Source organism: Zingiber officinale, chromosome 4B (assembly GCF_018446385.1).
Source record: "Zingiber officinale cultivar Zhangliang chromosome 4B, Zo_v1.1, whole genome shotgun sequence".
NCBI lineage: Eukaryota > Viridiplantae > Streptophyta > Magnoliopsida > Zingiberales > Zingiberaceae > Zingiber > Zingiber officinale.
The window spans coordinates 81,613,767-81,757,945 of NC_055993.1; the positions used below are offsets into that span (position 1 = coordinate 81,613,767).

At 37.3% G+C, this 144,179-nt stretch overlaps 4 protein-coding genes, 1 long non-coding RNA gene and 1 other non-coding gene across 12 annotated transcripts; 1 reads left to right on the plus strand and 5 right to left on the minus strand.

The window, feature by feature from the left end:
• Positions 1-23,998: 23,998 nt before the first annotated feature.
• Positions 23,999-33,679, minus strand: LOC121975270 (polyadenylate-binding protein-interacting protein 4-like). 6 transcript variants are annotated; one of them, XM_042526830.1, is made up of 16 exons: positions 33,435-33,679; positions 32,547-32,602; positions 31,055-31,190; positions 30,831-30,971; positions 30,538-30,668; positions 29,856-30,040; positions 29,379-29,556; positions 29,057-29,296; positions 28,739-28,857; positions 28,565-28,610; positions 28,468-28,492; positions 28,128-28,390; positions 27,849-27,992; positions 26,915-27,007; positions 26,759-26,821; positions 23,999-24,379 (listed from the first exon to the last, which is right to left on the minus strand). In XM_042526830.1, the coding sequence occupies exons 3-16, from the start codon at positions 31,173-31,175 to the stop codon at positions 24,350-24,352; spliced, it is 1,779 nt and encodes a 592-aa protein (XP_042382764.1). In that variant the 5' UTR covers positions 31,176-31,190; positions 32,547-32,602; positions 33,435-33,679; the 3' UTR covers positions 23,999-24,349. The 6 variants fall into 6 exon arrangements, with proteins under 6 accessions (XP_042382764.1, XP_042382761.1, XP_042382765.1 ...); XM_042526827.1 differs by having other exon boundaries at positions 32,547-32,683; XM_042526831.1 differs by having other exon boundaries at positions 33,385-33,679.
• Positions 33,680-34,924: 1,245 nt separating this feature from the next.
• Positions 34,925-34,997, minus strand: TRNAA-UGC. Its single transcript has one exon. It is a non-coding gene; the product is annotated as a tRNA-Ala (tRNA).
• Positions 34,998-38,012: 3,015 nt separating this feature from the next.
• LOC121975271 (phosphatidylinositol 4-phosphate 5-kinase 1-like) lies at positions 38,013-42,440 on the plus strand. The gene is made up of 8 exons (XM_042526833.1): positions 38,013-39,473; positions 39,567-39,734; positions 39,846-40,011; positions 40,273-40,383; positions 40,489-40,682; positions 40,765-40,874; positions 40,966-41,065; positions 41,732-42,440. Exons 1-8 carry the CDS (start codon positions 38,347-38,349, stop codon positions 42,036-42,038), a joined length of 2,283 nt encoding a protein of 760 aa, XP_042382767.1. The 5' UTR covers positions 38,013-38,346; the 3' UTR covers positions 42,039-42,440.
• Positions 42,441-47,609: 5,169 nt separating this feature from the next.
• On the minus strand, positions 47,610-51,370 carry LOC121977649. Its single transcript, XR_006110989.1, has 3 exons — positions 51,092-51,370; positions 48,035-48,276; positions 47,610-47,923 (listed from the first exon to the last, which is right to left on the minus strand). It is a non-coding gene; the product is annotated as an uncharacterized LOC121977649 (long non-coding RNA).
• Positions 51,371-59,155: 7,785 nt separating this feature from the next.
• Positions 59,156-61,995, minus strand: LOC121975272 (F-box protein FBX14-like). Its single transcript, XM_042526834.1, has 3 exons — positions 61,095-61,995; positions 60,461-60,965; positions 59,156-60,376 (listed from the first exon to the last, which is right to left on the minus strand). Exons 1-3 carry the CDS (start codon positions 61,730-61,732, stop codon positions 59,618-59,620), a joined length of 1,902 nt encoding a protein of 633 aa, XP_042382768.1. The 5' UTR covers positions 61,733-61,995; the 3' UTR covers positions 59,156-59,617.
• A 59,128-nt stretch (positions 61,996-121,123) lies between these two features.
• On the minus strand, positions 121,124-142,879 carry LOC121975273 (F-box protein FBX14-like). Of its 2 annotated transcripts, none has more exons than XM_042526835.1 (6): positions 142,070-142,879; positions 141,429-141,939; positions 140,284-141,343; positions 128,914-129,022; positions 121,519-121,976; positions 121,124-121,425 (listed from the first exon to the last, which is right to left on the minus strand). In XM_042526835.1, the coding sequence occupies exons 1-3, from the start codon at positions 142,702-142,704 to the stop codon at positions 140,561-140,563; spliced, it is 1,929 nt and encodes a 642-aa protein (XP_042382769.1). In that variant the 5' UTR covers positions 142,705-142,879; the 3' UTR covers positions 121,124-121,425; positions 121,519-121,976; positions 128,914-129,022; positions 140,284-140,560. The 2 variants fall into 2 exon arrangements, with proteins under 2 accessions (XP_042382769.1, XP_042382770.1); XM_042526836.1 differs by having other exon boundaries at positions 140,272-141,343.
• Positions 142,880-144,179: the final 1,300 nt, after the last annotated feature.

The window sequence follows — 144,179 nt, forward strand, 5'->3', positions numbered from 1 at the left end:
GAAGTCACCATGGATCCCTACATAAGGAGTTATGTACTTTGGTTTCGTCAAACGTCACCCGTAACAGGGTGGACTATAAAGGCGATTACTGGGTATGTAACAAATTATGCAGAGGGATGTGAGTGATGTAGATGGGATCTATCCCTCCCATATGACGGGAGCGACATCAATATTCTTGATAGAGTTAGACCACGAAGTGCATGACCATGCCCAAATGAGTCAACATTAGATGTTGAGCTCATTTGATCGAGTGAGTCTACTTGGAGTTCAAGATTTAGATTGATTAGAGGATGACACGGTCTATGCCTCACATTGATCAATCTAGATGTCTAGGATAGAAGGACAATGTCACATATTGTGAGAAGTCACAATTAGTAGTCACAATGTGATGTTGGATCTCGACATTTCTTGTAACTTGGGTAATAATGATGTGTTGCTAGATACCGCTCATTACTTATGCTCTTAAATGGGTTTAGGGCATTGCCAACGTTACAAGAACATATAGGGTCACACACTTAGGACATTTAGATGGAGATTTGGTTCATATGATGAACCAAGAGGATTAGATTCATTTGATGAATCAAATTGGATTAAGAGTAATCCAAATTGGGCTAATTGAGTTAGACTCAAGTTGATTCATGTATTTAATGAGTCTAATTTAGATTATGACTCATTAGATCAATTTAATTTAATGAATTAGATTCATTATATTAAGTTGGCTTGAATCAAATGGTTAGATTAGATCAACCATGAGAGAGATTGAGTCAAGTTTGACTTGACTAGAGAAGAAGAGGAAGAGTCAAGTTTGACTTGACTCTTTGCCACATCATGAGTGAGGTGGCAAGATGTGGACCAATAGTGTTGTTCCACATCATCTTGTTTTGCCACCTCATGGAGGTTACAAGCCTCCATTGCATTTAATGTGGGTTGGCCACATTAAATGAGTGGAGGTTACTCATTTGTCACATCATTGTGAGGTGGCAAGATGTGGACCAATGGTAATGGTCCACATCTTCATGATGTGTCACATCATAGGAGTTACAAAACACCTCTTAATGGTTTCACATTAATTGTGATTAATGTGGAATGGGAGTTACACTCCATGGAGTGACCGGCCACACGAAAGTGGTGAATGAAATTTGATTTTCATTCAAGGCATTACTTCTTCTTCTTCTTCCTCAAGAGAGCTCTCTCCCTTTCCTCCTCTTGCCGTGACCACACAAGGTGCTAGCACACCTTTTGTGTGTTTTCTCCACCTACGTGTTCGTGTGGATACTTCTAGAGGAGTATCTATTTTGATACTCTAGAGATCCGACAATTCCTTGGACGAGCGGGAACGCGAAAGGGCACGCTTCGAAGGTATAACTCTCATCTAGTGTAGATCTAGAGTCTATGAAACTCGTACTCGTATTTTCGTTCGGTTTTTCCTTGCACGGATCCGTTGGCCTTGGGTGATTCGGGGTTTCTGCGACGCGAAAAGCGGTTTTCGTGGCCCGAAGAACCCAACAGTGACTCTATTTTGCAGGGTAAATATATTTTCTATTGTCTTGACTAATCCTTTTCTACAAGGAAGAAGCTTATGAAGAAAAGGAGAGTTCGGGCGCACGGAAGAAATCCGGGTGCCCGAACCAATCTCGCCCAGGCCGGTGCTAAGGGCACCCGGGCAGTCCAGGTGTCCGAACCCAAAATCTCATCCAAAAGCTTATGTGGAGGGCGTCGATTGACCGAGCTATGTGGTCCAGGCACCCGAAGGGGTTCCAGGCACTCGGAATGAGCCTATATAAAGGCCTTCGACCAAGAACTTCAAAACTACAACGATTACGACTTTCATATTCAAGTGATGCTCCGAAAAGGCTCCAACAACACTGAAATACTGCTCCGAAGTTTGCGAAACGAGAGACTGCATTTTGTTTTCTTTTTGTCTGTCAGTAACTTTATTATTTCCAGTTCTTGTACTCAACACTTGTAACACTTTTTGCGAACTGATAGTGATTGCCCAATGAAAGCACTCAACGAGTGCGGACCTTGGAGTAGGAGTCGTCGAAGGCTCCGACCAAATAAAACCTGGCCTTATTAGCATTGTCTTTCATTCATCCGCTACGTACTTCGATTTAATTTGCTTTCGATGATCACTATTCACCCCCCCTTTCTAGCATCTTTCCGATCCTCCAAGTGGTATCAGAGCAGGTACCACTCTGAATTGGTGCAACCACCAATCAGCCAAAGGGGGTTCCTTCAATTTAATACGTCATTCGTTTTTTCCCTCCAATTATTTTTTGAAAAATTCGCTGTCATTTTTTCACCATTAGTTAGAATTGGTAAAATAACCCTTTTGACAAAATTTGTCATAATATTTTTTATTATTATTTTATTATTATTTTATTATTTTTAATTGGTGAAATACCTTTATTTTCTTTTTATCTCCCATACTACTTACCCCAAGACAAAGTCTTGGAAATTGCTTCTTGTCTATAATTTTTGCAAGTATATCAATGTCTCATTAAAAAAGACGGAACATCCATGAACCACCACCATATGAGATGTACAAGAGGCACGAATTCAGTCTGTGGAGGATGCAAATGGAAAGCTTCATCCTTATGAATGACATCGATGGCGGCATGACACTAGGGCGATCAACCCAAAACACAGAAGCCAATAGAAAGGTAATAAATTCAATTGTAAAATTATTACCTAATGAAATCACATGCAGAATTGGAGAACACAGAGATGCCCATGAGTTCTGGACTCGTGTGACCAAAAGTCATGAGGAGCCGATGGATCTAGAGGATCAAGTCAAAAGTGAATCCAGACTCGAGTCCAACTTAATGGAGAAGCTTACTGAATTAAGGGATGTGTTTAAGGTTAGTATAATTTACCAAAATACTCCTATCAGCTATAGTTTAAATAATCTATATGATACTTTAGATAAATATGAAATTATCTTAAGTATTGTGCATGATAATCTAGATCTACATGATTCAAATTCAGAACTATAAAATAATCTAGATTCTGATCAAGTCAATAAAGATTTTCATCAAATCAATATCAACCCGACTTGGTCAAACAGAACAATGACCAAATCAATTCAAACATTAAGGTAAATTCAAAACTTAAAAATGAAGAAATAGATCTAGATAAAATTAATAAATATCTTAATAAAATATTTGACAATCTAGATAATGTCAATCTAGAAATTTCTATACAAAATAAAAATAATTTAATAAATAAAAATTTAAATTTTAAAGATAATAATGAAACTAATCTAATAAATTTAACTAATAATATAAACTTAAAAATGAAGAAAATATAAGGATAAAATCAAATACTTTAATAAAATTAAAATCAAATTTAACTAATTTGAAATGAAATATTAAAAATAAACCTTCAAAGAAGATAATTTAAACAATTTAACCAATCCAAAACTAAGAATTAATAAAAATTTAAATATCAAATATAATCTTTTAAACAAAGATAATAATTTAATAAATTCAAAATTAAAAGAAAACTTAAAACTTAACTACACTCCTTAAAAAAAATATATAATTTAACTAACTTAATTAATTCAAAACTAAAAACATGAACTTACATTACAATTAATTAAATATTGGTTAAACCTTAACAAAAAATTTGATTAACCTTAATTAAATAAAACAAAAGTTTAATAATTTAGGAGAGACGCCAAACCAGTTGGCACCTCCAAAATAATAACTTACCCAACTGGATAATTAACACTAGCTTAATAAGGGACAAAAGTTTAACTTGACAAATAACACTGGAGAAATTTTGGATGATAGTAGGTTAGGGAAACTCTGTCTATACATGTTTAAGAAGATATGGCTTTGCCCTGGTACATTTGGTTTAGTAGAACTAACTGAAGCTAACCCTTACTAATCCTAGCTGGTTAGACCAAAGTTTTGTACTAAGTTCAGTGGGCGGGACCATTTAAAATTTTTTGAAAGTATCGTTACTCTAATGGTGTCCAGGTGACTCACCACAGCTTAGAATTTTATCAAAAAGAATGTCTACTTATTGAATCCAAAATTAAACTTGAATCTAACACAAGTTAAATCAAACCCTGACATTTAATTTAACTCATCTCACAAAACTATAGGATCCCTTTGTTTTAATACTTAGACTGGGTGAGATGAATTAGAATTAAATTAAAATTAAAATTAAATTTAGCTAAAATAAATTAAATTAAAATAAATACCAATATTAATTTAATTAAACCCTAAAATTAAAATTGAATTAAACATATGTTAATTAATGTATTACATATAAATTATTTTAAAAATCCTTTCAAAAATATTTTTAAAAATTAGTTTAAAAATATTTTAAAAATTAACTTTAAAATATATTAAAAAATATTTTTTAAAATTACTTTAAAAGAACTATTAAAAATTATGTTTAAAAATTCTTTTAAAATTATTTTAAAAAATATTTTTTAAAATATTTTAAAAATTATGTTTAAAAATACTTTAAAAATTATTTTAAAAAACTTTTAAAACTTATTTTAAAATTACTTTTAAAATTATTTTTAAAATATTTTAAAATCTTTTAAAAACTATTTTAAAACATCTTTTAAAAATTATGTTATAAATCTTTTAAAATGATTTAAAAAATATTCTTAAAATCTTTTAAAAATTATGTTAAAAAATATTTTAAAAATTATATTAAAAATCTTTCAAAAATTATTTTAAAATTCCTTTAAAAATTATTTTAAAAATACTTTAAAAAATCTTTTAAAAATTCCTTTAAAAATATTTCAAAAAGTATTTTAAAAATATTTGAAAAATTATTTTAAAAATATTTTAAAAAATTATTTTTAAAATTATTTTTAAAATATTTTAAATTAATATTTTAAAAATTATTTTATTTTAAAAATTATGTAAAAAAATCCTTTAAAATATATATTTTTTAAAAAACTTAATTTTAAACTAACTTTAATTAAGAACTTAGTTCAACATTAATTGAAAACTTAATTTGACTAAAGATTTAAATCAAACTTACTTTATATTAAAAAGTTAATTAAACTTAACATTTATTTAACTTAGTCAACCTTAATTTCAACATTAATCAAAATCTTAATTTTACTTTAATTAAATCATAATTTATCTTAATTAAAGATGGACTCAAATTGGACTTAACGTTACTTAATTTTGTTTAATAACTTAAATAAATTTAACCCAGAATTAATTTTGAATTTAAACTTAGTTAATCCTAACTTAAGTGAAATCTAATCAAAACTTAAAGATGAAGTAAATAAAAATAAATAAATTATAACTAATATTTTCATTAATTAATTAGCTGAATCAATTAATCCAAAATTTAAGTCGTTTTAATCAAATAAGTATTAAATTATTGAATTGAGTTAAGTAAAAGTTAATCAATTAACCATTAATAATGATTAATTAACTGTTATTGAGTTAGTAACAAATTAGTTCTTAAGTTAATCCAAGGTTAATAATTGATTAAATGATAAATTTTAAATAATTAATGGTTAATCAAACTTAATAGGAGATTAATAATAATATATATATATATATATACGTTTTTTTAATATTCCCAACACTAATTCCCTTAACACTTAGCTAAAACTTTTCATAGATAACAAAGACAATAAGAAGGTGCTAGAATAAGGAAGGACCTTAAACATATGTATTAAGAGAGAGTATTAACTTAAGAGGGAGTGTTAACTTAAAGGGGAATGTTAAATTAAGAGGGAGTGTAAAATTAAGGGAGAGGGTATTTGGAAACTCTTTTCAAAAGAGTTCTATTTCAATTTTTTTTTAAAAAAAATACTTTGAAAATTTGTCTTAAAAAGTTATTTCTTTAAAAGTATTTTGAAAATTTTTCTTAAAAAAGTACTTTAAAATTACTTTAAAAATTTTAGAAATTTTTGTCCGTAGAAAATTTTAGTACCTCGAAGTAGTTTTGATGTGGTCAGCCAAGTTAAGGTAAGTCATGTGTATTTGATCCTTGTGTCTAAGTGTACAGGAGCTTAGGAACATAAGAAGTCAAGCGAAAGACGTAGCTAGCAAGAAGGATGACATGAAAAAAAGGAGCCAACCGGCTTGGTGCATCCGAGGGATGAGATGCTGCAGAAAAGTACACCGACGGATGAGAATGACGTGTGTGGCGTTCGAGAGATGAGAAGTCGGGGAAGAAGACTTCTCAAGGATAAGGTCGGAGTTGGGTTCGGGTGAGCTCAACTTTGGTTAGCCGGAACATCACCTACGCGACGAGATCAACCTTTAGGAGTTGATCTGCCTTATGGAAGTCGCCTTCCATGGCTTGGAAGGTTCTTTCTATGAACAGTGCGAAGGCGCCTTCCGGCCTATGGAAGACTTCTTCCCTAGCCGTTACTCGAGGATAATGTTTTATCCTTGAGGATAAGATTTATCCGATGGAAGGCACCTTGAATCATGTTGAAGGCGCCTTCAAGTTGCGGATAACATTTTCCAGGGGTTATAAAAAGACCCTGGACCTAGAAAATATTCAACAACTATAGTATTCATTTCCTATATTATTTTTGAGCATTCAAAGAGTGTAACAGGCTTCTCTGCCTTCAATGAAAGAGATTTTTAGTGCTTTCAGTTGCCTTGGATTAACAACCACCTAGGTTGTAACCAAGTAACTCTTTTAGGTCTTTTAACTTTTTAGTTGTTTAATTTTGTTAATTTAATTGTGCTACTAATCTGGATTGAAAGGATGAGGAAATTTTTTTTTAAAACAGGCAATTCACCCCCTCTTGTCGGTTTCGCTGCACCAACAAGTGATATAAGAGCTCAACCACTTCAGAAGGACTAACCACTAACTGAAGTACAAAGATGATGGTCAAACCCAATATCTACCCGCCTAAGTTTGAGGGGAAGTTCACGATATGGAAGAAATGAATAGAGGTGTTTTTTTAAAACAGATTTTGAATTATTATTAATAATCAAATATGATTTTTTAGCCCTCAAAGACCAACAAGGAGCTAAAAAGGAGGAATACCGGTGGATAAAAAAAGAACAAGTCGACTTCATAGTGAATGGGCAAGCCAAGTTCCACCTGTTGAGCGTACTTTCACCCTAGGAAGTTAGTCGAATTGGAACCTATGAATCAGTAAAAGATTTTTGGGAGAAGTTCCTAGAGCTAGATGAAGGAATGCCCGAAGCAAAGCTTGCGAGACGGGACTTGCTCCGAAACCAAACAGCAACCTCCAAATGGAAGAAGGCAAATCAGTTGCTCATCTACACGGAAGAATCAAGGAGCTAATCACTGGATTAATAAACTTCAGAGAAATGGTAACTAATTGGGGCATGCAAAGGTATGTCTTAAATGCGTTCCCGAGAACATTGGAATAGACATCAATAGTAGATTCCTACTATATCTCCAAGGACCTTGAAGTAAGTACACTCAAAAAAAAATTTTCTTCTTTCAAATTATACAGTCTCAGTGTGCAGGACAAAGAAAGAGACCAAGTCAGAACCTAGCACTACAAGCCCAGAAGAGCAGACCAGATTCAGAGTCATCGATTAACGAAGACAAAGCTGTTGGTGCGGTTAGCACTAACGATTTAACCCATGTTTTGATGAATGACAAATAGGTTAAGTTAGTTTTGTTGTTGTCTGACACTTTGATCGAGTGTGCAGGAGAAGTCCAGACAGATCGACGGGCTGACCGGATGTCTGGCACGAAGTCCAGCTAGGTCGACGGGCTGACCGGATAGCTGGCGAGAAGTCCAAGCGGGTCGACGGGCTGACCGGACGCTTGGCAAGAAGTCCAGCTAGGTCGACGGGCTGACCGGATAGCTGGCGAGAAGTCCAGACTGGTCGAAGGGCTGACCGGACGTCTGGCAGGTAAGTAAGGTAAGTCACTGAAGGGGAGTGACTACGAGGACGTGTTCTCGGGAAGGGAACATTAGGCGTCGATCCTGCTTAGATCCATTTCGGATGTCTAAGTCGAGATCGTGACTAGATTCCGGTCTCGGAAAGACGAAATCTAAGTCATACTCCTTTTTGCTAATTCATACTCACTTTGCTTTTGCTAACAATCTGTGTTGCAGGGTAAATTTTCCTCCAGACTAACGTTTGTCTTGCAGGACGGATTCTGCGGGAAAACAGGGTCCGGGCGCCCTGAAGGAATCCAGGCGCCCGGAGGTCCGGGCGCCCGGAAGGGATCCGGGCGCCCGGGAGGCAAACTTCATCCAAACTCGCGCGTCGCCACGTGGAGCATCTCGGTTTGAGCAGCTACGTCACATTCCAGGCGCCCGGAGCAACATATAAAAGAAGCCCCAGGCAGGAGCTTCAGAATCAACCTTTCACATCTAAGAACTCTGAGATTACTCGCTCTGCTGCTCTGCGCTCCAATGATGCTCACAAAGCTCCGACGACACGATCCCGCTCTTTTAAATACCTTGTCTGTCGGTACAGCTTTGTTTTTCTTTTCATTAGCATTTTTTTGTACTTAAATTGTAATTATCCGAATTGCTAGTGAATTGCCCAACGAAAGTACTCAAGGAGTACGGGCATTCGAGTAGGAGTCGTCACAGGCTCCGAACGAAGTAAAAAACCCTGTGTCTACTTTACTTTTCCGATGCGCTTATACTCAATATTTTCAAAACGATATTCACCCCCCCTCTATCGAATCTAACGGTCCTACAAGTGGTATCAGAGCAGGTACCGCTCTGATTTGGTGCAACCACCAATCAGACTGGGGGTGAAATTTTTTTCTCTCTCTTTTTTTCTGATCTTCAGTTTTACACTTAATTCCAAACTGGTTTATCATTTTTTTTAATATTTTTTTGTTGCAATTAAATCTAAATTGGTGCAACACCAATCTAGATTTTTCTACTATTTTTTCTGCCCACACTACTAATCCAAGACCAAGTCTTGGGATATTTTTTGGTTATTTACTTGTGCACAGGATGTCTCAACAAGAAGGCTTCAGCACAGTATGACCTCCACTCTTCAACGGGGACGATTTTTCGTACTGGAAGAAGCGCATGGAGGTTTACCTCAAAACAGACTTCGACCAGTGGATGAGCGTTACGAGACCCTACAAAATTCCAGCAGACACCTCAGGGAATATACTGGATCCTGAAGACTGGACAGCAGATTTGAAGAAAAAGGCATCAACAGAAAATAAAGCGATCAACACTCTACAGTGCGGACTAACAAGAGAAGAACTGAACAGAGTCGGTCCACATAAAAACGCTAAAGAGCTGTGGGACAAATTGATCAAGCTACATGAGGGAACGAGCGACGCCAAGGTAACAAAACGAGACCTGCTTTTAAATAAAATTTTTAATATAAAAATGCAGGAAGGTGAAACGGCGAATCAGCTTCACGCGAGGATCAAGGACATCCTCAACGGGCTTCATGCGATAGGCCACCAGATGGAAAATAGAGACTTAATAAGGTACGCATTAAATGCTTTTCCACGTAATAGTTTGTGGGCATCAATTGTAGATGCCTACAAAATTTCTAAAAATCTTTTTAAGTTAAAATTAGACGAGCTCTTCTGTGAATTAGAATTACATGAACAAACTAATGCTGGAGCCGAGAAAAGTATAGCTTTATTTGCAGGTTCCTCCAAAGAGAAGAAGAGCAAACCTGAATATGAAGAAGATTCCGACCAAGACTCCGAAGACGAAGAACACCTGGTGAACTTGGTAAGAAAAATGTTCACCAGGAGAAAAAGGAGCTTCAACAAAAAGGACCTTCAAAAGATCAGTTCTCCCTCAGAACAAAGGAACGTGACTTGCTTCGGCTGCAATAAAAAGGGACACTACAAGAACGAATGCCCAAAACTGAAGTTCGACAAACCGAAGCCAAACAAAAAGAAGGCCCTCAAAGCAACGTGGGACGACTCCTCGGACGAATCAGAGGAAGAAGAGCAGAAACATCAGAGCCACCTCGCACTGATGGCTCGCGAAGCTGAAACAGAAGACGAGTCGGAAGATGAAGACGGGTCTGAACCCGAAACAAGCCACGAGTCCGTACTCGTTTCCGAAGGCCCGAATGAGGTATATTTTAATTTAAACAAAATTTTTTTTAGAATTATTTCCTTTTAAAATAGTAAATTAATTAAACTAGAAAATGAAAATAAATCACTTCTTGAGGAAAATCAAAACCTCAAAGAACAAATAAAAAATTCAAATCCAACTCAAGATCTAACACTTGAGGAGGAAAATTTATCATTAAAAAATGAAATAAACAATTTAAAAGAGATGTTAGAAAAATTCACAACAAGATCAAAAAATCTAGACTTAATCCTAAATAATCAAAAAGCATGCTATAATAAAACCGGACTAGGATATAAGTCGAATTCAAATAAAACCTTCAAATTATTAATAACCCAATACAAATCAACCAATCTAGCTTGGGTTCCGAAAGCGTGCTTAACCACGCAAATAGGACTTAATCAATATTATATACCTAAAGAAAAAATACATTATATAAAATCGAATAAACCAAACCAAAATCCAAAATACAAACCTAAATCAAATTCAAATTTTAAACACTTTAAAAATCAACAAAATTATCACCAAGTTAACCATAACTATAAAAGGAATCGACACAAACCTAAATCCAAAATTTAAATTAATGGCCAATAATTCAGGGGGAGACTCCAGAATAGCTGGCACCTCCAAAACTAACTTACCCGACAGGGTAACCTAAAACAAACTAACCCGGAAGGGTAATTAGGATTAGAGACCAAGTTTAACTTGAATCATGGTACTGGTGAAGTTTTTGGATGATAGTACGTTAGGGAAACTTGGGCATCGCATGTCTAGAAAGATATGGTTTCGATCTGGTGCATTTGGCCAAGTGGAACTGACCGAAGCTACCCTTAAATGAATCCTAACCAGTTAGACCAAGATTTAGTACTAAGCTCCATGGATAGGACTATTTGGAAAACCTCGAAAGGTTGGTTACTACTAATGACGTCCATGTGACTCACCAAGCTTAGAAGTTTATCCGAAGAATGCCTATCTGTGGAGACCAAAGCTAAATCTGAATCTAACACAAGTTAAACCAAAACTCCATAATTAAAAATCCAATTTCATCTCACAAAATCATAGGATTCCCTGATTGATAATATAGATCGGGTGAGATGAATAAGGCTTAAATTTGTTAACTCAAAAAAATTAATTTCAAAATTTTAATCTTAAACTTAAAAACTAATTTCAAAATTTTAATTTTAAACTTAAAAGTTAATTTCAAAATTTTAATTTTAAACTTAAAAAATTAATTTCAAAATTTTAATCTTAAACTTAAAAACTAATTTCAAAATTTTAATTTTAAACTTAAAAGTTAATTTCAAAATTTTAATTTTAAACTTAAAAAATTAATTTCAAAATCTTAATCTTAAACTTAAAAACTAATTTCAAAATTTTAATTTTAAACTTAAAAGTTAATTTCAAAATTTTAATTTTAAAACTTAAAAATTAATTTCAAAATTTTAATTTTAAAACTTCAAAATTAATTTCAAAATTTTAATTTTAAACTTAAAAATTAATTTCAAAATTTTAATTTTAAACTTTTAATTTTAAAACTTCAAAATTAATTTCAAAATTTTAATTTTAAAATTTTAATTTTAAAACTTAAAAATTAATTTTAAAATTTTAATTTTAAAACTTCAAAATTAATTTCAAAATTTTAATTTTAAACTTCAAAATTAATTTCAAAATTTTAATTTTAAACTTAAAAATTAATTTCAAAATTTTAATTTTAAACTTAAAAATTAGTTTCAAAATTTTAATTTTAAACTTAAAAATTAATTTCAAAATTTTAATTTTAAACTTAAAAATTAATTTCAAAATCAATTTCAAACTTAAAATTCACTTTAATTTTAAAACTTAACTTAAATAGTGTCTGCTCAAAAATAAAAAGACTAACGTTAAATCCCACTTACTGTAGGAAACCAAGTGGATTTTGGACAGTGGTTGCTCCAAACATATGACTGGAGATCACACCAAGTTCACTCAACTCACTTACAAAAGCTTAGGAACAGTTACCTTTGGAAACAACGGCAAACTCAAGGTAATTGGTATAGGTAATATTGAATTAAAAATATACTTTATAATTACAAATGTTTTACTTGTTGAAAATTTTAAATATAATCTTCTAAGTATAAGTCAATTGTGTGATACTAGGTATAAGGTTAAATTTCTATCCACAGAGTGTTTAATCAAACATCTAGACAATCCTACCATAAGCCTAAAAGGTTTTAGAAAAGACAACATCTATGCCATCAACTTAACCACTTCTTCCATTAAGTGCTATTTAATACAAAAAGAAGAAACTTGGTTATGGCATAAAAGGATGTCTCACACCAACTTTAGAAATATAAGTAAACTAAATGGACTTGTGAGAGGCTTACCAAAATTACATAACTTAGATTCAACCATATGTAATGCTTGTCAACAAGGTAAACAAACCAAATCCACTCACAAACAAACAAATCAGCCACAAACTAACTCAATATTAGAACTTCTACATTTAGACCTTTTTGACTCCCATGGAGTCAAATCTATAAATGGAAACTTATATTGTTTAGTAATTATAGATGATTATTCTAGATTTACTTGGGTAAAATTCTTAAAACATAAAGATGAAACTTTTGAAATCTTTATAAATTTCTGCAAACAAATTGAAAACGAAAAAGATATTAAAATTAAAAGAATTAGGAGTGACAATGGGGGAGAATTTAAAAATCATAATTTTAACAAATTCTGTCTTGAAAATGGCTACCATCACGAATTTTCATGTCCTAAAACCCCCCCCCCCCAACAAAATGGAATTGTAGAAAGAAAAAATAGAACCTTACTAGAAGCCTCTAGAACCATGTTAAATGAATATAACCTACCTAAATATTTCTGGGCAGAAGCTGTTAGCACAGCCTGCTATGTGCAAAATAGAACAACATTAAATAAAAGACATAATAAAACCTTCTTTGAAATATTTTATAACAAACAACCTAACATAAAATATTTTAAAGTATTTGGGTGTCCAGCATTCATCCTAAATACTAGAGAACACTTAGGAAAATTCACCTCTAAAATAGAAAATGGAATTTTTGTAGGATATTCTCTAAACAGTAGGGGTTACAGAATATATAATAAAATAACGCTAAAAATCGAGGAAACCACAAATGTAAAATTTGAAGAAACCCAAGAACAAACTCAACTTCAACCTACTGAAATTAATAATTCTGAAGAAACCAATCAATCCCTAGACTATGAAGAAGATGAACACACTCAAGAAAATGAACCCCCTAGAACTATAAGAGTAAATCCTAACCATCCAACTGCTCAAATAATTGGTGACCCAGACTTGAGAGTTCAAACCAGATCATCCTTTAGAAACCTAAGTCAAATTTCTCTAATTTCAAAAATTAAACCCAAAACTGTGGATGAATCCCTATTAGACCCAGACTGGATTATAGCTATGCAAGAAGAACTAGCCCAATTTGAGCGTAATGAAGTTTGGGACCTAGTACCACCACCTAAGAATAAGAAAATAATAGAAACAAAATGGGTATTCAGAAACAAGTTAAGTGAAACTGGGGAAATTACTAGAAATAAAGCTAGGCTAGTTGCCAAAGGGTTTAGTCAGGTTGAAGGACTTGACTATGATGAAACCTATGCCCCAGTAGCCAGATTAGAATCCATTAGAATATTACTAAGTTATGCAGCCCACAAGGGATTTAAACTATACCAAATGGATGTTAAGTCTGCTTTTCTTAATGGACTAATTAAAGAAGAAGTTTATGTAGGTCAGCCTCCTGGGTTTGAAAGTCTAGAACACCCTGATTATGTTTTTAAGTTAAAGAAAGCATTATATAGACTTAAACAAGCACCCAGGGCATGGTATGAACGGCTAACATCATACTTAACATCTAAAGGATTCAACCAAGGTCAAATTGACCCAACCTTGTTTGTTAAATCATTAAATACAGACATATTTATTGCACAAATATACGTAGATGATATAATATTTGGTTCAACAAATTCAGAATTTTTAGAAGAATTTATTAATCTAATGGAAAAAGAATTTGAAATGAGCTTAGTAGGAAAATTAACTTATTTCTTAGGATTACAAATCAAACAAACAAATGAAGAAAATTATATTTATCAACATAAATACACTAAAGAATTACTTAAAAAATTTGGAATGGAAAATACAAAAGAAATAAAAACACCTATAGCAGTAAACACAATCTTAGACAATGACCCAAGTGGAAAACCAGTTGACTTAAAATATTATAGGAGTGCAATAGGAAGCCTACTGTACTTAACTGCAAGCCGACCTGATATTTTATTTGCAGTTAGTATGTGTGCTAGATACCAAACTTGTGCTAAGGAATCCCATTTGACATAAGTTAAAAGAATTTTTAGATATCTTAAGGGAACAACAAATGTAGGAATTTGGTATCCTAGGACAAATAATTTTGAACTAATAGGGTATTCTGACTCAGATTATGCTGGATGTAAATTAGACCGCAAAAGCACAAGTGGTGGATGCCAATTATTAGGTTCATCACTTGTCAGCTGGTTTAGTAGAAAGCAACATTGTGTTGCTCTATCTACAACTGAGTCAGAATACATAGTTATAGGTGAATGCGTTGCACAATTATTATGGATGATGCATACTCTAAAAGATTTCAACTTAAACATCACAAATGTAAAAGTATTAATTGACAATATAAGTTCAATTAACTTAACCAAGAACCCTGTGCATCATTCAAGAACCAAACATATTGAAATTAGGCACCACTTTATCAGGGATCATGTTACTAAAGGTGATATTGAACTCAAGTACATTGAGTCCAAATCAAATTTAGCTGACATTTTCACAAAATCACTCCCTGAAAGTGAATTTAGCAACTTACGTCGAAAATTAGGGATGTGCTTAATAGACTAGGATTTTTCAAAAATATTTTCAAAAATTGTTTTCAAATTATAAGTTAAACCTGTTTTCAAAACTTTTCATTTTTAGATTTTCAAAAACAGTTTTGGCCTTAGACTAGTTTTTTGAATCCTTAGAAAGTATGTACCCATAGGACTAGTTTTGAGCATCTCACCAACACCTTAGGTTTACCTTGCTTGTGTTTGACAAACATAGAAAGGGGTGAGATGCATAGGCCAACTGTCTGGACTTAAGATGCTTATTTCAGTGCATCAGCATAAGTCTGGACGTTAAATACAAATCAGACATTAATCAGATTAAGTTCATCAGTCAAGTCAAACACTGATTGCTTATAATCAACTTAATCTGACTAACCAAGTGAAAGCTACTATCTTCTGATAGTTAGTTAGTACCTAATTGGTTAGACAGTTGTGTAATTTTAAGTGTCAAGTTCAGGGGGAGAAATTAATTAAAATTTTGTATGTTTTTGTACATCTATTTTAAAACTAACTTATTTTTGAACACTAGTCTTCAAAAAGGTTAAAATTTAACTGAGTGTTTGAAAAATTGGAAGTTTAAAAATCCCACCTAATTTTTAAACTTGATTTTAAAGTTGAAAATTATTACAAATCTAAACTTATTCAGTTTTGTAACATATGCTTTAAACTTAAACTTTCCAAACTTAGTTTTTATCAAATTAGCCTTAACAATTTATTTTGGATAAAATTTTTACTTATCTTTTGAAAAATTAAAATTTTGCTTTGTTTTAAAAAAAACAAATTTGAAAATTGGAATTTGAAAAGTAGAAATTACCTTTTGACAAGTAAATGTTACTTAAACTTGAAAAGTAAATTTGAAAAATCGGATTTGAAAAATTTTACACATTTGAAAAGTTAAACTTGATTAACTTTAAACCTATACTTTTTTTTGTCTCCCCCAAGTCAACTTGACTATTTTTTTAACTTGCTGTTAAAAATTATACTTTTATCAGTATCTTTGAATTTTTGAACTAAACTTTTTATTACTCTACATTATGCTTGTTTACCCCTGCTTATTTTTTGATGAATGCCAAAGGGGGAGGGTTAGGTGGTTAAGTTAGCTAAATCAATTTGAAAATACAAACTAACTTTAAAACCACATAAATGCATGTTGTTTCTTGCATATGTTTTCACTAACTTAACCAGGTTGTCATTTCATCAAAAAGGGAGAGATTGTTGGTGCGGTTAGCACTAACGATTTAACCCAGGTTTTGATGAATGACAAATAGGTTAAGTTAGTTTTGTTGTTATCTGACACTTTGATCGAGTGTGCAGGAGAAGTCCAGACAGGTCGACGGGCTGACCGGATGTCTGGCACGAAGTCCAGCTAGGTCGACGGGCTGACCGGATAGCTGGCGAGAAGTCCAAGCGGGTCGACGGGCTGACCGGACGCTTGGCAAGAAGTCCAGCTAGGTCGACGGGCTGACCGGATAGCTGGCGAGAAGTCCAGACGGGTCGAAGGGATGACCGGACGTCTGGCAGGTAAGTAAGGTAAGTCACTGGAGGGGAGTGACTGCGAGGACGCGTTCCCGAGAAGGGAACATTAGGCGTCGATCCTGCTTAGATCCATTTCGGATGTCTAAGTCGAGATCGTGACTAGATTCCGGTCTCGGAAAGACAGAATCTAAGTCATACTCCTTTTTGCTAATTCATACTCACTTTGCTTTTGCTAACAATCTGTGTTGCAGGGTAAATTTTCCTCCGGACTAACGTTTGTCTTGCAGGACGGATTCTGCGGGAAAATAGGGTCCGGGCGCCCGGAAGGAATCCAGGCGCCCGGAAGGAATCCAGGCGCCCGGAGGTCCGGGCGCCCGGAAGGAATCCAGGCGCCCGGAGGTCCGGGCGCCCGGGAGGCAAACTTCATCCAAACTCGCGCGTCGCCACGTGGAGCATCTCGGTTTGAGCAGCTACGTCACATTCCAGGCGCCCGGAAGGAATCCAGGCGCCCGGAGCAACATATAAAAGAAGCCCCAGGCAGGAGCTTCAGAATCAACCTTTCACATCTGAGAACTCTGAGATTACTCGCTCTGCTGCTCTGCGCTCCAACGATGCTCACAAAGCTCCGACGACACGATCCCGCTCTTTTAAATACCTTGTCTGTCGGTACAGCTTTGTTTTTCTTTTCATTAGCATCTTTTTGTACTTAAATTGTAATTATCCGAATTGCTAGTGAATTGCCCAACGAAAGTACTCAAGGAGTACGGGCCTTCGAGTAGGAGTCGTCACAGGCTCCGAACGAAGTAAAAAACCCTGTGTCTACTTTACTTTTCCGCTGCGCTTATACTCGATATTTTCGAAACGATATTCACCCCTCCCCTCTATCGAATCTAACGGTCCTACAAAAGCAACCTTCATGGTAAGAAAATTCTCTATGTTTTTTAAATCTAATAAATTTAAAATGTCACAGGCTAAGAAATTTGTTTCGGGAAAACGAAAGGTAAGGTGCTACAATTGTCAAGAAGAAGGGCTTATCAATAATGTCTTTCCGAAACTGAAGAAGATGAAAAAGAACAAAGGGTCAATCAAATCAAAGCACAAACATCTGAAGGCGACGTGGGATGAATCATCATTGGAGTCCAAACTGGAGGAGTATGGCGGACTAGCACTCATGGTGAGTCACCAAGAAGAAAGTATAGATGAAGGGGAAGCTACATCTGAGGAAAGCAACAACGAAGGGGGAGCATCCAACTTTGAACATGATATAGTAGGTGAGGTATGTCTTCCACTCTCTGATCAACTTTACTCAGGAATAACTTTAATAACTAGATCTTTATATAAACTAAAATCTAAGAATAATAATTTAAAGAAGGAAAATGTGGATTTAAAAAGAAAATTAGCTAATGCATGTCCATTATAATTATTTGATAAATTCAAAAATAAAAATGATAAATTAAAAGCACAAATAGAATCCTTAAAAAATGACTATGCATGTTCAACTTCGAAAGATGTACGAAATTTAAATTTTAAACATTACAAATGGTTAAATTGATATATCAGGAACCAGAGGGGTCAAATTAGAAAATTTTCTAAAAATTATGTTCCATCAAAATTCTTGATTAATCCATTAGGAAATCATTTATATAGAACTCTAAAATCATGTCTCGTATAAATAATCTTATGCATGCTTTAAATTTTAAATAATTATTGTTCGTATTTCAAGTTAAAATTTTTTTATATATTATCTGATGATTTAATCTACAAATATAAAATTTTGTAAATTTTTTGGCATAAAATTATATTCCATGAATATTATAATTAAAACAGTAATTTGAAAATAAAAAATACTTTGTAGACCTTTTTTTTTTTGATTTTTTTTTTTGGTAAAACGTAACGTTTTATGTCATAATAAAAATTTTCAACATTTTCAAAATTTTTCTAAATTATTAAAATTTCTAAAAAGTTAATTTTTAATATTAAAATTTTAGAAAAATATATATTCAGGAACTTTAATTTTTTTTAGTATTCAAAAATTTGTTTCTCATATCAAGAAAATTTTTAGAGTTGAAAAATATTTTTAAGACTTATCTTTGTAAAATTGGTTGTTCTGATAAAATAAATCAATTCTATTTGTTAAACTAATTTTTTTTTCTTTTAAAATTTTTTTCTACATATATATATCATTCTATTTAAATTTGATAAAATTTAACAAGATTTTTCAAATTAGATAACTAATTTCTAAATTATTTTTGTTAAAATAGACGATTAATTAATAAAGATAGAATATTTTTGAAATTTATTTCTAAAAAAGATTACCTTACTGATAATTCTTATTAGGTACCCCTAGAAAAATATTTCAAAATTTTCTAATATTTTATTTTATTTTTTCCAAAAAAAAATTTATATGATCAAAGGGGGAGACAAAAGTACAAGTTTAAGGGTGAGTAGTAAGACTTTTATCAGTGTACGAATAAATTTTGTAATTTTATTGACTTGCTTAATTCATTACAATATTTTATTCTAATTGCAATATTGGTTAATTCATTCATCATGTTATTGCTTTTTGTTTAATCCTAACTTTAATTTGGGTTGATGCACATCAAAAAAGGGGAGATTGTTAATACTCATAGTAGTTTTGATGTGGTTAATCAAGTTAAGTTAGGTCCTGTATATTTGATCCTTTTTTCTAAGTGTACAGGAGCTTAGGAACACAAGAAGTCGAGTGGAATACGTAGCTAGCTAGAAGGATGACACAGAAAAATGAGTTGATGGGCTTGATGCATTTGAGGAATGAAATGCTGCAGAAGAGTACATCGATGGATGAGAAGGATGTGTGCGACATTTGAGAAAGGTCACAATGGAGGTTATCCCAAGAGTTTACCTAGGGGAGTCTAGCATGACCAAGGTTTCTAAGAAGCCTAGGAAGGTCATTAGGAAGGTATCAAGGGAAGTTATCCCTAGTGAATACCTAGCACATCCAAAGAGCATCAATCAATTTTGAGTTCCCAAGAGTGTGTTCTTCACACCCTAGATGGGTTTAGAGAGTGTCAACTCTAATAGAATGGGTAGTTAACCCAAGCTTAGTGAAGTTGACACTTGGAGTCATTTTTAAGGTAGTTGTACTCCTTGAAAATGAGAAGGATTAATTGATTAATCTTTAAAAGAGTAAAATTGCTAGAACTTGAGAAAGTGGACTTAATTTAAATTAGCACAAATAAAAAAAAAGGTAAAAGAAATGTCAAATTAGGTTTTGACATTTTCTTAGAAGGAAAATGGAGCAATCTAAGATTAATTTCAAATTAGCTGACACTTAGAGTTACTTAGATAGATAATCTAGGTATATTTATTTATGCTAAATTACCATGATTGTTTGCCCATCCTATGCCATGACATCATATTTTACATTCATTCTTATTATGAAAAATACAAAAATATCATGTCATATCATACATACATCATATAGCTAAAAGAGTTTTTATTTTGAAAAATATTCATTTTGATATATGTCATAAACCATCATGCATTATTTTAAATTCCTAGTAATTAAAGACAATAACATTTATCAACAAGTGACATCCTAGGCGGATGATCAACTTAACAATGCTTAGATAGATATGCATGATCTCTTATATTAGGATAAACCAAAATCTACATCTCACAAAGATCATAAGGTGACTTGTATGTATTTTAGTATGCATTAGATATAAGTGAGATATTAAGATGATGAATAAGACTCAAGATGTTGATCTAGTGCATCTATTTGAGTCTTAACTTCATCAAAACACATATGTGTTATCCAATCATTGGGAAAGCTAATGTACAAATCATGTATACTTAACCCAAGAAACATGGTTGGAAATTAGTTTTAAAAATAATTTCAAAATAATTTTGAAAAAACTTGGTGAAGACTATTTGTTGATAGTAATCATTATTGGAAAGTTAAACACAAACTTAAAAGAAACATTGAAATTTTTAAGAGTTTAATTTTATGTCAATCTTTGAAAATAAGATGTATTTTCTTATAAAACTATTTTTTCATGATAGTATATGTCTTAAATAATGTCTATAAGAATTTTTATGAATTTTGAAATTTTGTAGAATTTTTGAGACATTTTTGAAATTCGGCTGAAATCGATTTCAGAAATCAGAAATGGTAATCGACTAGGTTAGTCGATTACCCATCTTAATCAATTATGGAAATTGATTAGGGTGCAATTCTGTGAGCACAGAGGCTCACGGAATCTATCAATGTGATCGATTAAGAGTCTTAATCGATTACAACAATCAATTAACACTCGGGAATCGATTAAATTCCAACTTTAATCGATTACGGCCAGTCTTAAGCGATTAAGAACTTTGTTTAAGTGCTTAAAACCCTAATTTCAACTTAACTAAGTTTATTTAAGTTGAATAAGCCGTGTTTAGTCGTGTTAACCATTCCTAACCCTAGGAAGTGCTTAGAAAAGCCTTTAAGGGTGGTTTTATTATTGAAACAAGAAAGGATTGGTTAAAGAAGAGTAAGTTGGAGTTTAGGATGAGGTTTAGTTTCAAATGAAAGTTGAACCTCATAAGCTAAAATTTTTTATTTCCTAAAGGTTTAGGATTTCCAAGTCATTGTTGGTGCAATGACAGAAGTTTAGAGCATGTTTTGAGGAGGAACTACTCCTTAGAAACATGTATTTATTTTTCATGAAACCATGGAAGGTTAGAAACCTTCATTGTGATGAATGCTCAAGATTAAGCATTGGAAAACAATGGAAGATTGAAAATCTTCATTGTTGGAGTGTAAATGCTCTAGGATGAGCATTGAATAATGAGTTAATGCTGAATGGTGAGCATTGGGCACAATTAAGTGTATGAGACCTTCATTGTGGGGTTGTGAATAACAAGTAAGGTTGTGAACAGCGTATGGATAACTCTTCAGGGGGAGAGTTTTGATGTATGCAAAGGAGGAGAATGTAGGGTATAAGTTAGGTCTTCTTAACCAAGGGGGAGTTTGTCCTCTTAGTAAGGGGGAGAAAGAAGAAAACCATTATTCATACTTTTGTGTGAAGAAGAAGTTGAGGCAATGAGATTAGCCTAACTTAAACGTATTGTCAAACATCAAAAAAGAGGAGATTGTTGGTGCAATTACTCTGGGTCAAGGTTGACAAGGTTGACTAAGCTTGAGTTGGCTCAAGTTTAAGTTTCGATGTTTAGGTTTCAATGTTTGACAATATATGGAGATTGCAGTTATAATTGTCCGTGTGTGGAGATTGGTCAAGTAGGTCAAGGTTGATCGGATACTTAATTGAGTTCTAAATGGAGGTTAGGCAAGGGCAAGGGCAAGTCCAATGGGAAGGTTGACAGAAGACAAAAATCCAGGTGGGTCGATGTTGACCGAACACTTGGTGTTGAAAGTCCTGGTGAGTAAAGTCAGACAGATGGAAAGTCCTAGTGAGTAGTGAATCTAGGCAGATGGAAAATTTTGGTGAGTGAAGTCAGGTGAAAGCCCTAGTGAGTGGAGCTAGACAGAAGGAAAGTCCTGGTGAGTGAAGCAGGCATGTGGAGGTCCAGGTGGGTCAACGTTGATCAGACATCTAGCGTTGGAAAGTCCAAGTGAGTCAAGGTTAACCGGACACTTGGAATGAGATGGGAAGTCCAAGTGGGTCAAGATTGACTAGACACTTGGCATGAGATGGTAACTCCAAGTGGGTCAAGATTGACCAGACATTTGGCACAAGGAGAAAAGTCCAAGTGGGTCAAATGATTGACCGGACACTTGGTGAAGAAGTCCCAGCAGGTCAAGACTGACCAGATGCTAGGCAATAAGGAGTCCCAACAGGTCAAGGTTGACCATATGCTAGGCAATAAGGAGTCCCAACAGGTCAAGGTTGATTGTATGTTGGGTAAGGAAACCCTAGACTTCGGTTGGGAAGTTATGGCTTAGTAATCGATTAGGTTAGTCGATTACCGTAGCTTAATCGATTAAGCTTGGAAATGCGAGAGAGACTCTCTAATCGATTGGTGTAATCGATTAGGACACCGTAAGCGATTAGAGTAATTGCTTACGATGCTTTTAAAGTCGAATAGAATGTTTCTGTTCGAAGCTTAACCGATCAACCGTTTTCGCAAAAGGTACAAAGAGGTTGGTAAGCGATTAAGCAGGGAAGCTTAATCACTTACGAATTGTTCTCGCATAAACAGAAAGGTTCTTAATCGATTCAACTAATCAATTAAGAACACTTAAGCTATTAGAGTACTTACTTAAGGTTGAAAATATAACTATTATCAGCCCGATATAAGGCGTTCGCGTGGACAGTCTTCGGATCACTCCTTCCACTCTCCTACGATTCTTCTCAGGTGATCTCCGCCAGTTCTTGAGGCTTCTTGGAACAAAGTATTGCTACACTTCCATATTGTATTTCCAAAACAAGAAGAAGTAAGAAGCTAGGATTTCAATTGTTGTAATCTTATAAGAGTTCATATTGTATTAGCTTCTTTTATTATTCTTCTTGTATGCGTTGAATTTGGACGGGGCATAATAGGTGTCATCCCTATCAGGTTATATTATCATATTTGACCTCCCCATTATCTAATTGACAACAGTGCAAAACATGCCCTTTCGGCACCGTGCCACGGTAGATACTGAGTGGATTCTAAAAACATAAGGTTGGGAGCGTATTTAGGTTCTATTGTTGTCTGGGAGGGACTAGTGATGAGTACCTGAGGTATTACTGTCATGAGATTTGGAAGTTAAATCTTGGCTAGTAATCAGGCTCCTGTCCTCCTCTATACACTAATCACTATTCGAGCTAGTAGTCATTCGTGATTTATCTTCTTCATATTAGTCTAGGAACAAATTGACGGAAGCTCTGAGATGAGAAAATCGCCTTTTGCCATCGTATTTAGGTTATATTGGATGAAAAAGTACAGAACACAACGTAAAGTATCATTATCTATAAGATCATGAGTTTATCAGCGAGGTGGCCGTATTATGAGTCATAATTGAATACTGAAGTAGAATAAAATTGACTATCAATGTCTAATAATGCGAGTTATCAATGGAATGTTCTGTTAATAATAAGGCGTTTCTTGAATTTATTTGGATGATTAATAAAAAAACCTCTATAAATTAAATCGCTCATCTTAGTATTAATCGAACAGAAGGATCAGATAAAAATTAAAATGAACAAAAATAAATTATTAAGGTTATTTCAATAAAATATGTTTTAATGAAAAAAACTTGTTAAAATATAAAAATGTGACTGTATTTCGTTCATTCCGCTTCTAGAAACTCATTTATTCTCATTACCATCAAAAGCTAAGTCGGTTCTTCCAAGTATTTAGCCAAAAAAAAAAATGGATTCATGGTCCTACCCTTTCCAAAATCATAAAATGAGACTAATTGTGATGGTAGACTTCGGAATCATATTTTTGCCAAGAATGACTTAACATTCTAATTGAAATTCATCCTCTCTAGGCCAGAAGCCACAAAAGTTCACGTCTGAAATCCATGTCCCATCCCCTCTAGGCCAGCAAGAATTACCCTAAACCGTAAAATTGACATATTTAGACTTACAAAACACGGATACTTGTAATTTAGCAGGCTGCAATCCAACCATGCAATTCATCACTAGTGAGTTCAATCAAATAAATATCTGAGACTTTTTTTTTAGGTTTATTTTGATCAGCACAAACACCAATATAACTGACCAGAAAGCAGAACAGCAGTGATATCTCAGAAGAGAAGATTGTTCTGCTGCTTAAGTAGTCTTTACATACAAACTCTATTTCCAACTCATGGAAACATCTGTGACCTGCTGCGATTTAAAATTGTTATAGTACCACCATACAATGCAGGTCAGAAAGAAATCAATCAACTCCTGTAAGCGCCTTCGCCAACACGTGCCACAATGTTTGTTCCTTCAGAAAATGCAGGTAACAGGTGAAATCCACTGACAGTCAGCGTTATCACCGCTGAATTAGAACACTTCAATATTTCCTCCCTTTATGCTGCATCTCCTACAAGGTAAGATGGAAAGCAAAAAAATAAGTATATGGTAACAAAAAAGAGAAGTGCAACTGTGCTGTTGTAGATAAATAAAAATTAAAGCAATCATCGAGAGTATCGTACTTTTCCATGTTGGAAAAGGTCAATAATCCATGTTTACCAATAGAATCAAGCGGATGGCATGATACATTGACATGACGAAGAGTCATGAAAACACATTAACAATCATACTTACTTCCAAAACAACTAGTTAGGAATCAAACAATCAAGACAGTGAAAACAAGGTAATTTCAGCCTTTATGATGTGATTGTAATCAGTAATTGAATGGAAAAAAAGAGTTAATTTTGATTAAGGGAAGACTAACAAGGAAATAATCAGAATAAACAAAATTGTTCAGGATTCAGAATCAGCCGGATTCCAACGTCAGTTAAGAACAGTCAAAACTTATCAGAAACTGAATAAACATTCCAGTGAGCGGTGTGTTATAACAAGAATTGCCGCTTAACAACAGGCAAAGAATCTAACAATATCTACATTGAGGCGTGCAACAAATGTGCCTCCTAACTACCTCTTGGAGCGCAAGTGAATACACATGCATACTTGCATTAGCATCCATTAATCCAGAATTCAAGCAAAACAGAGTGGAGCTATCAAATATCACAGTAAAGCAGTCAACTTAAAACTATAATCAATTATAGGAAAACAGAAAATATAGTACTTTTCATATAATACAGGAAATTGAACTTATACAGTAGTTAACATTTTTTGCAGTGCATATATTAACGTGTGAAAGGTAGGATGTTCAGATTAAAAAGTATTTATAATCAAAACCTGAATGAATGCAGCTATCTGCAATAAAGACATCATACAGAAGACACAAAAGTCAAAAGTATTAAGAGTGAATTATACAGCAGAATAACTTTACAAAGAATTTAGAGTGAATTGTGCAGTAGAATAAAACATTCCAAAGTTAGGCAGTATTGATTTAGCAAGCAGCAGTTTTAACAGTGCATCAGTAACTATTCAGAAAGACAAGGAGATTTTGGAACTTAAGATGCAAACTGCAACAATTTTCTTGGGAATAACCTGAAACTTCACATGAGTAACTTAAATATGTTCCTTGTCAAGGAATCAAATGTCTATGCTGCCCGACACGGCGGTTTTTACTGTTCTGCCGAGCGGCCGAAACCGGCACAAGAGACGTCCCCATCTCCAGGAGTCGCGGACGACTCCAGCGGTGCCAGAGGAGACACAGACGTCTCCGGCGGTGCTGGAGGAGTCATGGGACGCTTTGCGAAGTCTTTTGCGACGCCAAAGGCGTCGCTGGACAACCCTATAGGTGTCGTCGGACGCCCCTACAACGATCGCGGGTGAACGATCCGTGCGATCGTGTTTTTTTTTTTTCGATAAATAATTATTTTATTTAATTAATTTAAAAAATTCTAAAGATGTGATATTTCGAACAGGTTTTTATAAATCATAATTAAATTATCCTAATAAAATATATAAAAAATATATTTAAAATTAAAATAAATTTTATTAATTAATATTCTGATTTTTTAAAATGTTTTAAATTTCATTTAAAAATTTCTAATATTTTGTATTATTTTAAATTTCATTTAAAATTTTTTAAAAAAATCTTTAAAAATTCTAAAAAAAAAATAAAAATCTAATAAATAATATTTATATTCTGATATTTTTTTTATTATTTTATATTTTTTACTTGATATTTGTTACTATTTAAAATATATATTATTTAATTAATAATTAATTAAATGAATAAATAGTTAATTTATATAATTATTATTATATATAAAGTAATATCTTATATTAATTTATATGCTTATTATTAATAGATAGATCCATTTTAATTCGAGTTATTGATATATCAATTTTATTTAAATAAAACTATTTTTAATTATTTTTTCTAACATTGTTCAATAATTGAGAACTTGTACAAAATCAATATACAACTTATTTTTATATACACCATAAACATATTTATCTTATAATTATTATATATAAATAAAAATTTACCAAAACCATATTGGCACGGCACAATACGATACCGAAACCGTATCGTTCCAGTCTGAGACCAAAACCTCGGCACGGGTTGAAATTTTAAACCTTGTTCCTTGTTAAAGAAAATAAAATTGACCTGTTTCCATAGTTAAAATACCCATCCCAACACATCCTTTTCTCTAAACTTAATTCTATAGGTTAGGGGAAATTTTGAGTCACAAATTAAGGCAACAAAATTTACAAGTGAATGCTAGTTTCAAGAGAGCATTTTCATAATAGACTGACTCCAAAGTCTAACATGTTACATGCTTAAAGAAAAAAGATGAATGAAACAACATTGATCAAAACTCAAGAAAGATTAACTTACAGGAGGATAGCCTTGCACATAATAAAATTGTGGAGGCTGTCCGACAATCATTTGCTGCCCATACTGGAAAAGAAATGGCATGAAAAACTTTTTGAGCATGATAGCACACAAAATCATAGAGTAGTCCATTAAAGTAAATATAAGAAAATAGCATACCATTGACCCGTTAGGGTGAATATATGCTTGGGAGGATTGCATTGGTGGAGCATGAGGATTGTAAAAAACAGGCTGATGGCCAAATGGAGCAACCTATGTGTTCTCAAGACATTATTACAATGATAGTAAGTAAAGCTTATAATCAAGACTGAGTGCAACCAAAATGGAAAACAAAACAGGTAAAATCACGTTCACATCATTTGTTAATCAATTAATTTCCCAAAAGTTCAGAAGCAGCAAAGGATAAACAACTCTCTGTGCATCTCAATGCACCTTTTCCAGTGAATTGCCAAATAAAGTTGGATTGCAATAAATTGGGCGAATTTGATAAAGTATTGATTATTTACTATAGATTTAAGCAAGTTCACAATTCCCACTTAACTGGAGAAATTAATGCAACAGGATACCAGAGAAATAAATGGTTCATGGTTGGAAGACATCAATGCTGATCAAACAACTCGAGTAAATTGTAGCCCATCATTATAATTCTCAATCCATATTCAGGGGACAAGTTGCATATCTCTAATGTTTGAGCACCGAGTTAATTACTTCTAAAACTAGGCAAGACAGACTAGCATAAAGAACAAATCTGCAGTTCATTAAAGAATGATATGAATTACGGCAATCTCCTTTAGAAGAAAGAGGCTTTGAAATTGGTTTTAACTGATTGCCAATATTCTTAGAACAGTGGATATGCAGCTGTGTATATGCAGACTAATAACACACTTAAATCAGTACAAAATGGAAACATAAAGCCAACTTAACACAAAACAAGTAGTAGCCTAAGCACCAAACGAATTGCAGCATGATTATGGACAATGGAACTGAAAAAATATGAAAGGGAAGGAAGTAAAACAGAGATAACTTTAGAGTCCAGGTATCAATGTCTTGATAGAAGCCCAAAAAAACCAGGAAGACAAGTTGAAGATCTTACCCCCATTCCTACAGGTAGACCGTGCATAGGTTGAAGAGAAGCTACATTATTAGGATAATAGAAAGACCCATCAGATACTTCTGCTTGTGGCCTTGCAGAAGTTGACGGAGTAAAACTCTTAGCATTTGGATTGAGTTTAAATTCCTGATTATAACAGCAGAGGGAACTAGGATAAATACTGACTTGCACACAAAAAAACAACTAGCCTGTTTAATCAAACGTCAAGAACCAAAATGACTTAAAAGGAGGAAAAGTATCTGGCTTCTGCCATGAATTCACCTTAGCATTCACGTTAAGAGTTGATTTTTCAGATGAAAGTGATCCGCTGGAGGAGCTTGGGGATAAACCAGGCTGATTTGGTGCACTATCAGCAGGCACATGGTTTGAAGAACTACCTGGTCTTACCCTAGAAGCTACTGATTTGATAGCAGTAGACACATCAACAAGGACTTGAGAATCTGAAGGTTCATTAGTTATATCTCCTTGACTAGAAGATGAAGGATTACACAAAGTTCCATTTGCAGATAATTCTTCAAACCCTCCTGAAAAATGGACAACAATGACGCAAAACATTCAAGATAAGGCAAGTGTGGTCAGTTATCATAAAGTCAATGCAAACCTTCGGATGCCCGAGAATCTTGAACCTGTAGAAAAGATCATGTCAGAAGCAAGCAGACACAGAACAGTAGTTGCATAACATATTTAAAATATCTCACTGTATTCTCGATCTTGTCACTTTGGTCTTTCTGATTTGAGTCCAACCTAGGCATTCCACAAACATGAAATCAAGAAACTTAGATAAAGATTCATTGACAATCATATGGCCAAATCTTCAAACGATTTCACTTTAAGGGGACAGATACAGCTTAATCAAATCAAATAGCACAAACCTGCTCTCACCATCCAAGGGCGGGGACCTCTGGGTAATACGGTCAGATGCTTGGTGATTACAATCACTAACAGGATAGATACCTAAATCCTTGTCAGTGTGCAAGTATTTATCCTCATCCTGCACAATTTATGAATGTGGAAAAGAATGTTTAGGCAAACAGCATTTTTATCTTTGAGATTATACCATCAAAAGTTGTAGCTCTGATAATATTTTCTGGATTAAGATATAAAGTTAGCATATAGTGATATCATTTTGCTGCTCTTGATGTTTGTCATAGTATTCTAAGATATTCCTAAACTGAAATGTTAGCAGTTACCAGTGATGAACTAGTAGATGATGCCAAAGTTTCATTCTGCAATGCCTGCACTTCACTACAGACTTCGGTGCTTGAAGGTTCAGGGTATGATTTAGAAGTCACAACACCTACAGATCCTGAAAATATTTCAGAATTGCAGGTGTTCTCAGTTTCTCTGAATCTAGTATCATTGCTTTCCCTACATACAGATGAATATCTACTCTCCTCATCAAGATCATCATGGAAGTTAAAGCCTCTTTCCTGTTATATAACACATTAGAATTTGTTATTCTTTGCAGCCCTTGAGAAAGTATCAGCAAATATAATTTCAAAAAGAGAGCACCTCAGCTTGATGAAAATCATGGGCTTCCTGTCCTTCTATTTCTCTAACTATTCTTGAAGCTACTTTTTCACGCTCTTTCATTTGAGGACCTCTTTCAAGCTTAGTAGTATAAATTTCCTCATTAAATGTGCTCTTTACTCCAAACAAAGCAGCATTTGCTTCAAATTGATCCCAGTTCCTAAACAAAGAGAACTCATCCTATCAACTTAGTGACAAAAAAATCTCAAAAAACGCATGAAAAAAGATGAACAATTTGTACAAAAAACAAATTTCAGAAAGATCATGCTCTCAAAAATATACCTAAAACTGAAAGGAAAAAAAAAAGTATTTGATGTTATTGAAATCATGTAATACCTATTACAGAAGAAGAAATGACCAAAAAAATAAAGAAGATAAAATGACTCCAGAAAAATTAAGGAAACATTGCTCTATTAGCAACCCTATAATCAATAACAATGTAGGTGTTATATCAGCTACCTATCCAGTGTTCCATCAAATATATTCTCCAGCTCAGGACATTCAGGATCATCTTCATCAGGGATCCAAGGCGTCAGCTCTCTTTCTGTCTCTAGATGATGAGAATGAGAAATAACAGAATCAATCAAGAGATCTTTGCCCTTCTCATTGGAATGTCCCTTGGTGAATTCATCAAGTGACACATCCTGGTATTTTGGTGAAAAAAAAAAACAGAATGAATCTAATATATACAGAGATACTAACAATCAAAATCCAGGATTATTTTAAGAATATAATAGAAAAACAAAAGAGATGAAGGATAAATCTCAAGTAATCAGTATTGAAGAGCATGTGAAAGCATGTAAATTTGATAAAGAAGAGCAACAGAAGGGGCATTCACTCAAGGTCAACTTTCCTGGTGTAATCTTCACAATGCATGATAACAAACAACTAGATAAAGAACCAACAGATTTTGCATGGCATTCTTCCACAATTCAGTTTAACTCTTAACAGCAGCATAATAAAAATCTTGAAACATGCAGTAGCATGGATGAGATTGATTCTGGAATGACAAAAATTACATGGCAAAATACGTTCCTGCTCGCCATGATTCATAAGAGACCAAATGTATTATAAATCAATACATGCAAAAGCTGAATAACACACGTTGAATGGGAACTGCTTTAGTTTAGATTCAATAAACCTTTGCAAGAAGTTGAACAAGTTCCCGTGTAGGCACAATCATTAGCTGAGGGGTTGTGATATTATCACGTGAAGACTTCTGCTCTCTCATGGAGGCATCCTTAACCACTTGAGCCATTTTCAGAACAATTTCTGCATCCAAACCCACAAGTCTTAAAGGTGCAAATGAATAACATTCAAGATCACAAAAGGCAACTTAATCAGCTAGATGCTGAGCATGTAAATCAAGAATAGAGAGGATAGGAAGGTGCATAAGCATATCATAATTCAACACAAATCAAGTATAGAAGGTACCAAAGTCTCTATCAGCATTTGTTGCATGAAAGATTCCTGAAATTATAGATCCATTTTTCACATGGACTTCAACATGGTGACCAATCAAAAATGACAAAACATATATCAGCCGATCACGTGATGGGCCTGTAATTCTTCCTGCTATTACACAATTTGCAAATTGTCATAAGCTTTGTGGGACAAAGTATCAAACAAGTATGGCATCTAATCTTAATTTGTATTACCAAAGTTAGGAGAGGCTGACTTCTTTGGTTGCATCTTATTCTCCATCTTAGACCCTGTCATTGTATCAACTCTTCGGCGGCTATATCCATTAGTAGATGCCCTACCTTGTTGAGGATTCATTCCCAGTCTTGATTTCTGAGCAGACATGAAACAATGAATTTGTATTAAACTCAGCTTGGTCATGAAAGTATCAACACAATAAAAAAACACACATACACACAAAAAAGTGAAGTTATTTATTTGACTTTTGAACACATACAGATACAATATTAAGGGGGAGTTCACAAAGACAATATTTCTTCAGCCCCCTTAAACCTTGAAGACGCAATGGCATAGCATAAGGCAACAAAATATGGATGAATAGTTGTCGTGCGACATTTCAGAACATGTGAAACAAAGGCAAGAGGGAAAAATGGCTGGTCAACTATAGCTTACATAGGCAATAACTTGCTCCGACTCTTAAATTGGCAGCATCTAGGATACACATTCATATACTACCAGTAAGAGCTCTCTAGTAATTATAATGTACAATATTGACCAGTATCCAACGCTTCATACAACAACAACAACAACCAAGCCTTTTCCCACTAGGTGGGGTCGGCTGTATGAATCATTTTACGCCATTGAGCTCTATCTCCTATTATATCATCATCTATATTCAAATAAATTTTATCTTGTTTTATTGTTGCTAACCAAGTTTTTTTTTTTGTCTTCCTCTTCCTCGTTTGATATGTATGTTTATCATAGTTTCACATCGCCTAACTGGAGCATTTATTGGTCGTCTAAGTACATGTCCGTACCATCTTAAATGTGTCTCTCGGAATTTTTCCTCAATAGATGCAACTCCGACTTTCTCTCTAATGCTCTCATTTCTTATTTTGTCCATCCTTGTATGTCCACACATCCACCTTAACATCCTCATCTCTGCAACTTGCCAAAGCGTAGTATCCTACGCTTCATATGGTAAAAAAAACTGCCGCCCTTGTGCATGAGGTACTTGCCAATGTGAGATTCGGGGATGGCCAGCAATATGCAGCCTTAACCAAATAAGTTCAGTGTTTTCATCAATCTTGAAAGAAAGAAAGAAAGAAAGAAAGGATGGAAGACACTTTTAGGTCCATATGAAGGACAGGATAAATTATTCATATTACGGGCAAAGAAAATGAAATGCGCCTTCGATAATGAGATTTCTTTAAATCTTCAGATCAATGAGGCTGCCTTCCTTACTCAAATCATGATAACCAGAACACTATGGAGAAACTGTTGTTCGTAGGTTTGCCCTCACTCTAAGTTGCATACAGTAGCATTACTCGTCAATAATTGATTTATACAACAAATAAAAAAATGACTGGAAGAGAAAGCTATATTTTTTTAAGGTAAAGCAACCTATTGCCATTCTGCCAACAATAACTAATAAAAACTAGGGTAAGTTTGGCCCTATCCACTAAAGCTAGAAATAAACAACAAATGAGCTGGAAGATTATTGCCTACCTTCTTTAATAGGAACCTCAATGAAGCTCCTGTTGTTGGGTAGAAGATCCTCCTAGCTGCAAGGAAGACAGAGAATGGATAACTGGGGGCGCTCTTTACTTAGGACATCTCATGCAGCACAAAAAAGTAGCCAACACCTAAGCACATATGGAAATCAGGATCATAAAGTAAAATATTTTTAAAAAGAGAGAAAAGGTAAACAATGTCATCACTTTAAGGATGAAAATTATGAAACAATGTAATAGTCAGGGGGTTCTGATCAACCGATAAGTAATCCTAGAAGCAATTATGATGAATTGGAGAGAGCAGATAGGAAAATATTAATGTTTGTGGCTGAGAGAGGGCAAAATGGACAAAGAAGGAAGAAGCATATGATGATTGCTGCATGTGCAAAACGAGAAGATTAGTTCAATTTGGAAAGTGTGTCTATCCAAAAACTTGACTTATTGGAGTAAGTTCATTGATGAATATACTCAACAAGCAGGTTACTGCAATATGGAATGAGGAAGAAACAATATCGTGGAGGGGTTTGACAAATGAGCTTAAATAAGGAGTTTGGTTTATCTACAACTGCCAAGTCATGTTGCCTACCTAATCATTTTATGTTTGTTATACGCCATATGAAAGCTGTTCTCTCTTTATATATATATATATAGAAGCAGCGGAATCCAGATGTTACTGAAGTGTTCTTATCCACTTACATGCAATTACAAAGTGCCATCGATGTTGTCTATGGTGATCATGTTATGGGATAAACCAAACATAGCATTGATATATGTTATGTATATAAACTCGACTCGCGATGAGAAACCCTAGAATAAATTGTGAAGAAATCGACCGGCGAAAGAGAGAAGATTGCAGATCTCAGATCGTAAGGAAAAGACAAGCCTGTTCCGCTTCGTTCACCAATTCTCCTCTTCGTCGCCGACCTTTAGCACACGCGATCCCTCGTCCTCGACGACGCGCAGGAAGCCCACTTGCTCACACCCTGCGCACGGTACCACGGAGAGGTCGGAGGGTTCGGAGATGAGGGGAGAGCCCCGCGATCTCCAGATTTCGCTCTTGCAGGCGCCGCACCAGGAAGCTCTCGATGGTCGGAAAGGGGGCGGAAAAAGTAGAAGTTTGCAAGGATGGGGAGGGGAATACGACGTTTTGTCGGAGTTCCAGGGTCCTCTTCGTAAATTTACTCAAATAGAAGGGTTGGATAGCCAAAACAACCCAGAGGTGGCAAATACATATAATAGCATTTTAAACTTTGCTAATTCACATATATACCCTGAATAAGGAACTCTCATATAAATATTATTAGTTTAAGGGTTAACACATAAACTGGGGGCTTTTGGCTGTTAGCGCAATCTTTTATTTTTCTTTAATTTATCATGATATTTTTTTTTTATTCAGTTATTTAGTTTTTCTAATTGATTAATTGCAGAGGTGATTAGCCAGTATTCTTAAATTTATTGTCTCATTAGAGAAAAATCTTTATAATACACCACAATTAATATTTAAATATTAGATGTATAATTAATCATTAAGAGGATCTAATGCATCGAGCAATTATCATTACATGTATGTTTAGGTCCCGTGTCAAAATTTAACTTTTGTTATTAATCCTAAAAATATAAACTTGGCATTATATAGTATTTTGTCAACTTATGGTTCTCTTTATTTTTATTATCATTAAAAGAACAACTTATTTTTTAAAAAAAATAATATTAAATAAACATTCCTTATTTTTAAAATACTATTATTCTATATTATAATAATAATTTAGTGAAGAGCAATTTTAACCAAAATTACTCTAGCAATTTGATGAACTATTTATATCATGATAATTTTAATCAAAATTACTTTATATTATAAACTTCTCGAATTATAATAATTTTGATCAATCACTTTAATAGTATTTGACTAATTTTAATGAAATCAAATTAATTTTAATTATACAAAATAATCTTATTAACATTGAAATAGTTTTAATTATGATTACTTAATAATCTTGAATATGTTGGAACAGATTTAACTAGATATGTTATAACAATATTAAAACAAAAGATATTTTTGATGTAAGAAATGCTTTTTTTAATAACTTTTTAAAATGACGTATCGTTTTAATGATAATAATAATAATAAAAACCTCCTTTTTAGTTGTGTCCATTTAATTTTCTAAATAGCCATACTTATAATTGTGAACAAAAATTAATTGATACTCGAATCTTTAGAAGAAGAAAAAAAAGACATTTTCAATAATCTATCATAAATTTCAGAGTTTATGACTGATATGCAATATAAAAATTAAAACTTTCATAGAGATATATTATCAAAGTGCTCAACCATAATATATACCCAGAAGTAGAAAAAATAAAACAATTTAAATTTGGAGATGCAGGGGATCGAACCCCGTGCCTCTCGCATGCAAAGCGAGCGCTCTACCATTTGAGCTACATCCCCAATTATTTGTTGTTATATGACTATTAATAAAATTCAATATTAACCATTTTTAATATGAAATTCACAGTGATCTTAATTCTCTTCTTCAGTAAATGTACTTTAAATGGATCAAATCACCTAAAAAAACTAGGCCAAATGAGCATAATAAGTCAGTGAACAAGTAGACTACCTAATTAAATAGGATAAAATAGATGAGTTAAATTTTAACTTAGTTGAATAATGGTTTGTATGATTGTGTTGATAAATATACTAAATCTTTCTATAAGCTAAAATAATCTTAGTATTTTTAAAGATTATATATATATATATATATATATATATATATATATATATATATATATATATATATATATATATATATATATATAATTTTATAAGTCAATAGTAGTTAAATATTAGTCCTTGTCATAATACTGCATGTATATAATAATAAATCTCGAACTATATATTATACAAGTAATATCAAAAGTGGAGAAGCTAACTGAGCTAATTATCATGTATAGAATTAATAAGAATCAAATTTTGATAAGGTATGAGGAATTATCTTCTCTTATGATGGTTACATTTAATTTCCTAATTTACTCTCTCTTAATGATGTGAGATAATTATGAGGTCATCAAGATGATGAATTTCATCTTACATAATAGCAAAAGGAGGAGAAGTACCACAAACTGACAAGTTAGTTGATGTTACTATGAATAAGTCTAACGTATAGTCTTAGTGAGTATGAAATATCTTGTTGATTGTCTCAACCTTTTTTTACATGCGCTATTGTTGTTAAGCGAAATTCTCCATGATTTATCTCCCTTTCAGATAATAAGGGGTCACTATAGAGGGGTACCTCCAAGATGATAATTTCATCTTTTACCGCTAATATTGAAGGTAAGGAAGTCTTGAGTTATGATACAATGACAATGATGTTTTAATAATTCTCAATTATCTAATTCCAATTACCTAACACTGTAGGATGATTTTTCTTCGATATGATAAAAAATTTATGACGTTCAGATATTTGAGCATTTTTTATGATAATCAATGATAAAATTTTAAGGACATAATCTCCCGAATTAATCTGATAAAAAAATAAATATCTGAGTTAGTAAAAAAAATATTAAAAAGCAGAGAATAATTCATAGAAGACAAATAATGCATTCTTTTGGATATGACCACCTAAAATCATTGAGATCGTAATTTAATGCTTGTTTGTTTTTGTAGGAACTTTATATTTGTTCAATAATATAAAATATAGTATATAATTAAGTTTGATTCCCGATGAGGGTGACTAGTTAATATTCTATAGATAAAATTCATTAATAAATTATAAATATTTTTTTATTAATTATCTTGTCTAAATCTCAATATTTGTAATCTTATTTTTAAATTTTATTAAAATAATAAACATATATAATATTTATAGATTTTATAATTTAAAAAGACTATATAACAAAAGCAAATAGTACATTCCAATATATGTATTATTAACTCCTATCCTTCTTCCAAAACATGTGAAACTAGTCACTCTAACGGTCCTTCCATAATTATCTCATGTCATTATAAAAGAATAACTCAAGTATTTTTTACCGACTTATTCGAAATTGACCTTGATTCCATGTTATAAATCTACCATATAATTATTTGCTCGACTATATCTTAAGAGTATAAACCACTTATCCTTGCAAATGGGTAGCATAGTAGTACACCAAGCTTACTATGGTAATTTAAGCTATTATTGCAAATCTACCAAGTACTAGCTAAGCAAAGGCTAATCACAACTTATCACTAGCTTTGAGACTAATGATGATTTTTAAAAGGACATCCTATCATATCGTTTATAGTAGTTTTGATTGAAATTATTATAAATGATTTTGATTAAATTATTCATTGTTGTAGTAAATTTTAATTAAAATTGCTATAATGATGAAATAACTAAGTTAGAATAATTCTAACCAAGTTTTTTTTAAAAATAATTACTCTTTTAATATAATAATATTTCATACATCGTGATAATTTTAGTCAAAATTAATATAATAATATTTGAATAAAAGTATTTTAAAATGAAATATCTTTTTGACACATAAGGCGTTCTTTTAAGAATAAAAAAAACTACAAGTATTATTTTAAATTGTTTTTCTTCCATTTTATGTATTTTATACGTGTGAATTAAAAAATAAAAAATCCACAAATTAACCTGGTTTATGTGTGTCATTTTGACATATTTTGAATATAACTAATCAAATTAATATAGTTGATATGACCAATATCAATATAATAGTCATATTTAAATATATAAAAAACTAAGATATTTTAATATATTAGATACTAACTTTACACGCATCAAAAATATTTTTAATATATATATATATATATATATATATATATATATATATATATATATATATATATATATATATATTAAGAATATTTTTCTTCCTTATAAAAATAATAAAACTTTTTTTTTTTGCCAAAAAAGTAAAAATATTTTGGAAATTAAATATAAAAAATAATTGTGTATTTTTAAGTATATTCAATAATTGGACAAGTGATATGGTATATTGTTTTTAAAATTCTAAATGGTCAAAGGAGAAAGGAATTGATAGAAAATAAACACATTAAAATAATTTATAGAGCACCAATAATGCTTAAACTTTTATATTATCGCAATCAATTTCAACTAATCAAATCATTAAGACTTCAACAAATCCCGGCCGGTACCGGTTCAAACTGTGTTATATCGACGGCAAAAACGGAGACACCGCGACATATTTGATTATAACAGGGCAACTAAGCCGGATCCCCCCGAGCCGGAAAGTGCAGGATCCACTGTTTTGTTGGCAGTCACGCTTCACCGAGAAGTGGACCGAATCAGGTGGCGCCAGTCGTTTGGCCAGTGAAGATTTTCCAATCGGTCGTGATTGCGTCTTGCACAGAACAGGCGATGGAGATGCGGTGGTAACGTGGAGCACAGCGAACATGATATCGTTAAGATAGATATAAAGTGGGGACAATTTCGGCGTTATATTTACACTGCCGCCTCGCTTCGGTCTCTCTTCGTTGCAGGTGGAGGTGGACATGTTGGCGAAGGTACAGGAAAGCCGGAGCGGCAGCTGACGCGTCTCGTCTGATCTCTTCTTGTCTTCTTCGTCGATCCTTATTTTTCTTAGGAATTGTTGAGGTTTTTTGTTGTGGATTTGTGATTTGTACTGGAATCGCTCGCTTTTGGCGGGTGCATTTTCTTGGGGATTTGATGCGAAGCGGGGGAACCAAGGCACCGGATCGGCGTTTTCCGGGGAAGGAATGCTCGTCGCAGCCGCCGGCGGATTAGGTCTTTTGGTCGTGGTCGCGGCGTAGAATGCGGCGTTTCGCTGAGGAGGACGGCGGGGATGCGGCGGGTGAGGAGGAAGAGAGGATGCCGGCTCAGGTTGGGAGTAGATGTCCTGGTGTAGGTGTCAGGAGAGTGGCTCCGACCATTGGCCATGGTGACGGGGAGATGGCGTTGGAGAAGGCGCTGGCGAATGGGGACTTTTATGCTGGGGAGTTCTCCGGGAACGCCCCGAATGGGCGGGGGCAGTATATGTGGTCGGATGGGTGCGTGTATGAAGGGGAGTGGAGGAGGGGGAAGGCCTATGGGAAGGGGAAGTTCTCGTGGCCGTCCGGCGCCACCTACGATGGTGATTTCCGTTCCGGGCGGATGGAGGGCTTCGGCAATTTCATCGGGGCGGACGGAGATACTTACCGTGGGCAGTGGGTCGCCGACCGCAAACACGGTTTCGGCAGCAAGTCCTACGCCAACGGCGACTACTACGAGGGCTTGTGGCGGCAAAACCTCCAGGAAGGCCACGGTCGGTACGTGTGGCGGAATGGCAATAAGTACGTCGGCGAGTGGCGGGGCGGCGCCATTAACGGCCGTGGTGCTCTCATCTGGGCTAACGGCAAGCGATACGACGGCCAATGGGATAACGGCGTCCCCAAGGGCAGCGGTGTCTTCACTTGGCCTGACGGCAGCTACTATTTTGGTAGCTGGAACAGCAGCGAGCGCACGGCCCTCAACGGATCGTTCTATCCGGCGCCCAACACTGTTCGGAAGGAGACTGCGTGGAAGACGAGCTCCTTGTCTCAATTGGACGATGTGTCGGTCACAACATCAGCCCCCGTAGCAAGGAAATCATCATCGGTTGATGATGAACGAGCTACCAGGAGAAGCTCGGTGGCAGAAAAGGGCTTCCCAAGGATTTGCATCTGGGAGTCGAATGGTGAGGCTGGGGATATCACTTGCGATATCATCGACACTCTTGAGGCATCAATGCTTTACCAGGATGGATCATTGTTGAACCAGACAGGTGGCGCCTTCATTGCTACGGTGCAGCGGCAACCAACTCCCTGCTTTTTTTCATTTCCAGAGGTAAAGAAGTCAGGGCACACAATATCGAAGGGGCACAAGAACTATGATTTGATGCTAAACCTCCAATTGGGGATAAGGTACTTGGTGTAAGATTTGTGCCTCATGCATATCTTGGCATCGCCCTGTCAATTCTTTCACTGAGTTACTTGGTTGATTGACTTTTTGATCAGTTATTCAGTAGGAAAGCCAGATTCAGCTCGGTTGAGTAAACTCAAGATGTCAGATTTTGATCCAATGAAGAAGTTCCAGACAAGATTTCCACCGGAGGGATCAAAGAATACTCCGCCACACCAGTCGGTTGAGTTCTGTTGGACGGATTACTGCCCTATGGTCTTCAGGTTTATAATTCTGAATAAGCCAATCAATCATCTTTCAATTTCCACTATTTCTAGCCCAATGGATGGGCACCTTGAGCTAATGAAAATATGGATTTGTGATTTGATTGATAGGCACCTGAGGAAGTTATTTTCAGTGGATCCTGCAGACTACATGTTAGCTATTTGTGGCAACGATGCTCTGAGGGAGCTCTCTTCTCCTGGGAAGAGTGGGAGTTTCTTTTTTCTAACACAGGATGATCGCTTTATGATTAAAACAGTGAAGAAATCTGAAGTGAAGGTTAGTTACTTATTTACCCATCCACTTGGAACTTAATTGTGGAAATAATTAATTGTCTAGGGCTCATACTTATGAATTATGATATTGAGATAGTACTAGTTAAAATCCTTTTCTACTGATCATGTTGCTGGATATTACTGCTTCTACGAAGTGTGCATCAATTACTTGATCATTTTGATAACTTTAGGCTGTATTTTTTTTTTTTTTTTGATGGATTACCTTGATTCTGATTGGTTGAGTTGCTCTACATTACATGGTCAGGTACTGATTAAGATGCTGCCTAGTTATTACCATCATGTATGCCAGAATTCAAACTCATTAGTTACAAGATTCTACAGTGTCCACTGTGTTAAACCTAGTGGTGGTCAGAAGGTATGTAAGAGGTTAGCTTGTGTAATTTTCTTGTTATTTTTGAACAGATTGCTATATGTATTACTTGCTATCTGATTCAACGATGCATGTATGCTGGGTGACCAGGTTAGGTTCATTGTCATGGGTAATTTATTCTGCTCGGAATACCGCATCCATAGAAGATTTGATTTGAAAGGATCATCATATGGGCGCACAACTGGCAAGACTGAGGAACAAATTGATGAGACGACAACACTCAAGGATCTTGATCTGAACTTTGTTTTTCGCATTCATACATCTTGGTATTTGGAGCTCCTTAAGTAAGTTCATTCTAATTCTTGAAAGCTTATTGGTTTTGTCAAGTGCACTCTTCTTTTTGGTCTGATAGAATTAATACCTTAGACAAATCAAGCAAGACTGTCAGTTCTTAGAAGCTGAGGGGATTATGGATTACAGTCTCCTGGTGGGAGTTCATTTCTGTGAGGACATTGCACCGTGCCTTGGTTCCCCAAGTAAGTTAATTTTAGGAAGCCTGAATTCAATCACGAAGAATTCATAGGGTAAGTTAGCAATGATCTCATCATAACAATGATGTTTTGTTAGAAATATCTGGCAAGAAGGCAACATTTCAGTGCAGCGACACCTGGCCTGACTCGGTGAAAGTGTCAACTTGTCAAGATATGGATCAGATTCTCAACACAGGGTATGTTCTACTAGAGCTGAGTTTGATGTTTACTTTCTGATTATGAAAAATTAACAGTAATTATTTGGAAACATTATCTCCTGGCAGAATGAAAACAGATTCATGAATGTTGGCATTTTTCGTGGTTGAGATTCTTTTGTGCATCATAAGCTAGCTCTGAAATTTGGATGCTTTTTACTGTACTTGATGTTTGATAAAACACCTTTGTGAGTGTGGCCTAGCTTTTCCTGGAGTAACTTGTGGAGCAATATAGGTGTCATTATCCATAACACACAAGATATGGTTTATTAGCCTTTGCAAATTTTATAATAAAGCTTTTGGCATTTTTGTCTAAGAAGCTTGTTTTATTAATCTTTTGTGCTTCTATACATTCCCTGGCACAAGCAATTTGGTACTGACCCACTTAAGCTACCATTTTAGCCATCCACCAACTAGAATCACCTTATAATCTGCTTTTATTTCCATGCCAATCTAATTAACTCAATCTAGAACTGGTTACTGGGCCCTAATTTTTGCTGCAAGTGTGTAGCAAAAAGAAAGTACCCATCTAACTATCATCTCTAAAATAATTATTTCTTTTTGAAATTAATTGTTGCTTTGGCTTTTATGTGGGATAAATTTTATTAATTAGTATTTGTGATGGCTGAATATCTCTGTTATGATCAGAAAATCACTCATCCGTTTGGGGTCAAACATGCCAGCAATTGCCGAGCACGTTACAAGAAGTGAATCTGAACTAGTTCTGGTAGCTGGTGGTGGTTTGCCCCCACTCCTTCAAAGCGGCAAGTTCCATGATGTGTTTCTCTCCTTTGGGATTATTGATATCCTCCAAGACTATGACATTACCAAGAAGTTGGAGCATGTCTACAAATCACTGCAAACAAACCCCAACTCCATCTCGGCAGTTGGCCCAAAGCTCTACTCTAAACGGTTCCAAGACTTCATAAGCAGAATCTTCATAGAAGATGATTGACACAGCATTATTTACAATGCTTCTGAACTATCAATAGGAGGAACGGTGACGCGCCACCAAATTTCAGCAATTGCCAAAATGTTACATGTATCTGCAGCTTGAAGAAGAGCACAAGCTGCAGTCTACTACAAGAGGAAAGCACTACCTGATCATAGAAGCTATTTTAAGGCGGATGTAGCTGAGTTTTCTAGCTCAGCTCTGGAGAAGATATGTACATGTGTATTGGAATGAGGGAGAGTTGAATTCCATTTTTTTTTTCCTTTTATTTTCTTTGCTCTTTTATTTCCTGGAAGAGAGAGATTTTTAAGCAAACTTTTGCTAGGGCTTCGAATAAAAAAAAATGTACAGTTGATTGATCTTGAAAAATATATATTAAAATGTCTCCATCTCCTTGTTTTTTCATGTTCTTTGCCTTTCCAGTACTCAAATGGTTGGAGGTATAGCTTTTGCAGAGGATGTAGAGAAGCTACAATAACTTGTGCTGAGGGATGAATTAAGTGCTCCGGAACGTGCAGGAGGATGACATCAAAAGGAGTGAAAAAGGAGAGGGAGTTCACATCGCAATCTTATTCTTAGTAATCTCTTTCAACTTTCTTTTTGAGTATTGTTGATCTTTCCTGATTCATCCTTTGCCCTTTTAATTTCTTTCAAGGTGCGACCAGACCAGCCTTTGGAATTCTTTGACTGCGGATGGATTATTGCTTTGAGGTGCAGGTTCTTTTCAATCTCTCATTTTTTTGCTTTCTTGTCAGCAAATTCACACAGTATGATAATTAGTGGAAAGCGTTTGGACAAATAATGTCGCTTTCAACGAATTTAAATTTGACAATTGCAACTGAGAAATAATGATAGGATACAATAGTCCATTTCCTAAATAGTCCAATTCAAAAGATTAAACCAAGTAGCCATCTGAAGAAAATTGACTTAAAGAAAGAGCTACCTCGATCTTTGCTACAAAACAAAGCTCCAGAGAATATATAAGTTTGAGTAGAAGATTCACAGGCCCATCGTAGGCCGTGCCTTCTATAAGGTCAAACAGTGTCTAGTGTTCAGGCTGGACTTAGTATTCCTTTCTTATTTATTTCATTTTCTTGTTTCTAATGAAGCACAAGGTGATCTAGGATGCAGCAAACTTTTTTGTTTATTATTATTATTATTATTATTATTTAAACCAACTACAAAGCACTGTTGCGAGATAGCTAGATATTATAATGGTTTTATAGTGTTTTAATCGTTCTGACCCTGTAAGTTAGGTCCCTCAATTGCCTTGATGTTCATCTTGTCTTAATTCATAAGGATTATCCTCGAAAACTTCTTCCACCCTCTACGGTCGGGCATAAGCTGACTCTTGATTTACCTCCATTCATATAATCTGGAGACGGGCTTTAAGAGACACCTAGGGTGAGCGAAATAATCTTTTGTTATAAGGATCATCCTCACTTTCAGTTTTCGTCAATTTAATCTTAGTGTTTATCTTAAAATAATTTATTCCTTGTACAACAACAGCTAACGATTTAATCTAGCAAAATCTATGTATGAAGAAATGTTTCAATTATTTTTGCAATTTTATAAGAAATATTAGCATCTTACCCTTAAAATTTTGAGTGCTCAAATTGAGACAAAAATAAAATTTGATCGTGACCCAGGATAATCATAAAAATCTTTCCTTTTCTCTTTTATTAGGATTGTCTACTAAGCCAGCTTAGCATATAAAGTTGTGGTGACGTGGTGTCACCAAGCATCCCTGTTATAGTATGTATTTAGATGTCACCAACCCTTAAAATATATAAATGCTTGTCATCACCTTATTAGCTACCAAGATTCCCCAAAATAATTGTAAATTCAAACAGAAATACTAAACGAATATAAAAAGCAAGATTGTTGTGCACTTTTGCCATCTTTCATGATATATATAAACTTTCTCATAACTTTAAACTTGATATGAGAGAATATTCACACAAAATAAACAAAGGATAATTTTGAAATTTTCAGTGAATATATTAAAATATTTAAATTGTTTGATAATTTGAAGAAAAACATTTTAAACTTCATTTAAAAGAATTTGCCTCAAACCGACAACGGTTTCAATTAAACTATTAGTTTTTCAATAGATCAGATAAAAAGAGGTATAGTTGGCCTATGAATGTGATATGGGGCTCCTTTTGATATTTTGAAAATAAGAAACTCCCTTGTTTTTTATGCCTTAGTATCAATCTCCAGGGCTGTTTAGGACTTTTGTCAGATTATACCTGCTGCATGCAGAGTTTTTTTATTGGTAGACGTTAAAGGTTGGATTCAATTGTCTTCAAATAATAGCGTACTAGGAAAGATCAAACCTGATATCTTTTCTGACAAGAAACTACGTATATCTTTTCAAGTGCATTAAACTAACCTAAATTCCCTAGTTTATTCAGTAACAGTCTTTTATATACCTATGTATGTGTCCACAAATTGATTCAGTCAATTTATTTCCTGTCATCTCTTCTTGTTTCTACTGATAATTTAGCTACTGATACTTCAGAGTTTACTATTTTGCATGAAAACATTACATTAAAAACTTCTCCTAAACACACAGACCTGAAAAATCATCCATAATTAATTTCAGCAGAGGGCCAAATCCATTGATAGCAACATTGATGAAGAGACAAATAAAGACGGAAACGACGCCACGAAGTTCTTATTCTCTTCATATAGTACTGGATAGCCCTGCTGGTCTCAGTGTTGGAGCAAATGGTGCTATCTCAATAAATGTGTTGTTGGTTGGTTGTATCCGAGAATGGAAGCTTGCAACATGCCCTTCTTTTTGGCTTTTCAATTAGTTTCATGTCAACCTCAGCTCTTGCACTTGATTGTTGAATGTGATGCTCGATCTCTTCTGAAAGGTGATGCACCAGTGTCCTCAAAGTCAAACGTCATGCAAGGTAAGGGTGACTAATTAAGGAAGGACAGTATATTGGGACTCATATTTGGCTAAGTTATACAGTGTTTTCTTTACAGAATCGCTTGCTTCGAGTGGAAACGTTAAAGCAAAGACTGGAACAAATAATGACTTGGTGCACGTAATCGAGGAAAGTACCTAAGTGGAAGACAAACTGAATAATTATAATTAAGATGGGCACCTTATTGGAGAACCTTCTCACCAACCCATTGTAAGTGCGGTTCTCTATATTTGCAAAGTGGCTCTCATTTCTTTAATGAACGACAGCATGATGATGAAGCTTTTAAGTGTTCACTGCATGTGTTTATGAAAGGGATGAACACATGCACGAATCATTGCGGAATTGACTTCAGATAGTACAGGTCAGAAAGTTTCCCATTCAGTTCGGGATTTTGTCTCGTGATGGATCTGTAATAATTGGCCTCGGCTTCTTTCTCTTTCAGGGGGAAGGAAGAAACCGAGCCAATTAATTGGAGGAAAAGACGGCAATGCTGATGATGGTGTTCTCAGAAAAAATGAATTGGAAAAAGTAAGTCACTATCTTACCTTTGATTATTTTCCTTTATGTTGCTGCACAACCGCCGACCACTGCCGGCGATCCGGTGGGGTTGGTCGCGTTTGTTCTGCTTAGAGAGGCACAGCGGTCGACAGCACTAACTGCTGCTGCTTGTTCTTTATTTGTGTTTTTTTATTTTAATTAATGCTAAGTCTCGAGGTTGCCAGTAGGGTTAGAGTTCATGTATCTGTCAGTTAGATCTTGTGTTCGATCTTAAATTGAAAGAAGAGTGGGACGTTGGCTAATGGTAAGGTCATGCCTTCTTGCAATGGGACCAATCTCCTATTCCTCCGGACCACTGCTGGTCACCTCGCTTCTTCGTGCTACACGGACACCATATGAGTCCTTGCGAGTACCATTAAGTGACCATGCAGATGCAGTGCAACAGCTGTGATCGATAACTGTCTTCGATAGGCTGCCACTATCGGATATGTACACAAAATTTCTGAAAGTCGCTTTTAAATATGCATGCATTGTATTTCAAATTTGCGAACTAGAGCAAACACCGTCTACCTCCAATCTATTTCCAAGATTAATCCGACGAAATCTAAATACTTGGATTATCAAAAAAAAAAAACAAATAAATGGGCAAAACAATTGAATCTGAGTGGAAGTCAAGTTTTGGGCATTCAATATTTAGTATTTTGAATTATCATCATTTTTTTAGGATTCCATATAATTGCTAATATGTGTATATCATACTTTTAAAATTAGGTTATGTTTCATATTGTTGCCTGAGTTATTTTTTTATGTTATATATTATAAAATATCAGCTGTATGACTGATTAATGATCTAATTAGTTTTGGAGGAGTTAAAAAAGTCATGCCTTGTCCTTCCCCTTTGTTTTTGACTTGTTTTGAATCTGGTCATCCTACCATCTCTCATGGTATCGAATCGAAGGATTTGCAATGTCCCTTTTCGTTCCATGTCGACCACTGCTTACATCCAACATCCCACAATTCGACAAGCTCACGAGATTACTACTCGTGTCCATCAAATCCATCGTCCCTTGTCTTTCACAACCTCACAAAACCATTACTCGTATCTTTTCCTCGCCTCCGCCATCTTTTTTTCTTGATAGCATCGTTACAAAGACACTTAACATTCTATCAATTTCCCACATCCTTCCCTTGTGACTACGGTGGAACCAATATTTCATCTCGGTTGAGAACTAGATAAACATTACTTGAATCTTTTCTACCTGTTATAAATCAATTTTTATAAAATAACTTGGTATAAAATTAAGATGTTATAATGAACTAATTAATTTTTTTTATAAGGGCATCCACAATGACGCCGACGTGGACACTTTTTAGGACACTATAGCATTAATGTGTTCAAATTTTTGAACGCGTTAATACAGATTTGAACGCGTTAATGCTACAAATTCATTAAAAGAAAAAAAATATGCATTAACGTTTTCATGCGTTCACAGCGTTGCAGATGCTCTAAGATCATCCTTAATCCATCATCATTATAACACTCATCGCGTTATCAAAAAATATAGAGTTCACTGCCACTTACTCATTATAACATCATTTTTTCATCCACATTTTTTTTAACATTAACCCTCATTATTTATAGATCTCATAATTCATTCAATCATCTTAAAATTATATAAAACAAATAACAACTATGTCTTTTCCCACTAAATGAAATCGACAAATATTCAATGAATCTTAAAATTATATCATATTAAATAAATATATTTTAAAATATTTAAATTATTATTTTTTTAAATAATGATCTTACTTTTAAAAATATAAATCAACAATTTGATAGAGAAGATTGCAAGTTTTGTTTGCTCTTTGTTTCTACTTCAATATTTTTAATATCACAATACTGGCTTAAAAATCATGATTAAAAAATTAAATTACTACAACCAATTAAACAACTTATTTTGAAAACAGAAAAAAAACAAACAATCTTATCGAATCTTTGTTTAAAAAAACAAAGAAGTTTCTATTAGAGAGAACGGAAAACTAGCTTGTTTAAATATTTCAATTGATGGGAACAAAAGCAGCAGCATAAACTTTTAACAAATTGATATGAACAATCACATTAAAAGCTTTCCCAAGTGAGTTTCTAACAGAAATTTTATCAACAAAAATAAAAAATAATAATAATAACAATAGGACGAAGAATTAAATGCACAAGATTACCACATCTTGGGGGTTGAGATTAATGCGAAAGCCTACGATTCGCTGTGGAAATTGACGAAGAGCCTGGAGGGAACCACAAGGGGGTTAATAATCCAGGTCTTGTCACAGAAATTGACAATTAGCGACGATGGTGTTTAAGTTATCACAGATTTTTTTTTTCCTCCTCCCCTCTGTTACCTCCTCAAAATGAGCATGCAGTTAAGCAGCTTATCCCAGCGTTCCGCTAATCTGCATTCACGGAAGCATAAATTCTAAGTTGATTTTTTCTTTCATCAATTAATCAATATATGTCAAGAAGGCCAATATGGAAGCAATTAAAGTTCATAAACTATACAATACCTCTGCTTGGAAAAATCTCAACTTTTCCAGCCATATCCAACTTACCAAAGGCCTGTGGATCAACTTGGAGAGAAAATACCACAATGAAGCGCCTGATGTTGAAAAGAGAACCACAAGAATAACACCCTTTATGACCCGGAAAAGAGCTCCAGCTATTGTGACAAATATATGGTACCCAGAAAATTTATATCCTGGTATAAATTTGGTTTGTAAATCCCTGGCATATGTGGCCAAAGTTATCTCTGCAAAAGAGAAACAAAACAAAGGAAATCAATGGATTGCAGTGAAGAACAAAATGCGAAGGAGAAGAGAATTAGCATTTTGACATGGAGAAGGCATCATCTTCAACAGGTTTTCAAAGCCAAATTCTAACCTCTAGCAAAGTTAGAATTGAGGGGGCATGACAGAGTGTAAAAGTCCTAATGTTTAAGTGAGACTCTCTTGCGCATGCTTAAGTGGCAAAATGGTATACACCTAAGTGCCACGACATTTTGGTTTGAATTGGGCTCGCTTGGTCTCACACGAGATTGAGGAAGTATCAAAGTTGCCTACTTCCTAAGTGCCACATGGTTTGAAACCTCCTAGGCATTCTTAGTGCTAAAGGGGCCTCCACCTAGAGGCCTTACGTTTTGAGGTGGATTAGGCTCATTTTGAGTTTGTCATGCTTTCAGAGTCAGACTCATACCTCAAAGTCAGGATAGCATGAGGATGATAGCGTGAGGGAGAATGGTGAAATAAGGATGCTCAATAGCTATTGTCTCACATGGATATAGTGATCCATAATATCTATATATTAAGAAGGTGCCCCTTTCAAATGACTAGTCATTTTGAGTTGGAATATCCTTTCAACTTTTCAAAACAAACAAATTAACAAATAGAATAGACTTTGAGAAGATAAGCCAATGGATTTGCGGGCACTTTTGAAATTAAACTACCAATCATAATCACATAACTACAAGCATACATCTATATACGAATATGAGAATAAAAAAAGTGGAGAGGATAGAAACTTTATGATACAATTATAAGATAAAGCTATAAGATTAACTACATTTCATTGAATTATAAACACCTTAATCATTAGTGTACAGATGCTATGAGAATATTTTAAATGCATGAGGTTTTCCTAGAAATTATATAAAATTATGCAAACTTAAAGAAGAACCCTCGAAATTGTGCTAGGAACAAGGTATTTATTTATGGGAAGGAAGATAGCATAAAGAGCCAACAATATGACCTTAATCAGATAGCTTAATGATTGAAAGGGATTAATGCTGACAGGTCCGCCAAGAGAAGACTACATGGTTTGTCCTCGATATTTCTTTAGCAATTGAAAAGGAAACAAACAAAACAAGGTAATGTTACATATGAGATTTTTAAGGAATATGCTTTTAAAGAAAAGCGGAGCAGAACAATGATTCTAATGACTGGCTACCATAGAAGCATCAGGTCATCCCAAAAGACACCAGTGAAACATCATTTGTATTTGTTCTCTAGTATGGAGTATGATCATCCAATGAAGCCTCTATAAAATGAATATCTTTCACAATAAAACATCTATGATACCATCCTTAGACGGGAATAATATATCCACTGAGAAAAGATAGATTATACAATCGAAAAAGAAATCGCTATTGACTTGCCTAGAAAAATTGATAGATTATACAATCGAAAAAAAAAAATCGCTATTGACTTACCTAGAAAAATTACTTTCGACTGATTACTCGATCAATGGACTATATTTTTAGTTTGCAATAACATTTGCAAGATGCAAGAAGTGGATACCACTTGGAAGAAACTAAATTTGAATATTTAGAATAAAAGGCCCCTCTAATCATATAGACGTACAATAAAATCTTACATTGCTATGCAACATTAATTAACTCAACCAACACTTCAAGCCTCCTATCCCTACACAAGAGTTCTCCAATGCAGCTCATTTTCCTATAAACACATTACACAATTTGACGATGATAACCAGATTCAGACACTTTGGTGGATTAGGAGAGTAAATTACCAAGGATATAAGGGAGTGGACAAAAGGGAACTGTTATGTACAATATAGTGTTCTCAATATTTACCATAGCATTGTTGGTAGGAGGCAAGCCAATTAGAAATAATAAAAATCAATCCTAAAACTCCAACTTCCATTTAAGTCTCACAACTGAAGTAAACAGAATTTAGCACATGGAACTAAAATATTTTGTGCAAAAGATGGTTGGATGGTGTATTTGGGTTAGCTTCTATAACATGTATTTGGAAGGTAACAACTGGAGAAGACAAGGAGATGGAAAAAGCTTCTCAGAAATAGCTCAAAATTAACTATTGTAGGATTTTGGATGTTCTCAAAGTTCGGCTTTTCTAAACTTTTGAAGTTAGGAAAAATTTTCTTAAGGAAAAGAACTAAATTAGAAAAGACAAGGCAAGAAAAAGGAAAGACCTTGAATTTATCTTAGCTTTTCTTCTTCTTCCTTTTTTTTTTGTTTGTCAAACACACAAAATTAGCTTATTCAAAAATTAGTGTTAGGTAACATCTTTTTAAGAAAGAGAACAAGACAAGACAAAGGGGAAAAAAAAGGAGGATAGAAGGGTGCGGTTGGTTTAAATTTTCAGGAGATTCAGAAAAAAAATAACTTACAAGGTATGGATTTATGGACTCTGTTTTAGGAGAACAAGGCGGTGACTTATTTTAAATGCTGCTGGAAAGGATTGTGTAGAATCTCCATAGAATGTTTACCATACAGCTGCACTTACACTATTGTGCTACTATGGTCAGCTTGCTAGTTGCCACTGCCTCAATCACTATCTCGTCAATAGTCATCATTATGATCATACACATTTTGATCAACTCTAGTAGCAACCCCCAGACATCACTTCTAGTCAGTGTCTATGCAACGATCATACGCAATATGTATTATCACTCACAACAAAAGCAAAAGATCCATTGATGTGTTTGCATAGGCAAGAATGCATCTCAATAAATGTAAAAGCGAATGCATATACACGCAAAGAAACTTAAGGATACGGAGCAAGAAGAGAGAAGAAAGAGGAACTCACATGAGGATGCGGAGATAAGAGAGATTCCTAGGAATTCCAGGATCTTATCACACTCAGCCTCCGGCATAGTAATGAAGATGCGGAGCAGCCGAACAGAGAAGATCAAGAAAACATATCACGATCCTCAGCGGCGCCACGGGAGCGACCGGGGCCAGCATCTAGATCGATCCTAGAAGAACCCGCAGCCGCTGCTTGATAAAAGGAGGCGAGACCGGAGCCTGATCCCAGGAACCCGCGGAGGAATTGGGGATCGGGAACCCTAAAATAGAAAGATTGGATTCTCGAACGGGGGGAAGCATTCAAATTAGCGCTGTGTTTACCTCGGAGGAAAGAGAAAGAGAAGGGAAGAAGAGAGGAAACGGTGCTTGGAACACGTGCTCAAAAACAAACCCATTTTTCGGGCTCGCCACTGTATGACCAGTTTGGTTCCCCTAATGGAGGTAGCTTACGATCTCAAAGTCGCATAGATCCCAATTCTTGTTAGCGTCGAAAGATCTGCCAGTAGATTTCTTGTTAGCGTCGAAAGATCCCAATTCTTGTTAGCTTACGATTTTTTATGGAGATTCTTTGATTCGACTCGGCGCGTTGTGCTAGATTCGACGAGATGCCAATTGCATCGACTGCCTTGTTCGTTCAGCTGGGCATGTCGTGCTGGAGTCTAGATTCTCTGGTCCATAATTACTTATCCCTTTCGTAATTTGCATGTCAAATCGCAATTAGAATTCGGTCCAAATTTGTTACAATCTCCTCCGGATTCACATTCTCATCTAGACTATAATTTTGAATCAAGTCAAGCGGTCGGAGGCCGTCGGCGATGGACAAACCATCCCCTGCTCAGTACCATACAATCTACTTATTATCAGTGACCTTTGGCCATCTGACTCAATTCAAAACTATAATTTAAATGAAAAAATGAATCGTTGGGACACTTTAAAGGGGTTGAATGGTTCAAACTGGGTGGCGAGCTAACCAAGCTGATTGCACTACTTGTACGAGTTGAGGTAGTTGGGTCACTAATTGGTTGGGTGATTGGACCAACCAATCTAGTAAAGAGTATTGTTTAATGTTAAACAACAATTGCACCACGTTGCAAAGTTTTTGAAAGGCGAATCTAATTTTCAGATTTTCTAAAAGATATTTTATTTCTATTTTACCCTTCTTGCTTACCACTTGTGCTTCGTTCCAAGAACAACATCCTTGTGGCATTGTATTTAAAAAACATTGCTATTGTAGTAGTACAATTAAAAAAAAAATCAATATTAATACTTATGGGGTAAAAATTAAAAACAAAACGTCCCTTTTTAAAGTATCGTCAAAATGGAGCGTCCTATATTAATTTATTATCAAAAGAATGTCTTATCCACTTGTACATTTATTCTTCTACTCTCTAATACATTATTTGCTTTTGACATAGGTATGTATATGAGACACTCACTTTTGTCTATATTCCTATCTAAATTTTTATTCAGGATTATGTTATAGTAGTTATGATTTCATAATTACTATACAATTGCAACAATTATGATTTTATAACTATTATGAATATAATAGTTGAAGTTGTAGTAGTTATACAACAATAGTTGCTACAAATATAATAATTGTAGCAGTTACAATTGTATGATAATTCAGTAGGTGTATCAATTATGATATCATAATTGTTACAATTGTGTAATAGTTATGATTTTCATAGATGCCACAACACGTCGATTTAGACGAAAAAAAAGAAGAGAGGTAATAATGAAAATAAACCACTACTTTATAGTAAAGGATAGATATATAGGGGTAGGGTTAGACCTGATCCCGGGTCGACCCAGACCTGACCCGACCCGGCTCTAGCCTGGACCCGGGTCGAACAGGAACTAGCCCGGCAACTTGCGGGGTCGATTCCGGTTCTTTAAATGCAAACTCGGCGGACCGTCGGTTTAACAAAATATTTTTTTTTGCCCATTGAAACTGTCGGTTAATCGGCGGTTCCTAGCTGTTAGGGAGGTTGAGGGTTTTTTTTTTAGTATTTTTTTCAACGGTTATGATCAATTGACTATTTTTTTTTATCAATGACTATGATTTAATATCTGTTATTATCCAAATTCTATAAATAGAAAGTTCATTTTATCATTTTCACACGCATCTTCTCTACTCTTAATCTAAATTTCATATTCTCTATACACTTCCGTTTCTAATTTTCAATTACAATAGAAGGAGACTATGGAGGTGCATCATCTCGAGCTCAGAAGGGAAAGGAAATAATGAATCCGCAGGAGGAGGACCGCAACATTCAATCCACCAATGATGATATCGAGCGCGTTCCAAATCCGACACCCGAAACACATGGAAGTACCGATGCAATTATTTCTAAGGTTCGAGAACTTCTTCCTCTAAAGTCTTCTATTTTCACTAAGCATTTTATGAAGGTCACTTTTCCGTCGGGAGGAATCGTGCAAAATGTAAGCACTGCAATACTTCCTACAAATTCAAAATCGATGGTGGCTATAGGTCGTTGAAACGACATGTAAAACAAAGCACCCGACGGAATATGGACTCGACCGTTCTCAAACACAATTATCAAGATTTTCTTCAACTAGCGGTAGTACTGATTTCGATTTATTTTTATATTCAGATAATAAATTAAGAGAATCATTAGCTAAATTTATTTTTATAAAACATATTTTTTAAAATTTTGGATCTAAATGCACATTTGAAGATTTTTATAAAGAATCTCTTAATCCATGTGCTAAATGTATTCCTAGGACTACACTTAATCGTACAATTAAAAAAATTAGTAAAACAAGGAAAAAAGAATTTAATTAATGAATTTAGTAAATTAGATAATAAAATTTTGTATGTTCCGATATTTGGAGTGATCATTGTCAAATACATTTGTATATGGATATGACTTGTCATTGGATCGATAACTCTTGGAACCTAAAAAAAAAGATTGTTAGCTTATAGAGTTTTTGATGAATTACATAATGTTCATAACATCGCACAATTATTATGTTTAATTTTAGAAGAATATAACTTAACTCATAAAATATTTCCAATATATAATACTACTTCCAATACCACTTCTATAGATGATCTAAAATTTGTTTGTCAATATATTATTGGTGGTTTATTTTTTTATATTCGCTGTGTATGACATGTTTTAAATTTATGTGTTTAAGATGGATTAAAAATTTTAAAAAGTTATATTAAACCAATTAGAATTGTAATTTCTTATTTATGGTCTCATCCATCTATAATAAAATAATCGGGTAGTTTTTATAAAACTAATGGAATGAGACATAAAAATTTTTCACATGATGTACCAACAATGGAATTCAACATACAAATTATTACATGATTCATTTCAATATAAAGAATTATTATGCTCTTTTTTTGCACAAAATATTAACACTAATATATATTTATTTTCACAACAATAGAATATTTGTAATAGTATTTGCAAAATTTTAAAAGTATTTAAAGATGCAATCGGATAACTTTCTAGTGTTTATTATCCCAATGCTCAATTAGTTTTAGAAAAATTTTCTAATATAGTATTAGTTTTAAATGGAAATAATAATAATGAATATTTATCTTCTTGCATCTTAGCTATGAAAACTAAATGAAAAAATATTTTTATTTTATTTCTGAAATTTATTTAGTTGCATTGCTTTAAATTCTAGATTTAAATTAGAAATTTTACAAGAAAAGTTAACTTTATATTATGACACTTTAATTCTAATTAAATATTATTATTCTCCTAATTATATATAATGTTAGAATTTATTTATATGATATTTATAATCAATATTATACAAAATATAGAAAATAAATTAATATTTTTGAAATATAACAAACTACTATTAATTTAAAACTTACAAAAGCATAATATTTATTAAAAGAATGGACAAAATGCCCACGAGGATCCTCAAGTTCCACACAGGAACTTGAAAATTATTTTACGACTTCTTTTGATTTTAATGAAACAGATAACAAAAATTTCGATATCTTAGAGTGGTGATCACAGAAGGCTCAAAGCTTTCTCCGTGATCGCCAAAGAAATTTTAGCTTGTCCAGTATCAACTGTTGCTATGGAGCAGACATTCAGTGACGGCGACAACATATTAGATGAACGACGATCAACTTTGTCTCCCAACTTATTGACAGCCCAAGCATTATTGGACGATTGGATCAAAGTAGAGAAAAGAATTCAATGAATGCAACTTTAAATGATGAAGTTGAAGATTTTGATACTGAAGGAATGAATACGACAAAAACGGGAAATAGAAGTGAGTAACAGTGTAAAAGGATAAAAATGTAAAAGAACTATGTGGGTTTTGATTCCCCTATACCCTAAGGGTGCGTTTGGTTCAAGTTATCATGTATAACTTTGATTATATGATTACCAAGTAATCATATAACCCAAGGTTATGGGGAATAAAACATAACCAAATGTTGTTTGGTTCAACTTAGGTAATATAACAAAAACTTGTTTGTTTGAAGGTTTTAATGAATAACCTAATTTAATATTTTACTATATTACCCTTATTACAAAATCAATCATATATATCTTTTAAACTCTACGTTTTTTATTTTTATTTTTATTTTTATTTTTTCACATTTTTTCTTTATTTTTGTGTTTTTTTATTTTTTATTTCTTTTCGTTTTTTTTATTTTTTCCCATTTTTTTATTTTAAAATTTTTTTAAAGCTTTTTTAATTTTTAACATTTTTAAAAGTTTTCTTAATTTTTAATTTTTAATTTTTTAAATTTTTTTTTACTTTTTTTATTTTTTCTATTTTTATTTTTATTTTTTATGCTTTTTAATTTTTAATTTTTTTCTATTTTTATATATTTTTAAAAATTTGTTTACATTTTTATTATTTTTTATGTTTTTAAAATTTTTAATTTTTTTTACATTTTTCTATTTTTTTATATTTTTATATTTTTATATTTTTATATTATTTTATTATTTTTCCCCATTTTTTAATTATTTTAATTTTTTTAAACATTTTTCTATTTTTTAAAAAAATTATGTTTTTTTAATGATTTTATTTTCTTTAAAGTTTTTTATTTTATTTTTTATGTTTTTTTATTTTTTTCTTTACATTTTTCTTTTTTATCACATTTTTTTTATTCGAGGGTATTTTGGATAAAATTTTTTTATTAACCCCCGGAATCAAGAAAAATCTTAGTTTTCCGATTGCAGGTTGCATGCCCCTTTTGCTGACTTGTCGGGAATGGAAAATTACTCGGAAATCATCGATTACCTAAACCAAATAGGGTTTTCGTTGATAACCTTGGATGGATAACCAAGATTATCAAGGATGATCCCCAACCAAACGCACCCTAAGAGGATACGTAGGGAACTTAAATAAATGCAAGTCCTTTTTTACAATAAATTTTAATTTATAAATTGTAACATGTAATTTATAATTTATAATTTATAATTTATAATTTATAATTTGTAATATGTAATTTACAACTTATAATTTGTAATTTATATTTTTTTTAACATAATAATCTTGAACAGTGAAGAATTGTGAACTGAATCGTGAACTGATACATCTAAACTGTGAATCTTAATCATCTTAGACGGTTAAAATTAAGGAACGATTTATCTGAAATCGTCGAACCAACGATTCTAAATAGTTGAATTGTCAATTCTTAATCATGTTCAGGTCTAGGTATAGTACTCTTTAGGTCTAGGTAGGGTACTCTTTTGATAATAAATTAATATAGAATGCTCATTTGACTATTCATTTAAAAAAAAAAAAAGCAAGATGCTGTCTTAAGTTTTTTTTGTCATACTTATTTTCAAAATACCTCACAATACTTCGGATTATAGAATTTATACAATGATGGACGAGAATACTAAAATGAAAAACAAATGAGTTAGAAAATCTAAAAATTAAGGAGGCGTTTGGTTTACGTTTTCTACGTTGTTTTCTATTTTTATTTTCTGAGAAAATGAAAAACATATTTGGTTTGCGTTTTCTATGTTCATTTTTAAGAAAATGAGATAGCGTTTTCTAAGAAAATGAAAAACACGAAAAAGTTATTTTTTAAAAAACGAAAAACGCGCGTTTTTCAGAAAATGAAAATGAGACAAACCAAATACGCCCTAAGTTTTTTTTGTTAAATTATCTCATTCTAACTAAGAGCATCCATAATAACACTAAATATTTCTTCCAAATATTTATAGTCTTCACGTCCACATCATCACTCAAATATCTCACTGCTCAAATATCTCAAATCTCACAATCAAATATCCCCTCAACCAAATATTTATGGATCTCACCTACTAAATATCTTACTCTTAAATATCTCAAATTATATAATAAAATATCTCAAAAAAGATAATCATTTTCCCTTGTAGGACCCACTTGCATGCCACTTAGAATGAAATCACCGGACATAAAGTTATGTCCGGTGATTTTATGCCTGGTGATTTCTATTCACCTCTCAAATATCCCCTATTATGGGGGATATTTAATAGGGGATATTTGAGAGGGAGGATATTTGGAGAAATATCTCCTCCAAATATCCCCCCATTGGAGATGTCCTAAACTGATTGTACTAATTGTACGAGTTAAAGCAATTGGATCAACCAATTAGTTGGGCCATTAGGCTGGCTATAGATGATCTAGCTAGTCAGATCGATAGAGTCAGTCAGCATTATAAAAAATTAGTTTGACCAATCCAATAAATTTTAAAATGTTAGACAATAATTGTGCGTTATGAAATTTTTAAAATACACACTTAACTTTTACATATCTTAAAGAGTATTTATTTTTTATTTTATCTATCTTTTATCGCTAACTACCATGATGATAAATATTATCCATAATTATGGTACGAATGATAAAATATTCAGATTATCATTCAAATACTCATAGTTTGATTTCTAATTATGATAAATTTATAAGAATTTTTTCTCTAAATAAGGACCGCAATCAAAGGATGCTGAGATTTTTACCCGTGCATTGTTAGTATTTTTCGATTTATTTTGATGATTGATAAAAAAATTTTATAGGGACAAATCGATTATCTTAGGACTAATTAAATTTATTATTATTATAATAAATATCACAATGGTGTTAAATTTTAAAAATAATATTATTATGAGGGTTGCATTTCAAAAAATCAACACTAGTACTTATTTTCAAAATACAATATAACAATAATCTTGAATTTAGAATTTAGGCATCACTCAAAGTGGTGCTATCTTTGCATGCAAAAAATGGAAAACAAATTGGTCAATAAATCTAAAAATTAAATGTATTTTTAAAATTTCATAATTTTAAATACAATTGATCACTTCGCAGCTAAGTCGAGCTCAACTTTAAGTGTTCAAATTTATTTAATAAGCTAACAGAGCCAAAGCTAACTCTAAAATAAATTAAATCATTCTAATAATTGTTCAAATTTAACTTAGATTATTTTTAATAAGATAAAACTTAATTTATTTAAATACTATCATACTCTCAAATTATTATTTTTTATTTATTTTAAAATTTTACTTGTTTTATTATTTTTTAAATTGATAATTTAAACTTATTTATTTATTTATTTTTATTTAGTATATTATTTTAATGAACATAATGTTATTTTCGAATATTAACAAACAAACGGAACATGTAGATATTCAAATTTATTTATTTAATTTAATATATTATTTAAATTTATTTATTTAATTAATGTATTAATTAATCAAAGTAACCCAAACTCTCATTTACCACACCAAATATCAAATCGACTCATTTATAATTCTATTTATTTACACGGTCTAGAGTCTAGACTTTTGAGCAAGAGATACCAAAGATATGCTCATCGCATAGTGCACCGAGTTGGAAACATCAAATAGAAATAATCATCTAGCGCACAGGGAAGTTCTCCGCCATTGAAACGTCAAACAATAAAAAAAATCTTCCCAGACTAATTAAAGAGGCAAAGATATGGTGCATGTTGTCACTGTCCGGGGAACTGTTCCCGGAGTAAGCAGCTAAGATGAATACCAAAAGCGAACTGGGTGCGTTGAATGAGACTGAAAGTGTGATTTGACCTCGGGCAAAACAATTTCAAGAATTAAACAGTGCCACAAGTCAACTAAATAGCAAAGCAAAGAACATTTGGGGACGTCAAGAACCAAAGATATGGGGATGAAACTGGAGACTTTTCATTTAAGTCTGGAAATTCTTCAAAAAAGAAAAGAAACGATCATGGAAGTAATTGAAATCGAGCGAGACATAGCAAAGTTTCAATATCCAGAATACAAAGGAACATGAACAAACCTGGAGACTTACGGTGCATTTTCTATCCATCCGAAAGCTCAGTGAAGAAATCATCTTCTCGAATTTGTCGCAGAGATGAGGCCATGGACAAGATATCAATAGAGAATCAAGAATTGCATCGTCTTCTTCGTGCATGGTGAATGAGTGTGCGATCAAGTGAGTTGTGGGAATTGCTCACCAAATTCACTCTGCTGGATCACATATCCGGTCCTCTGACTACCATGGGCTCCTTGGTTGCTTCTTCTCCCTACAAGATGCTGACGAACGGAGGTGCATCGTCCCTCGGCCCTTCGAGGGACCGGTACAGATACAACTTCTCCACGGCATCGCTGTCAAGGTCCTTGGGCGAATCTCCGATCACTTCCACCACCAAGTTAGGCATCCTCTGAGCCACCTCCTTGCAACCACTTAAAGACAGCTTGCATGAGGACATCCACAAGAACCTCATGTTGTAGTAATGGCGGATGCCAGAGAGCAGGCCTGCATCGCCAAAAGGGCTGTCCCTGATCTCCAGCTTCTGCAGTCCGTGACAGCCTTCGAGCATGTACTTCAGGCTCAAATCAGTGTTTCCGGCGAACGCCACCGAGAGGGTTCTAACCAGCTTGCCATAGGTTGCGATGTATTCGAACACTTTGTCGGTGAGCAGGCCGGAGACGGCGAGCCTAGTGAGCTTCTTGCAGTTCATGACAATGGCTCCGAAGCCTTCGTCCATAGATTCGCCGGTGACGTGGTCGGGGCGGTGGCGGCCCATGATGCAGAGACGGAACACTACCAGGTCCGGGCAGTTCTTGGACATGGTTACGACGGCAGCATTCGTCATTCGCTGGCAGAAGAACAGGATCGATTGGAGCTTCCGGCATCCGTTTGAGATGGCCACAAGACCAGCATCGGAGACGGAGCCCTCTGAGTCCTCGGTGGCCTCGAAGGGAAACACTCTGAGCTCGTGGAGGTTCTTGCATCCCTTGGCCACCGTGAGTAGTCCGTCATCACCGACGGTATCAAGAACCTGAAGAATAAGAAGAGTTCCAACTTCAGAGAGCTAGATTTGGATTGAGCAATAGACATATTTGGCGGAGGAATGGGGGATCACCCAGAAGGTGCGGAGGTTGTGGCATTCGAGCATCACAGGCTTGAGCTGTTCAGCGGTGATCACGGCGTAGCTTAAGTTGAGCGAGACAAGGTTGGCGCAGACGGGAAGGACGGCCAGGAGGTACTCCGTCGCCACCTCGCGGAACCCCGAAAGACAAATGAGCGACTTGGAAGCGAGAAAGGCTTGCTCGAGGTCAGCGGCGTTGAGATCTTCAGCGATGCCGGGCCGGAAGGAACCGGTGCCGAGGTGGGTCAGATGCGGCGCCCGGATCATGAGGCGGCGGAGCTGGCCAAGAGAGACATTCTGGTTCACCCGCAACCGCCGGAGGGATGGCGAACGAGCGACCAGGGCCTCCAGGGCAGAGAAGTTCACTGGGCAATTCACGCACTCGAACGAGAGCGACTCCAAAGAGGTGGTTGCCTCCGGGAACCTCGAGATCCAGTCGACGAGCTCCTCGTCCTCGTCCTCCACATCGTTCTCGATCAGATCCAAGACCCTCAGATTCCTGCAAGCAGATCGGGACAATCAGTCGAAGGAATTCTGATCCAAATCGAGAAATTTAGGGGTGGATGAGCGAAGTTAGATCTTGAAGTTTCGGATCAGCTCAAGGAGGGAATGTGTCGGAGAGGATAACCTGCAGAGCTCAGCGATGACGGCGAGACCAGGGGTGCCGAACCCATCGCAGCATATGAGCGTGAGATCGCGGAAGGAGGGGAAGGAGCGGGCGAGGAGGGCGAGGTCGGCGTCGGAGACAGTCATCCTCTTGAGGCAGACGCGCTCAACCCAGGGGCTGGCGGAGGCCATAGCGGAGAGCCACGGGGAGAAGCGGGCGCCCCAGCCAAGCGGAACCAGGTTGAAATCGGCGAAACGGGGGCGCCCCTTGAGCACGAACGCCCGGGCGCCGCGGAACCGCCATAGCGCACGCGCCGGCGACACAGCGTAGCAGTTCCCGACGAAGAGCTCGCGCCGGGTCTGCGCCTCGGCGCGGTACCAGGACCGGCAAACCAGCGACGCCGCGTTCCGGTCCCTCCGGCAGACCAGGAACTGAAGCACGTTCTCCAGCACGTTCTCCAGCACCTGGTCCGAGTAGGGCGGCGGCGGCAGCGTATCAGGTCGCCCTCCATCACCATCACCACCTCCGCCTCCTCCTCCTCGACTCCCTTCGCTGGGCCCTTCCCCGCCCCTGCCTCCCTCGACAGCTTCAGGGGACCACCAGCTGGTCTCCTCCTCCTTGTTTTCCTCCCTATCCCCGGCCTCCTCCACCCTCACCATAGATCCGTCCGATTCCAGACCCAGAACACTCAATTTCGCAGTCGCAGCCGCGAAGCAAATGGATCGGCGGAAATCAGAGACGCGGAGTGCGATCGAGGGAGCAGCAAGCGAAGGCGAAGGAGGGGCTGCGTGATTTGGTGCGTCGGGCCGGTCTCTTTCTCCGCGCTGCCTGGCTGTGGTCTGTGGCTCGCAGCATCGGGATTCTCCATGCCTCCTCACCCTCACAACAGCTCCTACTATTTTATCTGCGCCTTCAGGCTGTTTCACGTGAGTTCTGTGCTATTTTATTTACTGCGTTTTTTTTTTCTTTTTTTCTTTGACCTGCCTTTGATTTTTTTTTTTCTTGCCCTTTCTTTTTATATATTTTTTAAAATTTTCCATTCATGTTCATATTCATATTCATAAATTGTTAATTTCAGTATCGAGTATTAGAAGCGGGCAGATTTATTATAATAAAATAATGATTAATTTTTAATGGATGTATTTTTAGTTATTATAAATTAATCTTATAATTTATTTCTCTTCATTGATTATTAATTTTGTAATCTATTTCCCTTCGTATAAATTATTATTTTTAATAATTATTTTGTAAAAAAATAATTTTTATCTGTCTTTTATTTTTTAATAAAAACAGACGCCCTACTCCGTAAAATTACATAATCATCCTCAAATATATTATTCTATTTTTTCACAAGTTATTTTTATATTTAAAACATGATACTATTGGACATATTTGATTGTTCAATTACGATTTCGTAATGACTACCATACAAATTATAGCGTCTACGAAATTATAATTGCTATATCTTAGCGGCTATGAAATTATAATTATTATAATATGAATTTGAACTGTTCATCTAATATTTATGTTATAGTAGCTATGGTTTCATAGATATTACATGTACTTGTCTTATTCAATCAAATTCATGTTATAGTAAATATGAAATGATAGCTACGATATCAACTACAAAATCATAACATATTACAAATATTATAACATCTATAATTTTATAATTCTCAGAATATAAACTTGTCTCTTCATATAATTAGCCAACCAATTTAAGATTTAATATGTGCATTAGGAAATAATTATATCGAACAATATACTTAAATATTTACATAAGAGGACACATAAGTGATTGATTCCAAAGAAAAAAAATATGATCAGCCTAATGAGAAACAAACAACAAATAGGTCAAGATAGGACACATATATGCTTAAGGGTTGATCGAATCGAACCTCATCGACGGTCCCTTCGCCTCGTGTCAAGCCCACATGTGGTCCGACCGAACCCTCCAAGTACATTAATAGAGATTCATAGTGAGAGAAATTGCATCAATTATATGTGGAACCCTCTCAATCCAATCCCTCTTGGCATTATGCTCCTTGGTCATTTTCTGCCTCAGCAGTGAGTGATCCACGCCAGACTCATGTGCCCTTTGAATCTTCTTCCTCCTGTCGCTGTTAGTAGTGAGGCCTCCTTTGGCCTTTCTCAGCACTGTCCCAGATTGAATTTGTGTCCCTCGAATAGTCCTTATCTACTCATCCATGCAAGACCTGTTTGTCCTTGGCCTCTTTATCTTAAGATTTTCCTGTCCTTTCTCTATTCCTGGCTCTCTATCTTAGAGTTTGGGTGCTGTGAGTCTCCTTTTCAGAAACTTTGGTGGGAAAACTCTTTTGCTGATGTTTGAACAACTTTCACTGGAAGTTTGTCTTCCAGATAAACACACTTTGATCAGAAGCACTCCATCTTAAATAGGAAGATCAATGGAGGAGTGTCAGAGGTGGTGGAGCTTCTTGTTTCATTCTTGGTGATGAGGGTTTTGTTTTTCTTTTCAGCAAGAAATGATTGATTCGATCAAAAAGTTAGCTAGCTCTCTGTTTCAAGAATTGAAATCATTGTGCTCTCTTCTGCCCTTTTTCCTAACACACAAAACTTTCAACTCCTGATGTGTAGATCTGGGGGTCACACATCCACTGTTCGAGCATAACATATCACTTGTCCTCTCGATTATCGTAATTTATCTCCCTCGTGATGACCTTGGGTTGGGTGCGGCGGGGGCGCTAGGCGCGAGCGATTTCACCTTTTTACGGTAGAGCTTGAGGCATCACTTATTCGACAAGCACCGGTTCGATCTACTGCCCTGATGCTTGCCGTGATGCTCACTAATGCTCGTCGATGCCTTGCATAATCCTCACTAATACTTTAGCTCATGTGCAATTTGAGCATACATGTTTTGTGAACTTAACCAACAATAAAAATGTATGATCATGTTTGAAAACGATGAAAATGGCGTACTGAATAGGTGGCTCTGTTGTTGACTGAGAGAAGACCTCAAACTGAAAAAAGGGCTCTTTCTTCTCTACACACACACCAAAGAGAGGGCAAAAGAAATATTAAAGCAAGGACCAGGGAGGGGGTCCATGACACAGGCTCTCCGACACTCAAGTCAATACGGTAACCAAGCGAAAAGTGGAGAAGAGAATGAACAGTGGGTACGTATGTCAAAATGTGAGCGTGAGGATATTTTTTGCGTATCTTGCCAACGGAGAGAACCCCCTTTCTTATATCACCTCTATAACCTCAGCAATAACGAAGTGACAAGGAATATTCGGTGTCAGAAGATATCGGATAATGGAAGGTGTACATTCTTCCTCCGAGAAATCTTCCGTTACATGTGTATGAACAACCTTTTGTAATCTCCGAAATAATAATAGGAACTGAGTAGTCATTCTCATAAGAAGGTTCCGTTACATGTATGTGTCAGATATCGAAATATTTCCTAATGAATAGTTGTTATTCTCTGATGAGTTTGTTGATCCCTTGCGGCTGGTAAGAGGGGGTAAATTGCCCTGTATATAAAAAAACAAATACCTTTCAAATCTCCTTCAGGCAAAGAAGTCTCTTACAGCAGTTAAAGCACTCGATTACACAACTAAACAGAAAGAGAATCGTTTACAAGTGTTGTGTTTAACTACTGAGATCAAGACTGTATTTATAACATTGATCTGGGCGCCTGGAAGGATTCTGGGTACCTGGGTGTGAATAAAATTTTATCCACGATACAACGGATCGTAAAAGGTAGCGTTTCAGTAAGATTTCTGGTCTGGGCGACTGGACCAAGTTCGGACACCCAGACCGAGCTGAGCTAGCTTTCAACTAGGGCATAGCCCGGGGTGCCTTGGCTGGCCCTAGTGGTCCTGGTGCTCGAAGTCTGAGAGCCTGAACCAGAGTCAACTGTGTGTTGACTTTTCATCTAGGCCATTCGCTCCGGCTCCGCTCGCTTGGGTGATTTCGACCATCCCGAATAGGGCTCACTCGAACCTATTTTTCGATCTTCTCGAGCAACCTTTCGCTTCGACTTCTCGTCTCTCGGAATCGTCACGCTCTTCCTTCTCGTCCGCCAGCGTACTCTTCCGCAGCGCCTCATCCCTTGGACGCACTGAACCTATCGACTCTCTCTTGTGCCGTCCTTCTCGCTAGCCACGTTTTTCACTCGACTTTCTGTGCTTCTAAGTTCCTGCACACTCAAACACAGGGCATCAAAACATAACAAGACCTAACCTGACTTGGTTGATCATATCAAAATTACCACGGGATACTTACAATCTTTTCCTTTTTGATGTGAGCAATACAAGTTAAGTTAGGGTAAACTAAAAACAAATAACAGGAAAATAGCAAGTATAAATTTTGTAAAAAAATATGTAAAAATCAAGATGTTACCCTCTCATTAGACTTAAACTCTACTTCTCCCCCTTTAATTACATTAAAAATAGGGGTATGCCATGAAAGTAACTTCAAATAATTTAAAATAAAGTCTAAGGAATAAAAATACATTGACTAGTATCCAAAAAAATCAACAAGTTTAAATTTTGAAAATATGAATTTTTACTATTTAAAATCAATTTTTAGAAAAACTAATTTTAGAATTATGTTTAATTGTTCAAAAATTTTTAAAAATTTTTGCAACAGGAAAGAAGGTATATCCAAAGTTGTGATAAAATTTTCATAAAATAATAGATTTGATCTTTGAAAATAGGTTGAATTTTTGAAAAAAAAAATTTAAAAATAGTTTCCAAGCTAAAAAAATGGTGACAAATTTTATGAAAATGTAATGGAGTAAGTATTTTTACATAAAAATTATTTTTCAAAAATCAAGCAAAATTTAAATTTTTAATATTTAAAATACGATTTTTTAGAAAAAATAATAGAAAAATAATACAACGGTAAAAAAATTCGAAATTTTTTCTTTGATCGAAAACATGATAAGAGTTCACAAAAAAATAAAGTTTACAAAATTACTTTGAGAATTATTTTTAAATTTAAAAAATATATTTTTATTAAAAAATTCATAAAAAATAATTTATTGTCAGAATAATTTAAAACTTTTCTTATAAATAAGTGATGAAGTCCTCTTTCTAAGAAAAATTTTAAAAATTAATTTCCAACAAAAATTATACAAAACAATTTATTTAGATAATTCTAAGCAAATAATAAAAATTAAAACAATTAAAAGTACGATATGCATAAAAATTTAATTTAAGTATGATTTTAGAATTCAATATAGGTTTCTTTCAACCGAATTAATCAAAAACTTTCTAGGAATAAATTATCTTTCTACTTTTGTAATTTGACCCTTATGGTATCTAAAATATCAGTTAAGCCTTCGATGATATTTGTTTCTTTCTGGAGCATGTGAAAGATTTGAGCATGAATTATCTTTTTCTAGCATTTCAATTTTATCTTTCAATTTTCTATTTTCATCTATTAATGATTTTACATACTTAGATCTATTTTTACACAAAGTTATACTTATCATTTTTAATGCACTTAGATAGTTGATTTGGAGAAAGTTTACATACCTAACTTACCATATCATTTATGTAGGTAGATGGCCCCCCTTCATCGCTACTTTCTTTCGAAGAATCTCCCTCTTCATCGATGCTCATCTCGGACGAGTTTTCTTTGTCTTCAGGCAGGTATTTGACTATAAGAGCTATTCTAACAATTTCCTCGGCCTCGAATTCTTCTGACGACGACTCGATGTCCATCGAGGAGTTGGATTCAACTTCTTTTGGTTTTTCATAGAGCTTCAAGAACTTTTCCCAAAGTTCTTTTGCACTCTTGTAATTGTCGATTCTGTCGAGATCCTGAGTAGGCAGAACACTTAGAAGGTGGAACTTAGCCTTACCATTTGCCATAAAATTGTTGCGCTGCTTCTCAGTCCATCGATGCTCCTTAAGTTCTTTTCCTTTTTCATTTTTGGGCATATCAAAATTGTACTTAATCCTAAGTAAAATATTGAAATCAGTTTTAAAGTATACCTCCATTTGACATCTCCAAAACGCGAACTCTCCCTTGAACATTGGTGGGTAGACGCTAGTTCCGGCCATTTCTTGTGCTTAAGTCGGCGGTCAGTCTTTCTAAAGTGGTTGGGCTTTGATATCACTTATTGGTCCCTTACGGCCAGTAAAAGGGGGTGAATTGCCCTGTACAAAAAAAAAAAATACCTTTCTCAATCTAATAGCTTGATTAATAGAAACACTTGTACAAAAAATAACTAATTAAAAAGAGAAAGAAGAGGCAGATCTTTTACTTGGTTTTCAATTAGGAGATTGTTAGTCCAAGACATTGAAAGCTCATTATCAAATCTCCTTCAGCCAGAGAAGCCTCTTACAATAATTAAAGCACTCAATTACACAACTCAACAAAAAGAGAATTGTTTACAAGTGTTGTGTTTAACTATTGAAATCATGACTGTATTTATAACACTGATCTGGGCGTCTGAAAGGATTCTGAACGCCTGGGTGTGAATAAAATTTTATCTCTGATGTAACGGATCGTAACAAGTGGCGCTTCGATAAAATTTCTGGTATGAGCACCTGGACCAAGTACGAGCACCCAGACCGGGTTGATCAAGCTTTCTACCAGGGTGCGGCCCGAGGCACCCTGGCTGGCCCTGGTGGTTTGGGTGCCCGGATCAGAGTCAACTTTGTGTTGACTTTTGGTTTGAGTCTTCTATTCCAGCTTCGCTCGCTTGGGTGATTTCGACCATCGGAATAAGGCTCACCCGAACTCATTTTCTAGCCTTCTCAAGCAACTTCTGCTCCTGCTTCTCATCCCTCAGAACCGTCGCGTGCTTCATTCTCGTCCGCTAGCATACTCTTCCGCAGCGCCTCATCCCTCATACGCACTGAGCCTGTCGACTCTCTTCCGTGCCATCATTCTCGCTAGCTGCATCTTTCGCTTGACCTCCTATTCTCCTAAGTTCCTGCACACTCAAACACAGACATCAAAACATAATAGGACCTAACTTGAGTTGGTTAATCACATCAAAACTACCACAGGGTACTTACAGGCTTGTTATGATTTCCTAACAATGTTGTCCTCTAGAGGTATTCTAACCGGACCTGTATCCGATCAACTATATGTAATAGGAGACCGGTAATAAAAATAGGGAACTAAGTTCCTCCAGTTTGACCGACTATTAGGCGGACTGAACTATATACTAAGCTATATTGTAGTAGTGAGAAATGAGTTGTCCTCTAAGTCTAAAAGGCACTGAGTTCGACTGGCTATATACTGAGAGTACTTTTGGTGGGAGGTGGGGAGCTCAACCCTAGGTTCGTCCGACACTTTAGACTGAGCGACCATATGTAATAAGACTTGCCCCTGAACTGTTATGCTGGGACATGGAAGTCTGACTGGATCTCATCCTGGCTGATTGCATGCTATCTTGGTCGACTATATGCTAGGAGATTACCTTTGCTGTGTACTGAGAGGATACTTCTGAAGGATGGGGATCTAAGCCCTGTATGCCTGATCAACATTAGGGTCATTCGGGTTTATCTTGCATATCATAGCATCAAGTGGAATAATAAGTCCTCCTAGTCCAACTGGTTCTTAGGGTTAACCGATCGTATATAGAGAGACTTGCACCCAAAGAATATGAAACTAAGTCCCTTAAGTCCGACCAGCTACTGGGTCGGCCGACTTTATTTTGAGAGTCATAACGTTGAGTGAGGAGTTGAGTCTGGGAAAGAATAACCCATTCAGATACACATATTCTAACTCTAATTGTCACCTCACATTGACTTTAACTAATACATCATCTCTCCACTTACAACATACCGTATCACTAGCCTCCCCTTCAAGTCTAGTCGAAGGAGGCTAATGTCTGACTGACTGGACCCAGCCTAATTTCTGGCAAATTACCTGATTTGCTGGGTCGACAGGATGGCTATGCTCCAGCTTGCCCATTAATACTACAGTCTGTTGGTTGGTCCTAGGAAGATCGTACCGGTTCCACTGTACAAAAATTTGTACAAGTGTCGAACCTTTCCTAAACAACCTATTGTGTTCTTTAGAAGTGAAATTAGGAATCGCAAACGGAACTTAGCATTATTGATTATAAATTTAACTTATCTGTTCTTAATGGTTTAGACTTGGATCGCAAGCGGAACTTAACACTATTGATCCAAATCCACCTATGTTATAAATTCAATTAAATATTAATTTCCAAAATTGACTTCCAGGACTGCATGGCGAAGCACATGACCTTCTTGGGTATGGGAGCATTCACCACCGCCTAGACAAAGCCTTTTAAGGAAAGCTAATATTTAATTTCCTTATATAACTCTAGGTTTAACCAAAAGGAACAATCGAATCATAAATTTGAAAAACAAAAAAAAACATAACTTCAAAACAAATCCGAAAAACTAGAATCTAATGCCTCTTGTGTTTGGAATTCATACAAAGAAAAATAACTAGTATGACGTGGAAGAAAATTACTAGTTATACCTTCTCTTTGTATGCTAATGATCTCGAGATCTTCTGCCGTATTCCTCGCCTCGCCTTGGACGTCGTGTGGGCGACGATCCTCCAAGATGAACACCACCCAAAGAGCTTCTCCTCCTTCTCTAAATTTTGGCCGCCACCACCACCACCAAGGAGCAAAAGAGAGCAAAGGGAAAAGAGAGGGAGAGAGGGCTGACCACAATGAGGAGCTCCACCAAGAGAATAAGAATTGATAATAATTGAAACCTCCTCTTCCCTTATTTTATATTACTTGTCCAAGGCAAATAAGGAAAAACTTTTTACAAAAATTAAAATCTTCCTCTTGTTTTTCCTTTTCCCCTTTTATTTTTCCTTTTCTTTCCTCTTGATTGATTCAATCACCAAATCAATGATTGGATGATCTATTGATTGGCCGACCCCTTGCTTGGGCACCAAGCAAGGGTGGTCGGCCACTTAAAAGGAAGGAAATACATTTGTAAAAATTTTATAAGTAAAGAAGAAAAGCTCTTATAAAATTTTACAAGATCTCTTTCTAATTTCTCAATGTGGATGTTAAAAAAGGAAAATTTTAAAAATTAAAACCAAGTTTTAAAATTTAAAACTTCTCTACTAAAATTTTCTTTTTTAACATGGTTACAAATATTAAAAAGATTTAAAATTTAAAACTTCTCTTCCTTTTTTCTAAAACCATGAGGATGGTTAAAAAAGGAAAGTTTTAAAACTTTTAAACTTTCTTTTAAATCATGTGGCTTAATTCAAATAAGAAAAATTTTATATTTTAAAAACTCTCTTTTAAAACTTGTAGTTTTCTACAAAGAGAATATTTTAAAAATTTAAAACACCCCTCCTAATTTGGCATATCATGGCCGACCGCTCTTTGCTTGGACACCAAGCAAAAGGGTAGGCCCCTTTGTGTAGGAGATTGGTCGACCCCTTTGGCTTGGTCACCAAGCCATGGGCCGGCCTCTTCTTGGACACCAAGAAGGGCTTTATATGGGTGGACTTGAGGCTTTAATGAGGCTACGACAGGGACCTAGAGGAGAAATTAGTTTTGGCCTTCCGATGAGCTTGAGTATCTCATGTTCGCCCCGAACACACAACTCAAGTTCATCAATAGTAACTCATTCCACTAGAGAGTTATTATTGCACTACCGCACCAATCTCAAATTACATTATGGGCTCCTTCATATATGAGTGTGTTAGTCTCCCTGTGTTTAAGATAACGAATATCCACTAATTAAGTAAGTTACTGACAACTCAATTAATATCTAGCTCCAAGAGTAGTACCACTCAACTTCATTGTCATGTTGAACTAAGTCCACCTGCAGGGTTTAACATGACAATCCTTATGAGCTCCTCTTGGGGACATTCTCAACCTAGATAACTAGGACACAGATTCCTTCTATAATCAGCAACACACACTATAAGTAATATCATTCCCCAACTTATCGAGCCTATTGATTTATCGAACTAAATCTCACCCTTTGATAAGTTAAAGAAATAAATACTAAATATATGTGCTTGTTATTATATTAGGATTAAGAGCACACACTTTCATAATAACTAAGGTCTTGTTCTTCTATTAAGTCAGTATAAAAAGAACTTACCTAAAATGATCCTACTCAATACACTTAGAGTGTACTAGTATAATTTATTAGTCAAGATAAACTAATACCTAATTACACTACGACTATTCCAATGATTTGTTCCTTTCCATCTTAGTTGTGAGCAACTATTTATAATTTATAAAGAACTGATAACATAATCTTCTGTGTGTGACACCACACACCATGTTATCTATAATATAAATTAATTGAACAACTACACTTAACAAATAAAATGTAGACATTTGGCCAATGTGATTCTTTTATTTCATAAATAAATATTTACAAAAGCTAGGCTTTTAATATACACTCTAACACAGTCAACTTTATTTTTCTAAAAAAAATGCATATCAGATGCTTGACATGTTAGGCAATGCATCAATGATACGTGGGAAAATGTTTTTAGCTAAATGATTTGGATTGTCTAGTTTATCATAAATACTTATTTATGGGTAAGTGTCATGTGTCCCACTATCTCATTCTTTGAAGCAACAGCTGACACACGCCTTTTCGTACAGACCAACTGTGCTCCCTCCTTTATAATCCCACGGCTAACAATGATCAAACTATTTCCATCCAATGGTCGAGATTAGAAAATCACTTATGGCTTACGTTTCAAAACCATCATAAAACATGCTACCTGCACTTCATCTTCTTCGATCTTCTCTTCCAGTGATTTCCATCAATGACCTTCCCCCTTTTACGACTTATAGTAGTAAGTTCTTTTTGTAAGTACCTCGTGATGGTTTTGATATGATCAACCAAGTCAAGTTAGGTTCTGTTGTTATTTTGATGTCTTGTGTCTAAGTGTGCAGACACTTAGGAGCATAGGAAGTCGAGTGAAAGACACAGCTAGTGAGAAGGATGGCACGAGAGAGAGTCGACTGGCTTGGTACATCCAAGGGACGAGGCGTTGTGGAAGAGAATGCTAGAGGACGAGAAGGAGACGCGCGACGTTTCTGAGGGACGAGAAGCTGGAGCGGAACACTACTCGAAGGTCGGAAAATAGGTTCAGGTGATTCCTATTCCAGATGGCCTAAATCACCCAAGTAAGCAGAGCCGGAGTGGAAGATTCGGACCTAAGCGAGCAGAACCGAAACGGAAGACCCAGACCAAAAAGTCAACAGAGTATTGACTTTTGGGTCTGGGAGCTCGAACTAGAAGTTTATCAGAACGCGATGTGGCGTGTTTCGTTGCGACGGGGATAAAATTTTATCCCCCTTCAGGAACCTAGATCCCTTCCAGGTGCCCCGACTAGGCTATAAATACAACCCTAATCCCAATAGCTTAGAACAATACTTGTAAACGCTTCTCTTTTTGTTTTACTACTTGTTTGTGAGCCATCAACATTGTAAGAGGCTTCTCTGCCTGAAGGAGACTTTGATAATGAGCTTCAACTACCTTGGATTAACAATCATCTGATTGCAAACCAAGTAACTTCTTTTGTGCATTGTTTCTTTCTTTAATTAATCAGTTTCTTTTTATGTAAGTGTTAGTTTAATAAAGCTATAAAGTTAGAGAAAGGTTCGTTTATTATTGTGCAGGCTATTCACCCTCTCTAGACAGCCTCCAAGGGGCCAACAAGTGGTATCAGAGCAAGGATGCTTCAGGAGGACTAACCACCGATCTAAATAAAAAAGATGGTCGGACCAAGCATCTACCCACCAACGCTTGAGGGGAAGTTCTCATTTTGGAAATGAAAAATGAAGGTATTTTTTTAAATTGATTTTGATAATTCTTTCTATGAAATTTGGATTTGATGTCCCCAAAAGTAAAGATGGAAAAGAACTTGATGAGCATCTTTGGACTCAAAAGCAGTGCGACAAATTTATAGCAAATGGTAAGGTCGAGTTCCACCTACTGAGTGTTCTTCCTGCTCAAGAACTCAATAAAATCAGCAACTACTAATGCGGAAAAGAACTTTGGGAAAAGTTTTTGGAGCTCTATGAACAATCAATGAAAGAAGAATCTGATTATGCTATGGATACCGACCGTCTTCAAAAGCATCCGAATTCGAGGAGATTACCCGAACAACGCTAATTGTCGAGTACCTACCTGAAGACGACAAAAGTACCTCAAAAATGAGCATCAAGAGCGTCGATGAAGTGGGAGACACTACAGAAGAAAGTAGCAATGAAAGGGGAGCATCTACCGATGAATAGATAGTAAGTCATGTAAGTAAGCTTCCTCCAGAGCAATTATTTAAAATTGTACAATTGCTAAATAAATCATTATATAAAAAGAGAACAAAGTATATAAAGTCAGAGAAAGAACATGCATGCCTAAAAGAAGAATTTGAAAAACTAATAAATGAAAATACAAAATTAAAAGATAAAATTGAAATGTTAGAAAAAGATGATTCATGCTCAAATTGTCTACATGCTAATGATAGAAATTTTAAATATGATTGAGGACTTAATTGACATTTTAGATTTCATAAGGGCCAAGTTAAAAGAATATCACAAAAACATATTTCGAAGAAATTTTTGATTAATCCAGTTGGAAGGAACCTATATTGGGTTTCAAAATCATGCTTAAATTGAAAAATCATTATGCATATGTTGCTTTTATTTTAATTTCATATTCTTGCTTAGAATTATCAAATAAATAGTTCTGCATAATTTTTGTTAAAAAATTAATTAAAATTTTTTCTAAGAAAGAGAATTTCAGTATTCATCTATAAAAAAATTTTCAACAGGGTGTGTCTGAGGGACGAGGTGCTGCAGAAGAGAGCCGACGAGCTCGTTGCATCTGAGGGATGAGGTGTTGCGGAAGAGTACGCTGGTGGACGAGAAGGAGGTGCGCGACATTTCCGAGAGATGAGAAGCAAAATGGAAGACTGCTCAAAGGTCAGAAAATATATTCGAGTGAGCCCTATTCCAGATGGCGAAAATCATCCAAGCAAGCGGAGCCAGAGTGGAAGATCCGGGCACAAGCGAGCAGAACTGGAGTGAAAGACCCAGACTAAAAAATCAAAAGGGTGTTGACTTTTGGGTCCCGGTGCCTGGACCAGAAGTTTATCGGAACGCTACGTGGCGCATTCCATTGTGATGAAGATAAAATTTTATCTCCCTCCAGACGCCCCGACCAGGGCTATAAATACAGTCTTAATCCCAGCAGCTTAGAACAACACATGTAAACGCTTCTCTTTTATTCTACTATTTGTTTATGATCAGTCAACGCTGTAAGAGGTTTCTTCACCTGGAGACTTTGATAGTGAGCTTCAACTGCCTTGGATTAGCAATCATCTTATTGCAAACCAAGTAACTTCTTTTGTGCCTTGTTTCTTTCTTTAATTAATTAGATTTTTTATACAAGTGTTAGTTTAATAAAGTTGTAAAGTTAGAGAAAAGTTAGTTTATTATTGTGCATGTTATTCACCCCCCTCTAGCCGACCTCCAAGGGACCTACACATTCTCTAATCTTCCTTTGTTTCTCTTTATCCATACATAGCTTAAGAAACATTTGCATCCTAGTATACATTTACTCGCTCGAACTTTGATAATTGTGACTTAGAAATGCTTCGTCTATCTCTAGAAATCCCCAAAAGCTAACGTATCCATATTTTGACCTCCCAAGACCACCTTCATCGTCCCTCTCTTAGTTATATTACTTTTTTTTTAAAGACCAGCTTCTCGGGGGTTTACGTTTTTTGATTCCTCACTTTCTGTCTAAGATAAGCTGCTACTTCCAGATTCCTCTCTTACACCTAACGCATTCCGCACCATGTGTGGAATGTACATTCTATTCTGTTTGTATGATATTACTATAACTTTTCGTAACTTCCACTATTTTTCTTACTCTAAAAAATCAGAACCGGGGTCTTCTTGTTTTAGTTGAGCCCCAAGGCAATGTTCCTTAAGGATCTATCTTCCTTAAATAAGGGATGGAAATTTCATTTATTTTTTATTCAAATGCCTGAGTCTATTTCCTCGTCGACTGAATAGCGGTCTGAACTCCCTCTCATTCCTAACTTGGGAAACTACAAACATGATCTAGCATTTGTTTCTGCTTCGGGGAAGCTAGCTAGCCTAAAGTTCAAAGCTTTGAAGTTGCTACATAAAGGCCTGCTTTACTTGTTCAACTTGAGCCTAGTTCAAGCAGTGCTTCCTTGCTCTTTTGGTAAGATCTGATAACTTAACTTTTGTATTATCACTAACTAAGGTTATCTTTATTTTATACAGTGGATACCTTTTTCATGCCTTTGGCTTCCGAGTCTCTTCAGATGGAGGAGGTCGCAATGGATAGGCTAGAATAAATACTTTTAGTCGAGTGGGGAGATCAACCTGTCGGCCCTTCTAGGGAGGTCTCCAGTAGCCAGGCGGATGATTTCAGTTTGATACCTACTACAAAAGAGGAGTTGTTTGTCGATCCTCTCCCGGTTCTAGAAGACTCTCCTTCTTCTGACCCTAAAATTTCCTTATAGAGGAGACACAAGAGGCATTGCCTCGTCCCTGTAGCTCAACTTCTCGTGGGACGAGAGTCTCCAATTATTGCACCTCTCCCCATCTCACACTTGTCCGAGAGGACACCTTGACCCAATCTTCCGAGCGGACACCGTCTGCTCTCCCTTTTGGCAATCCTACCCAAAAGGAGACTGTATCTCGTCCGAACGATTCTCTAGCTATGCCTGCTTCATACTCACCCCTCCCTTCAAATTGCTCCACCCGCCAAAGCTCCGCCTATCAAAGCTTCCTCTAGCAAGCCGAAAGGCTGCTATCAATTTTCGGCTATCTACGACCTACTGTCCGCCCAAGCAATATCTTCTCCATTGGCTCCACTATCGGCCTGCGGTCAAATCTTACTAATGAGTCAATTAACCGAGTCTTGGGAGTTGCCCATGAGTTGGGCAGACAAACATACTCTGGCAGAGATGGCAGATGGGTATTTTTATGACAATCACTGTAGGCTTTAGCTTCCTTACATTCTTTTCCCTATCTTCTTTTATCTAGAACACCCCAAAGGATGTTTTTTCTATAGCTTTGGGGAGTCAGAATGAACTTATTCCGATCTGCGACGAAATTGGCTCAGAACAAAGATCTTGTTCTTTTATGCAGTCAGTATAAAAAGAAACTACCTTAAATGATCCTGCTCAATACACTTAGAGTGTACTAGTGTAATTTTATAATCAAGATAAACTAATACCAAATTACACTATGACTATTCCAATGGTTTGTTCCTATCCATATTAGTCGTGAGCTACTATTTATAATTTATAAAGAACTAATAACATGATCTTCTGTGTGTGACACCACACACCATGTTATCTACAATATAAATTAATTGAACAACTACACTTAGCATATAAATATAGACATTTGACCAATGCGATTCTTTATTTCAAAAATAAATATTTACAAAAAGCTAGACTTTTAGTATACACTCTAACAGAGACAATCGCTTAGAACTCATTTAAGGTCGGCTGACCCAGTATCATGTTATATACTTAGGGTGCATCCACCACTATGAGAATTGACCAGTGCATCCTCATTAGGGGATCTTCCCCTAAGGATATAGCAAGCTTAATCTTACCGAGCAGTTGAACTTGTTTCTTTTGAATCCATACAAGGGTGTCATCATGAGTTGGGCTCTCTATTATCAATCTGTAGCTGTTCAAACACCTTTTTGAAGATAATGTTGACCGAACTACAACAAAAGTGTGGTGTATGTTATAATTGGCTACAACATCCTTAATAATCAAAGCATCATCATGAGGTATTTCCACCTCTTCCAAATCCATAGGCCCGAAACTAATCTCGGACCCTTGTGTCTACTTCTGCCTACAACTGACCGCATAGATCTTCAATCGATGAGCATGCAATTTACGAGCCCGGTTGGAGTCCCCATTCATCAAACCTCCTGTAATCATCTCGATATCCCCCCGAGAGGTATTATTGTGGTTTTCTTCTTATCTCATGGGGGAACACTCTTGTTCAGCCTTAGCAGGGGCTTAGACCTGGTTATGTTATTGGATATTTGTTGTCACTGCCCGACATCTCACTGTTCCCTTCTGTTGGTACAGGAAGCATTAGATGATCAAATCTAAATTTTGATAATGGCAAAGGGTTCAAAATTAATGTTTGTTATTATCTAACAAATCTCACTAAGTGTGCAGGAAAGGCTTAAGTGATCTTAGGTAAGGTAAAAGTCTTAGTTGAGGCTAGGCAAAAAGGTCCTAGTGGATACTAGGTAGGTGGAAAGTCCTAGTTGCGGCTAGGCAAGGAAATCCTAGTCCGTGGGATTGGACAAAGTCTTGGCAGGATGAGGACGTCGGGCAAAAATCCCAGGGTCGAGGATACTAGGTGAAAGTCTTGTGGGTTGTCGATACCAAGCGGAAGACTGGACGGGTCAGGGTTCAGATGTCTAGCAGAAAGTCCTGAAGTTTGAGCAAAAGTCCAAACGGTCTGGAAGATCGATTTGGCATCAGGTACACTCTCCTAAGAGGAGTAGGTGAGCATGTGTTCCCTGTAGAGGGAATAATAGGCATCAATTCGACCTAGAATTTCTAGTAAATCCAAAAGTCAAAACTAGAAAGTCCTGAGACTGTCCAAATTATATTATGTCTTTTCTTTTCTAACTCTGTGATGTAAAATAATAAAGCTGGAAGCTGACTGGAAAAAGGCAGTCCAGGCGCTAGGATTGGGTTTATGAACCTGCGAAGGAACAGAGCGGGCAACTAGCAAGCACTGAGATGAAGCACGCAGATTGCCCATCCTACGTCACAGTCAAGATGCTCGGTGGGTCTAGGTGCCTAGAGTTAGAAAAAGTTTCATAGATAAACTTTCGATGAGGTACAGTCATGTTAGCTTGATGGGGACGATCGGGGACTAATCTATGCGCCCGAACAGGGACATAAAAGGAGAGTTCGACTAGCACCTCAAAGACACTCATTCCAACTATCTTCTCTCTTGAGCGCTACTCAAAAGATGACTCTACGATGTTGTAACACTACTTCGATGACCAAAAGCTTGTAACTTTAATTTTTTAGTTGCCGGTATAATTTCATTTACTACACTTAAATTATTATCTCTTTGTATTTATAATATTCAGATTTATTAGTAGATTATCCAACGAAAGCACTCCACGTGTGGGCTTTAGAGTATGAGTTGCTACTGTTGGTTGCTACTCGGAATACCGTCCTAGTTCCCCTGTACAAAAATTTATACAAGCATAGAACTATCCTAGCTACCCATGTGCTCTACTAAAGTTAAATTTGGATTGCAAACGATGCTTAACATTATTAATCCAAATTTTCCTTTAGAAGTTAAACTTGGATTGGGAACAAAACTTAACATTCTTACTCCAAGTTCAACCGATGTGATCTTCCTAAGTTAAACCATATTACAGAAGTTATCGAATATCTATTTCAAAGATCGGCTTCCAGGTTAAACATGACGAGACACTAGGCCTTCTTGGGTATGGGATCATCCACCACTTACTAGACAAAGTCTCACAAAGAAATCGGATATTTAACTTCTTACAGTAAACTAGGTTTAACTATAGATACCTCAATAGAAACACATTATCGAAACATGAAATCAAAAAATAAAATCGATAATAAAAATGATAATTTAAAACCGATAGCCTCTTGTGTTTGGTTTTTCAAGATCTATACAAAGAACATGAACTAGTTATGATACGGAAACAAATAACTAGGTATACCTTTCTTTGTGGATAATGACCTCTTGATCTTCTGTTGTATTCCTCTCCTCCTCTTGGACGTTGTGTGGGCAATGATCTACCAAGATGGAATCCACTCGAACCGCTTCTTCTCCTCCAAGACTCTCGAGCCACCAAGGGATGCCAAAATAGGGAATTTCCTTCTTCTTCTCCTCCAAGCAACCAGCCACCAAGTGCTTCTCCTCTTCTTCTTATTTCTCTCCAAGTAACCGACCACATGGATTTTCAAATCCTTGATGCCGCCGACCCTAAGGAAGCAAAAGAGAAGACTAGATGAAGAGGTGTCGCCGGCCTAAGAGAAAGGGAGAAGGGGAGGGGTCGACCACACCAAGGATAGAGAGAGAGGAATAGAATAGGGTTTTTTTTCTCCTCATGAGGCATCCTCTTCTTCTCTTTTATAATCCTTGGTCAAGGTAAAAAAGAAAAGTTTTAAACATAATTAAAACTTCCTTATTTGTGGCCTCCCTTTTAAAAAAAGAAATTTTAATAACAATTAAAATCTCTCTCTTCTAAATTTCCTATTGTACATGGCAATAAAGGAAAGTTTTAGAATTAATCTCTCTCTTTTAAAACATGTAGACAACTACAAAAAAGGAAAGATTAATTAAAACTTTTCCTTTTAAATCATGGTTACAAGAAAGGAAAGTTTTATCAAAAAATTAAAATATCTCTTTTAAACATTATAGATAATTACAAATAAGGAAAAATTTTAACAAAATTAAAATATCTCTTTAATCTTTTGTAGATAGCTATAAAAGGAAATATTTTAAAATTTTAAAACTCTCTTTTAAAACCATGAGGATGGCTATAAAAGGAAATTGTAATCTTTCTTTTATCCATTGTAGATAACTAAAAAAAAGGAAATATTTTAACAAAATAAAATCTCTCTTTTAACCATTGTAGATAACTACAAATAAGGAAAGATTTTAACAAAATTTCGTTTCAAAACAAAACTTCTTTTTCCTTTTATTCTTCATGTGGTCGGCCCTTAGCTTGGGCACCAAGCTTTGGTCGACCACCTCTTGGCTTCCAAGCTCATGCTCGGCCGACCCCCTTGCACCAAGCAAGGATGTGGCCGACCCATTACTTGGGTAAGAAGTGGACTTTGTGGATACAAGGATTTATAGAGGCTACAACAGGGATTGAGAGGAGAAATTAGTTTTGGTCTCCCGATGAGCTTGAGCTTCCTGTGTTCACCCCGAATACCCAACTCAAGTTCATCAATACCAACTCATACCACTAAAGAGTTATTATTGAACTACCGCACCAATCCCAAATTACATTATGGGCTCCTTATTATGAGTGCATTAATCTCCCTGTGTTTAAGATATTGAATGCCCACTAATTAAATGAGTTACTGACAACTCACTTAATTAATATATAGCTCCAAGAGTAGTACCACTCAACTTTATTGTCATGTCGGACTAGGTCCACCTGCAGGGTTTACATGACAATTCTTATGAGCTCCTCAAGGGGACATCATCAACCTAGATTACTAGGACACAGTTTCATTCTATAATCAACAACACACCATATAAATAATATCATTTCCCAACTTATCGGATTTATTGATTTAACGAACTAAATCACACCCTTTGATAAATTAAAGAAATAAATATTAAATATACGTGCTTGTTATTATATCATGATTAAGAGTATGAACTTCCAAATGGTCCTGCTCAATACACTTATAGTGTACTAGTATAATTTTATAGTCAAGATAAACTAATATTAAATTACACTACAACCACTCCAATGGTTTGTCCCATTGCATCTTGGTTGTGAGCTACTATTTATAATTTATAAGGAATTGATAACATGATCTTCTGTATGTTTCCTCACACTATGTTATCTACAATATAAATAAAATGGACAATTACACTTAGCATAAATGTAGACATTTGACCAATGTGATTCTTATTTCTAAATAAATATTTATACAAAAGCTAGACTTTTAGTATACATTCCAACAGCTACAAGCTCCGAGCCAAGTAAAAAATCTTGGTGTCATTATTCTTCTTTCTTACTTTTCGCTATCTCTATATTCGATAGTTTTTAATGAAAAATGTGGAAAAATCACGAGCATTATTCACCCCCCCTCCTCTAACGCTTTCGATCATACACCTTTAAGGTGGTCCATTCGACCGCTAATAATGCTGCCAGTTGGGAGACGGTGAGCAGTGGCGAAACCTTTGGCTAGTCATCTAACCTTGTCCTAATTATAGTGGTAACAATCTTAAGTGTTGTGCGTCTTTGACCGATGATACAAACAAAACTTTAGAGCTCATCTGGGAAGCTCAGGAAATTGCGTCTGCCCAACCCCCATGTGCTATACAACGTGATGTCATGACTCATGGACAGGTAGTGGAAAACCCACCCAGGGCCCTTTGTGTGGTAGAGGAGGAGGAGCTTAACGCTCAGGAGTGACTATTGCCATAGGGGTGGTGACCTCCTTCTTCCATGCGGATTGACCTTCTTCTATTGGATCATAAAGTTCGGGGAGGGGGGTGAATAGCGATCGTCAAAAATTCATTATCGAGTAAACAACGAAAATAGAAAATTAAACACAACGCTAACAAAACCAATTTTACTTGGTTCAGAGCTTTCGTCGACTCCTACTCCAAGGCCCGCACGTGAGAGTGTTTCGTTGGGCAATCACTAATAATTCGCAAAAGTATTACATATTTGGTACAAGAATTATGAAAAGAATACTGACAATAAGAAAAAAGAAATTGAGTCGCAAATTGGCGGAGGAGCTTCGCAGCGTCACAAGAATAGAGTGCAATAGGGCAATTGTAGAAGGAAGTTGTGTGTATTTGCTCCAGGTGGAGGGCTCCTTATATAGGTAGCTCCGAGCGCCTAGATCCCTTCCGAGTTCCCGGATCCCTTCCGGGCGCCCGGACCGTGATGTCGGCCCAGCCAATCAGTGCACTTCACGTTGCAACAAGATAAACTTTTGAATTCCGGGAGCCCGGACCCCTTTTTCCAGCAAAAGCTTTTTTCTGTAAGAAAAAGATTTGTACGAGATAATAAACTTTATACTACCCTATAAAACAAAAGTTAGCACAAATATAAAAATAGAGTAATAATTAGATTCTAACTCCTCGAGATCAGAATTTAGTCACGATCTCAACTTAGATTTTCAAAATGGATCTAAGTTGGATCGACGCCTACAGTTCCTTCAAACGGGGAACACGTTCTCACCAAGTCACTCTCCTCTAGTGACTTACCTTAACTTACCATCCTGTCAAACATCCAGTTAACCCGTCGACCTGTCTGTGTTAGAGTATATACTAAAAGCCTAGCTTTTGTAAACATTAATTTTTGAAATAAAAGAATCACATTGGTCAATATCTACATTTACTTGTTAAATGTAATTGTTCAATTAATTTATATAGTAGATAGTATGGTGTGTGGTGTCACACTCAGAAGATCATGTTGTCGGTTCTTTATAAATTATAAACAGTTGCTCGCGACTAAGATGGAAAGGAACAAACCATTAGAATAGTCGTACTGTAATTAAATATTAGTTTATCTTGACTAATAAATTACACTGGTACACTCTAAGTGTATTGAGTATGATCATTTTAGGTAAGTTCTTTTTGTATTAACTTAATAAAAGAACTAGACCTTAGTTATTATGGAAGTGTGTGCTCTTAATCCTAATATAATAACAAGCACATATATTTAATATTTATTTCTTTGACTTATCAAAGGGTGAGGTTTAGCTCGATAAATCAATATGCCCGATAAGTTGGGAAATAATATTACTTATAGTGTGTGTTGTTGATTATAGAAGGAATCTGTGTCCTAGTTATCTAGGTTGAGAATGTCCCCAAGAGGAGCTCATAAGGATTGTCATGTTAAACCCTGCAGGTGGACTTAGTTCGACATGACAATGAAGTTGAGTGGTACTACTCTTGGAGCTAGATATTAATTAAGTGAGTTGTTAGTAACTTGCTTAATTAGTGGACATTCGTTATCTTAAACACAGGGAGACTAACACACTCATGATAAGAAGGAGCCCATAATGTAATTTGGGATTGGTGCGGTAGTGCGATAATAACTCTCTAGTGGAATGAGTTATTATCGATGAACTTTAGTTGTGTGTTCAGGGCGAACACGGGATACTCAAGCTCATCGGAAGGCCAAAACCAATTTCTCCTCTAGGTCCTTGTCGTAGCCTCGTTAAAGCCTCAAGTCCATCCAAATATAAGCCCGTCTTGGTGTCCAAGAAGGGGGCCGGTCCAATGTTTGGTGACCAAGCAATGGCTGGCCACATCCTCTTCTATGGGGGCCGGCCCTAGTGCTTGGTGACCAAACAAGTAGGGGTCGGCCACATTAATCAAACAAGGAGGGTTGTTTTGAATTTTTAAAATTTTCTCTTTGTAGAAAACTATAAGTTTTAAAAGAGAGATTTTAATGTTTAAAACTTTCCTTATTTGAATTAGGCCGCATGGTTTAATAGAGAGTTTTAAAAGTTTTAAAACTTTCATTTTTTAACCATCCTCATGGTTTTAGAAAAAAGGAAGAGAAGTTTTAAAAATTAAAATTTTCTATTCATGTTAAAAAAGGAAACTTTTGAAGAGAAGTTTTAAATTTTAAAACATGGGTTTAATTTTTTAAAACTTTCCTTTTCAACATCCACTTTAGGAAAGAAAGCTTGTAAAATTTTATAAGAGGTTTTCTTCTTGTAAAATTTTATAAATTTTTTTTATTTCTTCCTATAAGTGGTCGACCACCTTTGCTTGGTGCCCAAGCAAGGGGCTGGCCAAGATTAAATCAATCCAACCATTGATTTGGTGATTGATTCAATCAAGAGGAAAGAAAAGGAAAAATAAAAGGGAAAAGGAAAAACTAGAAGAAGATTTTAATTTTTGTAAAAATTCTTTCCTTATTTGCCTTGGGCAAGTAATATAAAACAAGGGGTGAAGAGGCTTCATGAGACACAACTCTTATTCTCTTGCTTGGAGATTTTCTTGGTGTAGCCAACCCTCTCTCTTCTCCTTTTCCCTTTGCTCTCTTCTCCTTGGTGGTGGTGGTGGCCGGATTTTAGAGGAAGAGGAAGAAAACACTACAACAAAAACCTTCATAGACATCAGTGGAACAACAACGGTTTTAAGCAAAAACCGATGTCTTTGAGTATTTTACACCGATTTTTCCAAAAACCGGTGTCTATGAGCACAGATTTTCGCTCATAGACATCGGTTTTTTAGGCGATGTCTATGAGCGCCCGTTTTTTCGTTAATAGACACCGATTTTAACATCGGTTTTTAAAATCCGATGTCTATGATAATTTTCCCACCAATACTTAGCTAAAATTTTCAACTCTTCCCTCTAACCTAACCCTATATGCTGCCGTCCACGGGAGGCAGAGAGAGAGAGCCGTCTTCGGGCGACTCACCTTCTCTGCCTCTACCTTCTCCTCCCCTCCCATCATCGACCCAATCTCGACCTCCTTCATTCTCCCAATTCGAAGCAGACAGAAACAGAGATCGGAGATCTGTGCTTTCGATTCACCGCTCGATCCGCCAAGATGCAGATAGGTTCCGAGAAGGCGTCGTCCCTTGATCTCTTGTCGGTCGTCGTCGCCTCCCTCTCCGACGGATATGGGCTCGATTCCAGCACCGGGGATGCATTCGTGGAGAACCGGCTGCTGATCGTCGTCCTGAGCATAGTCATCGTTGTGCTTGTCGGTTGCGTGGCAATCTTCTTCGTTTGGCGATCGAGCGGAAGGAAGCCCTTCGAGCCGCCAAGCCGCTAGTGGTGAAGACCCAGATGGATACAAAGGAGGACCAAGGGAAGAAGAAGGTCACCGTCTTCTTCAGGACGCAGACCAGGACGGCTGAGGGGTTCGCGAAGGTTAGGGTTTTTATCCGAGTAGTTCATTTTTTGAATTTTTCTCCCATGATCTTAGATTTTCCCCCCTTCTAGGTGCTGGCTGAGGAGGCAAAATCACGGTACCCTAATGCCATATTTAAAGTCATGGATATCGTAAGATTATCTTCCTTCTGTTTCAGATCATTGGAAATACTACTGATTAATTGACTGATCTGTAGTTAGTTTCCTCAATTATAGGACGAATATGCTACTGAGGATGATGAGTACGAGGAGAACCTGAAAAAGGAGAGCTTGGCTTTGTTCTTCTTGGCTACGTAAGTTGAAAGCCAGGAATTTTTTGTTTTTATAAACGATCAGTTTCCTCAAAGTTCGAGCTGATCCCTTTGTTTTCTTTAGGTATGGAGATGGCGAGCCTACTGATAATGCTGCCCAGTTCTACAAATGGTTTACAGAGGTTCTGGAAACATGCACATTTAGTTAATCTATTCTACCAATAATCCTTTTGCCTTGATCGATTGCTGATTATTAGTTTTTATAGGGGAAAGAAAGAGGAACTTGGTTGGAAAATCTTCAATTTGGTGTGTTTAGTTTGGGCAATCAGCAATATGAACATTTTAATCAGCAATATGAAATTGTCAATATGAACAGTTGAGTAGACATGTTATCTGTGAGTTTCATACATACAACTGTAATGTAGTAGTCATGTGCAAGTTTGTAGATGTGTTTAATGAATTTAAGCATCATTCGTACTTGGATATTCTTCTATATTTTTTTTCCTCTGCATAGGCGCCAAGCACATTGTCCAAGTAGGGTTGGGAGATGATGATCAGGGTATTGAGGATGACTTCTCTGCATGGTATGTAGTATCAGCAAACTTTTATGCATGCCATCCAAATTTCAATGTCGGCTACTGCTATTTTTTAGTTTTCTATTTTTTTTCTCTTTTACCCATCATTATCTCATTACTCCTGTGTGGAATATGAAATATCAACTGTACTTTCAGGAGGGAGCTTCTTTGGCCAGAGTTGGATAAGTTACTTCAGGATGAAAATGAGACAGGAGCATCTACTCCTTATATAGTTGCCATTCCTGAATACCGGGTTGTATTTGTCAAGCTTGAATGACCTTGCGTGAGTCTTTAATGACCTTGTGCAAGCTTTTGGCCTCGGATTTGAAGTCTAACAAATATGATCATGGATTTTTCTTGTGGAATGTTGAGAACTTCCCGCTTGTATACATTTCCTTAATTTATTTTGTTCTTATCGAAATAGATGGGGTTTTGATTACATGTCCAATGCCTATATTATGTCCAGATAAGGTGCTAGTTAAATGTGTCCTTGACAAATCTCTAAAGATGATTGCTTTTCTAATTTGTTAAGTACTGATTTCTGACTTACATGCCACTGAAATATTTTCTAAATCTGAAACACACACTCAGAAGAAATTTTTTTTGTATTATTTGTGTGCCTTTACCTTCATTAGATTCGTCTGGCAGGAAGATGTTGTTGATGAATATATAGATTTGTGCGTATGTAAGTGAAACCCTTCCCATTGTTTGACAAAAGATGACATATTCTCAGACTGAAGCAACACAATGGCATATTAAAAGGTGGAGCAAAAGCATGCTCTGGTGGAAGGCCTTGGAGTCTTGCATGTATTATTCGAGGATTCAAGGATCGAAGTGAAGGTAAATGTCTTTGCTTGACTTTATCAAGTAGATAACGTCAAGTTAAAACAGGTGTTAATGCCTCGTGTGTCAAAATCAAAATTGTTGTTATGCATCGAATAAGAGTTGCAAATCTTTTACTACTTTTTACAACTTTGTTCTACAACTTTTGGATAATCTATTGTAGGATGCCCAAGATTGTTCAGCAAGTTTATGATTCTGATTCTGCTTAGGCTCAGTTTCAGTCTATAGCTAGTTGATTCTAATTTTGACAAAATATGACAAAATTTTTTAATGAACCCATATCAGGTGGTTATTAGTAAATAGGACAGAGAAATATATTATCAACATCAATGAACCCATATTTTTGCTAACTATTTGGTCAGCTATATGGTTCTTAGTTCTTACTCCTCAATTGAACTCTATGCAATATGCATGACTAAACCATTGGAGTCTTAATTTTGTCAAGGTCTTCACTTTGTTTAACTATATTATATATTTTATTGAATGTCATTGAATATGTATATTTTTCTCGTGTTCTGGTTATTTGAATTTACAAACTAATTGCACAGATGACAGGGAAGAGGGATGACTGGGAAAAGGGAGGAGCGAACGAGAAAAGGAGAATGGGGTCGGACTTCTACCACTAAGGACTTCAGAGCCGACCACTGAACTATGCTATGGGACCTAGGGAAAGGATTGAATGTTGGATCTGGACAGGAAGTGAGGCCTACTGCTCCGTGGGGTACCCATTAATGGTTAGCGATAGTATATCTATTAGCTAGCTTTTGATGTAAAAAGAATGTTTGGGTATTTTATGGATATTGTTCTAAGAAGATTATTTATATAATTTGTTAATATTTGTGTATTTTATGGATATTATTGAATGAAGAATATTTGTATAATTTGTGAATATTTGTGTATTTTTTTTTGTTATTGTCGGTTTTTCATGATTTCGGAAATCAAATTTATGAAAAAATATACATATTACATCGGTTTTCCACCGCTGTAAAATCGGTGTTATTAACTAATATTACATCGGTTTTCCACCGCTATAAAACCGGTGTCGTTAAGTGATACTACACCGGTTTTAACCCGATGTCTAAAATGACAGACTTTTAACATCGGCTTCAAAGACATCGGTCGAAAATGAAATAGACACCGGTGGAAAACCGATGTCTATGAAGGTTTTTGTTGTAGTGAAACTTTTGGGTGATGTTCTTCTTAGAGGATCGTCGCCCACACGACGTCCAAGGCGAGGCGAGGAATACGGCAGAAGATCTCAAGGTCATTAGCATATAAAGAGAAGGTATAATTAGTAATTGTTTTCCGCATCATGCTAGTTATTTCTTTTTATAAGAATTCCAAACACAAGAGGCATTAGATCTAGTTTTTCGAATTAATTTTTCAAGTTTGTGTTTTCTTTGTTTTCGAATTTGTGATTCGATTGTTCCTTTTGGTTAACCTAGAGTTATTTAAGGAAATTAAATATTAGCTTTCCTTAAAAGGCTTTGTCTAGGCGGTGGTGGTTGCTCCCATATCCAAGAAGGTCATGTACTCGTCATGTAGTCCTGGAAGTCAATTTTTGGAAATTAATATTTAATGGAATTAATAACATAGGTGTATTTGAATCAATAGTGTTAAGTTCCGCTTGCGATTCAAATCTAAACCATTAAGAACAGATAAGTTAAATTTGGAATCAATGATGTTAATTTTCATCTGCGATTCCTAATTTAACTTCTAAAGAAAACAATAGGTTATTTAAGGAAAGGTTCGACACTTGTACAAAATTTTTGTACAGTGGAGCCGGTACATTTTCCTTGGACTAACCAATAGTCTGGACTTCGTGCTAACTATCCGGTCAGCCCATTGAACTAGCTGGACTTCGTGTCAGATATCCAGTGTGTCCGTCGACCTATCTGGACTTTGTACCAGCTATCCGGTCAGTCCATCGACCTACCTGGATTTCTTGCCAGATATCCGGTCGGCCCATCGACCTATCTGGACTTCTCTTGCACACTCAGTTAGATCGTTAGATCACAACAAACCTAACTTAACTTACTTTGTTATTCATCAAAACCTGAGTTAGACTGTTAGTGCTAACCGCACCAACAATCTCACCCTTTTTGATGTAATGACAACCTGGGTTAAGTTAGTAAAAAAAAATACAAAAATAACTAGACAGATGATATGGTTTTAGACTGTTTTTGGTGTTTTGTCTAGATTATTGCTAACTTAATCCACCTGACCCTCCCCCTTTGACATTCATCAAAAAATAAGCATAGACAAGTTAGGGAAAACTGACTAAGTAAAGGAAAGAAAATTTGACAAAAAAGATTCCAGGTTTACTTGGGGAAGTTTAACTTAGTAAAAAGTTGGGAAAAAACTTTTCAAAAATCGAATGTGTAGGTGCAGCGGTGGCCAGCAAGAGGGGGGTGAATTGCCTGAGAAATAAAAATAACCCTCCTCGGATCTTTCAACTCAAAAATGCAATAGTAAAATAATAACAATTAAATCAACAGAAATGAAAAGAGACTCAGCAGTTAACCTGGTTACAACCAAGGAGGTTGTTAATCCAGGGCGATGAAAAGCACACTAGAAAAGATCTCCTTTACTGAAGGCGGAGAAGCCTTTTACACTCTAACAGCTCAGAACTATTGGTAGGAATTGCTTACAGAGTTGAATACTCAATTGATGTTGAATTCCTAGTTCCAGAGGCCTTTAAATAGCCTCTGGAAATTTGATCTCGAGGGTCTGAGGTGCCTCCAACAGGGGTCCAAGGTGCCTCCATCGAGTGGGTGGATAAAACTTTATCCGCAGCGCAAACGGTTACTTTTGACCAGTTGAAGGCGCCTTCATCAAGACTGAAGGCGCCTTCAAGCTTGAGGCGCCTCCAAGGCAGATGGAGGCGCCTCCAGTACTGGCTTGGGGCACCTTAAGCTCTATTTCCAGCATCCTTTCACCTTGCTTTGACTTCCGTAGCTCCATACGATTGGGTGATTTCGGCTAACCAAAATAGGGCTCACCCGAACCCAATTTCCGGCCTTCCTCGAGCAGCCTTCCTCACCGGCTTAACGTCTCTCGATCGCCGCACACGTTCTTCTCGCCCACCGGTATACTCTTCCGCAACTCTCTCGTCCTTCGGACGCACCGACCCAGTCGGCTCCTTTCCCGTGCTGTCCTTCTCGCTAGCTGCGTCTTCCGCTCGACTTCCTGCGCTTCTAAGCTCCTGCACACTCAGACACAGGGATCAAACGCAAAATAGGACCTAACCAACTTGGTTAATCACATCAAAACTACCAAGGGGTTCAACAATCTCCCCCTTTTTGATGCATCAATTCAAGTTCAAGTTAGGGTAAAAATAGACAAACAGTAATTTTTATAAAAAAATTACTAAACTAACATATTTTAGCATAAATTTGCAATAAGTAAAATTGCAACTACTTAATAAAGATTTAACCAAAATTTTTCAAAAAAATATATTTTTTTAAAAAAATTCTCTCCCCCTAAACTTGTACTTCTCTCCCCCCCTTTGATCACAGCAAAAACGGGGTAAGAATAAGAGAATATGTTGTTTAAAAAATATTAAGTAAAAAAATTTCTAAGTAAACTGAATTTTTAGAATTTTTTCAAAATAATTACTAAGTCAAAATTAATTTTTAGATTTTTTTTTTTAAAATTCTAAGTAAAACTTTCAAGAGATATTTTTATAAACAAAAAATTTCTTAATTTTTTTAAAAAGGAATTTCTAAGGAAATGTTTAAAAACTTTTCAAAGTATTATTTAATTCTAATTTTAATGCTTTTTTTAGAAAGTTAATTAAATATTTTTATTTCGATATTTCGGCTTCCAAGTCATGGCGAGTCACTAGGCCTTCTTTGTTATTGGAGCAACAACCACTTCCTTAGACAAAGCTTCCATAAAGAAACTCAATGTTTAATTTTCTCACTGTAAGCTTTTAACTAAAAGAGAGGTTTAGACTAGCAAGGATTTTGGAACCCAATAAAGGTTCCTTCCTACAATGTTAGTCAAAAACTTAGGGGGTGCATATTCTTTAGGTATTCTTCTAAGTTGGCCCTGATGGTTTCTAATGTACCAATTCAATTTTCCATAAATTCTAATTTTTTATCTTGGAAATTTATTTAAACATGCATTATTTTTAAAATTTTCAACTTCAATTTTTAATTTTTCATTTTCTGATTTTAGATTATCGTACATTTCAAGTGGACATGCTTTTGCTAATTTCATTTTTAATTCAGTATTTTCTTTCTCTAATTTAAACAGATCTTTAGAAAGAGATTTGATAAATTTAAATGACTGAGTAGGGGTTAGAGCACGTACCTTACTTACCTGACTTGGTGATGCTCCCCCTTCACTGCAGCTTTCTTCTTCTGATGTTCCTCCCTCTTCATCTATGCTCATTTCTAATGTTGACTCTTCTTCCAGCTGATGGCTTGCCATTAGCGCTAATCCTGAGAATTCTTCGAGGTCTGACTCGGAGGATGACGAATATGACCAAGTGACCTTCAGGTTCTTGTGCTTGGAGGATTCTGGTTTCTTGTACTTTGTCTTTACCTTCTCTTTCTCCTTTTTCTTTAACTTTGGGCAGTCATCCGTGATGTGCCCTTCTTCGTTGCAATTGTAGTAACGGACTATCCTTCTCTTTTAATGACGTTTACTCGACTGCGATCTAAATTTGTTAGATTTGAAAAACTTATTAAAACGTCTTACCATTAATGCAACTTTGTTTTCGTCAATCGAGGCTGCGGAGTCAGAACCGTTTGCTCTTGCCTTCAAAGCAATGTTCTGACTTGTCTTTTCTACTCCAATGGGCTATGCAATTCGAGATTCATGAAGTTCAAAAGTTGAATATAGATTTTCTAAAGTACTTACCTCGAAGTCCTTAGAGATGTAGTACGCATCTACTAAGGACGCCCATTCTTGAGTTCTCGGGAAGGCATTGAGCGCGTATCGGATCGAGTCCCGGTTCGTTACTTCTTCTCCAAGATTGGTTAGTTGCGTGTGTTAGGACCTTCGGAAGCGGCTAGAGAGGGGGGGGGGTGTGAATAGCCGACCCCAAATTCACGTTTCTTCCTACAATTTTAGTTAGCGCAAAGGAAATAAAAGATAGAAACGAAACAGGAGAATATCAAACCTCAAACGCGACGATATAACGAGGTTCGGAGATGATACTCCTACTCCTCGGCGTGTCCGTAAGGTGGACGAATCCTATCAATCCGTCGGTGGATGAGACCCCGGAAAATCGGCTAATAAAAACTCCTTCTGGGTGGAGAAACCTCGCCACAATCTCTCTTGCAACAGCAAGATCGGAGTACAAAGATAAATCAAGAAGCCAAGAACAATATGAATGTAAAAACACTAGTTTGCTTGCCTTCTCGTCGACTAATGAAGAAGCAACCACTTCACGGATGCCAACAACAGCAGCAACTGATCAGTTGGAGTCCAGACGAGGGAAGCTCACACGAAGCTTCAGCAGTGGAGAGCTCAGCAAAGCTCAGATCGCAGGAGCAAGAAGAAGTCAGCTTTTTTGTAGAGGCCCTCCACCTCTTGATTTATATGAACATGCGAAGAAGAAGACACAGACACAGAAATCTAGCCATTGTGACTCAACGGCTAGACCTGGACCGATCAGGCTCCACCCTGATCGATCCAGGACGGATCTGATCGGTCAGGGGACCGATCAGGCCCTAGGCTGATCGGTCCCCAGACCGATCCCAACTCTCATAGAGAGATGGTTGCAGAGCCCTGATCGGTCTGTGGACCGATCAGGCCATAGGTGGATCAGTCCACAGACCGATCCCTCCTATTCCTTCTCCCAATCTGTTTGGTTACTGATCGGTCACCAGATCGATCAGATGACCCAGTGTATCACTGATCGGTCACCAGATCGATCAGATGACCCAGTGTATCACTGGATCGGTCAGCAGACCGATCCAATTTCCCAGCCTTAAACCCTAAAGCCTTCCTGATCTAGAGAACGAGCTACCGAGCCCTCTCTGACCTAGTCCGGAGAACGAGCTACCGAGCCCTCTCCGACTTCCACGTCCGGTCCAGAGAACGAGCTACCGAGCCCTCTCTGACCTAGTCCAGAGAACGAGCTACCGAGCCCTCTCTGACCTAGTCCGGAGAACGAGCTACCGAGCCCTCTCCGACCTCCCAGGACGAGCCACCGCGCCCTCTCTGACCCAGTCCGGAGAACGAGCTACCGAGCCCCTCTCCGACTCTATCCAGTCCAGAGAATGAGCTACCGAGCCCTCTCTGACCTAGTCCGGAGAACGAGCTACCGAGCCCTCTCCGACTCTATCCAGTCCAGAGAACGAGCTACCGAGCCCTCTCTGACCTAGTCCGGAGAACGAGCTATCGAGCCCTCTCTGACCTAGTCCGGAGAACGAGCTACCGAGCCCTCTTCGACTCCATCCAGTCCAGAGAACGAGCTACCGAGCCCTCTCCGACCTCCCATGCCAAGCTTCCATACTTGGACTTTTCCCCGTGCCAAGCTCCCTGCTTGGACTTTTCCCGTCCCAAGCTCCCTGCTTGGACTTTTCCGTGCCCAGTCTCCATACTTGGACTTTTCCCGAATCAGGTCAACTCAAGTCGGGTCAACCAGGTCAACCTTGACCAAAGGTTGCACCCACAATCCCCCAAGTTCCTATTCTTGTCAAACATCAAAATACAACTTCTCTATTCTTGTCAAACATCAAAATATACCTCGAGTCAGGTCAACTCGAGTCGGGTCACCTAGGTCAACCTTGACCTAAGGTTGCACCAACAATCTCCCCCTTTTTGATGTTTGACAAAAACCATAATCAAGTTAGGTTAACCCGATAACCTAACTTAGGTTTTCCAATAGTTCTCCAATGTTCTTCCTTGAACATTCTCTGAACATTCTCCCCAAACTCCAATGTTCTTCCTTGAACATTCTCTGGACATTCTCCCCCTTTTTGATACACATCAAAAAGAGTGAATCAAGGTCAAGAGTTTCTTCCTAATGAAAGTCCCATACCTTTCATTGAAACCCTTAATTTCCCCCTTGATACTAAAATCAACAATCAACTTAGTGATAATCACTTAAAAAAAACTTGACGAGCAAAAATTCCCCCTAAAAGTCAACTCCCCCTTGACCATTAGTTAAAACTCCCCCTAAAGGTCAACTCCTCCTTGACCATTGCACCAACAATGTCTTGGAGAGTTTCAACCCTTTAGAAATCTAAAACACCAACTTCCATAGCTAAAATTTCAGACAACAGTCGAAAATCAGCATTTTGTCACGCTCTGATCGGTCACCAGACCGATCAGGACTCCACTGGATCGGTCACCAGACCGATCCACACTGCCCTGGATCGGTCCAGTGACCGATCCAGACTTCCCTGGACTGATTAGGATCTTCTCTGATCGGTCCACAATTCTCTGATAAGAATTTCTGATTTTTCTCCCGAAATTCAGAAACCCCTAAAAAATTACAGAAAATTCCAAAAATTATAAAATTTTGAGGATACATTCCTCATAACATATATTATCATGAAAAAAAATAGTTTTCTATGAAAATAACTCCCATTTTTAAATCTTGATACAAAGTTCGAAAGACTTTGAAATAGCTCAAGGTTAATCCATCTTTGTATCAACTTGCTCAATGATGAATGCTATCACTAGAAAAGCTTCATCAAGGTTTTTCAAATCAATTTTGAAATGATTTTAAACCAATCAATTTAGGACCACAATCTTAGGGCTACATGACTTGTACGCAAATTTTCCCTATGATCCTCAATTTCGAATTAGGCTCATCTAGGTACAAGAACTATGCACCTTGATCCTAACTCATCATCCTAATATCTCACACACATCTAAGGTGTATCAAACACATCCAAGTCAATTTTGATGTGAGATATGGGTTTAGGTCATCTTAAGCTAAGTTCTCATGCATTTTCTAAACAACAATTAGATCTCCATATCAAATTATGTTTTTATCCTTAAATCAATTTAATTGATCATAAATGAAAGAGATGATGACATGGTATAAAATAATATCATAAGTGGAAATATGTGCCAATATCATGATATCATGGCATAAAGTATGAAACTTAAATAAGGCATGACATATATAACTAACCTAAGTATTATCATGACATTTCAAATGATAATAAGTTAAATATGATGTCATGACATGGCATATGACAAACAATGTATGGCAAATAACATATAAAGGTATAGAAAATACCTAATTCTAGCCTTAGTTGCCATTTTTGATAATTTTGATCATTTTACCATAAATTCTATATTCCTAAGTGTAATAGACCTAAAATCATATACTAAAGATTTTTAGATCACTATGTGCCAATTAGATTGACCCTAGAAAACTCCTCAAATGTGGTTGGCACATCCTAATCACCTTAGGAATAATTTTAATTTCATTTTCAAGGCTTGATTACACCTTGAAAATTCCTAAAATGCCACCTTTTGCCATGAGTAGGTTAACTACCTATCCAATTAAGGTTGGCACACCCTAAACCATCTAGCGTGAAGGAATCACGCTCCTAGGAACCCAATACCTATTTGAGCTCATTGGGTTCACTAAATATTCACTAGGGATGACTTCCCTAGCAACCCTCCTAATGACCCTCCTAGGCTTTAAAGCCTTGGTCATTTGGGATTCATCAAGATCAACTCTAGGGGTGACTCCCCTTGTGACCTTGGTGATGGTCTTCTTAGCCCTAGGTCTTGTTCCATAATCGAATTGAACATTATGATAAGCGGGCTTGACCACTTGAGACTTAGGTTTGTGACCCAAACCTCTCATGTCCTTGGGCTTTGATTTTTGACCCTTAGACCCTAGAGTTGACTTCTCCAAATTCTTAAGAGCCTTTTCTAAAGTGTCAAGTCTTGACCTCAAGACTTGATTTTCCTTCTTTAATACCTCAAGCTTTAATTTCCTATTTTTCTTTGAGGTATTCCTAGGCATATGTCTAGTTATTTTGGGATTCCTATCTAGGTTTTCATTAACCTTAGATGAGTTAACTCTAGGGTTGGCATTTCTAGCATTGTCCTTATCTAGGCTAACATGTTTGACACCTAAGCACATGTATCGGTTTCTATGGTTATCATACTTATCATTATTGACAATTGCAATAAAACTACTAGCATGTGTCTTATTAGAATTGCAAGAATGTGCCTTAAAGGATACCTTAGGATTTGCCTTAGCTCCCCCCATAGATGTGCTTGGTCTCTTGTCCTTGTGAGGTTGCCTCCCCCTTGGACATTGACTCCTATAATGTCCCCTTTGCTTGCATTGGAAGCACACCACGTGCTCCTTGCCCTCGCGTATCGGGACTCCGGCTTCCTTGACTTTTGGTGCCGGTGGAGTCTTCCTAATCCTCTTTGGACATTTACTTTTGTAATGCCCATATTCCCTACACTCAAAGCACATTATATGTAATTTACTTGAAATTAAGTTGCTTGAGTTACCTAGGGTTGAGGATGGATATAAGCTCTCTCCTTCATCCCTTCCGGAGGTAGAGGCTTCTTCTTCTTGCTCCAGTCTTGAAGAAGAACTCTCCTCCTCTTCTTCCTTAGATGTTGAGTAGCCCTCAACTTCTAATTCCATACCTCCATGATGTGAGCTACTTGGCTCACTTGACTCCTCTTCATGACTTGAATTGGAGCTCTCCTCATGGAACTTAGCCAAGTTGTTCCACAACTCCTTGGCATTGTTGTATCCACCTATCTTACACAAGATATCATTAGGTAATGAAAATTCAAAGATTTTCGTTACCTCGTCGTTGATTATGTATTGGTGGATTTGTTCCTTCATCCACTTCTTCTTCTCGAGAGGTTCTCCTTCTTTATCCATCGGAGGAATAAAACCTACTTGTACACAATTCCAATTTACTAGGTTAGTCATAAGAAAATACTTCATTCTTACCTTCAAATACGCGAAGTCGTCGCGATCGTAGAAGGGTGGAATCGTGACGTCTTCTCCAAGTTGATCCATTCTCTAGCTCGTGCTCCCCCGGGTGTTAATCCGACGAAGAGCGACCTCGCTCTGATACCACTTGTTAGGACCTTCGGACGCGGCTAGAGAGGGGGGGGTGTGAATAGCCGACCCCAAATTCACGTTTCTTCCTACAATTTTAGTTAGCGCAGCGGAAATAAAAGATAGAAATGAAACAGGAGAATATCAAACCTCAAACGCGACGATATAACGAGGTTTGGAGATGATACTCCTACTCCTCGGCGTGTCCGTAAGGTGGACGAATCCTATCAATCCGTCGGTGGATGAGACCCCGGAAAACCGGCTAATAAAAACTCCTTCTGGGTGGAGAAACCTCGCCACAATCTCTCTTGCAACAGCAAGATCGGAGTACAAAGATAAATCAAGAAGCCAAGAACAATATGAATGTAAAAACACTAGTTTGCTTGCCTTCTCGTCGACTGGTGATGAAGCAACCACTTCACGGATGCCATCAACAGCAGCAACTGATCAGTTGGAGTCCAACCGAGGGAAGCTCACACGAAGCTTCAGCAAAGCTCAGATCGCAGGAGCAAGAAGAAGTCAGCCCTTTGTAGAGGCCCTCCACCTCTTGATTTATATGAACCTGCGAAGAAGAAGACACAGAAATCTAGCCGTTGTGACTCAACGGCTAGACCTGGACCGATCAGGCTCCACCCTGATCGATCCAGGACGGATCTGATCGGTCAGGGGACCGATCAGGCCCTAGGCTGATCAGTCCCCAAACCGATCCCAACTCTCACAGAGAGATGGTTGCAGAGCCCTGATCGGTGGACCGATCGAGGTCGATAGGTGCAGACCGATCCCTCCTATTCCTTCTCCCAATCTGTTTAGTTACCGATCGGTCACCAGACCGATTAGATGACCCACAGTGAGAATCAGTGTATCACTGGATTGGTCAGCAGACCGATCCAGATACCCATAGTATCACTGGATCGGTCAGCAGACCGATCCAATTTCCCAGTCTTAAACCCTAAAGCCTTCCTGATCTAGAGAACGAGCTACCGAGCCCTCTCTGACCTAGTCTGGAGAACGAGCTACCGAGCCCTCTCCGACTTCCACGTCCGGTCCAGAGAACAAGCTACCGAGCCCTCTCTGACCTAGTCCAGAGAACGAGCTACCGAGCCCTCTCCGACTTCCACGCTCGGTCCAGAGAACGAGCTACCGAGCCCTCTCGGACCTAGTTCGGAGAACGAGCTACCGAGCCCTCTTCGACTTCGTCCGGTCCAGAGAACGAGCTACCGAGCCCTCTCTGACCTAGTCCGGAGAACGAGCTACCGAGCCCTCTCCGACTCCATCCAGTCCAAAGAACGAGCTACCGAGCCCTCTCTGACCTAGTCCGGAGAACGAGCTACCGAGCCCTCTCTGACCTAGTCTGGAGAACGAGCTACCGAGCCCTCTCCGACTCCATCCAGTCCAGAGAACGAGCTACCGAGCCCTCTCCGACCTCCCATGCCAAGCTTCCATACTTGGACTTTTCCCCGTGCCAAGCTCCCTGCTTGGACTTTTCCCTTGCCAAGCTCCCTGCTTGGACTTTTTCGTGCCAAGTCTCCATACTTGGACTTTTCCCGAATCAGGTCAACTCAAGTCGGGTCAACCAGGTCAACCTTGACCAAAGGTTGCACCCACAATCCCCCCAAGTTCCTATTCTTGTCAAACATCAAAATACAACTTCTCTATTCTTGTCAAACATCAAAATATACCTCGAGTCAGGTCAACTCGAGTCGGGTCACCTAGGTCAACCTTGACCTAAGGTTGCACCAACAGCGTGATCAGCTCTTTGATCCTTGCTTGGAGTTGCGCTACCTTCTCGCCTTGGTTCATCCGGAGGTTCGTAAGTTAAGTCCGGAGGATGTCGCGCCTCACTAGCTTTGCTTCCGAGGTACCTTCGTGGAGCTCTAGGAATTTTTCCTAGAGGTCTTTTGCGGAGCCGTGGCTCCCGATTAGATTTACCTCTTGTGATGACAGCACGCTAAGCAAGTGGAACTCTGCCTTTCCGTTGGCGACAAATTTGGCTTGCTCTTTCTTGCTCCACTGATGCTCTTCTTTCTCTTTCAGAACTTCAAAACCATATTTCTTAGTTAGTAAAATATCGAAGTCGGTTTTAAAGAATACCTCCATCCGACGTTTCCACGTCGCGAAGTCTCCGTTGAACTTCGGGGGATGAATATTCGCTCCGGCCATCGTCTTGATCGTTGTGCTTCAGTCGGCGGTCAGTCCTTCTGAAGCGGTCTGGCTCTGATACCAATTGTAGGTGCAGCGGAGGCCGGCAAGAGGGGAGTGAATTGCCTGAGAAATAAAAATAACCCTCCTCGGATCTTTCAACTAAAAAATGTAATAGTAAAATAATAACAATTAAATCAACAGAAATGAAAAGAGACTCAGCAGTTAACCTGGTTACAACCAAGGAAGTTGTTAATCCAAGGCGATGAAAAGCACACTAGAAAAGATCTCCTTTACTGAAGGCGGAGAAGCCTTTTACACTCTAACAGCTCAAAACTATTGCTAGGAATTGCTTACATAGTTGAATACTCAATTGATGTTGAATTCCTAGTTCCAGGGCCCTTTAAATAGCCTCTGGAAATCTGATCTCGAGGGTCCGAGGCGCCTCCAACAGGGGTCCAAGGTGCCTCCATCGAGTGGGTGGATAAAACTTTATCCGCAATGCAAACGGTCACTTTTGACCAGTTGAAGGCGCCTTCATCAAGACTGAAGGCGCCTTCAAGCTCGAGGCGCCTCCAAGGCAGATAGAGGCACCTCCAGTACTGGCTTAGGGCGCCTTAAGCTCTATTTCCAACATCCTTTCGCCTTGCTTTGACTTCCGTAGCTCCATGCGATTGGGTAATTTCGGCTAATCAAAATAGGGTTCACCCAAACCCAATTTCCGACCTTCCTCGAGCAGCCTTCCTCCCCGGATTAACGTCCCTCGAACGCCACGCACATTCTTCTCGCCCACCGGTGTACTCTTCCGCAGCTCTCTCGTCCTTCGGACACACCGAGCTCGTTGGCTCCTTTCCCGTGTCGTCCTTCTAGCTAGCTGCTTCTTCCGCTCGACTTCCTGCGCTCCTAAGCTCCTGTACACTCAGACACAGGGATCAAACACAAAACATGACCTAACCAACTTGGTTGATCACATTAAAACTACCACGGGGTTCAACAGAATGTTGGAAAACTTTAAGTCGAGATTTTCAAAAATAAAGTTGAAATTTTTTTATCAATTCTTCATAAATACAAAATTTTAAAATGCTAGGGTTTTCAATAATAACATTTAAAGTTAAAAAAGCAAGGAATATTTTGAAAAAAAATAAAATTTCAAACACATTTGAAAACTTGTTCAAAATAGGGAATTTTGAAAAAGATATAAGGGATATTTTAAAAATAACATGGTAAAACTTTAAGTAAGATTTTGAAACTTTCTGAAAGGCTGAGTTTTTAAGATACCTTTTCAAAAATGTCTTGTCAAAAACTCAAACTTGTTAAATTGCTATTTACAGCTATCTTTAAAAAATAAAAATAAAAATAGAGGTTAAAAAAAACTTTAAAGTTTTGAAGATGCTAGTAGTTTTAAAAATGGTAGCAATTTTTAAACATAATATTATAAATTTATTTATTTATTAATTTTTTATTAATACTCCTCCTGAACCTGAAATTATTTTAAAATAGGCAATTGAAAAGCGTCCTTAACTGTCTAACTATTAGTTACTTATTAACTATTAGAAGATATTAGTTTTCATTTAGTTAGTCAAGTTAAGTTAGGTTTTCTAGTCAGTGTTTGACTAAGCTGCAAAACTTAACCTGATTACTGTTAGTTTAGTTTTTAACGCCCAGATTTGTATTGATACACTAATATAAGCATCTTAAGTCCAGACAATTTGTCTATGCATCTCGCCCCTTTCTAAGTTTAGCAATATACAAACAAGATAGTCCTAGTGTGTTGGTGAGATGCTTAAGTTCTAGACCTATAGGAGAATGTTTTCTAAGGGTTTGATCTAGACTAAGGCTAAAAGTAATTTTGAAAATTCTAAAAATAAGGGAAGTTTTGAGAAAAATAAATAAAAAAAATTTAGCCTAAAATTTTAAATAATTTTTTTTAAAAAATCAATTTTGAAAGTAAGAATCCTAGTCTATTGAGCACATTCCTAATTATCGACATAAGTTACTAAATTCACTTTCCAGGAGTGGTTTAGTGAATATGTTAGCTAAGTTAGACTTAGACTCAATGTATTTGAGTTCAATATCACCTTTAGTGACATGATCCCTGATAAAGTGATGTCTAGCTTCAATGTGTTTAGTTCAGGAATGATGCACAAGATTTTTTATTAAATTAATTGAACTAACATTATCAATTAGTACTTTTCTATTTGTAAAGTTTAAATTAAAGTCTTTTAAAGTGTGCATCATCCATAATAATTGTGAAACGCATTCTCCTATAGCTATATATTCTGACTCAGTAGTAGATAAGGTAACACAGTGTTACTTTCTACTAAACCAGTCGACAAGTGATGGGCCAAGTAGCTGACATCCACCACTTGTACTTTTACGGTCTATTTTATAGCCAGCATAGCCTGAGTCAGAGTAGCCTATGAGTTCAAAGTTGAGTGTTCTAGGAAATCAAATTCCTACATTTGATGTTCCTTTGAGATATCTAAAGATTCTTTTGACATTAGCCAAATGTGACTCTTTAGCACAGGTTTGGTATCTGGTACACATACTAACTACAAATAAAATATCAGGTTGACTTGCAGTTAAGTATAGTAGACTACCTATGCCACTCCTATAGTGTTTTAAGTCAACTGGTTTTCCATTTATGTTATCATCTAAAGTTGTGTTAGTTGCCATAGGTGTCTTTATTTCTTTAGTGTTTTCCATTCCAATTTTTTTAAGTAATTCCTTAATGTATTCTTGTTGATAAATGTAATTGCCTTCATTTGTTTGTTTAATTTGTAACCTTAAAAAGTACGTTAGTTTACCTACTAAACTCATTTCAAATTCTTGTTCCATTAGAGTTATAAATTCTTATAAAAATTCTGAATTGGTTGATCCAAAGATTATATCATCTACATATACTTGAGCTATAAAAATATCATGGTTAATTGATTTGACAAATAGGGTTGGGTTAATTTATCCTTGGTTGAACCCTTTGAAAATTAGATAAGAGGTTAACCTTTCATACCATGCCCTAGGTGCTTGTTTAAGGTCATATAAGGCTTTCTTAAGTTTGAATACATGGTCAGGATGATCTAAACTCTCAAACCCAGGAGGCTGACTTACATAAACTTCATATTTTATTAGCCCATTTAAAAAGGTGGATTTTACATCCATTTGGTAAATTGTAAATCCTTTATGGGTTGCATAACTAAGTAGCATTCTAATGGATTCTAGTCTGGCTACTGGGGCATATGTTTCATTATAGTCAAGTCTCTCTACTTGACTAAACCCTTTAGCAACTAGTCTAGCCTTGTTTCTAATAATCTCTCCATTTTTACTTGATTTATTTCTGAATACCCATTTTGTTTCTATTATCTTTTTATTTTTAGGTGGCGGTACTAAGTCCCAGACTTCGTTTCTCTAATTGGGCTAATTCTTCTTGCATGACTATGATCCAGTCTGGGTCAAGTAAGGATTCAACTATTATTTTGGGTTCAATTTTTTAGATTAGGGATATTTGACTTAAGTTTCTAAAGGATGACCTAGTTTGAATTCTTAGGGCTAGGTCATCAATTATTTGGTCAATTGGATGACTTAGGTTGAATCTTATAGTTCTAGTAGGTTCATTCATTTGAGATTGATCTTCTTCTTCTTGACTTATATTTTCACTGGCTCCCCCTTGACTAGTGTTACTTTGAACAAAATCAATTGGTTGAATCTAGGTTTGTTCTAAGTTTTGGTTGGATTCTTCAAATTTTACATTTGATATTTTTTCAATTCCTAGTGTAACTTTATTATATATTCTATAACCTCTATTGTTTGATGAATATCCTACAAAGATCCCATTTTCTATTTTTGATGTAAATTTTCCTAAGTGTTCTCTTGTATTTAGTATGCAGGGTAGGCATCTAAATACTTTAAAATATTCAATGTTAGGTTGTTTGTTATAATATATTTCAAATAAAGTTTTATTATTGTGATTCAGTTTTGTACATAGTAGGCTGTACTAACAGCTTCTGCCCAGAAGTATTTTGGTAGGTTATACTCATTTAGCATTGTCCTAGAGGCTTCAAGAAGGGTTCTGTTCTTTCTTTCTACTATTTCATTTTGTTGAGGTGTTTTAGGGCATGAATATTTGTGATGGTAACATTTTTTAGGCAAAATTTGTTAAAGTTAAGATTTTTAAATTCTCCTCCGTTGTCACTACTAATTCTTTTAATTTTTAGGTCTTTTTCATTTTCAACTTGTTTGCAAAAATTAGTAAAGATTTCAAATGTTTCATCTTTATTTTTTAAGAATTTTACCCAGGTGAACCTAGAGTAGTCATCTATTATTACTAGGCAATATAGGCTTCCATTTATTGATTTGACCCTATGGGAATCAAATAGGTCTAAGTGCAATAGTTCTAGTACTGAGTTTGTTTGAAGTTGATTAATTGGTTTGTGAGTAGATTTTATTTGTTTCCCTTGTTAACAAGCATTACATATTGTTGAGTCTAAGTTGGATAATTTTGGTAGGCCTCTGACTAATCCATTTAATTTACTTAGATTTCTGAAGTTTGTGTGTGACATTCTTCTATGTCATAACCAGGTTTCTTCTTTTTGTGTTAAATAACACTTAACTGAAGAAGAGGTTAGGTTAATTGTATAAATATTATCTTTTCTAAACCCTTTTAGACTTACAGTAGGGTTATCTAAGTGTTTAATTAAACATTCAGTAGAAAGAAACCTAACCTTATATCCAGAATCACACAATTGACTTATACTAAGAAGATTGTACTTGAGGTTTTCAACAAGTAATACCTTCTTAATAATGAAATCAGTTTCGAGTTCAATATTACCTATCCCAATTTCCTTGAGTTTGTCGTTATTTCCAAAGACAACTGTTCCTAAGCTTTTGTAAGTTAATTGAGTGAATTTGGTATGATCTCCAGTCATATGTTTGGAGCAACCATTATCCAATATCCACTTAGTTTCCTACAACATATAGGAGTTAAGATTAGTTATATTTTAAGTTTTTAATTTAATTTTTAAGTTTAATATTTTTTCAAATTTTTAAATTTTAAGTTAAGTTTAAGTATCTTAGTTTTAAAATGATATATATATATATAATTTTTTTCAAAAATAATTTTTAAAATAGTTTTTTAAAAAATAATTTTTAAAATAATAGTTTTAAAAATAATTTTTAAAATAGTTTTAAAATAAAAAATAATAGTTTTTAAAGTAATTTTTAAAATACTTTTTTTTAAAAATAAAAAATAATAGTTTTAAAATAGTATAATTTGAATTAATTTAATTTTAACTTAATTTTAATTTGATTTAATTTTAATTTTAATTTATTTTATTTTTAATTTATTTTAATTTAAGTCCTTAGTCATCTCACCCGATCTATGTTTTTAATCAAGAAATCCTATAATTTTTGTGAGATGGGTTAAGTTAAATTTCAAGGTTTGGTTTAACTTTTTGTTAGATTAGCTTTGGGTTCAATAAATAGGCATTCTTTGGATAAACTTTTGTGTTATGGTGAATCACCTGGACATCATTAGAGTAACCATGCCTTCGAGGTTTTCCAAATAATCCTATTCATTGAACTTAGTATAAAACCTTGGTCTAACTGGTTAGGATCCGTAAGAGGTAGCTTCAGTTAGTTCCATTAAGTCAAATGCACCAAGTCAAAGCCATATATTCCTAGACATGCATAGACAGAGCTTCCCTAACCTACTATCATCCAAAACTTCACCAATACCGTAGGTCAAGTTAAACTTTGTCCCTTTTTAATCTAATCCTAATTACCCTACCGGGTAGGTTATTTTTGGAGGTGTCGACTAGTTAGAGCCTCCCCCTGAATTATTGGTCTGGATTTCTTAAGTTTTGGTTTTGGGGTTATGTCGGTTATTTTTGTAATTGTAGTAGACTTGATGATAATTTGGGTTTGAGTTGGTCTTGTAATTATTTCTATGGTTTGACTTTAGTTTAGTTGATTTAATTTAATGTTTTGAATTTTGATTTGGGTTATTTGATTTTACATAATATATTTTATCTTTGGGTATATAGTATAGGTTAATTCCTACTTGTGTGGTTAGGCACGCTTTTGGAACTCAAACTTTAGTTTGTGTTTTGTTTTGAATTACAACTGAAATAAATGATTTATTTATTGAGTTGTACTTGTATCTAAGCCCAGATTTGTTGTATACACCTTTTTATTTTTTTAGAATTAAATCCAAGTTTTTAGATCTAATTGTAAAGTTTTCTAACAACCCTTTAAGTTTATTAATTTCAATTTTTAATATTGAGTTTTCCTTCTCAAGCTTTACAATTTGATTTGGATTAGAGTTTTCAATTTGTTCCTTGAGGCATTGATTTTTCTCAAGGAGCATCTTATTTTGATTTTCTTGTTCAGTTAATTTTATATTTAAGCATGAAATGACTTTTAAAAAAAAATTACTTAAATTAAAGCATACCATATCGAAACCTTCATAAATGAGTACGGGCTCGTGGCTTGATTCGGGTTCGGATCCATCTTCCAATTCATCCTCCAATTTTGATTCGCAGGCCATCAGCGCGAGGTAGCTTCAGTGCTTCTGATCTTTGGCATGCGATTCATCTGAAGATGATTCGTCCCACGTTGCTTTGAGTGCCTTCTTTTTTGTTGCCTTGGTTTTGTCATTCTTTAGCTTTGGACACTCGTTAGAAGCAGGTCACATTCTTTGGTTCGGTAATGGAGTTGATCTTCTGGAAGTCATTTCTGCTGAAGTTCTTCTTTCTCTTGGTGAACATTTTTCTTACCAAGTTCACCAGGTGTTCTTCGTCTTCTGACTCTTCGTTAGACTCACCTTCAGATTCAGGCTTGGTTCTTGACTTTTCCTTGGAGGAACCTGCAAAAAGAGCAATACCTTTCTCGGTTCTGGCGTTAGTTTGTTTGTGTAGCTCAAGTTCACAAAATAGTTCATTTAACTTTATTTTTGAAAAATTCTTCGAAATTTTGCAAGCATCCATGATGGATGCCCACACTGCATTCCAAGGAAATATGTTTAAAGCATACCTTATTAGATCGCAGTTCTCCATTTGGTGATCGATGGTGTGAAGCCCGTTGAGGATGTCCTTTATCCTCGCGTGGAGTTGACTCGCCGATTCTTCTTCCTGCATTTTAATATTAAATAACTTATTTAAATAAATATCTCATTTGGTTACCTTTGCGTCACTAGTTCCCTCGTGCAATTCGATGAGCTTGTCCCACAGTTCCTTTGTATTTTCGTGTGGGCCAACACGGTTCAGTTCCTCCGTTAGCCCACACTGGAGGGTGTTAAGAGCTTTGAAGTCTATTTGGGCTTTTTTTCTTCATCTTTGGGTTCCAATGTTCTGGGTCCATTGGATTTCCAGAGTTGTCAACCAGAGCCTTATAGCATCTGGTGATGTTGAACCACTAGTCGAAGTCGATCTTTAGATGACCTCCATTTGCTTCTTCCAATACGGGAAGTCGTCACCATTGAACAGGGGAGGACGAACAGTGTTGAATCCCTCGATTTGGGCCATAACTCTTGCACACAAAGAAACAAGGAAGAGGATCTCAAGACTTGGTCTTGGATTTACCAGTGTGGGAAAAAAAAAAGAATTTATGACTGAATTGGTGTTGCACCAGTTCAGTTTAGTTTGCTACAAAAAAGAATTTTCCAAAGAGGTAACTATACAAATTTGGATTATGTCAAAAAAAATTAAAATCGAAAAGAAAAAAAAATCACCCCCTTTACCTGATTGGTGGTTGCATCAAATCAGAGCGGTACCTACTCTGATACCACTTGTTGGATCGTAAAGTTCGCTAGAGGGGGGTGAATAGCGATCATTGAAAATTCATTATCGAGTAAACAGCGGAAATAGAAAATTAAACACAACTCTAACAAAACTAATTTTACTTGATTCGAAGGCTTCGTCGACTCCTACTCCAAGGCCCGCGCGTGAGAGTGCTTTCGTTGGACAATCATTAATAATTTGCAAAAGTATTACATGATTTAGTACAAGAATTATGAAAAGAATACCGACAATAAGGAAAAAGAAATTGAGTCACAGATTGTCGGAGGAGCTTCGCAGCGTCGAAGGAACAGTACGCAACAAAGCAATCGTAGAAGGAAGTTGTGTGTATTTGCTCCAGGTGGAGGGCTCCTTATATAGGTAGCTGTTGGATCGAGACCGCGCTAGAGGGGGGGGGGGGGTGAATAGCGCTCGTGGCTAATTCATTTTTCAAATCGGAAGACTATCGGAGTTTAAAACTAGCAGCAGAATAAAGAACAAACACACAGAGAGAGACACGAGAGATTTTACTTCGTTCGGAGCCTAAGGCGATTCCTACTCGAAGGCCCGCGATCCTTGATCGCTTTCCGTGGGCAACAACTATAAGCTCGTTAAAAGATTACAATTATGAGTACCAAAAAGGTATAAGTATTATACCGACAACAAGAAATGCTAAATCTGAAGCTTCGGGTCGTCGGACACTTGTAGCAGCACTTCGGAACGTCTTTTGGAGCAGCACGTTGATGAGAGATCACTTAGTATTTGTTGTCTTGAAGTGATGGTCGAAACCCCCTTATAAAGGGTGTTCAAGGCGCCTTGAAGGCTGTTCAAGGCGCCTCCATGCTGCCGAATCCTCCGCGTGGATCAAGCTTGAACTAGTCGAAGTTCATCTGCTTAAGGCACCTTAAACCTCACTCAAGGCGCCTTCTGCCTTCTTCAAGGCGCCTCCAATGGTGCTTCGCAGCCAGCTCAGCTTGTGCACCCGAGGCGCCTCCAAGCTCCATGGAGGCGCCTCGGACACTGTTCATCAGAGGCTTTAGGTTGCTCCTTTGCACCTGCAAGATACGTTAGTCCCAAACACTATCCTGCAACACAAAGTTAGCACAATAAATATGATAAATGAAGTATAGACAGTCTTCGGACTGTCCGAGTCTGACTTCGGGTTTCCAACCGGAAACCCTAGGTCGACCCGACGCCTACTGTTCCCTCTACGGGGAACGCGTCCTCACCTACTCCACTCAGGAGATTTACCTGTTGCCAGTGCGATCCTCCAGATCGACTGGACTTTCGCTTCCGGACTTTCTGCTGGACATCCGCTTCCCGGCTAGTCCAGACTTTCACCTGGTTCGCGACACCAGGACTTTCCACCTAGGGTCACCACCCCCTAGGACTTTTGCCTGAAGACATCGACCTGCCAAGACTTTCCGCATAGGGTTACCACCCCCTATGACCTAGAGTTACCACCCCCTAGGGTTTTTCTCTTTGCCTAACCGTAGCTAGGACTTTCCTGACATCCTCAAGTAGACTTGTTAGAAAACAAAACACCTTAACTTTGAATTCTTTGCCATTATCAAAACATGAGTTCGATCGTCGGATGCTTCCCGCACCAACAATCTCCCCCTTTTTTATTATGGCAACTCAAATTCAAAGTTAAGTAAACAAACGAATAGATAAACATTTTTAACACAAGCAAATCTGCTAAGTATTGATGAACAAAACTGACCAAAGCAAATTCGCTAAAGTGACCTAAATGCTCCCCCTTAACTTTTGCTCCCCTTTAACTATTAATTTGAATTTTACAATTTTCTTCTTACAAAATGACCAAGTTTGATAAAGTAACCTATATGCTCCCCCTTAACTTTTGCTCCCCTTTAACTATTAATTTGAATTTTACAGTGTGCTACTCTCCCCCTTTGCCATATATCAAAAAATGGGCAATAATAGACACTTTAATAAAATTGTTGGGGAATGCATCTCTTTGATAGATTTAAAAAGTTAGTGATTATATCTTTCTTGCTTAAGAGAAAAAAAATGTTTGTTCGTCTTTGAAAAATTTACAGGAAATTACTCAGATTAATAGGTTAGCTAAGTTCAACAGGGTTTGAAAGTTAATGCCAAGTGTTAGGACAAGGTTATTCATTCAAGTTCAGTTGGTCCCTAAGTCCAAGCATGAGTCATGTTCATTAGATTGATTTACTAGGTATCAGAGCCCTAAAGAACAAAATAATTTGAACTAGAAAATTAAGTAGCCTCTGCCAACTGTCTAACCTTAAGTTACTTGCTGATTGTCTACAGGACAATAGCTTTCACTTGGTTAGTCAAGTTAAGTTACTTTGGTCCAGCTAGATTTGACTAGAGCTGGAGGACTCAACTTGATTAATATATATTGCGTATTTAACGCCCAGACTCATATCGATGCACAAATATAAGCATTCTTGAGTCCAGGCTATACCCTATGCATCTCACGCCGTTCTATGTTTTTCAATCACAATAAAGGTATACCTAGGTGCTTGTGAGATGCTCTGGCTTAATTCTAGGGGAACATGATTTCTAGGGGGAAAGCCTAGACTATTTCATTTTTTTTTTTAACAATCTAGGAAATTGGGAATTTTGAAAATTATTTTTCCTAGAATTTGAAAAAAAAAAATGATAAGTAAATCCAGAATTTTGAAAAAATCTAGGAATTTGGAAGAAAAAACAAGACAACAAAATGAGACTCCTACTCTACCCAACACATTCCTATTTGCCTTCTAAGTGCACTGAACTCAAGTTCAGGTAAGGGTTTTGTAAAGATGTCAGCTAGGTTTGATTTGGACTCAACGTGGTTGAGTGCAATTTCACCTTTAGCTACATGGTCCCTTACAAAGTGGTGTTTTACTTCTATGTGTTTAGTCCTGGAATGGTGAATAGGATTCTTGGTGAGATTAATTGAGCTGATATTATCAATAAAGATTTGTGTATTTTTATACTCTAGTTGATAGTCTTTTAACGTATGCATCATCCACAGTAGTTGAGATGCACATTCTCCTAGAGCTATGTATTTAGCTTCTGTGGTGGATAGAGCAACACAATGTTGCTTTCTGCTTGACCAACTTACTAGGCACTGACCTAGAATCTGGAAGCTACCACTTGTACTTTTTTTGTCTAGCTTGCACCCGGCATAGTCTGAGTCAGAATAGCCGTAAAGGTCAAAGGTGCAAGTCCTTGGATACCAAAGTCCTACATTTAGAGTTCCTTTAATATACCTAAGTATTCTTTTAACGTATGATAGGTGTGACTCTTTTTGCACAGGATTGGTATCTTACGCACATACCTACTGCAAACAATATGTCGGGTCGACTTGCAGTTAGGTAGAGTAAGCTACCTATGACACTTCTATAGTATTTTGGGTCAACTGGTTTTCCTTCAGGGTCAGAGTCAATGTTTATGTTGGTTGCCATTGGAGTATTTATAATTTTTGAATTTTCCATACAGAATTTTTTAATTAACTCTTTAGCATATTTAGTTTGATAAATGTAGATTTCATCTTTAGTTTGTTTAATTTGTAAGCCTAAGAAGAAATTAAGTTCTCCAACCATACTCATTTCAAATTCACTTTCCATTAATTTGACAAATTCTTTTAAGAATTTTGAATTAGTTGAGCCAAAGATTATGTCGTCAACATAGATTTGGGCTATAAAGATGTCTTTTCCTATAGTTTTCACGAACAAAGTAGGATCGATTTGTCCTTGGTTAAATTCTTTGGATATTAAGTAATTAGATAATCTTTCATACCATGCTCTAGGGGCTTGTTTTAGTCCATATAGTGCCTTTTTAAATTTAAATACGTGATTAGGGTAGTCTATGTCTTCAAACCCTGGAGGTTGGCTTACGTAGACCTCTTCCTTGATAAAACCATTTAAAAAGGCTGACTTAACGTCCATTTGGTACAATTTGAATCCTTTATTTGCTGCATAGGCTAATAACATCCTAATGGACTCGAGTCTAGCTACTGGAGCATATGTTTCATCATAGTCTAAGCCTTCGACTTGACTAAACCCTTTGGCTACCAACCTTGCTTTGTTTCTTATTATATCACCGTGATCATCCAACTTGTTCCTAAAAACCCATTTAGTGTCTATTATTGATTTATCTATGGGTTTAGGTACAAGGTCCCAGACTTGGTTTCTCTCAAATTGGGTTAATTCTTCCTGCATTGCAATGATCCAGTCTGGATCAGGCAGGGCTTCTTCTATAGTTTTAGGTTCAATTTTAGAAATTAGAGCAATCTGACTAAGGTTTCTATAGGATGATCTAGTTCTGACTCCTAGGTTTGGGTCACCCAAAATTTGGTCAGGTGGGTGAGAGGTGCTTACTCTAGTTGGTCTTATCTGTGAGTCAGAAATTGGTTCTTCTGACTCATTAAGATTAGGTTGGATTTCATCATCGTCTATAGCTCTTGGATTAATGTCAATATTTTCATTTATATTAGGTAAGTTGTTTTCTTCATCAAATATTACATTAGTTGTCTCTTCAACTTTCAAGGTATTTTGATTATATACTCTAAAGGCTCTACTGGTAGAAGAGTATCCTAAGAATATTCCTTGGTTAGATTTGGGTGTAAATTTTCCTAAGTAATCTTTAGTATTTAAAATGTGAACTTTACACCCAAATACTTTTAGATAGTTTAGATTGGGAATTTTATTATAGTAGAGTTCATATGGTGTTTTATTGTGAAATTTATTAATTAAAATTCTGTTTTGAATGTAATTTGCAGTATTTATCGCTTCAGCCCAAAATTGATGATTTAAGTGATATTCGTTTAACATAGTCCTAGCTGCTTCTTGTAATGTTCTATTTTTACGTTCCACTAGTCCATTTTGTTGGGGGGGTTCTAGGACATGAAAATTCATGTTGGTATCCATTTATTTTACAAAATTGGGTAAACCTATGATTTTCAAATTCCCCTCCGTGATCACTTCTTATTCTTTTAATTTTAGTATCTTTTCCATTTTCCGTTAAGTTGCAAAAATTACTAAATATTTCATAGGTTTCATCTTTTGTTTTTAGAAATTTTACCCAAGTGTACCTAGAGTAGTCATCAATTATTACTAAGCAATATTGGTTTTTGTTTAGTGATTTGGCTCCATGTGAATCAAATAGATCAAGGTGAAGGAGCTCAAGTATGGTGTTGGATCTTTCTAGGTGAGTTGACTTGTGGGTTGACTTGGTTTGTTTTCCTTTTTGACATGCATCACAGATTGAATTTTCAATAAATTTTAATTTGGGTAAACCTCTAACTAGACCATTTTGACTCATTTTTGAAATGAGTCTTGTGTGAGTGTGACCCAGCCTTCTGTGTCACAGTTGGGTTTCCTCTTGTTGTGTCAGGAGACACTTTATTGAGGATATTGATAAATCAATTGTGTAGATGTTATTTTTCCTAAGTCCCTTAAGTTTAATTTCTGGATTTTCAATATTTTTAACTAGACATCCAGATTTATCAAAATTAACTAGGTATCGGTTGTCACACAATTGACTTATACTTAGTAAATTAAAGTTAAAATTTTCAACCAATAAAACATTTCGAATAATGAAATCGGAACTAAGTTCAATATTACCTTTTCCGATTACTTTAAGTTTACCGTTGTTGCCGAATGCAACTGATCCTAGACTCTTGTACTTGAGTTTGGTAAACTTCAACTTATCTCCAGTCATATGTCTGGAGCATCCACTATCCAACATCGATTGATCCAATTCCTACACATGAAGTAGTTGAATTGGTTTCTTTTTAATGGATTTAAAGATAGCGTGATTTAAGCAGACTCCTTAGATTTTCTAATCTATTGTATTCAAGATAATTTAGCAAACACTTATGTTTATTGAGTTTAAGAATAGTTTTGAAATTTAAGTTTTAAAATAATTTTGAAATTTAAATTTTAAAACAATTTTGAAATTTAAGTTTTTAAAACAATTTTGAAATTTAAGTTTTAAAATAATTTTGAAATTTAAGTTTTAAAACAATTTTGAAATTTAAGTTTTAAAACAATTTTGAAATTTAAGTTTTTAAAATAATTTTGAAATTTAAGTTTTTTAAACAATTTTGAAATTTAAGTTTTTAAAACAATTTTGAAATTTAAGTTTTTAAAACAATTTTGAAATTTAAGTTTTTAAAATAATTTTGCAATTTAAGTTTTTAAAACAATTTTGAAATTTAAGTTTTTAAAACAATTTTGAAATTTAAGTTTTTAAAACAATTTTGAAATTTAAGTTTTAAAATAATTTTGAAATTTAAGTTTTTAAAACAATTTTGAAATTTAAGTTTTTTTAAAACAATTTTGAAATTTAAGTTTTTAAAACAATTTTGAAATTTAAGTTTTTAAAACAATTTTGAAATTTAAGTTTTTTTAAAACAATTTTGAAATTTAAGTTTTTAAAACAATTTTGAAATTTACGTTTTAAAATAATTTTGAAATTTAAGTTTTAAAATAATTTTGAAATTTAAGTTTTAAAATAATTTTTTGAAATTTAAGTTTTAAAACAATTTTGAAATTTAAGTTTTAAAACAATTTTGAAATTTAAGTTTTAAAATAATTTTTTGAAATTTAAGTTTTAAAACAATTTTGAAATTTAAGTTTTAAATTTAAGTTTTAATTTAATTTTAATTTCTTAGTCATCTCACCTGATCTAGATTGTCAATCAGGGAATCCTATGATTGTTGTGAGATGAATTATTGTTGAATTTAAGGGTCTAGTTTAACTTTGTGTTAGATTCAGTTTTAGCTTTGGGTTCAACAAGTAAGCATTCTTTGGATAAACTTCTGGGCTATGGTGAGTCACTCGGAGCTCATTAAAGTAACCATGCCTTCGAGGTTTTCCAAATAGTCCTACCCATTGAACTTAATACTAAACCTTAGTCTAACTAGTTAGGATCCATTTAAGGGTAGCTTTGGTCAGTTCTACTTGGCCAAATGCACCAGGACGAAGCCATATCTTCCTAGACATGCGATGCCCAAGCTTCCCTAACGTACTATCATCCAAAAACTTCACCAGTACTGTGGTTCACGTTAAAACTAGCCCTTTTTAAACTAGCCTTAATTACCCTGCCGGGTAATCTATTCTTGTTTTACCCATTTCAGGTAAATTAGGTTCAGTTACCCTGTCGGGTAGTTCAGTTGGAGGTGCCAGCTAGTTTGGATCCACCATCTATTTTTGAATTTTGGATTTGGAGTTTTAATTTCGAATTTTGACTTTGATTTTGAATTTAAAATTTAATTTCAAATTTCTAATTTTGATTTTGAGTTTAAAATTTAATTTGGAATTTCTAATATCGATTTTGAATTTTTAATTTTCAATTTCGAATTTTTAATTTTGATTTTGAATTTAAAATTTAATTTCGAATTTCTAATTTTGATTTTGAATTTAAAATTTAATTTCTAATTTCTAATTTTGATTTTGAATTTTTAATTTCGAAGTTTTAATATCGATTTCCTTTTAGCTTTCCCTAGATCATAGCCTCGATCTGGTCCATCGAGGTAGTGTATTTGATCCTTCGGAACCCAGTATTGGCCAAGTCCAACTTGATTGATTAATTTAGACTTGGGGACCCATGCTTGGACTAATTTACTACCTTGTTTGTTTATTAAGGATAAATAAGATCTATATTTCTTTTTACTTTTATATCCCAGTTCAGTTCTGTTGTAGACGGCTCTTTGTGTTCCAAGAATTAGGTCCAAATTCTTGGATCCCAGAGAAAACCGTTCTAACATATTTTTTAAGTCTTTTACCTGATTTTTCAAGCTAGAGTTTTCTTCCTCAAGTTTATGAACTTGAGTAGAATTTTCAGTTTGAGCTTGATCAAGTAAAGAATTAGTGTTTGTCACTTCTTTAAGGACGACTACTTCCTTTAGAAGTGATTTAATCCTAAGATTTGATTTAGCTAGTTTGCGAAGTAAGTAATTAACTAAATTATTAAGCCTTGGAATACTTACATTGGAGTCTGGCCCTTCTGAAACGGATTCGGATCCGTGGCTTTGCTCGGACTCGGCTTCTGACTCGCTCTCGATGATCTGGTCCCGGGCCATCAGTGCGAGTAGACTTGTTTGATCAAGTTCATCGTTGTCGTCCTCTGAAGAAGATTCGTCCCAGGTTGCTTTCAGGGCCTTCTTTCTTCTTTGCTTTTTGGCCTCCTTTTGGTTGGGACAGTTGGCTTTGATATGCCCCTTCTGGTTGCACCCATAACACGTGACTTTGAATTTTACCTTTGAGTTCGGTTGGGCCTCCCTAGACTGAACTGCCTTCTTCAGATCTTTCTTGTTGAAGCCCTTCTTCTTCTTGTAGAGCTTCTTCACAAGGTTCACAAGTTCGCTGGTCAGTTCATCCTCTGAATCTTCTGAGTCGGATTCGTCTTCTGATTCTGATTCAATTTTTCGCCGTACTCTTGATTCCCGTGTTCGACTCGTACCTGCAACCAAAGCAATACCCTTCTCGGATGGCTGTGCATTAGTTTGTTCATGAAGTTCAAATTCAGAAAATAACTCGTCTAACTTTAAAGAAGATAAATCTTTGTAAACCTTGTAGGCATCTACCATTGATGCCCACAACGTACTCCTTGGAAAAGAATTTAATGCGTACCTTATTACGTCCCGGTTTTCGACTCTCTGTCCAATTGCATGAAGAGAGTTGAGAATGTCCTGGATGCGCGCGTGCAGCTGGCTTGCCGTCTCACCTTCCTGCATTTTTAAATTATACAATTTATTAAATAATAAATCTAGCTTACTTACCTTGGTTTCCGAGGTGCCCTCGTGAAGTTCGATCAGTTTCTCCCAGAGTTCCTTTGCGGTTGAAAAGGGACCGACTCTGTTGAGCTCCTCCTTGGTAAGACCGCACTGGATGGTGCAGGTAGCTTTGGCGTCGGCTTCCACCTTTTTGATGAAGGCTGGCTCCCAGTTCTCACAGGATGTAGGCTTACCGTCTGTATCAGTTGGTAGTTGAAGTCCTGTCTTGACTATCATCCAGGTGTCGAACTGGATCTTCAGATATATCTCCATTCGCCCCTTCCAATATCCGAAGTCTTCTCCGGAAAATAGTGGGGGACGAACAGTGCTATATCCTTCTTGTTGAGTCATTTTAGACCTAGATAAGCAAAAACAAAAAGATCTATTCCAAGACTGTGTCTTGGATTAGTAGTGCGGGAGAAAAAAATAATAACGAGCTCAAGTGGTATTGACCAACTTTGAGCAACACTGATAATAAAAAAAATTAGAATTTTAGCTAATTAGCTAATTTCTAATGACTCCGAAACAAAATACCACGAAAAAAAATATTTTGAATGGTGGTTGCACCAACTCAAAACAACCCCGCTCTGATACCAATTGTTGGATCGAGACCGCGCTAGAGGGGGGGTGAATAGCGCTCGTGGCTAATTCGTTTTTCAAATCGGAAGACTATCGGAGTTTAAAACAAGCAGCGGAATAAAGAACAAACACACAGAGAGAGACACGAGAGATTTTACTTCGTTCGGAGACTAAGGCGACTCCTACTCGAAGGCCCGCGATCCTTGATCGCTTTCCGTGGGAAACAACTATAAGCTCGTTAAAAGATTACAATTATGAGTACCAAAAAGCTATAAGTATTATACCGACAACAAGAAATGCTAAATCTGAAGCTTCGGGTCGTCGGGCACTTGTAGCAGCACTTCGGAACGTCTTTTGGAGCAGCACGTTGATGAGAGATCACTTAGTATTTGTTGTCTTGAAGTGCTGGTCGAAACCCCCTTATAAAGGGTGTTCAAGGCGCCTTGAAGGATGTTCAAGGCGCCTCCATGCTGCCGAATCCTCCGCGTGGATCAAGCTTGAACTGGTCGAAGTTCATTTGCTTAAGGTGCCTTAAACCTCACTCAAGGCGCCTTCTGCCTTCTTCAAGGCGCCTCCAATGGTGCTTCGCAGCCAGCTCAGCTTGTAAACCCGAGGCGCCTCCAAGCTCCATGGAGGCGCCTCGGACACTGTTCATTCGAGGCTTTAGGTTGCTCCTTTGCACCTGCAAGATACGTTAGTCCCAAACACTATCCTGCAACACAAAGTTAGCACAATAAATATGATAAATAAAGTATAGACAGTCTCCGGACTGTCCGAGTCTGACTTCGGGTTTCCAACCGGAAACCCTAGGTCGACCCGACGCCTACTGTTCCCTCTACGGGGAACGCGTCCTCACCTACTCCACTCAGGAGATTTACCTGTTGCCAGTGCGATCCTCCAGATCGACTGGACTTTTGCTCAGCACTCGATACTTCCGGACTTTCTGTTGGACATCCGCTTCCCGGCTAGTCCAGACTTTCACCTGGTTCGCGACACCAGGACTTTCCACCTAGGGTTACCACCCCCTAGGACTTTTGCCTGAAGACATCGACCTGCCAAGACTTTCCGCATAGGGTTACCACCCCCTATGACCTAGAGTTACCACCCCCTAGGGTTTTTCTCTTTGCCTAACCGCAGCTAGGACTTTCCTGACATCCTCAAGTAGACTTGTTAGAAAATAAAACACCTTAACTTTGAATTCTTTGCCATTATCAAAACATTAGTTCGATCGTCGGATGCTTCCCGCACCAACAGTAGCTTCGGGCGCCTGGACCATGACGTCGGCCTAGCCAATCAACGCGCTCCACGTTGCGACAAGATAAACTTTTGCATTCCAAGCGCGCGAATCCCTTTCGGACGCTCGGGCCCCTTTTTCCAGCAAAAGTTTTTTTTCTGCAAGAAAAAGATTAGTCCGAGGCAATAAATATTATACTACCCTACAAAACAAAAGTTAGCACAAATATAAAAACATAGTAGTAATTAGATTCTATCTACTTGAGACCAGAATCTAGTCACGATCTCAACTTAGATTTCTAAAATGGATTTAAGTTGGATCGGCGCCTACAGTTCCCTCAAACAGGGAACGTGTCCTCACCAAGTCACTCCCCAGTGACTTACCTTAACTTACCATCCTGCCAGACATCCGATCAGCCCGTCTACCTGTCTAGACTTGTACCAGCTATCTTGTTTGCCCGTTGACCTAGCTAGACTTCGTGCCAAATATCCGGTCTGCTCATCAACCTATCTGGACTTCGTATCAGCTATCTGGCCAGCCCGTCGACCTAACTGGATTTCTTGCCAGATATCTGGTCGGCCCGTCGACCTATCTGGACTTCTCTTGCACACTAGTTAGATCGTTAGATTACAACAAACCTAACTTAACTTACTTTGTCATTCATCAAAACCTAAGTTAGACCGTTAGTGCTAACTGCACCAACATCTTCTATATTGATATACTTGGTCGCCCGCCCAAGTAAATGGTTGAAGTCCCTTAGGGGCTTCTTTATGAGTGAGCGGAAGAACTCACTATCTGTGAGCCCTTGAGAAAAGATGCTCACCAGAATCTCTAGGGTGGCCAAGGGAGCATCCATGGTCACTTGGTTAAATTTTTTAATATAGACCCTCAATGACTCCTTAGTCCCCTATTTGAGTGAGAATAAGCTCAACATAGTTTTATGATACCAACGATTGCTGGCGAAATGATGAAGGAAAGTTTTACGGAAATTTTTGAATCAACAAATTGACTCAGCAGACAGCTGGTTGAACCACTTTTGTACCAAGCCAGAGAGTGTGATGAGAAACACTCTGCACTTTACGTCATCCATATACTGGTGGAGGATGACGACAGTTTTGAACTTGAGGAGGTAGTCTGTCATCCATATACTGGTGGAGGATGATGACATTTTTGAACTTGAGGAGGTGGTCTTACAGGTCAGTTGCCCCCCCCCCCCCCCATATTCCCCTATCGTTAGGGATCGGAAGTGGTTCGACAACTTATCCTCCAAAATTTTGTGAGAGAACGACATGCTTATTCATTCGGGAGACCCGTTGACTATTGTTTTTTTTTCCTTTGCGTAGATCTCACGTGCATGTCTCCAGAAGATGATACTTGGGGCTTTTCGTCTCGGCCCATCTCCTCTAGAGGCATGTAGAACAATGCGCGGTGATAGGCAATCGATAATAGTGGTATAGGCGGCAGGTTAACTGGCTGCGTAGGTGCTTACATGAAACCAATTAGGGGAGGAGGATCCGAATGAAACCAGTTGGCCCCTCCACCCGTGTCCTTTGCTCAACATGTGACCTTGTCACCGATAGGGCCAGATCGTTGGGCAAGGGATGCTCCACTTCTGCTTGTTGTTGCTGTGCTAATTTCTAGACTCGTGCAACTATGAGAAACTCCAGATCTTCTTGTGATAGAGTGACAGTTGTAAGTCATCCAGCTTCTTCCATCTCTTCATTTCAGATTCAAGCGAAAGTTTCCACAACAACGTCAAATTTGATCATATCTGAAAGTGGTGGAAATAGTGCACTAGGCAAGTGACTCTACTGTTGACTGGAAGAAGATCTCAAACTGGAGAAAAAAATGACTCCTTCTTCTCTATACACACTAAAGAGAGGGCAAAAGGAACATTAGAGAAAGAACCATGGATGGGGCCCCTGGTGTAGGCCCTCCGACGCTCAAGTTAGTACGGTGACCGAGCAAAAAGTGGAGAAGAGAATGAACACTAGGTGCATATGTTAAAATGTGAGCGTGAGGATATTTTTGCTTACAATGGAGAGTACCCTCTTTCTTATATCACCTCTATAACCTTTGCAATAATGAGGCGACAAGGAATATTCGGTACCAGAAGATGTCGAATAATGAAAGGTGTACAGTCTTTCTCTGAGGAATCTTCTATTACATGTGTATGAACATTCTTTTGTAACCTCCTCAATAATTATAGAAATTGAGTAAACATTCTCATAAGAAGGTTCGGTTGCATGTATGTGTCAGATATCAAAATATTTCCTGATGAATAGATGTTATTCTCTGGCGGGTTGTTGCGATTCTCTGATAATGTTATCCCCTGGATATAATTTGATCGAACTCATATTTGATTGGTTATATGTAATAGGAGACTGGTAATAAAATAGGAAACTAAGTCCCTCAAGTCTGACAAGCTTTTAGGCTGACTGAGCTATATGCTAAACTATATTGTAGTAGAAATGAGTTGTCCTCTAAGTCCGAACGACATCGAGTCCGACCAGCTATATATTGAAAGTGCTTTTACTGGGAAGTAGGGAGCTCAACCCTAGGTTCGTCCGACACTTTTCATCGAGCGGTCATATGTAATAGGACTTGCCCCTAAACTGTTATGTTGGGATCTGGAAGTCTGACCGGATCTCATCCTGGCCAATTGTATGCTATCCTAGCCGGCTATATGCTAGGAGATTACCTTTGCTGTGTACTGAGAGAATGTTTCTGGAGGATGGGTATCTAAGCCCCGTATGCCCAACCAACATTAGGGTCGTCCTGATTTATCTTGTATATCTTAGCATCAAGCGATAAGTCCTCCTAGTCTAGCCGGTCCTTGGGGTCGACCGATCGTATACAGAGAGACTTGTACATAAAGAATGGGGAACTAAGTCCCTTAAATCTGACCGGCTACTGGGCCAGCTGACTTTATTCTGAGAACCATAGCGCTGAGTGAGGAGTTGAGTCTTGGTAAAAATAACCTGTTCAGATGCATATATTATAATTTTAACTATCACCTCACTCTGATTTTGACCACCAACTCATCTTATTTTGACTAATATGTCATCTCTAAGTCCACTTACAGCATGTCGTATCAACCTACAAGGATCAAAAGTATATAGCAAATATGAAACTTAAATATGATGATGGAAAGACATTGAGGGAATGGTCTGGCTTTACCTATCCGATTACATTTGTAGGACAACCAAATAATGCTTTTTAAAATTGAAGGTGACTAGTCCGGTCTAATAAGTATCATCGCGGGCGTATGATACTCCCTCGGTTTGGTGCTTTTTGATCCCCTTATCGAGGGCCATTGCCTCTTTTGGAGTTGGTCTACAAAGCCTATGCAAATTGCAAAATGTTCAGACAACAAGAAATGCGAATTGAAAAGGTGCTGCAAGTTTTGAAAAAGGTGAGCTACCTAGGGCACACGACCTCTTTTCGAGCACGAAATTTGAAAGAGGCCTATGGGCACATAGGCACAAAGATGCGAATCTATGACACCCAGACCGTGGGATCCCACGGGGCAGAAACAAACAGACGGAAAAGAAGAACGTTCGAATGCAAAGATACATTAGGATCAAGTGAACACACATGTAGGATCATATGACTAAAGGTGCAGATGAGCACGTCCCCACGAGATGTGTGGACAACATCGTTTCAAATAGACACACTGTTGGACAACAGAATGCTACTGAACGAGATGTGCAACATCTCTTTGTTGTGACACTTTAACACTAAACCCTCCCATCAGCGCATCAGAGTGCCCGAACCACTTCTAAGCAATTGAGCCTTGGAGGAGCTCACTACACTACTCATGAAAACCAACATATTTGCGTAAAGTATACATTTGTTTGCAACATTTATATACTTAACATATTTGTCAATGTGAAATTGCACAACTCCCTTTGACATCTCATCACACTGTGGATGAGGGACCTGAAAAAGAATTTTTTTTTTTTTTTTTTGGCCTTGATTATCTTTTTAAGTCTCCTAAATTTAGATGTCATGCAAAATGTTTGATAGTGGTACTACAGTGGGGATCAAAATAAAACACACTTGGCTGGGCACAATGTCATTGTGCCTTGATGGCCCCTAAATTATTGGGTGGCATTTGCATTGAGCTGGTGGCTTAGTGGCAGGCAAGGGGCACACTGCATCCATGTGGCAGAACAGTTGAAAACTATGTTTTTGTGTCATTATCATTATTTTTTTAAACTAGTGGTAACAGGAGCAGCAGCAAATGAAGTTGAAAAGAAAAAAAAAAACTCGAAGTGATTAATCTACATGACTATGTTCTGCGTCTACTCAGTAATGAACAAAAATGAGAATAGCATCTTCAGCATGAGCCCTGAGCAAATCCATCAAGTAATGGCAAACGTAAGGAACTCATCTACTCAGTTCAGCATCACTCAGCAAAACAATACAATGAAGAGTAACAAAATTCCTAGAAGAGAGAAAAGAACACAGAAAAGACTTGTCAGCTGACATTGTCCCCACTGCAGCAAGAGTCAGCAGTAGCCTTTAAATTATCTTTCTCATCCAAACACACAACCTCCTCTTAGCTACAGTAGTCCCTGCCAAACCATAAAGCAAAGTATACAAACTTCATGATTTGATAGAGCATTAGGGTAATCTAGTAGTTAAATAGGCTAGAAGCAGTTACTTACCCAGGGATTCATCTACACCATTCCCAGATGAAATCTCAGGTAATTTTAATTGGCTTCTTCTCAGGGCCTTCATGAGATCTTGTCTTTAGTGGAACATTTGATAATAACATTAATATTAATTTTACAAGTTCCTTTTTGTGATGACTGATTCCTATCACAAATGTTGCTCTCTGGTAGCTTCTGAGAGAGCCTTTTGCAAATTAAATATTTCCTTTTTCCTTTAGCACAAATCTGCTCTCAATTTCTCGATATCCTTAATATAGTCACACGAATATGAACAAGTTTTTAGCCTTTTTGTGCCAGTCATCTCCTGATTGTTGCTGCATGGGCTCAGCATTCTCATTGTGTATCTTCTTTGATGCGCCTAGGCTGTTAGCCATCTTGCGAACACACAACTGGATATTTTTCCCGCTACTAAGTTTAAAGAAGACTAATTTCTGGGGGAGACCACAAGAATCCTAATAATAAAAAGAGAAGGTAAGCACTCACATGGCCTAAAATTTATGTTTACAAATAAGGGAAAAGAACAACACCATTCAGTATTTTCCATCATAGTGCAACACAAGGCAACATAAAAGGAAAGAAAGGTAATTCAAGATGACCAACTATTGAAACAGCTGTAATCAATGAACATACGATAGCAAAGGTAAACAACACCATCACATGCATCAGCGATTTAAACATTTATCTTGAGACTTGACGTAATTTCTACCTATGCATATATTTGGAGACTTGAAATGTTAGTAATTTTGGAGTAAAGTTGAAGCAGATATTGAGCAACAGAGTTTTTGCCAACCAAGGAGTGACATCGGAAATACAACTTGTTAACTTCAAAGCAGCACATCTAATTAGTTATGCAATGGAAGTGAACATAAGAGAGACCCACTATCATTCTTCTACTTGGATGGGTTATGCACACCCAAATCAATCTTTTAGTTAAGACAAGTATAGTGTGACGAAGCACAATTTGATTGTTACTATCCAACAAACAAGGATATTCATGCCAAGTAAACTATTATAAGAAAAGTAGCTTCAAACAAAACAGTATGTTCCCAAACTATCTAACCCCTAACGTGCCGAGGTGTCTTTCAGCATTCCTTGCTAGCTTCTATGAGACAAGAATTGCTACCTACCTACCCAGGCTGCTCCAGGCTTTCTTTGGTTCACAACATAGAGGATAGTGGTATCTGAGCCCAATTAATGTCAGGTGGTTTTTAAGTTCTCTCTCAGTGACTGTAAGGGGCATTGAGGGAGTCTTAGTTCCCAAACGTAAAACTTGTTCCCCTAGAATAGCATTGGGGAAAAGCTGCTCAAGAAATGGCTATAGCGATAAAGCTTGAACTAAGTTCGCCTAACCAGTGATGCAAGGGTTCATTCGATGTCTAGTTATTCTTGACTTTTATTTCACTATGCAACATTGGGCACCTTGGTATTTTTTTTGGATACTGCAACTGAGCCATCACACTGATGACAACAGCAGAATAGTGAGGCCACCTAACTTGTTGATGAAGTGAGGCTGTTCCTTGAATTAAGAAGCCATCCTGCTTGGGGAAGTTAGGCACCACAAATAGCCCACAGCTAAGAGACCTGAATCAGTGTCAACGCCCTCCCACAAATCTATTAGAGGAGAAAAGTCCGTAGCCAGCGAGGGCTGTTCTTGTCCTAGAACAATAAGGTCCCCCCACAGAGAGAAGGGACTGGCTGAGCAGGCTTTTCAGATATTTAAACAAGCTTCCAGTTATGCCGCAAAGGAGGCAAGATATTGAGTCTAGTAATGGCTTCAAAGGTGCCTTTCCGCTGAGACAGTGATAGAACAATACTTGTGTCACTCAGCTGATTTCCAAGAGGGATTCCAGCCTCCCATTGAACTGTGACACAAAAGTCAAGCAAATGCTTCTTCCAATTTCACTGTCTGTATACACCTTTACGCACTGAACTAGTCTAGCAAGTCTTATTGCAATTATATTTATTTTCATTTATCTACTACTCTCCTCTCATAGCATGCAATGTCCATCATTTCCATTTTTATATTAGTAGATTCTAATTACAAGGTTCTTGCTTCACACCATGAAACATCCGCATGCACACATCTAGTTCAGTAATGTTGATCTCACAGCTATCACTTACCAGTAAAGATGTCTACGATTGAAACAATAAATCAATACATTTTGTTAATATACATTATACTGCTTATCATGGTTTGAAATCTCATACCATGTCAGGCAAGACGGTTGAAACGTATCATTCGTAAATCACAAATCACTGAGACTCAATACCATTTTGCATCAAGGTTCAAAATCTTAAGTTGTGTCATAGTTTCGGTGTTTTACCGAAAACATATGTTCTAGTATTGTGTCAACGCTATGATATATGGTGCCGGTGATAGATTAGAAGTTAAAGGATGAAAAAGATGAAGTAAAGGAAAGAGACATTGTTCATGCTAAGTGGTATCGAGTCTCAATAATATACAAGAAAGATATGTTTCAACCATTTCAATCGGCATGGTACAAAATTTAAAATCATGTTCGGCATAAACTCCTTCCTATGCTTCATCTCCTTCTTCAACTTCAATGCATTGAAGCCTCAGCACAATAGTAAAACAAGATCATTCCCGTGAAAGATCGAAAGTTCAGCATAACTCAAGATTTGAAACCTTGCCACTTCCTACTCTTTGACCAATTTTAAATGAACTATATTTTTTTGTACATGAAGAAAAGGAATGATGTGTTGGGGGAAGTGAATAATTAGCTGATACCTTTCAGCAATGACATGACAATATGGTACTTTTTGACACCCCAAGCCATTAACTCGAAATTGAGACATAGGATAGCATATGAGCAATAAGTGTACCTTGATTAGAATCAAATTATCAGGTCATTAGTGACAAATCCTACAAGCATAGGTATGCTACAACCTTTAATCTCACATATGTTTAAGATAGGAGTATATCTATGAGTGGAGAGGCGATTCCACTAATCGATAAAAACTAATGAGGAAAGGATGTATAAATAGAGTGGCAATCCAACCCAATGGGTTAATCATTTTGGATTGATGACCCTAGTATAAGAACAGTTCGTTGCTCATCGCTAATGAGCCCAAGTGATCGGTTCTCCTCCTGTTCCTGTGTGTTGGTCGTGTATACCGAATGGATGGGAATACTATAGTGTCTTCTTCCCTAACTTACTGTGCCTGCACCCACACCTCAACTCCCATCACAATCCGCACATTCAACTAGATCATAAATTTTCTTTATACAAATTAAAACGTCGCCAAACAAAAACAAAGCCAGCTATTAGAAATTGAGAACAGGAAATGAATATATTAAATTCCAAAAAAACAATCAACAAACAACAAGGCCTTCATGGGACAAAAGAACGTAACGTAGTTTAGGTGGAAGTTCAAAACAGAGGCGAAGAAATGAAGGAAATCATGGTATCTAAATGATCTAGAATATAACAATGTGAAGGATCATTTCTTAAAAACAATCATTTGGAACAAACAATAAACTGTTGGGACCTTTGTGCCCGCTAGGGGTGAATAGCGGTTCGTCGCGAGCTTGCGTCGTTTGCTTCGTCTTGATGATTTGCAGCGGAATACAACTCGAAGACAAACTATACAATGCTAACAAGTAGGATTTACTTGATATCCACCTCAAGAAGAGGTGACTAATCCAAGGATCCACACACCGACTCACTCAGCCACTATGAAATACTCCTTTTCGATCGTAGCCGGAGGCGGAGAAGCCTCGTACAAACCCAAACACACAAATACAACTCACACAAGAAGAGAAATATAAAAATACAAGTGGAAACACACTCTTCTTGCTTACTTGCTGTGTTGTTGTTGCCTCTTCAATCTTAGAGATGCACTCCAAGAACCCTTAAGAACTGGCAAGAAACTCGGAGGAAATCGCTGGTGAAGATCGCAGAAAACCGCAGGAAGAAATCGCAAAGATCTGCGGAGAAAACGCTCCGCTAAGACTTTAAACAGTGCTCTCAATCGACCCAATCCATCCCCGATCGATTGCCATGTCAGCACCGCTCCATCGCAGCCGTCCATCACCCACATCCTGCCCAACGGTCGAACCCCAATCGATCGACCGATCGATTGGGAACATCTGAATCGATCGATGGATCGATTTAGAAGCATTCTGTGTTCTCGCGATCGCGCGAGAACTCCCCTGCCCAATCGATCGACCGATCAATTGGGAACATCTGAATCGATCGGTGGATCGATTCAGAAGCTTTTTGTGTTCTCGCGATCCCGTGAGAACTCCCCTGCCCAATCGATCGACCGATCGATTGGCAGCTTCCAATCGATCTCCCGATCGATTGGGAAAGCTTCTATGCTCGCGATTTCACATCCCAATCGATCGACGGATCGATTAGGCCTTCCCACAATCGCAGCACACTCTAATCGATCCATCGATCGATTGGACTCTGGTTCAATCGATCGCCCGATCGATTAACCAGCCTGGACTTAATTCAAACTCAAGTCCAAATTCCCAAACCCAACTCCCGGTCAACCGTGACCTGTTGGGTCTCCATGCCTAGCATTTGGCCACACTCGACCAACCTCGAACTAGCCTTCTAGCCTCCTCCATTAGCCTTACGTCCCTCGGATATCTCCCATCCTTCACGTCTTCCTTCGGCCTCATCCTAGTTGTCGGATTATACCACCACACTCGACCAACCTCGAACTAGCCTTCTAGCCTCCTCCATCAGCCTTGTGTCCCTCGGATATCTCCCCATCCTTCATGTCTTGCCTTCAGGAACTTCCTTCGGCCTCATCCTAGTTGTCGAGTTCTCCTTACCAAGTCACACTAGGACTTACCTTGTCAAGACCACATGCTTGGACTTACAACCTTTGCCAAGATCACACTTGGACTTTCCACTTGCCTAGCTCCTCACCAGGACTTTCTCCTTTGCCAAGATCACACTTGGACTTTCCCGTTGCCTGACTCCTCACCAGAACTTTCTCCTTTGCCAAGATCACACTTGGACTTTCCCAATTGTCTGGCTCCTCACCAGGACTTTCTCCTTTGCCAAGATCACACTTGGACTTTCCAATTGCCTGGTTCCTTACCAGGACTTTCTCCTGCCTAGCTTCACTAGGACTTTCCAATTTGCCTAACCTCCAGTTAGGACTTCCAGAGTCAAGTCTCATGTCAATCCTGACCTACTTGACTTGTATTCTCATCAACCTGGTCAACCCTTTGACCATCTCCACAACCGGACGATTGCCCTAGCAATCTCCATATATTGTCAAACATCAAAACTCAAATCCCGACTCAAGCTTGACTCAACTCAAGCTTGACTCAACTCAAGCTTAGTCAAACTGATCAAACTTGACCAAGGGAAATTGCCCCAACATAAACAACACTAGAATTAGCGTGCTAAATATTCAAGAGAAAAGTATAAGTACAATTACACGAAACTATTCTATTTACACACCTTGCACAATGTGTTCAAGGAAGGTGTATAGGTAGGTAAACCCACAAACTTGAAGATGCATAAGGTATCAACAACTCTAAGGTGATCAACAGGGTTGTAAAACATAAACCACGCAGGAGGTAATACATCTCATGTACTGTATTTTGGTAAATTTTGTTTAGGTTTAAGGCTATCTAGCTATGAGCATACAACAATTAGAAGATAGGCTGCAAGCTAGTAAGAAAACAAGGCATACCTTGTAAATCATAATACAAGCTATGGCCCACTAGGATAGTTCCATGTGATAAAAGTTTCTTCAAAGATTTTTGTATGAAGGATCATTACAACAATAACAACAAAAACAACCAAGCCTTGTCCCACTAGATGAGATCGGCTATATGGATCCTTTTACGCCATTGAACTCTATCTCCTACTATATCATCATCTATACTTAAATAAATTTTATCTTGTTCTATTATTGCTAACCAAGTCTTTTTTGGTTTCCTCTTTCTTGTTTAATATGCGTGTTTGTCATAGTTTCACATCGCCTAACTGGAGCATTTATTGATCGTCTAAGTGCATGCTCGTACCATCTTAAACGTGTCTCTCGGAGTTTTTCCTCAATAGATGCAACTCCGACTTTCTATGTAATGCTCTTATTTCTTATTCTGTCCATTCTCGTATGTCCACACATCCACCTTAACATCCTCACTACAGCTCTCATCTTTTGCTCATGTGCTAAAGTCATAGCACAACATTCAGCTCCATATAACATAGCAGGTCCAACTGTAATTTTTAGAATTTTTTTTTAAATTTTAGAGGTACTTTACGATCACATAAAACACCAGACGCTCTCCTCCATTTCAATCATCCTGCTTGTATTTTATGTAAGACATCTCTCTCAATCCCTCCATCATTTTACAAAAATGGTCCTAAATATCTAAAGTTCTCAGTTTCAGACAACTCGTCATCTCTTATCTTAATAATTGTCTCATTACATTTAACGTTACTAAACTTAAATTTCATATATTCTATCTTTATTCTACTAAGCCTAAAACATTTCCCTTCAGTGTTTCCCGTCAAGATTTTAGTTTAGCATTTATTCTTTCACGTAATTCAGCTACCAAAACAATATCATCTGTAAACAACATGGACAATACTATGTTTTGAATGTGTGCAGTGAGTTCATCCATAATTAGTATAAAAAAAAATAGGGACTTAGAATTGATCCTTGATGTAATCCTATCTTTATTGGAAATATTTCAGTGACTCCGCTTGAAGTTTTAATTCTAGTCGTTATATCCTCGTGCATATCCTTAATTAGTTCAATCTACGTTACGCTAACATCTTTTTTTCTAGAATTCTCTATATAATTTCTCTTGAGACTCTATTATAATCTTTTTCTGAGTCAATAAATATCATATGTAGATCTTGTTTTTGCTCCTGATAACTAAAATATTTATCCTTTATTGATCAGACATTTTTTATTTTTAATATCATGTTAATAATTTTGTAAGTCATTTAATATCTTGTTTCCTAGGCACTTCCATATTTCTATCGGAATATCATTTGGTCCAACGTCTTTTCCATTGTGCATCCCATTTAAAGCTTGCTCTACTTCTGAAATTTGAATTCTATTATAAAAATTTAAATTTCAATGCTCATTTGACCTACTTAAATTACCTAAGTTAAGTTGGTCACCTAAACCTTCATTAAAATGTTGATAAAAATACCTCTCCCACCACTCTTTTATTTCTCCAGCGTTTACTAGTACCCTATTACATTCATCTTTAATACATTTTATTTGGATAAAATTTCTTGTCTTCTTTTCTCTCACTTTAACTATTCTATGAATATATCTTTCCCCTTCTTTTATATCCAATTTTTGATATAATCATTCAAAAAGATCATTAACTACATAAAAATAATGCAATACTGCATATGTAAGAGGAGAATGAATTACCTGTATATCGGCTAAGGACAAAGTTCCTCCTTCCAAGTCCTATGAAGATAATGTTGGTTCTGTAATCAGCAACAGCCTTCATGGGATTTACAAGCTGATCAAGTTTAACCTGAAGGTAAACAATTAAATGTAAGCATCAGTTAATGGTATAAAAACACAATCTAATAATCCAGGCATCTACTGGCATTTGTTTCTCTGTGTTCAGGCATATATGTTCATTATAATCAGCTAATGTGTGTGTATTAGAGAATGATTTCATATCAAATAATTTGACATCCAAGTCGAGAAAAAGAAAAAAGAGGTACAACATGAGGATCAAAATTGTCTTACAAATTCGGTAAGCTAGAAAACTGAAAATTCTCAATTTTGAGCATTCCCTATCTCAACTGCAGTAAGTTTAATACAATTTCTAAAGTCAAACACAGAAAACCATATTATGTATTCCATATCAATGTTAGGACATAGCAATACTGCATTCTTAGTACTAGGATTTTTTTCAGTCACAAATCTCAAAATGTCTGTTTACAGTAATTAAAAGTTATCAGCATTTATATTCCTAAAGATTATGTGAAGAAAAAACATTAAAAAAACTATAACCAAGTTACAGTCAAATCAGTACATATATAGAAGACATAAATGTTAGGACCAAAAGTAGCTAGAGGGGGGGGGTGAATAGCTCGTCGCGTTTGCTCGTTGCTCGGCGTTGCTTGTTTCTTCAAAGATGTGCAGCGGAAATACAAAGAAACAATCACACAACTCTAACACGGTTGGTTTACTTGGTATCCACCTCACAAGAGGTGACTAATCCAAGGATCCACACCAACACACACACCCTTCACTAAGTAAAACTCTCCTTTATGGTAACTACCAAGGGCGGAGAAGCCCTACAAGACTCAACACAAGAAGAGAGGGAAAGGATACAAGAAATACAAGCTTACAAGCTTACAATGAGTACAAACCCTAATCCTAGCTTCTCTTCTTGGCTTTGATCCGCCTCTTGACTTGGAAACCTTCCAAGATCCTTCAAGAACTGGCGATCTGAGCTTTGTGAGTGTTGTGGAGAAGCTGGCGAGAGATCTGAGATGAATCTGCGAAGAGATGCCGAAGGAATCGTGCGCCTGCGGCCTTTATCGACGCCAACGGTCGGATCCCGATCGATTCGAATGTTCCCAATCGATCGGGGAGGCTTTGGATCGATCCACGGATCGATCCAGAGCGCCTCTGTGCTCTGGAAAAACGCCTGGATCGATCCACGGATCGATCCAGCGCTTATCGCGCGAAGCAACAGCGTCCCAATCGATTCACTGATCGATTTGGACATCTGGATCGATCCACGGATCGATCCAGGCTTTTGCCGGGAAAGGCTGGATCGATCCATCGATCGATCCGATGATTTTGCCCAAAACCAAGTCCCAAGCCTCTCAAACCAACATTCGGTCAACCTCGACTGTTGGTACATCATGCCTAGCATGGTCACCCTTGACTGCTGGGACTTCCCACCAGTGTCCGGTCAATCCCTTGACCCACTTGGACTTTCTATTCATGCCAAGTATCGGTCACTCCCTCGACCTACTGGACTTCCACTGATGTCCGGTGATCAACCTTTGACCTATCTCAGATTTCCTCGTGCAGTATCCAATCAATCCTTTGACTGCTTGGACTTCCCAACACCGGATGTCCGATCATCCTCGATCCATCTGGATTTTCCCTGCTCGGCTTCACTCACGGGACTTTCACCCAGCTTCACTCACTAGGGCTTTCACCGGCTCACTCAGGACTTTCACCGGCTTCACTCACCGGGACTTTCACCCAGCTTCACTCACTGGGACTTTCCTTACGGCTTCACTCACCAGACTTCCATTCTACCTAACATCCCGTTAGGACTTCCCGATCAGTATCCGGTCAACCTTGACCTACTTGACTCTTCTTCAATCAATTTCTTATCACAAACATCTAAACTCAAACCAAGACTCAACTGGTCAACCAGGTCAACCGAGGTTGCACAACCCCTTTTTGATGTTTGACGATACCACAATAACACTTACAATACCACATGTAAGTTAATCCTATAAGCCTCATGAAAGGTAATGAAACGATAAATTAAGCTCTTCATTCTCCCCAAAGAGGGCACCCTCCAGGTAATGAAAGCCTAACTTACACCCAATCACAGGTCCTTTTATTCTCCCCATGGCACACATCAACCCATCTTTGGGCGCACATCAACCCATGATTTTGGGTACACATCAACAAATCCATTTGTTGACGATTCTCCCCAAGAGTTGCTCAACGTTGTTCACAACATCGCTCGTTGTGATCAACACGATAATGAAGGTCCCATACCCTTCATTTATCCTTAACTTCTCCCTCAATGTGACAAATACCCAACCTCGAGCATTTTCTAACCACTTGAAATAATGAGGATATCCACTCCCATTTCAAGTTCGAAAGCTCATACGTGAGCATTTTCTTTAAAGAAAGTTAACCACCTTCCAAGGTTATGAAAAATAAATTTTTCATGTCTTTAAAGAGTCCCTCCCCTAAAGACATGGTGGTAACTTCTGTCATTGCACCAACAATGACTTGGAATCCCTAAACCTTTAGAAACCCAAATTTAGAAGTTTTGAGGTTCAATACTCAAAATTTGAAACAAACCTCAACCTAAACTTCAATGAAGCCTTCCTTAACCAATCCATCCTTGTTTTCACACGAAAACACCCTTTGTATGTATACAAATGTATTTTGGGGGTTTGGAATGGTTACCTAGACTCAAAGAGGTTCAAAGATGCTGAAATCAGGCCTTTCACCAAAATCAGCAACTTGGATCGATTAGAGTTGGGTTCCAATCGATTGAACCTTTCCGAATCGATCCACCGATCGATTCAGACTACCTGATCGATCGGTGATCGATCCAGAGCACCTCTATCGGGAGACTTGCCTTCCGAATCGATCCACGGATCGATTCGAGCACTCCCAATCGATTCATGGATTGATCGAAGCTCGATAGTTGCTGAAATTCCATTTCATCAACTTGAAACCCCTAGAAAATTCTACAAAAATCCAAAAATCATAAAATTTCGTGTAGACATTATTTAGGGCATACTTAATCATGGAAAATAGTTTTCTATGAAAATACATCATATTTTCAAAGATTGACACAAGCTTGAAAACTTGCTAAAACTTTAGCGTTTTCTTCAAGTTTGTGTCTAACTATTCAATGGTGATTACTATCAAAAGATAGCCTTCACCATGGTTTTCGAAAAGCATCTTTAAAACATTTTCAAAACCAATATCCCATCATGTTCCTTGGGCATAATGCACATGACTTGTACATTAACTTTCCCAATGATGGGAAAACACATAACTATGTGTTTTGATGAACCTAAAACTCAAAAGAATGCACTAAATCAACATCTTGAGTTTTGTTCATCATCCTAACATCTCACTTGTCTCTAATGTGCACTAAAGCGCATACAAGTCACCTTATAGTGTTTGTGAGATGTAGAGTTTGGTTTTGCCCTAATCTAGGGATCATGCATATCTATCTAGGCATTTTAGAGATATTAGACATCCACCTAGGATGTCACTTGTTAATAAGTGTTGTTAAATGCCATTTGTCCTTAATTACAAGGAATTAAACTAATGCATGATAATGTTATGGCATACATCAAAATAAAATAACTTTCAAAAGAAAGATTCCTATAACTACATGATGTATGAATGTCATGACATGGTATTTTTGGATTTTGCATAATAAAACATGAATGCAAAAATAGACATGATGTCATGGCATATGATAGGCAAACAATCATGGCAAGATTTAGCATAAATAAAATATACCTAGATTAACTATCTAAGTATCCTTAAAATCTTAGCTAAACTTACAACTTAAACCTAGATTGCCCTAAAGTGCTTCATGAAAATGCCAAAGCCTAAATTGGCATTTCTAATTCCCTTGATTAATGCATGCCAATTGAAAATAAGCATATCCTCAAATGTTGGCATATTTCATTTTTCCACAAGAGTAGCACCTTTAAATTAAGACCCGGATCGCCTTAAATTTCCTAAGAACATGCCAAAATCCCAACTTGGTAGTTCTTATGAATTTCCCAATATGTGTCATTTAAGATTAAAATCAATTCTTCCACCATTAGGCACATTTTACTCTTTCAAGGAGTAAATAATAATTCCATTTCATTTTCAAAGGTTAACAAAACTCCTTGAGTGTCAATTTCCTCAAAGTTGGGTTAACTACCCTTCAATCGGAGTTGACACTCTAACCCATTTATGGGGTAGAAAAGCCTTCTAGGAACCCAACACCTATTGGTGCTCCTTGGATGCTCTAGGTACTCACTAGGGGTAACTTCCCTAGATACCTTCCTAGTGACCTTGTTGGGCTTCTTAGAAGCCTTGGTCACATTCTCTAGGTCAACTCTAGGGATAGCCTCCCTTGTGACTTTGTTAGTAACTTTCTTAGACTTCTTAGAAGTCTTAGTCACTTTGGTTGCAAAGATACTTCTAGGGATATCTTCCCTTGTATCTTTGACTTGACCTCTAGACTTAGGGTTTGTTCCATAGCTATATGGAACCCTATGATACGAGGGCACATCCTTCTTAGCCTTTGATTTGTATCCCAAACCCCTATGGCCATTAGATGACCTTTGTGCTCCTAAACCTAAGCTCTGCTCATTTTGCCCTTTTAGGATATTTTCCATCCTTTTTAAAGTCTTCTCCATCTTATCAAGTCTTGACCTCAAGACTTGATTTTCTATCATTAAATCCTTAGGTTTTGGTCCATGAGCATTTTTGTTCTTGGGCATGTATCTATTATCCTTAGTGTTCCCGCCCAAGTGTCTATCTACCTTCCTAGCCTTAGGTTGGGTAGTTTTGGCATGTAGGGCCACATGCTTTTCCTTAAAGCCCTCATGCTTTCTATTCTTATGGTAAATTGCATTAAAATGATAAAAATTAGAACTAGCATGCTTTTTATCATGATGTAAAGGGGTAGGCTCAATAAAAGTTACCTTCCTTTTTACCTTAGAAGCTCCCCCTTGACTTGAGCTCCCTCCTTGAGCCTTGACCATCTTCTTCCCCTTAGGGCATTGACTCCGGTAATGCCCCTTTTGATTGCAAGAGAAGCACACAATGTGCTCCTTGCTCTTCTTTGTTCCGGGAATGGTCTCCTTTGGCTTCTCCTTGCCCTTTGGTGCCACTTGACCCTTCTTCTTGGCCAAGTTTGGACACTTGCTCTTGTAGTGCCCATGTTCCCTACATTCAAAACATATAATATGATTTTTATTATTAATTGAACTATTTTTACCTTCTTGTGTAGGGATGGCACTTGCTCCTCCATTTGATATTTCTTGAATGTTGGAGGTGGCACCATCTTCTTCTTCTTCACTTGACCCGGATGTAGAAGCTTCTCCTTCTTCTTGATCCGGTGTCACCAAGGATTGCTCCCCCTCAATCCTAGAGGTGGAGGCTTCATCATCTTGAATATGAAACAAGGAGTATACTCCCTCCTTGTTCCCTTCGGTGCATTCCCTTGAGGATGAAGCTTCTTGGATTTCCTCTTCTTCGAAGGTTGAGCATCTCTCAATCTCGGAATCCTCCTCTTGGTCTTGCTCCAAAGAGTCACCCTCTCTGGATTCTTCATGATCTTGTGCAGTGGAGGGGATCTCTTCATGAAGCTTGGCCAATTTGCTCCATAATTTCTTTGCATCTTCAAATTCTCGATGGTGCTTGGCAATAAATTGACCAAAAGCTTGGTCACTTTGTCATTGGCCTCGCACCTTTGGACTTGCTCTTGGCTCCACTTGCTCCTCTTGAGAACTTTGCCCTTTGAATTTCTTGGAGCCTTGAAGCCTTCCATTAGAGCAAACCATTGCTCTATCTCCATCATAAGAAAATTTTCGATTCTTGATTTCCAAGAATCGAAGCTTGTGGATGTGTACGGTGGAGCCACCCTTGTGTCAAATCCAAGTCCATCTTGGAATTGCATCTTGAAGTTGAGCTTGATAAAGTCTTGAACTTGAAGAATTTGCTCCAACTTCTTCACCCTCTAGCTTTTCTTGTTATGCTTGACCCTTCCGGCGATGATTCCGGTGAAGAGCGGCTTTGCTCTGATACCACTTGTTAGGACCAAAAGTAGCTAGAGGGGGGGGTGAATAGCTCGTCGCGTTTGCTCGTTGCTCGGCGTTGCTTGTTTCTTCAAAGATGTGCAGTGGAAATACAAAGAAACAATCACACAACTCTAACACGGTTGGTTTACTTGGTATCCACCTCACAAGAGGTGACTAATCCAAGGATCCACACCAACACACACACCCTTCACTAAGTAAAACTCTCCTTTATGGTAACTACCAAGGGCGGAGAAACCCTACAAGACTCAACACAAGAAGAGAGGGAAAGGATACAAGAAATACAAGCTTACAATGAGTACAAACCCTAACCCTAGCTTCTCTTCTTGGCTTTGATCCGCCTCTTGACTTGGAAACCTTCCAAGATCCTTCAAGAACTGGCGATCTGAGCTTTGTGAGTGCTGTGGAGAAGCTGGCGAGAGATCTGAGATGAATCTGCGAAGAGATGCCGAAGGAATCGTGCGCCTGCGGCCTTTATCGACGCCAACGGTCGGATCCCGATCGATTCGAATGTTCCCAATCGATCGGGGAGGCTTTGGATCGATCCACGAATCGATCCAGAGCGCCTCTGTGCTCACGCGCTGGATCGATCCACGGATCGATCCGGCGCTTATCGCGGCAGCAGCGTCCCAATCGATTCACCGATCGATTTGGACATCCGGATCGATCCACCGATCGATCCGAGGTTCTGCCAGGCACGGATCGATCCAGCGATCGATCTAGCTCTCCTTTGCCCAAAACCAAGTCCAAGCCTCTCGAACCAACATTCGGTCAACCTTGACTGTTGGTACATCATGCCTAGCATCTTGTCACTCCTTCGACTGCTAGACTTCCCACCAGTGTCCGGTCAATCCTTTGACCCACTTGGACTTTTCTATTCATGCCAGTATCCGGTCACCCTTGACCTACTTGGACTTCCAGGATGTCCGGTCATCCTTGATCAATTCCTCGTGCCAAGTATCCGATCGATCCTTTGACCTACTTGGACTTCCCAACACCAGATGTCCGATCATCCTTGATCCATCTGGATTTTCCCTTGCCTGGCTTCACTCACCAGGACTTTCACCTAGCTTCACTCACTAGGGCTTTCACCTGGCTTCACTCACCAGGACTTTCACCTGGCTTCACTCACCAGGACTTCCATTCTACCTAACATCCCAGTTAGGACTTCCCAGTCAAGTATCCGGTCAACCTTGACCTACTTGACTCTTCTTCAATCAATTTCTTATTGTCAAACATCTAAACTCAAACCAAGACTCAGCTTGGTCAACCAGGTCAACCTTGACCTGAGGGATGTTGCACCAACAATAAATTCATGGATGATTCCAGCTCAACACTTGACAAAGTTGCAAGATTTTCATTAGAACAATCAAACAGATTGGTTACAAATTCATTCCACTATGCAAACTAAGAAATCCGAGAGAAGGCGTCATCTTCAAAAGGTTTTCAAAGCCAATCTCTCACCTTTAGCAACGTTAGAATTGAGGGAACATGATAAAGTGTGAAAGTCATCTACTCCTCTTAGTCCCAATGATTAAGTGAGACTCTCTTGCACATGATTAAGTGACAAAGAGGTATCCCCCTAAGCACCAAGACATTTTGGTTTGAATTGGGCTCGCTTGGTCTCACACATGAGATTGAGGAAGTATAAACGTTGCCTACTTCCTTAGTGCCACATGTTTGAGACCTCATAGGCATTATTAGTGCTAAAGGGGAACCCACCTTGGGGCCTTACATTTTGAGTTTGATTAGGCTTGTTTGAATTTGTCATGATTTCAGAGTCAGACTCATACCTCAAAGTCATGATAGCATAAGGGAGCATGGTGAAATAAGAATGCTCAATGGCCATCGTACCACATGGACAATTATAGTGAACCATGATATCTATATATTAAGAAGGTGCCCCTTCCAAATGAATAGCCATTTTGAGATGGAATATCCTTCCAACTTTTCAAAACAAACAAATCAACAAATATAATAGACTTTGAGAAGATAAGCCAATGGGTTTGTGAGCACTTCTGAAATTAAACTACCAATCATGATCACATAACTACAAGCAAACATCTACTTCAGTCTTTCAGATATGAATATGAGAGACTAAAAAGGCGGAGAGGCTAGAAACTTTGTGATACAATTATAAGATTCAGCTATAAGATTAATTACATATCATTGAATTATAAATCTTAATAATTAGTGTAGAGATGCTTTGAGAATTTAAAAGAACCCTTGAAATTGTAGTAGGAACCAGGAATTTGCTGGAAGGAAGATAGTGAAAGAGCCAAAATATGACCTCAACCAGATAGCCTAATGATTGCAAAGGATCAATGTTGACACGTCCACCAAGAGAAAATTACATGGTTTGTTCTTGATATTTCTGGATTTAAAAGGAAACAAGCTAAACAAGGAAATGTTAATAGATGAATTTTTGAGGAATATGCTTTCAAAGAAAAGCGGAGCAGAACAATGATTCTACAGAGTTTGGCAAGCATATAAGCATCAGATCATCCCAAAAGACACCAGTAAAACATCATTTATATTTGTTCCCTAGCACGAGTATGATCATCTAATGAAGCCTCTATAAAATGAATGTCTTTCACAATAAAACATCTATGGCACCATCCTTAGACTGGAATAATATATCCACTGAGAAAAGATACATTGTACAATAAAAAAATATCTCTATGAAGTTGCCTAGAAAATTTACTTTCAGCTAATTACTCAATCAATGGAATAATTTTTTAGTTTGCAATAGCACTTGCAAGATTTAAGAAGCAGATACCACTTGGAAGAAAATAAATTTGAATCTTTAGAACAAAGGTACTACTAATGATATAGACGCACAGTAAAATATTACATTGTTATCCAACATTAATGAACTCAACCAACACTTCATATATGGCAAGCCTTCTATCACTACACAGAAGTTCTCCAATCCAACTCATTTTCCGATAAACACATTAGTACATTACACAATTTGACCGTGATAACCAGATTCAGACAAGTGGATTAGGAGAGTAAATTACCAAGGACATAAGAGAGTGGACAAAAGGAAACTGTTATGTATAATATAGAGTTCTCAATATTTACCATAGCATTGTTGGTAGGAGATGAGCCAATTAGAAAAAATAAAAATCCAACCTAAAAACTCAACTTCCATTTAGGTCTGATGACTGAAGTATAACAGAACTTAACACATGGAACTAAACTATTTTGTGCAAAAGATGGTTGAATGGTGTATTTGGGTTAGTTTCTATAACTTGTATTTGAAAAAAGACAAGGCAAGAAAAAGGAAAAGAAATTAGGATAGAGGGATGCAGTTGGTTTAATTTTTCAGAAAATTCAGAAAAAAAAAATAACTTACAAGAATTGGATTTTCAGTGAAATTTCAGAAAGGAAAAGGTATGGTTTTATGAACTCCTTTTAGGAGAACAGGGTGGTGGACTTCTTTTAAATTCCACTGGAAGGACTTGTGTAGAATCTCCATAGAATGTTTACCATACGACTGCATTTATACTATTGTGCTACTATGGAGAGCTTGTTAGTTGCCACTACCTCAATCACTATCTTGTCAATAGTCATCATTATGATCATGCACATTTTGATCAACTCTAGTAGCAGCCCCAGTCATCACTTCTAGTCATTGTCTATGCAACCAACATACGCAATATGTATTATCACTCGCAACAAAAGGAAAAGATCCGTTGATGTGTTTACATTGGTAAGCATGCATCTCAATACATGTTAAAGCGATTGCATATACACACAAAGACCAACCGGGGCCACCACCGATGCACTGGATCGATCCCAGCAGAACCCACTGACGCTGCTTGATCAAAGGAGGCAAGGCTGAAGCATGATCCCAGGAACACTTGGAGGAATTAGGGATCTGGAACTCTAAAATAGAAAGATTGGATCCTCGAATGGGGAAGCATTAAATTAACACTCTGTTAGTCTGTTTATCTCGGAGGAAAAGAAGAAATGGCGATTTGAACACAGGCTCTAAACAGCCATTTTTAGGCTACGACCTCCTTATGGAGCATGGGGCTCGCCACTGTATGACCACTTTGGTTCCTCTTACGGAGGTAGCTCAAGATCTCAAAGTTGAACAGATTGCAATTCTCGTTAGTGTCGAAGACCTGCCACTAGATTTCTAGAGTTGTTTGTTCTTCGATTGGACTTGGTGCATTGTGCTAGATTCAGCAAGATGCCAATTGCATCGATGGCCTTGTTTGTTCTTCTTCAATTAAACTACATTTGACAACATTTTAGCGTTGATTGCCAGGCCTGGATGTTATATATGCTGAAGTAAATCCTATTTCGGATACTAATGGTTCATTTGTCTTGAACAATTAATATTTTCTATAAATAATTAGAGAAGGGAATTGAATTGTTCAAGTTGTGCAAATAGAATGGACCGGCTCATACATGCCTTTTGAGTAGGTCATGTTGTACAAGCACAACCTCAGCCAGGCCACTTTAAAGGGGTCAAATGGTTCAAATTGGGTGGCAAGCTAGCTAAGCTGATTGGACTAATTGTACGAGTTGAGGCAATTGGGTCAACCAATCAGTTGGACCATTGAGCTGACTATAGACTGTGCAACTATTGATCTAGCTAGTCAGATCTATCGAGTCAGTCAGCATTATAAAAAATCAGTTGGACCAATCTAATAAAGAAGAGTATTTTTAAATGTTAGACCTCTTTATTTACACGGTCTGACTTTTGAGCAGTTGGTACCAAAGATATGCTAATTACGTAGTGCACAAATTCTCCACTATGGAACGTCAAACAGTAAAATGTCCCTGACTAATTAAAGAGGTCATTTCTTGAAAGATATTTCGCATGTTGTCCAGGTAACTGTTTCCGTAGTAGGCACAGTTAAGGATCTAGAGTTCCACTTTAAGAAGAACAAACATGATTAAATCAATACCAAAAGCGATCTGACCTTGGACAAAACACTGTTTCAAGAATTCAACAGCACAAGAAGTCGACTAAATAGCAAAGCAAAGAGCATTTTGTGGGGTCAAATACCAATCAAATCCCAAAGCAATGGAGATGAAACTGGCATTCTACTAGAAAAATGTCAACTCTTCATTTAAGTCTGGAAATTCTTCAAAAAAAAAAAAAGAGAAGCTAGATAAGGAAAAGATCATGGAAGTAATTGAAATCCAGCAATGACATAGCAAAGGTTCAATATCCAGAATACAAAGGAACATGAACAACCTGAAGACTTACGATTGCATTTTCTATCCATCAGAAAGCTCAGTGAAGAAATCATCTTCTTGAACTTGTGATGGCTGCTGTGTGGTTGCAGAGATCAGGCCATGGACCAAGAATCACTATAGAATCAAGAATTGCATCGTCTTCATGCATGGTGAATGTGTGCATGATCCAGTGACTTGTGGGAATTGCTGACCAAATACACTCTGCTGCATCACATTTCCAGTCCTCTGACTACCATGAGCTCCTTGGTTACTTCTTCTCCCTTGTGTTTCTACTGAAAGTGGGAAAGCTACAAGATGCTGACGGACGGGGGTGCATCATTCCTCGGCCCTTCAAGAGACCGGTACAGATACAACTCATCCACCTCATCGCTATCAAGGTCCTCAGAACAGCTGTCAAAGTGCTCGGACCAGCTGTTAAGGTCTAGCCAATCTCCGATCACTTCCACCACCAAGTTAGGCATCCTCTGAGCCACCTCCTTGCAACCACTTAAAGATAGCTCGCATGAGGCCATCCACAAGAACCTCATGTTGTAGTACTGGTGGATGCCTGAGAGCAGGCCTGCATCACCAAAAGGGCAATTCCTAATCTCCAGCTTCTGCAGTCTGCGACAGCCTTCGAGCACGTACTTCAGGCTCAGATCAGTGTTTCCAGCAAACTCCACTGAGAGAGTTCTAACCAGTTTGCCATAGGTTGCGATGTATTCGAACACTTTGTCGGTCAGCAGGCCGGAGACAGTGAGATTAGTGAGCTTCTTGCAGTTCATGACAATGGCTCCAAAGCCTTCGTCCATAGACTCCCCAGTGACGTGATCGGGGCAGTGGACGTCGCTGATGCAGAGGCGGAATACGACCAGGTCCGGGCAGTTCTTGGACATGGTTACCAAGGCAGCATTCGTCATTCGCTGGCAGAAGAACAGGATCGATTGGAGCTTCCAGCATCCGTTTGAGATTGCCACAAGGCCAGCATCAGAGACGGAGTAGTCCGTGTAGTGAAACACTCTGAGCTCGTGGAGGTTCTTGCATGCCTTGGCCACCGTACGTAGTCCCTCGTCACCGATGGTATCAAGAACCTGAAGAATATGCAGAGTTCAATTTCAGAGAGCTAGATTTGGATTGAGCAATAAAGCACATTGGGCGGAAGAATGGGGGGAACACCCAGAAGGTGCGGAGGTTGTGGCATTCGAGCATCACAGGCTTGAGCAGTTCAGCGGTGATCACGGCGTAGCTTAAGTTGAGCGAGACAAGGTTGGCGCAGACGGGGAGGACGGCCAGGAGGTACTCCGGCGCCACCTCGCGGAACCCCGAAAGACAAATGAGCGACTTGGAAGCGAGAAAGGCTTGCTCGAGGTCAGCGGCGTTGAGATCTTCAGCGATGCCGGGCCAGAAGGAACCGGTGCCGAGGTGGGTCAGGTGCGGCGCCCGGATCATGAGGCGGCGGAGCTGGCCAAGAGAGACATTCTGGTTCACCCGCAGCCGCTGGAGGGAGGGCGAACGAGCGACCAGGGCCTCCAGGGCGGAGAAGTTCACTGGGCAAGTAACGCACTCGAACGAGAGCGACTCCAAAGAGGTAGTTGTCTTCGGGAACCTCGAGATCCAGTCGACGGGCGCCTTGTCCTCGTCCTCGTCCTCCACATCGTTCTCAATCAGATCCAAGACCCTCAGATTCCTGCAAGCAGATCGGGACAATCAATCGAAGGAATTCTGATCCAAATCGAGGAATTTTAGGGGTGGATGAGCGAAGTTAGATCTTGAAGTTTCGGATCAGCTCAAGGAGGGAATGGGTCAGAGAGGATAACTTGCAGAGCTCAGCGATGACGGCGAGACCAGGGGTGCCGAACCCATAGCAGCCGATGAGCGTGAGATCGACGAAGGAGGGGAAGGAGAAGGCGAGGAGCGCGAGGTCGGCGTCGGACACGGTCATCCGCTTGAGGCAGACGCGCTCAAGCCAGGGGGATGCGGTGGTCAAAGCAGTGAGCCAGGGGGAGAAGCGGGCGCCCCAGTTGCGCGGAAACGGGTGCAAGTCGGTGAAGCGAGGGCGCCCCTTGAGCACGAGGGCCCGGACGCCGCAGAACCTCCGTAGCGCACGCGCCGGAGACACAGCGTAGCAGTTGCCGACGAAGAGCTCGCGCCGGGTATGCGCCTCGGCGCGGTACCAGGACCGGCACACCAGCGACGCCGCGTTCCGGTCCCTCCGGCAGACCAGGAACTGAAGCACGTTCTCCAGAACGTCCTCCGGCAGCTGGTCCATGTAGGGCGGCGGCGACTGCGGCGGCGTGTCGGGTCGCCCTCCGTCACCATCACCATCCCCACCTCCACTCCCTCCGCTGGGCCCTTCCCCGCCCCTGCCTCCCTCGACAGCTTCAGGGGGCCAGCAGTTGGTCTCCTCCTCCTTATTTCCCTCCCTATCCCCAGCCTCCTCCACCCTCGCCATAGATCCGTCCGATTCCAGCCCCAAAACACTCAATTTCGCAGCAGCAACCGCCTCGAAGATTGTCTTTGGTGGGAAACTCTTTTGCTGTTGTGTTCAAGATAGAACATCCATCTTAAATAGGAAGATCAATGGAGGTGGCATTGAATCATTTTGTGGGTATCAGAGGTGGAGGAGCTTCTTGTTTCATTCTTGAATCTTGATTCTTGACCGTGAGGGTTTTGTTTTTGTTTTCTTTTTTTTTTTTTTTTTTTTTGTCAGCGAGAAAAGATTGATTCGATCCAACAGTTGTCAACCACAGGATCGATCGATTGCCCTGATGCTCACCAATGCTCATCGATGCCTTGCATAATCCTCACCGATGCTTTTGGCGCGCGACTTGAACATACATGTTTTGTGAACTTAACCGACAACAAAAAAAAAAAAAAAAAAAAAAAAAAAAAAAAAAAAAAAAAAAACACCTACAAGAATCAGAAGTAATATGCTGAGCCAAAACTTAAATATGACGATGGAAATAGAAATAGGGGTGCAAATGAGTCGAGCCGTTCGTGAGTCACTCGTGAGCGGCTTGGTCAAAGCTCGACTCGAGCTTGAATTTGACTGAGTTCGAGCTGACTCGTTTAACATTCGAGTTGAGCTCGAGCTTATTTAACACTGGCTCGAGGGCTCGTCCAGCCAGGTCAATTTAATATTTTAATAATTAAAATTATTATTACTTTTAATATAAAAAATAAGTTAAGGAGAAACTTGTGGCTAGAGCATATCATTTAGTGTAATTAAGGTTTATGGTTTGAATCCCCACTTGAATATATTTTTAATTTATTTTTCCAAGTCAGGCTCGAGCTTGACTTGAGCTCGATTGAGCTTGACTTGAGCTCGATTGAGCTCGAGCTCAAGTCAAGCCTCTGTAGTTTTCTCGAGTTCGAGCTCGGCTTGGCTCGATTACAGCCCTAGATAGAAAGACATTCAGTGAATGGTCTGACCTTCGCTACCAAATCAGACTTGTAGGTCAACCAAATAATGTTTGATTTGAGGAATGATGGCTTTTTGTGTACAATTGACAATTGCACTTTTACGCAGTTCAAATCTTCTGTCCCCAAACCTCTTTGTCCCCCTCTCCCACACAGGTAAAGACAAAATTGAACAGTGTTTCTTGTGAGAAACATGTGACGTTGCGATGGCAAAAGAAACCTCTCGCCAAACCCTTCTACTCCCAAAATTTCGCTCCGAATGCCCTCCAGTGCCCTAAACCTTTCTCCTTCCTACTGTCGACGGGAGCAGGCAGCACCATCCAAGCGACTCCATTCTCATTCACACCTTTGACGCTTCTCCTTCCCACCTTCGACGGGAGCAGGCAGCACCCCACCTTCGACGGGAGTAGGCAGCACCATCGAGGCGACTCCCTTCTCCTTCCCACCTTCGACGGGAGCAGGCAGCACAATCGACATCCCCCTCCCGAAGGCATCCAGGAGCTCCAG

Coding starts and splice junctions, on each gene's coding strand:
- LOC121975270 (XM_042526830.1), bottom strand. CDS start 31,175: ATGAATCCTCAACAAGGTAGGGCATCTACTAATGGATATAGCCGCCGA. Junction 30,669..30,830: donor AAATGCTGATAGAGACTTTG/GTACCTTCTATA, acceptor GTTTGGATGCAG/AAATTGTTCTGAAAATGGCT. Junction 26,822..26,914: donor TTCACCCTAACGGGTCAATG/GTATGCTATTTT, acceptor TTTCTTTTCCAG/TATGGGCAGCAAATGATTGT.
- LOC121975271 (XM_042526833.1), top strand. CDS start 38,347: ATGCGGCGTTTCGCTGAGGAGGACGGCGGGGATGCGGCGGGTGAGGAG. Junction 39,474..39,566: donor AACCTCCAATTGGGGATAAG/GTACTTGGTGTA, acceptor CTTTTTGATCAG/TTATTCAGTAGGAAAGCCAG. Junction 39,735..39,845: donor TACTGCCCTATGGTCTTCAG/GTTTATAATTCT, acceptor TTTGATTGATAG/GCACCTGAGGAAGTTATTTT.
- LOC121975272 (XM_042526834.1), bottom strand. CDS start 61,732: ATGGTGAGGGTGGAGGAGGCCGGGGATAGGGAGGAAAACAAGGAGGAG. Junction 60,966..61,094: donor GTCATCGCTGAGCTCTGCAG/GTTATCCTCTCC, acceptor ATCTGCTTGCAG/GAATCTGAGGGTCTTGGATC. Junction 60,377..60,460: donor ACAACCTCCGCACCTTCTGG/GTGATCCCCCAT, acceptor CTTATTCTTCAG/GTTCTTGATACCGTCGGTGA.
- LOC121975273 (XM_042526835.1), bottom strand. CDS start 142,704: ATGGCGAGGGTGGAGGAGGCTGGGGATAGGGAGGGAAATAAGGAGGAG. Junction 141,940..142,069: donor GTCATCGCTGAGCTCTGCAA/GTTATCCTCTCT, acceptor ATCTGCTTGCAG/GAATCTGAGGGTCTTGGATC. Junction 141,344..141,428: donor ACAACCTCCGCACCTTCTGG/GTGTTCCCCCCA, acceptor CATATTCTTCAG/GTTCTTGATACCATCGGTGA.